The 142,158-nt window shown below is 38.5% G+C and overlaps 2 protein-coding genes across 2 annotated transcripts; both read right to left on the reverse strand.

The window, feature by feature from the left end:
- Positions 1-10,837: 10,837 nt before the first annotated feature.
- Positions 10,838-61,802, reverse strand: Cdc5l (cell division cycle 5 like). The gene is made up of 16 exons (XM_026394454.2): positions 61,584-61,802; positions 58,498-58,601; positions 56,826-56,987; positions 56,069-56,196; positions 55,279-55,378; positions 49,966-50,184; positions 48,154-48,298; positions 46,421-46,609; positions 37,837-37,985; positions 35,900-36,062; positions 33,279-33,443; positions 32,005-32,085; positions 31,478-31,720; positions 27,853-28,050; positions 15,219-15,431; positions 10,838-14,101 (listed from the first exon to the last, which is right to left on the reverse strand). Exons 1-16 carry the CDS (start codon positions 61,626-61,628, stop codon positions 13,997-13,999), a joined length of 2,409 nt encoding a protein of 802 aa, XP_026250239.2. The 5' UTR covers positions 61,629-61,802; the 3' UTR covers positions 10,838-13,996.
- A 20,405-nt stretch (positions 61,803-82,207) lies between these two features.
- On the reverse strand, positions 82,208-117,513 carry Spats1 (spermatogenesis associated serine rich 1). Its single transcript, XM_026394481.2, has 8 exons — positions 117,387-117,513; positions 112,600-112,732; positions 104,537-104,661; positions 102,400-102,561; positions 90,706-90,826; positions 89,982-90,044; positions 82,612-82,727; positions 82,208-82,236 (listed from the first exon to the last, which is right to left on the reverse strand). Exons 1-8 carry the CDS (start codon positions 117,511-117,513, stop codon positions 82,208-82,210), a joined length of 876 nt encoding a protein of 291 aa, XP_026250266.2.
- Between the last annotated feature and the right edge of the window lie 24,645 nt (positions 117,514-142,158).

The following is a 142,158-nucleotide window of genomic DNA, read 5'->3' on the forward strand; positions in this document are numbered from 1 at the left end:
TTCTCCTCAGCAAAAGAAATAATCAATAAGGTGAAGAGACAGCCTACAGAATGGGAGCATATTTTTGCCACACGCACATCATAGCACTAATCTCCAGGATATATAAAGAACTCAAAAAACTTAACACCAAAAAAACAAATAACCCAATCAATAAGTGAGCTAAGGAGCTGAACAGACACTTCTTAGAAGAGATATACATTCAATCAACAAATATATGAAAAAATGTTCAACATCTCTAGCAATTAGAGAAATGCAAATCAAAACTACCCTAAGATTCTATCTCAAGCCAGTCAGAATGACAGTTGTAAAGAATACAGACAACAATAAATGTTGGCGAGGATGTGGGGGGAAAGGCACACTCATACGTTGCTGGTGGGGACTGCAATTAGTGCAACCAAGCAGTACGGAGATTCCTTAGAAAACCTGGAATGGAACCACCATTTGACCCAGCTATCCCACTCCTCAGTCTATACCAAAGGACTTAAAATCAGCATACTATAGTAACACAGCTCAATTCACAATAACTAAACTGTGAAAGCAACTTAGATGCCCTTCAATAGATGAATGTATAAAGAAACTGTGGTATACACACACAATGGAATATTACTCAGCATTAAGAGAGAATAAAATTATAGCATTTGCAGGTAAATGATGGAGCTGGAGAATATCATGCTAAGCAAAGTAAGGTAATCCCAAAAAACCAAAGGCCGAATGCTCTCTCTGATAAGTGGATGCTGATCCATAACGATGGGGATGGGGCATGGGAAAAATGGAGAAAGGGAAGAGAGGGAGAGGAGGGGACATGGAGGCAGGAAAGATGGTGGAATGAGGAGGACATCATTACCCTAGGTACATGTATGACTGCACCTGTGGTGCAATGCTACATTGTGTACAATCAGAGAAATGAAAAGTTGTGCTGCAATTGTGTACAATGAATCAAAATGTACTTGCTGTCATATATACCTAATTAAAATGAGTTAATTAATTAAAAAAAGAAGACTAAGAAGTGCTCTGGCTTGGTCTGGCTTGAGAGTTCAGGTGCTGTGGCAGTGGAATGTAGTGATAAAACAAAACCTAGACTTAATTCAGCTTGAATACCAACTTCATCATTTGGGCAAATCCTGACCCTCATGAGTTCAGTCACTTCATCTGCAAACAAGATTGTGTTTCACTGAGTACTTAGTTTCCTCATGACTCTACTTTGCATACCTTTCTAGGGCCAAGATAGAACAAAAGAACAACAAAATCCAAATAACAAAATCTAACTGGTCACTTCTGTTGCTTAGTCAAGTTGAAAAGCCTCAGAATCAGAGAAGAAGAGAGGAAGAAAAGGACAGAACTCAGGGCACACAGAAGATTCAGCCACACCACCACGTGTCATTCCAGACACGGTAGGTAAGGCTGGAGGGATGAGGAGGGCAGGCACACTTCTTATCAGGAACAAGGCCACAACTGGTGGGCAGGAGATGTTAATTTCATCCAGCAAATTTCATCTAAGTCAGCATTTCTCAAAGCTTTTGGTCTCAGAATCTCTATGCACTTAAAAATGGGGGACTCAAAACCTTTTTTATTTTTGTGGGTCTTATCTATTGATATTTACTGTAGTGGAAATTAAAACTGAGAAAGCTTAAAAATACTTAGCTCTGGGGCTAGAGCTGTAGCTCAGTAGCAAAGCACTTACCTAGCTTGTATGAGGCACTGGGTTCGATCCTCAGCACCATATAAAAATAAGCAAGTAAAATAAAGGCATGTTGTTGTCCATCTACAACTACAAAATAATACTTAGCCATAATTCATTTCAAAATAACAACAGTGAGCACTTATTAGAACAAGGACAGACAGTCTCCTCTCTGAAACAGCATTTCAGGCTTTGCAGGCCACCTGGTCTCTGTCCCAGCTATACAGTTCTGCTGTAGTTGGGTGAAGGCAACCACAGACAATACTTACAGAACCAATGTGCACTCACCAGAGCTTACTTGAAAACAAGCCTCAGAAGGATTAAGCTATTCTTCAAGCAAATTAACTGCAAACAAAACCCAGTGTAATTTTTTTAAAAAAATATTTATTTATTTATTTATTTATTTATTTATTTATTTGGTGTAGGCGGGCACAACACAATGCCTTTATTTTTATGTGGTGCTGAGGATCGAACCCAAGTCCTGCCCGTGCAAGGCGAGTGCTCCACTGCCAAGCCACAATCCCAGCCCTCCACAATGTAATTTAAAGGAACAAAAGGACCAGCAATGTAACATTTACCACATATACCGCCTTTGCTAAGTACTAGACTGCAAGGAACTGGAAAATGACCAAAAACCAAGAGAACTATCAGTCAACAGAATCAGACCCGGAAATGACACATGATGGAACTAGCAGTAAAGGTTGTTAAAACATCTATTATAAATATGTTATACATGCTCAAGGATGTGTTGGGGTCCGACACCAGTCAGTGCCTAGACTTGCTGTTCCTGAAGGGGACTAAGAAGGACTCCCAATAATGTGCCAGCAGGACAAAAGGAGTGAAACTGGCCACTCCCCTTATATCCAATTTTTGGGTGAGATGAAAGAGATGAGTACATGCCTTTCTTTCACAACCACCGTGGTTGTGAAAGAAAGGCATGTACTCATAAGACAGCTGAAGAAACCCATCTGTACAGTAGGCATGCAACCTGTGTCATTTACATTCCCCAAGCTGTAGGCTCGATGAGCACCTCACATTGTCCCAGTCTGCTGCCACCAAGGAGTATGTTATAAAATGTCCAAACCCTCACAGTGAGTCCTCCAAGTTTTCTTTGGGATTGATGAACAGTATGCTGGGGCTTTTGAAGCCCTAGAGTTGAAGATGTAAAGGAAAATGTGAATATAATGAAAATTAATGTAAAAAAGGAACATACTAGAATTGCTAACAAAGAAAACCACAATATTTGAAATTAAAATTACACTAGGAAGGATTAACAATACCGCACAAAAAGTTGACAATGCAGAAAAAAAGATCAGTGAACTTAAAAAAAAAAAAAAAACACAATAGAATGTATATAAAATGAACAGAGAAAGGAGTAACCCTATTAAGAACAGAGTCTCCCAGAGATCCAAAGGCAGGGCCCACCCACCCGCCTGTCCCGTGCCACCACTGCCCAGAGTTCTGGGGCAGAGCCACCCCACGCTGGGGTTCCTTATTTACCAAAGTGCGGCTCCATAGCCCAACATCAGGAAACATGCAGGCTTGAGGCTGCCACCGCCATGAAACTGGGATATCACTGCTTCTATCAAGAGACAACAATAAGGACCTGGTAAGACGTCACCAGAGTTTTCTCTACTAGAGGTGCTAACAGGTAGCCTGTGGCTGAGGTAACAGGGAGTCTTGCATAGGGTTGCCTAGTTCTTGTTTCTCCTACTAATAGCCAGATCCTATGATTACCCTCTCACTAGTCATGAAATCTAATACCTCCATATTCTTACATCCTACCTAATAAACATCTCAGCCAACACCCCAGTCCCCCCTTCCACCATCACAAACTGTAAACCATTACGCAAACCTATTGATTATATGGTTGAAGATAACCAAACTCATAATTTCTATTTACAGTGACAAAACTATAAATGCAAAAATAGAAGCTAACTGATATATGGCTGCACATATGGTTACACTGAGTGCTACAATATTGAACTCTCCATTAAAAGTGAAATATTGGTAACCTGTAGGCACACTATAAGATAATAGGGCAGAAGCTGTAATACTTCAGATCTACACTGCAAGAGAGGAAGATAGACATGAAAAAACAAGGGAGGAAAGTGCCCTAAACAAATCAAGACACTAAAACAATAGGATCTATAGATAGCGAAGTAGGTGAAATGTCAGAGAAGGAGTTCAGAATATACATAACTAAAATGATTTGGGAATTAAATAATCATCTAAGTGAGCTGATACAGGCAAAAATCAATCATTCCAACAAAGAGATGAGAGCAAATATAGGTTGCAAAAGATTACTTCAAGAAAGAGAATACTGAAAGAGATACTGAAAAAAACAAACAGAAATTCTTGAAATGAAAGAAACAATAAGCCAATTTAAAAACTCAATAGATAGCATCCCCAATAGAGTGGACCACTTAGAAGACAGAACCTCAGGGCTGGGGCTGGGGCCCAGTGGTAGTGCACTAGCCTGGCATGTGTGAGGCACTGGGTTCGAGTCTCAGGACCACATATAAATAAATAAATAAAGGTCTATAAACAAGTTAAAAAAAATTTTTTAATTAAAAAAAGAAGACAGAACCTCAGACAATAAAGACAAAATATAATACTGAAAATAAAGATTTATTTCAATATTGAAAATTATTTTTAAAATACAATCTTGAAAATAAAGTTGACCTCACAGTGAAGATGGTAAGAAAGCACAAACAGAACATCCAAGAATTATGGGATACCATCGAAAGACCAAATTTAAGATTTATTGGGATACAGGAAGGTTCAGAGATTTAAAAGGAATACGCAATATCTTCAATGAAATAATATCAGAAAATTTCCTAAGCATGAAGAATGAATTGGAAAATCAAATACAAGAAGCCTATAGGACACCAAATGTACAAAATTACAACAGATCTAAACCAAGACACATTATAATGAAAATGCCTAGCATACAGAATAAGGATAGAATTTTAAAGGCCACAAGAGAGAAAAATCAGATATAAAGGAAGACCAATTCGGAGCTCAACTGATTTTTCAACCCAGACTCTCAAAGCTAGGAGATCCTGGAACAACATATATCAAGCTCTAAAAGATCATGGATGCCAACCAAGTATCTTATATCCAGCAAAATTAAGCTTCAAATTTGATGATGAAATAAAAACCTTCCATGATAAACAAAAGCTAAAAGAATTTACAGCAAGAAAGCCTGCACTTCTTGTAGAACATTCTTGGCAAAATATTCCATGAGAAGGAAATGAAAAACAATGAAAATCTGCAAAGGGAAGAACTACAATAAAAGAAAAGCCAACCAAAGGAGAAACTAAGTCAAGCACTAAATATCAAAAATAAACAAAAAAGACCAGTAATACAAATCATCTCTCAATATAACCCTAAATGTTAATGGCTTAAACTCACCAATCAAAAGACATAGGCTGGTAGACTGGATTTTAAAAAAAGACCCAACAATATGCTGCCTTCAAAAGACTCATCTCATAGGAAAAGATACCCACAGACTGAAGGTGATAAAATATAAATATACCATTCATATGGCCGACATAAGCAAGCAGGGGTTTCCATCTTCATATCAAATAAAGTAGACTTCAAGCCAAAAATAATCAAAAGGGATAAGGATGAACATTTCATACTGTTTAACCGAACCATACATCAACAAGACATAACAGTTATAAATATATATACCCCAAACAATGGAGTATCTACATTCATCAATCAAAGTCTTCTCAAGTTCAAGAATCAAAGAGATCACAACACAATAATTCTGGGTGACTTTAACATACTTCTTTCACCACTAGATAAATCTACCAAACAAAAGCTAAACAAAGAAATTACAGAACTCAATAACACAATCAATAACTTAAGACTTAACTGACAGAGTATATTTTCCATCAATGAGCCAATACACTTTCTTCTCAGCAGCACATGGATCTTCTCTAAAATAGAACATATGTTATGCCACAAAGCAAATCTTCAAAGGAAAGAAAACTTCAGACCAACATCTCTAATGAATATAGATGTAAAACTTCTCAATAAAATTCTGGCAAATCAAATACAAAAATATATCAAAAAGATAGTGCATCAGGATGAAGTAGGATTCATCCCAGGAATGAAAGGTTGGTTCACATATGGAAATCAATAAATGTAGTTCATCACATCAATAGACTCAAAGATAAAAATCATACGATCATCATTGAGATGATCTATTGAAGATGCTGAGAAAGCATTTGACAAAAAAAACAGCATCCCTTCATGTTCAAATCGCTTGAAAAAGTTGGGATAACAGGAACGTAACTCAACATTGTAAAGGCTATCTATGCTAAGCCCCAGGCCAATATCATTCTAAATGAAGAAAAATTTAAAGCACTCCCTCTAAAAACTGGAACAAAACAGGGATGCTCTATCACCACTTCTATTTAACATAGTTATTGAAACTCTAGCCAGAGCAATCAAATAGATGAAAGAAATTAAAGGGATACAGATGAGAAAAGAAGAACTCAAATTATCACTATTTGCAGGCAATATGATTCTATACCTAAAAGACCCAAAACATTCCACCAGAAATCTCCTAGGACTAAGAAATGAATTCAGCAAAGTAGATGGATATAAAATCAACACCCATAAATCAAAGGCATTTCTGTACATCAGTGAAACTAGGAAAACCACCCCATTTACAATAGCCTCAAAAAATATAATACTTAGAATAAATTTAACGAAAGAGGTGAAAGACCTCTACAATGAAAACTACAACACGCTAAAGAAAGAAAGAAGATCTTAGAAGATGGAAAGATCTACCTTGTTCTTGGTTAGGCAGAATTAATATTGTCAAAATGACCATACAAAAGACTATAGATTCAATGCAATCCTGATCAAAATCCCAATGGCATTCCTTATAGAAACAGAAAAAGCAATCATGAAATTCATTTGGAAAAATAAGAGATCCAGAATAGCCAAAGCAATCCTTAGCAAGAAGAGTGAAGCAGGTGACATCACAATACCAGACCTTAAACTATACTACAGAATAATAGTAACAAAAATGGCATAGTATTGGCACCAAAATAGACCTGTAGACCAATGGTACAGAATAGAGGGCACAAGAGTCTAACCCACATAACTTCATGTATCTTATATTAGACAAAGGCACCAAAAACGTACATTAGAGAAAAGATAGCCTCTTCAACAAATGGTGCTGGGAAAACTGGAAATCCACATGTAACAAAATGAATTTAGACCTATATCTCCCACCATGCACAAAACTCAACTCAAAGTAGATCAAGGACCTAGAAATTAAACCAGAGACATTGCACCTAATGGAAGAAATAGTAGGCCCAAATCTCCATCATGTCGGATTAGGCCCCAACTTCCTTAATAAAATTCCTGTAGCACAAGAATTAAAACCAAGAATCAATAAATGGGATTGATTCAAACTAAAAAGGTTCTTCTCAGCAAAAGAAACAATCAATGATGTGAATAGAGAGCCTACAGAATGGGAACAAATCTTTTCCACAGCACAAGAGATACAGCACTAATCCTAGGATATATAAAGCACTCAAAAACCTTAACACCAATAAAACAAATAACCCAAACAATAAATGGACCAAGAAACCGTTCAATCAATCAACAAACATGAAAAAATGTTCAATATCTCTAGCAATTAGAGAAATGCAAATCAAAACTACTCTAAGATTTCATCTCAAGCCTGTCAGAATGGTAGCTATTAAGAATACAAACAACAATAAGTGTTGGCGAGGATGTGGGGGAAAAGACACACTCATACATTGCTGGTGGGACTGCAAATTGGTGCAGCCAATCAGGAAAGCAGTATGGCGATTCCTTGGAAAACTTGGAATGGGACCACCATTTGACCCGGCTTTCCCACTCCTTGGTTTATACCCAAAGGACTTAAAAACGATATACCACAGGGATACAGCCACATTAATGTTTATAGCAGCACAATTCACAATAGCTAAATTGTGGAACCAACCTAGTTGCCCTTCAGTAGATGAATGGATAGGGAAACTTTAGTATATATTTACAATGGAACATTACTCAGCATTAAAAAAATAAAATTATGGCATTTGCAGGTAAATGGATGAAGTTGGAGAACATAATGCTAAGCGAAGCAAGCCAATCCCAAAAAACCAAACGCCAAATGTTTTCTTTGATATAAGGATGAAGATGCATAATGGTGACTGGGCAGGGGGAGCATGGGAGGAATGGAGGAACTTTAGATAGGGCAAAGGGGTAGGAAGGGAAAGGAGGGGGTAAGGAGGTACAAATGATGGTGGAATGAGTTAGAAATAATTACCCTAAGTACATGTATAAGACATGAATGGTGTAAAAATACTTTGTGTTCAACCAGTGTCTTGAAAAATTGTGCTCGGTATGTGTAATATGAAATGAATTGTATTCTGCCATCATGTATAACAAATAAAATAAATGTATGGTGTCCATCTACAACTACAAAAATTTAAAAAAAAATTAGAACCCACTGTAACATAGAAAGGTGAAAAGCAAAAGAATGAGCGAGCTATATTGGGCAAAACAGGCTACAGGACAGAGGATGATGCCAGCTATGAAGAATATTTTATAATGGCAAAGGGGATAATTCCTCATTACATGATAATCCTTAATGTGTGTGCAGACAATAACAAAGCTGCTAAATAGATAAAGCAAAAATTGACAGAGCTGAGGACTACGCAAATACAGAGTTAATGATTTCAATATACCTCCCTCAGCAATTTAAAGAACCAGTAGAGAAAAAGCTATTAATATAGAAGACTTGGATTCTATGGCTCAATTTGACCTTATTGGTACCTACAGAACATTACAGATGCAGAATACACACAAGGAACAGTTACCAAGACAAAACGTATGTTGGACCATAAAACAGTTTCAACCAATTTTAAAGGATTGAAATCATCTAAGGTATATTTTCAAACCATTCAAAAGTCAAAGACACTTCAGGCTAGAGAGTGGTTATGTAAGATAATGGTCATTGTGCCAGCTCAAGATTCATCCTTATCCTCTGTTTTGTGATACTGGAGTTGTAACTTAGAAATATTTTTGCAACAGAAGTCTGTTTTGTGCTGCTTTAACAGAATACCCAACATGGGGTAATTCATGAAGAACAGAAATGTATTTCTTACAGTTGTGGAGGCCAGGAAGTACAAGGTCAAGGTGCCCACACCTGGCAAGGGTCTTCTTACTGGTCACATACCATGGTAGAAGATAGAAGGGCAAGAGAGCATATGCATGAGAAGGAGGCCAAACGCATCCTTGTTCACAAGACCCCACTCCTTTAAAAACAGCATTAATCCATTCATGAGGGCAGATCCGATCATCTCTCCAAAGTTACACTCTTGACAGTGCTGTAATGGGAATTAGGTTTCCACACGTGAACTCTTGGGGGACATGCCCACCACAGTGCCAGTGGACACATTGTAAGCACTGAGGAACACAAGTGAAAGGGGCTTTGCTTCTCCTGGTTCTGGCGCTCTTCCCGTCTACACGTGGCTTCCTTGCCAGCATGAGGATTCTCCACTGTGATTCTCTGTGGGGAAGATTCTCTGTGCAGAACACCCAGTGGCATTGCCCTCCAGAGTTTGGCAGGTGCCCTCTCAAGCGATTTTCCCCCAAGTGCCATTATCACCCCAGCAAGTGACTTCCTAGCAAATGTCCTTGGTTGGCACCTCAGCAAACTTTTCCATCCACACCTTCTTCAAAGAGATGCAAGTCTCAGGTGTGTGGGGAGGGGAAGGGCTCTTCCAAACCTGTTCCTTCCTGAGGTTCTCTCCCAGTCTACAGGTGGTGGTTGCTTCCTACATCTCCTTTTACTGTATTCTTTAGACATTTCTTTGCCTCTCTTAGTAGTTAATTCTCTATTACCGGCTAATAATTCTTCATCCTGATCATCCTTGTTCAATTCCTGTTATGGTTTCTTTCTCCTGAATGGATCCTAAATAGTGCCATAATTATTTGCAAAGTTTAAAACAGGATGTATATTTTCTAAATCACTAAGAAAATTAAAGACAGGAAATTACAGTCCATTTAGAAAACAGAAATCAGTGAGAAAACATAAAACATGATCACAGCAGACTCCAGCCAGTAATTAACATAAAAGTAAATGGATTAGACCCTATTAAAATGCAAAGTCTCTCTAAAAGGGTTGAAATATAAAATATCAAGATCTGTTGCTATTTGAGAGACAGCTAAAAAAGTATATGTAAAAGTTAAAAATAAGGAAATTTAGCAAGCAAGTATAAACAAAAAGAAAAGAAATATTCTTACTATCAAAGAAAGTAAAATTCAAGGCAGAAAACAGAACAAAAGCAACTTTAGTAAATCTTTCTTAGAAACTGTACGTAACACAAGTATTATTTACTAAGCCGTATCAAAATATACAAAGCAAAGCTCTTGACAAAATTGAGAGAAATAACACTATTATTCTATGATGTTTATAACCCAAAAAGAAAATTAAAATCTCAATAATATAATTAAATTTAATGATAAATACACATTCACCTCTGTCACAAGCAAACTGAATACACATTCACTTAAAACATCCATAGAATATGTTTTAAGGATGCTAGGTTCTAAAACTTAAATTCTAAAAAGCAAAAGCAAAAATTACATAACCATGCTTTTTTTTCCACAATGTAAAAATCCTACAAGTGGCAAAAAAAATTTAAAAACAAAAAAGCCAAGCATACACAAATTTTTAAGTATTCTTAATTGCTGAATCAAAAATTTAAAACGTAACAATAAACTACTCAGAAAACAAGGCTACTACATATAAAAATGGCTGGAATGTTAACATTTTCAAACTTAGGGAAAACTCAAAAGCCTTCAACATAGTCACATGCATACATACAAAAAATAAGCATCACATAAAAAGAGAAAAAAAATCTAGAGAAAAAGCAAATAACATAAGAAATGAATGTATTTTTTATCAAAATCACACTGATAAATCAAAACATTAGTTTTCTGAAGGAAAAAGGCATATCTTTAACAACACTAATGAAGTAAAAATGTGGCAGAACTAAGAGAAAGCAAATTTCTTAAAAGTAGTATAATTAATTGAAAAGAGATTTCCATTAAAACTCTTATTTTAAATCTTTTTTTAAAAACAAAAAAATCTGGAAGAGTACAAATTACTAAAATTTAACAAATAACAAAAGGAGAAATACAATTTAAAACAAAATTTAAAATTTTATAAAGTTGCTTAAACTTAAAAATGGGTAGCATACTAGTAATCATGAAACTGACAATTATTGAGAAATCATTTCCAAACAGGGCTCTGAACTCAAATTTCACAAGCACACTCTTTAAATCTTTCTTGGATCAAGTCACTCCCAGCTGTAACTGCTTAATCAGAAAAATACATACAACCCTCCTATTTTCTTTGCAGAGCTAGCAAAATCCCAATGTCATTATTTGTACAATAGCCCAAAACACCTATCTCACCTATATAAACATGTAAACTTCCCTAAATAATAGATAAGTCAAATTCTAAAAGACCAACAGGACAGTCACATTTTAAGAGAAATGCATTCCTAGGGAGGATGCATGGTTAGATGGCATACTTCAGCTATCACTGTACTATAGTTTTTCTTTGATATTAGTCTTTATTTTGCTGGCATTAGTTCTAATTTTTCAAAGAGGACCCTTACTCATGGTGGTGGTTTAAATCTCAATCAGATTTAAATTTGGTCCCAGAGTTACTGAGACTTGAACATGGTTTTCAACACTAGTTTAACACTAACACTTAATGAGTGCCCAAGAGAAAACATGACCAACATGAAGGTTACAACAGTCACTAGACTGTCAGCGTGGTACTAGTAAAGAACCCTGGGCATTCCAGAACACTAACAAAGGATGATAGTGTGTCTATTTACCAGAGAAAGGGACACTGCATATGACAAAAGCCTAAGTAGCTTACAACATAAGACTGCCCGTTTTGAAATTTTGCAATTTGGTGATTTTTTTTTGGGGGGGGGGTGCTCTTAGTATGTGTATTATTTCAAATTTTGAAAACAAAGTGAGTCTTTAATTAGATCAACTATTTCAAACCCTTATAATTCAAGTCTACACAAATGCAAATAAACAATGAACTGTTTAAAAACAATTTTTAAAAATGAATCTACCTGGTTCTAGGAGAGATAGTTTAATGTTGCAACATTCATTAATAATATAAGTCATCAACATACCAAAATGACAAAAACTATATGATCATCTTAAATAAATGCCCCCAAAGTCTATTTGATGAGATTCAAGAGTGATTTCTAATTCAAAATCTTTAAGAGTTAAAAACAGAGATACTACCTTTTTATATAAAGAAAATCTAACTCAAAAGGCCAACTTAAAACACTATGGATATTCCCATTAAAACCAGAAACAAAACAAGAACATCCACCAACATTATCATTTAACATTGTTCTAAACATATCAGCCAACAAAACATGCAATGAAAATGAAATAAATGCATTAAAGAAATATTATCCTTATCCATAGAGGACATTGAGTATTTCCTAGAAAACCCAGGAAAAATTTCTAGAAAAAGTAGAACTAAGTGACTAGATATCAAGAAAATATCAACTTATGCTCTAAGACTACAGAAGTATTACCTGGCAAATCTCTCCACCTAGCTCCATCCTCCTATCCCACGACACCCAGCCTCAACCGGTTTGAGACCCTATTACTATTTGTCTAGTTTACTGAGTAGGACTCCTTAATTAACTGGCTTCCCTATCTTCAACTAAGTGAGACATTATGCAACATGGCCAGAAGTAATGTTTCTAAAAAAAAAATCAGATCTGTCATTCCTTTCTTTAGAATGTTCTCATAACTTCCCTTTGTACTTAAAATAAGACCCAATTTCTTACCATGTCCTTATACAGGTGGGCCTATTCAATCATACCATACTAACGCCCCTAGGATATGCTTTCTTTGAATCTCACGAGGACAGCTCTTTCTAAAGTGGCAATCCCACATTATGGAAATGTTAGATCTTTCATGAGATCTCTTTGATAATATCATCCTATTTTAATTTTCCCCATAAAATCTAAAATTTCCTCCATAAAATCTAAAATTCATGATCTGAACATGTTTAGTATTCCTTCCCAACTAATGTCACTGAGAGAAGAACTTTGTTTTAAAAACTGTTCATCTCCAATACTCAAATCACTGACACATAAAGAGTCACCCCCAAAAATATGAATTTTAAATTGTCTGTCATTCTCAACAGACTGTAAGGGCCACAAAACCAGAACCAAGACTACTTTAATCTTTGTTCTATCTCCAAGACTCTAGCACAATACACAGCTGGTGAATGAGTGAATGAATGGATGAATAAATGAGTGCCTCCTTCCTCCTTCCAGTCCCTAATTTCTAAGATTGAGCAAACTTTTTTGTGAGTCCAACACATAATTTGGCCTATACTGAGCTTGTAAGCAACTAATACTGTACTAAATAATTTTATATGAATTGTTATAAAATTAGATCTTCCTAGTGCTTGCACATGAAATAATTATTTAATGTTTTCATCTCTTATTCTATTCCCCAAATTCTATAGCTGTGTAATTGACCTGTTAAGCCAAATACAGAGCTTTAATAAAATATGATGGCTTTGTTGAAATCAACTTTTAAGATGGCCTTTGTCAAAAACATAATTACAAGAAAATAACAGGTCAAGGAAAATTAAATCTTTCAAGTTATAATCCATACACTGTCTAAGTAGCTGACAAAGAGGCCTTCCCTAAAGTGTCACTGAAAAAAAAAATTCTGAGGTATTAAGAAGTTAATCTAGTCAGTGTAGAGAAATGACCACTCTATGCTCTATATAGGATTGCCTCTTGAGGATTGAAGACACTGGATTGTCATTCTGGTTACCTACAACTTATTCATTAAATGTGACACAGAGTACAAAGTTGCTGATTTGTGGGAACTCTAATTACTTTAAACAAAAGGCCACATTCTCAAATTTTTATATTTTATTTTTATTCAAGGGTTTACTCACAGGCAGCAATTTAGAGTCAGACTTTTTAAATTAAAAGGCCAAAACTAAAAATTCTTGCGAACATGACACTGATAAAAGAATCATCATCTTAATAATTTAAACCCTTATCCGTCCTGGTGCATTAAAAGTCTTTAACATAGAATGTAAGATCGATATCATTTAAAATAAACAACCAAAAAACCACAGATGGTGGGTAAATTTGTCAATGAAGATAAACATCAGTTTCAGCTTTGCAGAGTATGAAAACCAGCAATTAATTTGTCCTGTGACAGAATATAAACTGTGCTTCAGAATTTTGACTGTAAAGTCTCCTTCTCCAGCAGTAAATCAGCATATCTATGCTGAAGCTCTTTCTCTCTGTCCTGTTGTCGCTGCACATCTTCTTTTAGGCACTTGAAGAAATAAAAACATTAAATAATTATTTTATGTGTAAGTACACTGAAAATTAAAGATATCTGATGCTACTTTGTCATCTTAGCAACAGCTGGGAGGCACACATTCCCCAAAGAGAAACAAACAGAGCAAATACTTTCGCTGTAAAACCAGTACTATAGCCATACTTTGCTTTGGTTTTATGATTACCACCTTGTAAAATATCTGCAACCTGGAATAAACAAGCCAGTACTGACCTATCGATAACCATAAATGCACTAAAATAAGCCCTGACTGTCCTTTTACCTGGGCAGGAACTGTCATGCACACTTAGGAGATAAATCTAAACCACACCTGGCCATTTGATGTTCTGGAATAACTAGCTAGGTTCCCAGCATCCCAAGTTACAAAACAAAAGGGCACTGCTTTAGCTGCTCCTCATAGAGCAAATGGGATGCAATTAAACTGTAGGGGGACAAATCACAAGAATCAGTTATTCCATATTTTCTCTTGTGTGCAGAAGCTAAAGAGAAAAAAGGAACAAAAAGGGGATCTCATGAAAATAGAAAGAAGAACAGTAAGATCAAGAAAGGGGATCAGAGGAGGGATACGGGAAGCACTGAGGGTGGTATTGAGCAAATTATATGTATGTATGAATGTGTCACAATGAATCACACTATTCTATACAATTATAATGAACAATAAAAACACTAAAAAAGAGTTTTTCCATTTCACAGTGTGTCAATACATAAAAGAGAAAAATAAGAATGTCCTTGGAGCCATCATTTTCCTGGTCTAGCCATCTACACATACGCAGGTCTAAAATAAAAAGTCAAAAAGGGGAGACTCCTCTTGAAAAAGGCCTGCCTTTTTATATTGTTATCTGGCCAAATTATATTGTTATCTTGAGTGCATGAATGAAAATCTAACAACAAACTCCACCACTATGTACAACTATAATGTACCAATAAATATCTGAGAACACATAAATTTAAAAAAAAAAAAAAAAGAAAGAAAGAAAAAGACCTGACAATACCAACTTCAGATACCCTGCATAAGAGAAAGAAAAAGGAAAGCTCTGATAATTCTTTTCAGTTGTCCTTCTAAGCAATGTTTTGAGGCAAAACAAAATATTACCTCTAGCCTCCGGGGAATAGCAGAATCTTCATGTTTTTTGAGTTCTTCAAAAGTGCGTAACTCTAAGTGAGCCTGCTCAATTTGGTCCCACAAGTCATTCAACTGTTTCATGAGCCCCATAGCACGAGACTGGTAACCTCCAAGCAAAATTTTCATCTTCTTTTCCATTTTTGCAGCTCTCTTAGCTTCCGTCGTCATGTGACCCCTGTTTATCTGAGGAAGGGGGAGATACATAGACATACATTTAAATAATAGTCAAAATAGTACCATCTATGTGCCTCAAAACAAAACACATTAGAGCTCCTTATATCTCAACTACTATAACACGGAATTAGGAAGAATTTATCTTGCACCTGGTGAGTTTTCCAGGTTAGTCCTAAATAATCTATTATCTTTTTTTTAAATATTGATTTAGATGTTGATGGACCTTTATTCTATTCATTTATTTATATGCCGTGCTGAGAATGGAACCTAAGCTAGGCAAGCGGTCTACTACTGAGCCATAAGTCCAGCCCAATCTACTATCTTTTATAACAACTTCACCCATCTCAAAGAAGGCTTGATTTTCACAGTATGGGAATACTCCTGTCTAATTTCTGAAAATGGCTTCTGCTATTGTATTGTTTCTGTATCGATTTTGGACTGGCAGCAAGCAGCCCATGTTCATCATTTATATCTCAAAAATGCACTTCTAAGCTGGGCATGATGGCACATGCCTGTAATCCCAGTGACACGGGAAGCTGAGACAGGAGGATGGTGAGTTCAAAGCCAGCCTCAGCAACTTATCAAGGCCCTAAGCAACTCAATGAGACCCTGTCTCTAAATAAAATATGAAAAAGGGCTGAGGATGTGGTTCAGTGGTCGAGTGCCCCTGAGTTCAATCCCTGTACCCAAAACAATGCACTTCTGTATTTTATATGTACAGTCTGTTTTTAGTAAGTGGATAATATGTCATCCAATTAATATACCACAGTTAGAACCAAATACAAAATCCCCTCAAACTACTACATCCTAATTCTGGCATAAAATTCATAAAAGGAAAAGGAAATCAATGACACAATTTTTAATTTGAGACGTTAAAAGATAAAATAAAGTTAAGAGAAATGAGTGCTTTACTATTAAATATGTACATGGAACAAAGTTGGTACCTTCTCAGATCACTCTAAATTAAGGGAAAATTAAAATATAAAAATTCACAAAAGAACAGAAAAGAGACAACAATTAACAGAGGAAACATTTCAACAAAATTCTGGAGCATGTATACTGATACAGGACAGCAGAGAAAGCCCCAGCTCAGAAAAGGGATGAGAAAAAGCAAGGGTGTAATGCAGAATCCCATAAGCACAATATCATCTCTAGGAACAGAGTCTACGTCCCCACAATCTAATCACCTCACATTTTAAAGTGATCTGCAATTATGAGGTCAAAGCCTTAGGAATAATTACTAAAGCTGTGTTAATTTCTCTGGGTCTATCAGCTTCTCCCCTACCACTACCACCAACACCTCTTTCTTTCTTTCTCTCTCTCTCTCTCTCTCTCTCTCTCTCTCTCTCTCTCTCTCCCCCTCTCTCTCTGAAATTGATTCCATCAAGTGATTTCTATAAGAAACCAGAACTAGGTAGTTTCAGGACAATCTATACCCAAATGATACTCTGCAATGTGTAGTACAAAATTATGTATTTAAAAGCACCTTATGACAAGAAAGACAATGTGATAATACAAATATTATTCTTTCTTTTTCTTTAAACTATTTTTTAGTTGTAGTTAGACACATATCTTTATTTTATTTACTTATTTTTATGTGGTGCTGAGGATCAAACCCAGGGCCTCGCATGTGCTAGGCAAGCGCTCTACCACTGAGTACAGCCGCAGCCCCCAAATATTATTTTTTCTCAGATATTAAATATGGGGTGGGAAAACATGGTATGCAGAAATGGCACCATGGAGAAAAAATATTGTCAAATGCAAAATGCTGACATAAAAATCATACCTAGGATATTTTGTAAGTGTTAGAAACAATAAAAATCACCAGAACACATAATTTTCGATGACAACAACTCTTGAAACATCCACTTCAATGCCTAACATCGGATTTCAAAACTAACAGGTACAATCTCAGTGCCTTATGATCAGAATATGCAAAAAAAAAAAAAAAGTCAAAGTATAGTATTTCTGGAAAAGTAGCATTTCATATCTATCCATCTTTACCTTAGTCAAAGTAAAATGGGGGAGGGGGATGGCATTGCAGGCATATGCCTTAGGAATATGAGATGGATCTAAAATTGAATAAGCCTCCTTTAAAATCACTTATTTCTTCAGCATTTTATAAAAGTTTTTATTCTTCTTCAATTGAAAAGTAAATCCATGTAAACTGTTAATATCATTTATAAAGAACCCATTGTCCTCAAATAGGTAATAAATCAAAGTTAAGTTCTATGGCACAATATGTCTTCTAGAAGTGTCATCAAATACTGGTGAAGGTAGGCAGCATGGTATAGCAGATAAAAGAGGCACTCTTCCTACCCAGCAGGGCCACCCAGCTTTTTTGAGCTGATGCAAGTTATTTAAACTCTATGTATGCATTTCTCTCTCAGTAGTAAAATGGCAGTCATTGCTAAAAGTTATTATGAAGTTTAAATCAAATAATATATACATAAACCCTTGGCCACGCACAATCTGGTATTGAATGAGCAGTCAACAAATGTTCACTCTGATTACAATTATTATTTTACAGATACTATGAAGTTCAACCATTTTGCTCTCCTCTATTGACTAAGGAATTACAGAGGAGATTTTAAAATCTTCTTTAAATTCCTTCCAACTTTAATAAGAGACTTTGTGGACCCCTCCTGGAAATAAAACAAGAACAACAGCTGTTCCTTCTTTTTAAGTGGGAAGTCTGCCTTTTGAGAAATGCCAGATCAAATAACATACACAGGACCTCTGTCCTACACAGTGATATTATTAGAACATGGAACTTGAGGTGTTCTTCAACTCTACAGGAAGATTTTCTAACCCTAAAGTTCAAATGAGGTGAAGAAAGTATCCAAGTACACTGACCCAGCAATTTTGCTCCACGTACACCAAGAGAACTGAAAACATGCCCACACAAAAACCTCAACCCCACTGTTCATAAGCAACACTATTCATAGAGGCCAAAAGGTAGAAATAACCCAAATATCTATCAACTGATAAATGGATGAACAAAATGTGGCATTGGCTATACAATGAAATATTATTCAACCATAAGAAGAAATGAAGTATTAATATACGCTGCAACATGGATAAACCTCGAAAACATCATGTTTAGTGAAAAAAGCCAGCCACGAAAGACAATTAGATGATTACACTTATATGAAATGTCCAGAATAGGCAAATCTACAGATTTAGAAAATAGATTAATGGTTTCCTAAGGATGGACAAGTTGTGGAAAAACAGGGAGTGACCACCAACAGGTACAGGATTTCTTTCTGAAGTGATGAAAATCTTCTAGAATTGACTAGTGACAGTTGTACAACTATGTATATACTAAAAATCACTAAATTGTAAACTTGAAATAGTTAAACTGTATGGTATGTGATTTATATATCAATAAGGCTATTATGAAAACAAAGCACCCAATTAGTAAAAACATTATCTCCATGGAAAAAACAATCCTCATCATCAATTTTTCTGGATATACAATATAAGAATCCCTTCCCCAAACCCCAAAACCAAAGTAGTAGTTTCTGAGCCTAAACCTTAGAAAGGTGGTAGACAAAAGGAGCAAGAACGATTTTTAAGACAAAATTTCCACCCTCATAAATTTTACAGCACAACCAAGGAGAGGAGACAATAATTTGCACTCGTCTTCTCCCACTTCAAATATTCCAGGTGCATGTCTTTTTAAATCAGAGGCTTTCAACCAAGACTAAACTTAAAATTACCCATGGAGCTTTTAAAATATGCCAGTGGCATTGCCCATGTCCTAGCCCTAAACTCCAATTTAAGTAGTCTCAGACCTTTGGTCTTTAAAGTCCCCAAATGATTCTAACAAGCAATTAGGATGAAGAACTGATGCTGACAGTCATCCCAGGAGCTAGACATGAGCTGTTTTCTCAACTGCACCCACTAAAAAGTCCCCCTTCCCAACAAGGAATGAACAATTAATTCCATGAGGTTCCTTGTACTACACTTCAGTATGTTCTAAGAATATTCATATTAGACATTCCAATTATAGGTGGATTTAAATACACATCCAAAAAAAATTAAGAGCATAGAATTTCAAATTAATACAGTGCTTTTTAAAAATTAGTCATACAAATTAACATGACTGGCTAAGATAATTCTATTAGCCTTATACTGACTGCTCTCCATGGATATTCAATTTCCAAATTGGTGTAACAGCTTAATACTTATGCTCAGAAACTGTTTAATTAGTCATCAAGGTACATTTAGTATTATTAGTACCCTGTATCTGGGAATTACCTCACCTCATCCAGTTAAGTCATTCATTTACTACTCCCAAACCACCGGAGATTTTAAAACTTCAAAGTTGTTAGTTTCCATTTATTGCCAACAATTACATTTAGCTCAAACTTCATAAAAGTCTTTTGGCTAGACTATATTGTGCTACGATTCCAAGCAAATATGGAAATAACTTTATACAACAGTAAACTTAAGCACAGGAAAAAATTAATTTAGCTAAAAAACTATATAAAGTTCAGTTGTCAGACATATAAAGAAGAAATGGAAGATAGCTTTTAATATTTGGTTTTAGTTATCTTACACCTGCTGCCTGATAATTAAAGTGTAAAGAAAGGTATCGGCATGGTTTGTAAAATGCTATGACTATCTATGACTGCTTAATACACTTTAGAAGCATGAAATACACAGAGGACAGAGCAACTTTAAGTCATCTTCACCTCTGCCCATACAAAACCTTACGGTTTACAATACAAAGAATCATCAGGGAAAAAAAAGTCATATTTTTAAGTTCTTTTTTTAAAAAAAGGTAAGCATTAGCAACTGAAGAATGAGTTATCCTGAAGAAAACAATATGTTTATGGAGGTTTTATTGCATCCAATAGCTGATTTGTCAAAGGGTCTCCAAGAGAAAGCTTCTTAGACCATTACATCTCAGACCTTACCAAAATTTTTCCAAAAATGCTATTCAATCTTTGTACAAAAATGAGCTGAGCACCTCTAATCTGAAATCTGAAATGTTCCAAAATCCAAAACATTTTGATCCACCTAACTTCATTTGACAGGCCACAGTCAAAATACATAAAATTATTTAAAATATTGTATAAAGTTACTTTTAGCCTATGTGTATAACACATATACGAAATATATATGAATTCTGTGTTCAGACTTGGGTCCTCTCCCCAAGATATCCTGCTATATATACACAAATATTCCAAAATCTGAAATCCAAAACACTTTTTCAGTTCCAAGCCATTTCACATAAAGGACAATCAGCCTGCATGTACTTACAGATACACTTTAGAGTCTTCTTAAAACATCTAATATAGTATTGGAGCTAGTAAAGCTGAGCTGAGACCAGATCTCATGCCCAATTCCCCACTTAACCTCACCTGACCCTTTTTCAAGTGAAATATGTTTCTTTCATTACCATGAATTTGATGATCATTAAAAGGGCCTCAGGGCAGTTACCTGCTCTAGCCTGTAATATGTCAGGAACTCCACAAGGGCAAACTAGTCAGTATCAAGACTATACTCTGAGAAAACAATGATCTCTGTTCTTAAGATTTGCAGAACTGAAAAGCATCTTATGACAAGGCAATCAGGATCAGATATGCATCATTTGGTCACCAACCTCTATAAACTGCTTCTTAATCAGTCTTCTGGCAAAATGGATGTGAACAAGAGTCCTCCATCTTAGTGAGCTGGCTTTCTTTCTTTCTCTTTGGTATTGGGGATTGAACCCAGATGCTTTACCACTGAGCTATATCCCCAGCCCTTTTTAAAAATGTTTTATTGAGACAGGGTCTCAATAAGGGTAAAATTCAATCCAAAGCAGATGAATAGAAATATATGTAATATATAAATGTGTAGAGAGATCAATGCTGACAAATTTTATGCATCATAATTCTATTTTATAAGATCTGGAATTTGCTTCAAAATAACAGTGAATGAGAGACTTAAACTAGTGGCTACACTCTGATGACGATTATAGCCAGGTAATACATGAGGAATCATTAAACTAGCCCACTTTAAGGTATGTTTTTAAATCCCTGTAATAAAAATTTCTTTTTTAATTTAAATTTAAGCCAGGCACTGTGGTGCATGTCTGTTAACCCATCAACTCAGGAAGCTGAGGCAGGAGGATCTCAAGTTTGAGACCAGCCTCAGCAACTTAGCAAAACCCTGTCTCAAATTTTTTAAAAAATTTCAAAACGGCTAGGGATGTAGCTCAAGAGGTAAAAAGCTCTTGGATCTAATCCCCAGTCCACAAAATTAATCATTAATTTAAAATTCAAGTTCAATATCTATTCTACCACCAATCATAGAACATCGATATAATAAAATATAACAGACATTAAAATTTACAAGTATGACCATTTCAGCATACAAAACAATTACATGAAATGTTCAATTAAGTGCATGATGTAAAATTCATTTATAACCAAAATCAGCTTTAAACATCACTCAGAGATATAGATGTCTTTCATAAAATCAACCCATGTCTCAAACTTCAGACACATTCAAAACTTACAAAATATAAAAACTTAGCCACCATTGTTCAAGTGAACTTACTTCTTGATACTTCCTAGTGACAAACCAAGTTTAATCCAATTTAGGCAACTCCAAAGATATATAGACTTGTGCAAACTTGTGACAAAATTTCCACTTTCAGTTTGTTAGTGTTTTAGTTCTCCATTATTGCAAATTCACATTCTCATTAAATAAACACTATTACCCACCTGAATTTTACAGATAAGAAAATCTGAGACTCAGATAAGAAAATCTGAGTTAAGTAACTTGCCCTAGGCCACACAACCACTAAGCAATGATGCTACTGCAGCTGTGTCTTACTTTAAAGCCCAAGATATCGTTCCATATTACTGCTAATAAACCAAGTATCCTCCTTGCCCTATAGCCCCGGAAATGCAAACATGCCTAAAGAAATTCAAGCTGTGGTACTGAATGACTTAATGCCACCAGAGAGCTCCCTGAAACACAAATTATTCTAAACACATGTAAACTATACTTTAATTAATGGAACTGCCCATCATTCTTCCCCTAAAATAGATATTAACCTGTATAAGAATTTTGACACTTGAAAAAAGCTAAAAGCTAAGAATTTCTAATTCTTTTATTCTTTTTTAAAAATACTTTTTTAGTTATACATGTACACAATATCTTTATTTTTATGTGGTGCTGAAGATCAAATGAAGTGTCTCACATGTGCGAGGCAAGCATTCTGCCACTGAGCCACATCCCAGCCCTCTTTTATTCTTAATAAGCTATAAAACTATAGAAAAATAAACCTCTCCTCTCAGAAAAATTTCACAGGAAAAAAAAAGGTTACATTTAACTTAACTTTTTAAGAAGTAGGGCAAAATACATAACTAGTGTTTAATTATTTGGAGACTTTGCTGAAGCTGATCTTTGCTAAAGAATTTAAATGAGAGTAAATGATAAAGTTTTTCTTTTAAAAAAATTATATCTACAATATTATACTGTTAAATGATAAATGTAGTATAGGATGACCCCAATTTAGTTTTAAAACACCTTCCTCCCTTCATCTGCACATTGGGGGAAAAAAAGATTACATACATGTCTGTGTGTACAAAAATATTTGAGGTGATTATGGCTGGACAGTTGACGACTTCTATATTTTTCCTATTTCACTTAAATTTTCTACAAAGCACAGGTATTATTTTTAGAAAAACGTCTAAAAATGTTATTTTTAAAAAATGCATAGAAGAGAAACTGTCTAAAAAGGACTGGCCAGAGACCAGTGGAAAACCAATGGTCCCCAGGAGATGAATCAGTGGAACCATAAGTGTTTCCTCGGGTCATTACAAAAGAGAGCTGTATGGGACTTATAAAAGTGTAATTGTTACTTTCAAGCTCACTGAGTTTGTTAAGGTTACTAAGCTTAAGTAATTCCAAAGTAAACACATTATCCTGGGTCTCCAATACTGTCTTCAGTAAAGTCTTTTACAGTGAGGTTCAGAAAACTTAAGAGCATCCCTCATTGAAACTCTTGCTTGGGGGCCCAGAATATAACCTTATACTACTGTAAAAACAGGTTTAAGAATACACAAAATAAATACACTGTTGATGGCAGCTCCACTTCCTAGTCCATCATTCAGCAATATGATCCTATAATAGCAAAGATGTGGTTCAATCACCAAAACATTTGCAAATAAGAGCCCGTGAGTGACTTTCCTTTCATCTCCATACTCCTCACTAGCATTCAGTTTTTTCAGTGAACCTTCCCTTTACTGATGAGATACAGGTCCAAGTAAGTGATTACTGTCATCATATATCAGAGTTAGCAACCATCCGACTGAATCCCTGCAAAGCAAGTTAACCAGTGAGGGAAAACCTACTAAAAACCTTTCCAAGGGTAGTAATAAACTAACAAAGCAATGCAGAGCACTTTATAGTTCCATAGGTTAGGAAATAAAACATGAATTGCCCGAAACAAATTCAAGAAGTAAAATGGTTGTACCAAGGAGGTCCCTGGTCCAGCTCTCAGAGTTCTTGCTAGAGACAACTAAGAAATCTGTCAATACTTTAAAGGGCTATGGCAGAGAGCAGAACTTGGGACACAATATTCCAAAGAACTGTGAACTCCTCTCCTACACTACACACTCCAGGGAACATAAGCATAAACTGCTGTGATACATCCAACACGGAACTCTCTAACCAGCACTGCCCGCCAACTTAATCTTTACCCTAAGTTTTCACTCTAAAGTATTAAGGAAATCTTTTGCTGTGTAAAAATATCTGACTTAATGAAAATCACTGAGAAAATGGGATCCATTGTACAGCCAATTCTGCTGAAATATAATCCTCAGGAAAGTCAGGGGTCCTCAGAAGAGTTTTACAAAAACACTGAGAAGGATTTTAAATGTGTTATCTGTGTTCTTTAAGTTACTTTATTTCCAAGAAGTCAATGTTACATAATATTTCTTGACTACATTGACTGTGCCAGTGAAATACAGGAAGAAGTATTACTTCTGGACCTAGTTTCTACCTCTAAGGAAAGCCTTTCCATTTTTATAGCTAACATGACAAAATCCACTTTTCAGCCAAACTTCCCCAACACAGCAGTTTAGATACTATTTCAAATACTATTAAATTTAATGGCAGGTCTAAATTCAGACTTTTCATTTCACTTTTGCACCTACTGGAAATTATTTCACTCAAAATAATTATGTCTTCAGATGATTTCCTATTTCCACTTAAAGTGGAAACAAATTAGAACACTTCAAATTCTATTTGCACTTCCCAAACACAAAAATGACTCATTTGTCTGGCATCATCAGAAAATGAAGTTCTCCACATTAAGCATTTTCCAGATAACTAAAGCCCACAAAAGTGGAGAGCTCATCTATCTTGTTCCCCACTATGTCCGCCAGAGCCTAGAACAGTATCTAGATGTTCAGAAAGTCACTAAATGCAAGAGTAAATTTTTGTTTTGTTTACTTTTGTAAAACTCTTTTATTTTTAACCATTTGATGAAAATTTCCCTACAATGAATTAGTCATTCCTCCTTTAAAAAAAAAAAAAAAAGACACTGAACAGAAATCAAGACTTTCTTCTTACTTTGGGTATCACTAGAAATGGCAATCACTCCACTCTGCTATCAGACACTTAATCCTCTGAAGCTATTAAAATGCACAGGACTTTTTGCTACCATGTTAAAATGCCCTCCATGCTATGCTTTTCCTTTTCTCATATGAGCTATCATGTCTCCTTGCTGCTGCTGCTGCTGCTGCTGCTGCTGCTGCCGCCGCCACCACCACCGCCACCCCCACCACCGCCACCCCCATCTTTTACACACAAATGTCTGGCAAGGTTCTGAAGTTAAATATGTCTCTAAAGCAGAATAAAATATATGGACTTGGGTTACACTTCTACTTCTAAACTGTTACTACAGATTCTATGTATTTAACAGACTCTGTGCACGGGTATGCATACACACATGCACACACACATGTACACACACATGTACACACACAAACACACACTCTCATTCATTCTCTCTCTCTCTCTCTCTCTCTCTCTCTCTCTCTCTCTCTCCAGAAAATCTGAGATGGTTCTGTTAATTTTAAATGGGTATCTTAAGGACTTTCATTTAAGTGCTAAATTTCAAATATTAATCATGAGTAATGGCTCAAAAAGTAGCTCCAATATAAACTTCAGGGCACATACACTTAGAAGACACCAGGCACCATAAAGCTGGGTCTCATCTTGCTTGATAGGCTATAATAGGGCCACAATTTAGATTCACTGTTCCAAAGTTCATGGCAGCAAAAATCAAACACACTGGCAGCCATGGTGCACTATGCTTGCCCAGAAAGGCCTGTCTCCCTGAACCTGAAAGTGGAAAGGATAATTTAAGTGTAGCATTTAGTTTATACAATACAACTGGGGTTCCTTCCCCACAACAAACTTTGAATAATGTTTATAATTTAGCAATCAACTGAAATGATGAAAGAAGTACCACAATTGAAATAAAATATTTATGTATTTTAAACCAGTAAAGCTGTGTCTTCAAAAGCAAAGAGAAATACAGTTCTGAATTAGGGATGGATACAAATAAAATGGGGGATTTGTTTATTTGGGTCTTTGAGTTGTTTTTCTTCTTCTCAAAGATTTAATGAACTTTCATTTGAAATAAGCATAGTTTACTAAATTAAAGGATCTGATTAAGTATTCCTTAAAAGTAACTAGCTGGATAAACAATAAAGCAAGTTATCCAGGAGTCAAGAAGAGAAAAATTACTCCAGACTGTTTTATGAATATTCTTCCAAAGTCACCAATCCTTCAACAAAAATAGTTCAACGGAAGATTTCAGTTCCTGGTACTGAACTGAACAAAGAGAACCACATGTTTTTAATGGTTGCTCATAAACGACCCAAATAAATCTCCAAAAGAACAGCAGTGGTTCTTTCTGTATTTTTCCCTTCAAAACTCACAAGACCAATTCAACATCGAAATAAAAATTACTGTACTTTATGGCACCACTCACTTTGTGACACATTTATTTGCTGTCATGAAAGTTAGTGCCTCAACAAACTAAATGAGATTTAGGGAAATTTTTCTTTTTTTCTTTTTTCTTTAAACAGCACAAAATGTCCTTGCCATTTGCGGCAGAAAGAGTTTACCCACCTCAAATAAGAAGATTTTCAAACTAAGTGAGAGACCTAAGTATTTATATATAAATGTTACAAGGAGTATTTCCAAATAGCTTTCCAATCAATTATAATGCTGACCTTAGATCAGAATTACACTGCTAACTACCATTTATAGGAAATGAAGCCTACACAACAGAAATATAATATACAGTTTAACCACTGATGTTCTACTTTCCCCAACTTTAACTCAAAATTAAAACACAGAGCAACAGCACACCCTGCTGGAAGTTAATAACACAACTAGAATAATCAGCAGCCCTGAAACACTAATTTCCCACTAACTGAAAACATAGATGCATGGGCATTAACCATCAGATGCCTCCACATATGATCTTAAAGGTTAAAGTACGACTTAGAATAACTTTCAGATGAAAAGATACTGGTTTTTTCCTCCTTCTTTCTCTGGCTCCACCCACCCCCAACCACCTTAAGTAATTTTACTCTATCTGGATTTAACTCTAAATAAAAATATTCTCAAATCTGCTTTCTGTAAAGAAAAACTAATAATCTCATAAAAGAGGAAACTGAGGCCATTTTCTACACGAAATTGCTTTAAATGTCCCTTCTCCTTCCCATTCCGAGTTTGTCTTTCATATATCCCTAAAGACCACCATTAGGAATCCACAAGGCAGCCTGGAGGTCTATGAACCACAATTCACATGCCAGTGGCAAAATGCCTATACAGATTCTGGAATTCAAAACATGCAGACTATATTAAGAAACCACATGGCCATGAAACTGCATCTAGGATGTTTCAATGTTTTCTTAGACATGAAAAATCCTAGAAGCCATTGTCTAAGTAATCCAACTCCACCCTCTTAATTCAAATTTAAAGGAATCAGAGAATAGACAGAAAAAATCTCAAGGTTTTTTAAATGTGCTATTTGGGCTATAAAACGGAAACTCCTTGATACCACTGAAATCTCTTCATAGAGAAAAACAGACTGTTATATAGTATTAATCTATAGTATTCTGAGTGACCAGTTATCAACTTGGTGGCTACTCCCACATCTAAAAGGTACAGACTAACCTGTGGTTTACCTGCAGGGAGGACATTCTTTGGAAGGCCTGTAATTGTGTAAAACCAATGAACTGGGCCAAGAATGATCAAACACTTGAGTTTAGTTTTATTCAAAAATTGCAAAGGCAATAAGCAGCTCAGGTCTATTTTACTGAAATTATAACCAGTGTCACATTTACTTCATAATTTAAATCAAGATACATTTGAATTAGAATTTTAAAAGGATACCAACCTCAAGCCTCTTTTCAAGTGATTCAATTCTGTCCTTTTTGCTAGCTAGATTAGCCCGTGTATAGCGGCTCTGCCCAGGAAGATATAAAACTTGACTGTAGCATTCTTCCCACACCTGGTTATAAGCTTCACTGGAGAGTTCTCCATGACTCATTCCTTGTTTTACCACTTCCATCTCCTGCACCAGAACATCTTGGGCCTGTTGAGAATAATAATTTCAGTGAGTTTAAGTACTACAAATACTTGTCATCACCAGAAGAGAATTTTAAAAAGACTAGGTTTTTTCCCCTCCTTCCTTAGGCTAAAGGCAAGGAGTTTTGGTTGGCTGATCATTTTTTGGAGGAGGTGGAAGGCAATACCTAAGCCAATTGAGTTATTATACCTATAAGTCAATATAGACTGATTTTAAAACGTCAAGCATCTGTGTTTCCCCAATAGTACAAACATCTTTTGTTTTCACTCATTATAATAGCAGCTACCATTTCTTAAATCAATCATCTATAATGTGTCAGAAACTGGGTTTAAAAGTTTTACATACATTATCTCCAAAGATCACAACTACCTTACAAAAGAGCGAATATTCAATCACCTCAGTTTTCCATTGTTGTTGCTGTTTTGTTGTTTTTGATTTTTGGTACCAGGGACTGAACCCAGGGGCACTTTACTACAGAGTCACAAACCCAGCCCTTTTTATTTTTGAGACAGGCCTCATTAAGTTGCGGAGGCTGGCTTTGAACTTTGAATTCTCCTGCCTCAACTTCCCAAGCTCTGGGATTATAGGCATGTGCCATCATGCTGGGCTTAACCTTGTTTCAAAGCTGTAAACTGAGACTCACAGATTGTAAACTTGTTCAAGACCACATTGCTAGTAAGCAGATAAAGAAGGATCTAAGACAAAATGGCACAATGCTTGGGTATGCTCCATCCACTTTCCCATTCCACCTCAAACTCATCACCTCACAGAATGGTGAAGGGGAATCAGGCCTCTTTTTGACGAAAGGCTTTTTTTCTCTTCCTGAAAGAATACCTCTAACATTGCCAGATAATGAGACTGGAGTCAAAAATAAAGTTCATACAGCAGCTTTGGTTTGCTACAAAAGGAACAGTTTAAAATGACAGGATGACAGGGAAAGGAGCAAGACAGGCCTGGGTTATCATAGCTTTAACATTTGAGTAGCTGTCTGAATTGCTTAATTTCTCTGAGCCCATTTCTCATCCATAAAATGGGGATAGCACCTATCTGATATGTTTGTCATTAGGATTAAATGAAGAATATATATGCAAAGAGCTCAGTCCAACACCAGACACACAGAATTCCATGAACATATCATAAACCCTTGTTTCATGGCTAATGAAAAACTGACAACCGTCTTCTATGCCTTATAGAAGGTTTACAATCTTTCTGGTAATATTGGAAAATAAATATATATCAAAATGTTTTTAAAAAATCAAAAGAAATACCCAAAAAAGCAAAATTTTAACAAAAATGAGAAAATTATGTCTATAGAAAATAAAGAACTGATACTATTAATTGATACTTCTCAAGGGAAACAATGAAAACAAACAATAAATGAAAATCTGAAACCTCATTCAAAAAGGAATGGTACACTGTACACAGTAAAAATTTACAAGTTTTGGCTCTTGTCATTAGGAAAGAATGTAGTAAGTCATCTTTAAAGAGTAAGAATGAAGAATCTGCTTTGAAATAGCTGTTTCAAATTCTTTTTAGAACAAAGAGAAATTCACAGATAAAAAAATGGGAGAATACTTAATATTGTTTCAAATAATCCCAAAGTAATACTTAGAATTATTATTTTTAAAGGTTGTAATAGAAAAATGTATCCCCTACAGAACCTCTAAAAGCAACAATGTGATCCTTGTTTCAGATTTGCATACATAAAATAAATTTAGGAATATTTATTTTCTAAATTCCTTTTCCTCATATTTTCACTCTAAAGAGGAAACTATTCAAGTATTGATTTCAAAACCTGAGTCTCAACTCTAATTCAATGATTAAATGAGCTTGACAGAAAGGAGGCATAGATGTCAATAGATGTCAGTTTCACTATCCCATTTACCAAAAATAAATAATGTCATTCAAAGTTATTCAGAAACCAGGGGCAAGTTATTAATAAACCCTCCCCCCTTTCTCTACTGTCTAAAACTCCTATAAAAATATGTATTAGTTTATAGCAAGGAAAATAGTAAGAAACAAGAAAGATATAAAGAGGAATAATGCAGAATAGAAGATAGGCTTTCTTGCTACACTGTACCACAGCAGACAGTATCATTCCCAAGATAACTCACTCACTTCAGATATAACCCATCTGCTCATGAAGGTATAGCCTTCAGACCTAACTTCTCAGAGGCCCTACTTCCTAATACTATTACAATGGCAATTAAATTCAACATGAATTTTAGAAGGGAGTTTCAAATCACAGCAGCTTCCAGCTAGGAAATAAACTATTTTCTTATGCTATTGTACAGATCTGTTGATCAAAGCAGAAAGAATAAAATGCATATCGTGGAAGAGATAGGACACAGACTTTATACAAGAAATTGTTTCCTTATATAAAAGGGTAGAGGGAAATCATATGAAGGGAATAAATTTCATAAAAAGTATTTCCTTTCTTTGAACAGAAAAACTGCTTAATCTATAATTTTTTTAAAGAATTTAATCTTTATTTTATTTATTTGGTTTTTTTGTTTTGTTTTTTTATGTGACACTGAGGCTCAAATCCAGTGCCTCGCCTGTGCTAGGCAGGCACTCTATAACTAAGCTACAAACCCAGCCCATCTAAAAATATTTTTAAAGTAGACGGTCCCCAACTAACAATGGTTAGACTTTTTATGTTATTACAATGGTGTGAAAGCAATATACATCCAATTCAATCTGTACTTTAAATCTTGAATTTTTATCTGTTTCTAGGCTAGCAACAGGCAGGATAATACTTTCTTGAAAGGCTGATAAGCTGCTCCTCCCTTAGCTCCCCGTCAGCCACGAGTTCATTCTACAGTGTACTGTGTTGATAAAACTATCATGTCTGGTGGGTTAGGTGTACTAAGTGCATTTTCAACTTAATGGTATTTTCATCTTGTAATGGGTTTATCAGTACATAACCCCATGAAAAGTCAATGAGTGGGGGCTGGGGTTGTGGCTCAGTGATAGATCGCTCCCTAGCATGCATGAAACACTGAGTTTGATCCTCAGCACCACATAAATGTAAAATAAAGATATTGTGTCCACCTAAAACTAAAAAATAAATATTTAACAACAACAAAAGTCAATGAGGATCTGTATATAAGTGAGCTTTAAAGGCATCTAATTCTTTTCAGAGACAGCAGAATTGAACACAGGAAGTGGCAACGGCAGCAATTACTGAACAAGCCAATACACCCATGAATCAAAACACCTTGCCACCAGAACCAGTGTTTAGCTGATACACATGTGGGGTGAGAATAAAGTATGTCCTTTTCCTAACACTTCATAAACACTTATCTCCTAATCAAATGCTTCAGTTGTTCATGAATATTAATGTGGCAAAATAAGTTCACATTTGTCCATGACACACAGCATCTAACAAATGCTTAAATCTCATGGCAGAAATATTCCTGCTCAATCATACCTTTTTCAGCTCTTCTTTGGAGAACTTTTCATAAGGGTTATGTTCCAGATAAGCAATGTGCTCAGAACTGTTAGTACCAAATACAACAGTTTTTCCTTTTTTATTTCCAGATGGCTCATAGGGGTGATGTAGAAGGTCATAATGAAGCATTGTAATCATTTCTTTTTTGATTAGTTCTTCACTTTTCTGTAAATCTGTTAGAGGTGGTTCTACATTTAAGGGTCTTAGAATAGTTTCATTTACCTAAAAATTGTAAAACAAGTACAATTACCAAACATATCACTGCAACATACTAATGTTATTCCTTTTACAGCATGAATTAAATAGCAGTTTTACATTTTCAAAAGCATTTTTTCCCCTTCTAAATTCTTACTGGTATCAGTACATCATTTTAAAGACTACTGGGACTTGCTTTATTATATTCCAGGAAGTAGATGAAATATTGTTTTACAGTCTTTATGAATGATATAAAAAGCATCAATCATATAAAACTTAAAACTTCCTCAGTCAGAAATTTTAATACTTACTTCAGATGGTCTTGGCAAATCTTTCTGGACAGCTTTGTGCATTCGTTTCATTTCCTTTACCCGCTCTGCCTCTCGTATGGCCTAAACAATAATTTTATATCCATTATTGCAGCTATACAGTATTTGACACTTCTCAATAAAGCTGAAAACATTTTAGTCTGTAAGATCAATAATGTTCAAAAGCTAAATCTGTAGAAATTTGTGTAAGTTTGTAGAAAGGTAATAATAAGACCATGAAAATCTATCCGTTCATTCTCAATACAATAGAAACTAAGAAATTTCAATGTCTGCTACAGCAGTCTCCAAATTTATCTGGCTCTATGTATCAGACAACCACTTTTCTTGTCTAAATGAGAATCCTAAACACAAAGGAGATTTCCCAACAACCCTTTCTTTTAACCCCAAAGCTACTGACTTGTAATTTAAAAAGCTAGTCAACGTTTCCTGATTCTCAAGTTATATGGTAACGCATTAAAATTTCATGGCATTTCTGAGAAAGTAAATGTAATTCAAAGTAGCTAAGAAGGCAAAATATGAAAAGTACCACCCACTAAAAGTACATTCACATGGTTCTCCTCTAAAATATGATTTATATTGATATCATTCTCACATCAACCCTGAGATTAAAGCTACATAAAATCATCCTAAAATGGACGACCATGGGATTAACTGAAAGGGATCACATAAACTCAGTTTTACTTTGGGATTTACTACCACTTACCAGCCATAAGACTTGGGAAAAGTTAACAATTCATTTAAGCCTGTTACCTCATTTCAAAAATAGAGCTAATACATTACTGGACTGTTATGTGCAAATGAGAAAATAATTAACTAAAAGATATATTAGTACAATGTATTTACTGTATTTCCTGATATACTCTTCCCAATTTCCAAATCCATTTTTTATTAGTTTACACTGACTTAAATCTATTTACCCAACTAATCTAAGATCTACTTACTTTTAACATCTTTTCTTCACTAGATTGAAGCAATGGCTAAAAAATTATTTGCATTTTAGAGAAGCATAATGAATTTGACAGAGTACTTAAATTACTCTACATATATATACACTTCAAAAATACCCACCAAGAGACTGTGAGTATACCATGATTTATATCAGTAAACAACATTAATAATGTAATTTAATTTAAGATATTTTTTTAAATATCAAAAAAACCTTCCAAGTTCTTGAGACATTTAACAATACTCATCATTCTTTAAGCCTCCTGACATACGTAGTCACACTCACTCTTCTTCACAGCACTATTACCCACCTGCTTTCGAGCATCCACGTCAGCAGCATCTTCAATGTAAGTATCATCCACTTCCCGATCTTCGAGCTCCTTCTCAGCATTTTCAGGTAAAACAATTTCAAAATCATTCTTAGGGGCAGGAAGTCCCAACAACCCTAATCGGAGATGTTCACGAGATTCTCTTTCCTGTAGAAAAGAAATGGTCCTTCTCACTCATACACATTAAGTATCCAATCAGTATTCTATAAAAATTTCCAAAAAAAAATTAGCCTAAAATTAATTCTAGAAAAATTATTCCTGGCTTCAGAGCTAAGATTTTTGTTTATTTTCTATCTGTTCCATATTAAGACCAATCAAAAGCTTTGACTTGTGATCAATGAAGATACTCTGGGATATTCCAATAGGATATTTGAAAATCACCTCAACTAGAACAGAAAAAAAAAAGACCAACTGGATTTTCATTTGAAAGAATATATATGTTTTTTGTACTTTCTCTCCCATTTAAAGAGTTTTTTTCAATATTTATTTTTTAGTTTTAGTTGGACACAATACATTTATTTTATTTTTTTTATTTTTATGTGGTGCTGAGGATTGAAACCAGGGCCCCACACATGCTAGGCAAGTGCTCTACTGCTGAGCCAAAACCCAGCCCCTAAAGAGAGTTTTGTTGATACTAATAGAGCACATCATGCCCCCAACAAAGCAAAAAAACTTATATACAATAAGAATTAAAATGCTCTTAAAGATAATCTATTTTATCATTCATAATGTAAATTATACTATATTAGCTAAAAGGCATTATAGTCTATAAAAACAACCAGTACTGTCATTTTCATCTTCATTTTTATTCATACTTTTCCACCAATGTACAAGCATTTCATCAGGCACCTAAATACTGAGTCTCAGTATTTTGTTAAACCAGTGAATGAATTAATCAGTATCTTCTGCTGAACATCAATTTAGACTTCTATGTTTGACTCTTAGTGGGTCCTTTGTGTGTACACTTCATGTTCTCTTCAGTCCAGAAGATGTGAAAAGTTTTAATTCCAGGAAATCAAAGGCCATGTAATTGGCATATACATTTTATTTCTAATGAGATATTTACTTTCACATATACAAAATTATTTATGTAGCACTGCACTCACCCCACTTCCCCACCCTGTGACTCACTGTTTTAAGCACAAGACAACATTTATTTTTTATAAAAATGCCAATCATAATGAAACATATTCATGTTTCTAAGTGTACTGTTGAAATGCCCAGGTAAATTTCATGCCAAAAATCAGTATTAATAATACTGATAAGAGGTGTAGAAGATCTGTTGGAAGAATATATTTCTGACAAAGAAATTTAATAGCAAATGAAAAGAACAAACAGAAAAGTTAACTTGTCCTTAGACTAATAAAAAAAAAATTCCCCGGGGCTGGGGATGTGGCTCAAGCGGTAGCGCGCTCATCTGGCGTGCGTGCGGCCCGGGTTCAATCCTCAGCACCACATACAAACAACGATGTTGTGTCCGCCAATAACTAAAAAATAAATATTAAAAAAAAAAAAAAAATTCCCAAAGAAACCAGCTGGTAGCCAAAGCTTTTCTCAGTGCATCCTTGGCTCACCTTTCCAGTCTTATTTCCCAGTCCCCCTAGAATATAAACACTGTTAAAACAAAGGCTAGCCCCTCAAATTTCTGATTTATGTTTTCCACACATAGGTTCTCAAGTGTTTAATTCATATATAGCTTTTTTTTTTAAAGAGTTGGCTTTAGTGGATATCAATTTAGGTGCTAAATCATAAATTAACTAAATCTGTATATGAAGTTAGAATTAATTTCTAAACTGAAGATAGATCAGTATCACTGGAACTCATTTTTTTAAAACTTCACAGTGATTTTCTTTGGAATCAAATAAGGTCCAATAATGTATTTACTGTATTTCCTGATATACTCTTCCCAATTTCCAAATCCATTTTTTATTAGTTTACACTGACTTATATAATAAAAGCAATAAAATGGGCAGAAGCAAAAACTGTTAACTATTTATAGTTAGCTTTCTACATCACCATGCAATATATACAGAAGAAAATTTCACTGAAATCAACAACAAAAAAAATTAACTTGGCTTTGAGATCTAGGCTGTCCTAAATATATGGAGCAAGTAGAAGGATTCAGGCTCAAAATCTAATTGATGAGGCTTTAAAACTTAAAATTTCTTTTATAGAAACAATTATTATTAAAATACATGTACCCCTCAAGAAAGAAAAGTATTCATTAGTAAACGATAAAAATTAAAATGATAAAAGATACAACATTTTCAATATTTACAAGCATATTAACCGTAACAAAGTAGATTTATAAGCACAAAAGATTCCCCCCCACACTTTCATCAACTCTTACAAATCATTCTTGTTTTCTGGCATTAACAGATGTATAGATTCCTAAGGTAAATGAAACCTACACTGGCTGGAATTTTTACTTAGATACCCATAAGATTTTTTTTTTTTTCCAATTTTTAGAGCTGGGGATATAGCAACCTCAATGGTAGAGCACATACTTATTAGCATGTGCAAAGCTCTAGGTTCAATCCCCAACATTAACCCCCGGAAAAAAAAATTCTTTTAAAGAATATTAAAAGGGAATTGACATTTACCATCTGTTTCACATAAGAGGGATCACTATAGTCTGCCATTCCATCTTCTGGATTAATGTTTAATTTGTCTCTAAGAGGAGTTCTACCTGGGGTAGAATTAGTAACTGGTTTTGGGGTTGTTCCACTCCGAGGAGTCAGCCCTTCAGCTCCATTAGAAGGAGTCCTAGAAAAAGAGAAATCAATTAATAAAAGTGCCACTTATATTTGGATTGTGCTTTCAAATGTTTTTCACATATATTATTCTACAGGGAATATAAAAAATATGGAAAAAACAAAGATTCCAAAAATTATGCCTGGTGGTTTTAAGTTCGTTCTCTAGGTTAAAATAAAGGTTTGGTTTAGTTAGCACAGAATGCTGTAGTTTTACTTTATTGACTTCTAATAGTCGTTATGCTTGACAGAATCTTCCTTAAAAAGTAAACATTATTTCAATTTTTTCTTCATGCATTAGGGTGGCTAAGAATAGGCAGTGGGCAGGGAGGCTAGCCAACACCATATGACTTGAGTTCAGTGTTTTTGTCTAATCATCTTCTCCTCCCTATCAAGTTGTTGGCTATTACACTATCAGTCATTATTGTCATCATCAACTACATATTTTAAGTAATTCATTGTTTGGAAACCACACACCACACTTTTAAAAACACATCTAGGTATGAACAGGCTCTGGGTGAAGATTAAGAACCTCTTCTAGCAATAAAGTACATAGACAAAGCCATCGTGGTGGCACAGGCCTGTCATCTCAGGTACTCAAGAGGTTGCAGTGTGAGGATCATAAGTTTGCAGCCAGCCTGGGCAACACAGCAAAACCCCATCTCAAAAAATAAAGAAAAAAGTACACAGACTTTGCAGTAACTTATGTTTTAATTGTTCAAAGCCTTTTGGGGGAGACAAGGGTGCTTACTTCCTGTATCTTGGCTGTGTTCCAGACTGGTGGTGCTGCCATACAGCTGTTCCCAATAGTTGAGGTGTTACCATATAAGACATGGTCCCTGCCCCCAAGGAGCTTACAATCTAGTTGAAAGACAAGACATACACAGGAGAAAAAGGATTAGGCTCTCTTTAGCCTCACAAGAAGTGTTAAATATCATACTGGGATTGGCTGCCAGTGTGTCTCTATTCTGCTTTCATATATAAATCTTAACAATTTAAGGAAAACTAAACCCATAGAAGGACATATTCTAACACTTAAAATTAAACTTGAAATAATCATCCCTTAAAAACTCAAATTCCATTTTAATATGACTAGTTTCCATAACATTTATATCTTAAAGATACTCCTTTTCAAAAGAGTAGATTAAAATAAAAGAAGTGCAAAGAAATACTGACCACTAGTTAATAACATGCATGTATGTTTAGGTGTGAATATGGACTGATTATTTGCAACCTACTTTGAAATGCCTTAAAAAATAAAGTGGATTGATAATTGGATAGATACGTGATAAAGCAAATATCACATATCATATAAAGTAAAATGTTAATAATCACAGAAACTAAGTGATTGGATATATGAATATTTGCTTTGCCATTCTTGCATATTTTCTGAACGTTTTAATTTTTCACAGAAAATGCTAAGAAAAAGCAATAAGACATATATTAATTTTTATACTTTTTTATAAATTTTTAAAAATTATATACAATTTTTATAAAATTCACCAAATGATCACTAACAATGGATTCATCTAATCTTTAAAATCAAATAAAGTGTTCAGAAACAAGATGCTAGCATCTGAAACTTTGAAAATAAAAATGCTACCATATGTAACCATTTCTTTGACACTATAAATGTTATTTATTACCATGAGTAAGGAGAAAGAAAAAAAAAAAAGCAAGTTGAATACTTATTTATATTCTTTGTCAACATACTAAAATAAACATGCTGTCCAAATTCTTGGATTCAAGTTTTCCTAAAACATAAAATATGTTTATTTTTATAATACCTGAATGGGGTAGAAAGAACTGTGTTTGGAGTCTGTACAACTTGCCGCTGTGGAGTCACGCCTGAGAAGTCACTCTCATGCAATGGGGTATTAAGTCCACCTTTTAATGGGGTGTCCACATTGGTCAAGGCCATGAGGTTCTGGGCTTCCTATTAAAAGAAACAAGGAAGCATGTTAATGGTCTAGATAAGCTAGCAGAATTCTCTCTTTTGATCCTATTATAAAAATCTTTAAGCAGCCACAATTCTTAGTTTCTTAGTGAAAACCAAGAGAGAAAACAAATATTATGCCATGACAGATTTCAATACTTCCATCCCTCTGTCAATCTAAGACATCACAAGTCACAATTTCTGGAATAAAGTTTTATATGTCAAGGTATGTTACAGTCTCACATATGAAATTGCCATTGTCCAAAAGCTTCTCCTATTACCTGTGCCATACCTCTTTTTAATCATAACATACTAAAAATTCAAATTTCCCAATGTGAGCTAAGGCCAAATGTCAGAACAACTAGGTTTAAGTCTGGTTTCATTACTAATCCTTTATCCAGTCTTCATTAGCATCTCTGAGTCTCAGTGTCTTCTACTGGGAAATTAAGATAATTCCAAGTGACCAATACACTTCACAAGACTCCAACAATCGGGTTCCTTTCAGAGGTCATGCCTGATATCTAGGCAGAAATGACTACCTTTCCTTTCATCCCTCCACCATAACCCTTTCTTCCATACTTCCTTTGCACCTACAAATCTCTTAATCCTCAATTCAGAGCCTTTATTTTCCAATGATGGTCACAACCAAATCTCTCACACTGCATGTTTGATTCAGCATCAATTACGAAAAAGTAGGGTTCTAGATCCCCTGCCCTTGAATGTAGGTAGCCTTGTCATTCACCTGAAACCAACAGAATATATCACAAGTGACACTGCTTGACTTCAAAGGCTAGTTTAGAAAAAATAATGCCTTTTTCCACCATGTTCACTGCAACACTCACATGGGAGTGCTGAGATATCACATGAGAATTTAAACTGTTCCGAGTCCACCATGCTTGGAGAAAACCCAAGCCAGATTCACTACATATTCCCAGGAAAGAAGCCAACCAACAATCAGCATCAACTACCACATATGGAAAGATCTATCAAGCCACCCTCAAGTTCTGAGCCTTCCTACCTGAAGCCCTAAATATTATAGAGCAGAGACAAGGCACTTTTTTTTTTCATGCTCTGGGCAAATTTATGGCCCACAGAAATCATCAGCACAGTAAAATGTATTAGGACACTAAGTTTTGAGGTAAAACAAATCTAACCAGAGCAAGATTTATTCCATAATTCTGAATATCTCTATTAATGAGAAAGAGTCTTGAATTTCAGATTATCAAAGTTCTATTTGTGTTTTTTGCTATTCTAAATACAAGTCATTTCCTGGAAAGAAATTCATGTGGGTTTAAAACTTCTGCATAAGAACTAGGAGAAATAAGGATCAAGTAGCAAAACCTATCCTCCCAGAAGAATAGAATATGACCAATCATATATGCCAATATTTCAGGCAGGCAAAGGCATAAAATACATTATATTTAAAGATCCCCCAAAATGGACACGCTGAGAAGTAGAAAGTCTGACACAATATGAAATTCCAGTAGAATTCTAGTGCATCAGAAAGCTATCTCTACATTGAGGATCATTCTCTTATCAATTGTGTTACACAGGAATGTTTTCCAGAATACCCTTTCCCATCCATATGGTTCAAAAGTAAAATAAAGGTAAAGGAAGAAATAGAAGTAGAGGTGGCAAAGATGAGGCAGCAACCACTACACTCTGAAGGTTGTTTGTTGGAGTTGGTGAGACACATGCAGAAGAGCTGGCAAGGTTCAGCATGCCCTTGCACTTCTCTGCCCAACAGCAATCCTGCACCCATCTCTCGACTTCTAGCTGCAAACTCACAGAAAATAATAGCCACAAAGAACCAACACCCTCCACAGCCCGCTTCATGCCTAGCTTCCAATTTCCCTACAAACTCTCCTTTTCAAATCTTTACTTCCCTAGCTTTTCCTTTTTGTGCATAAATCCAATTCTTTTAACAAATTCCTAATTCTATGATATTCATGCTGGTTCTGTTCCCCTTAATGAACTCTAACCAATGCACCCTAGGACTAGATTAAAGGAAGGAAGCCATGAGACAAAATTCCTCTTATCCCTGGCTACCCACCTTGGCAACCTTGGCACCTATATCATGCATAGAACAGAGGCATCTAACAAATAAAAGCTTACAAAGTAAAGATCAATTTACCACATTTTTCATTAAAATAACGGATATTTTATCACAGCTAACCAGACTAAATTCTCAACTTCTGTCAGTTTGTCTTAGAGGTTCCAAAGAGCTTCAACCAGCTGGGATCACTGAATACCTTATTGTGGCAGAGACTGCTACCTGTCACCAAAAGTATTCTCTCCTTCCATTATCAAAAGCCTCCATTTTAACCAGGTTTCCCAAAACAAAACTACATAACCCAGTAGCTCAGTATGGTTATATATCTAAGTTCTGATCAGTGTGACAGAAGGAGAAACGACGAATGCAATAGACGGGTTCTTAAAAAGCGAGACAGTAGTCCTTGTTCTCCCTTCCTCCTTCCTGCCAGCTAGAGGCAGAAAAGATGGCTGGCACTGTAGCCACTGTACTTACCAAAGGGAGAGATACTGTGAAGGAAAGCCAGGCATGGGACAGAACAAAACAGACCACCCCTGACACCAGAAAGTACCATACAAGCCCCCCTCTGTTTATCTCTCAACATATAAAACATAAAATAAACCTCTATTCTATGTATACCACTGTTATGGTTTCCCATTAGAACCAAACTTAATTCCAACAAAAACACTTTTCAGATAACTACCCAAAATCTTTTAGAAGATAAATCCAAAACTACAAGCCCTAAACACTGCATATGTCCTAGCCTCTTGATATTTTTTCAAAATAACTACTCTCTATATTAAATATTTTCTCGTTATTACCTCAATACTCTTTCAATCAGTCTTCAAAGCCTATACTGAACACACAAAAGGATAACATAAAGCTATAGGAATCAAGACAGTGTGGTCCTGGTATAGGACCAATGGAACAAAATTCAGAACCCAGAAATATTCATGGTTAACTGGATTTTTTTCAAGGGTGCCAAAATCATACAATGGGGGAAAGAGTATTCAAACATGGTGCTGGAAAAACTGGATATCTGCATGCAAAAGAATCAAGTCGGACCCTTATCTCACATCACCCAGTAAAATGAACTCAAAATGAGTCACAGACTTAAATGTAAAAGTTAAAACTATAAAACTTTTTGAGAAAGAAGAGTAAATCTCCCTGACTTTGGACAGTGCTGCATAAGGCTAAATGCAAATGCAAAAAAAAAAAAAAATGAACTACATATCATGAAATTAAAACCTTCTGTGCTGCAACTGACAACATGAAAAAAAGTAAAAAGACAACCCAAAAACTGGAAGAAAATATGTACAAATTATATATCAGATTAAGGACTAATACCTAGAATATTCAAAGAATCCTTATAATTCAATAAAAAGATAAATAGCCCAACTGAAAAATGGGCAAGGGATATGAGTAACCATTTCTTCAAAAACGATTTAGAAACATAGCAAATAAGCATGTGCAAAGATGCTCTATATCTGTAGCTACCAGGGAAATGCAAATCAAAAACACAATATGATACCACCCCCAGATGTATGACCACAGGCTGGTTATAATCAAAAAGACAGAGGATAACAGTGTTGGTGAGAATGTAAAAAAAAACTGCAACTGTCACATATCTCGATAGAAGGGTAAAAGGGTACAGCTGCTCTGGAAAACGGTCTGACAGTTCCCCAAAAAGTTAGATGCAGAATTACCATAAGACCCAGAAATTCCATTCCTGAGTATTCATCCAAGAAAATGAAAACCATGTCCATACAAACACTTATTCAAAGCACCATTATTCACATAGTAAAAAGGTAGTCAATACCCAAGTAAAAATCAATTCATTAAAGGATAAAGAAAATGTGGTACATAGTGGAAACATTATTTGGCAATAAAAAGGAATGGAATACTGATACATCCTACAGTATGGTTAAATCTTGAAAACAGTACATTAAATGAAAGAAGCAAGTCAGAAATGATTTTATGATTCCATTCATATGAAACATGAAGAACAGAGAACACCAGAGAGACAACTACAGGGCCTAGGAGGTTTGAGGGGAATAATAAGTGACTGTTAATAGGATGGGGGTTCCTTTATAATTGATGAAAATATCGTATAATTATGATGATGGGTGCTCAACTCTGCAAATACTATAACAAATTAATTATATGCTATATTATATCTCAATAAAAGTTTTAAAACATAACTTCCATTAAATAGTCATTATGTTACCTAATAATGCAATTTTTCCAAAAATAAAAACAGCTTTACTGTTTTTCTTTAAAATTTTCAGTGCCAAATAATTACAGTGCAAACTTTTTCAAACTTTTTCAAAGCACTATTTAAAAAAAGGAAGACATGATATTCCTCTCTGTCAGAGAAGGCATGGAAAAGCTGAAGTATGAATAAAGTAACCAAAACAAGAATATATATCCTTCTGGGCTTTGCATTTTAATTAAAAGTCTAGAGAAGTATGCAAGAAATGCTGAGCCAGATCAACACAGAGCATCTATAAGAAGCATCTACAGCACTCCAAGCCACCAGAAGAGGGTGGCTACCAGGATTTTTACAACACCTACAGTCATTATCATCCCCTATTATTAACAGGCTTATTCCGTTAATAATTTGATTCCTGTATGTATTTTGCACTATTTAGGGCCCTCCATGTTTCTCCTGTGAATAGTTAGCAGAATTTTCTCTTTCCCAATCTGACTAAACAAGTTTACCTGACATTCTACCTGGTTATAATACCCCAGAACATATCTTTATTTATGCTCAGGGTCCAAAAGAATCACAAAATTGCTTTATAAAATCTTTGATATACTAGATATTTTAATAATTTACTTATGAAACCCCATGTCCAAGCCTCCTCAAAGTCTTGAGTTGCATGATAAAATAACTAATGTGCATTAATTTGTGAACTTGCATGAACAATACAAAATGAGAATAAAAGCTCTTCAGGGAAAAACTCTTCAGAGAGAACAATAAAGGCTTTCTAAACTAGGGGATCCTAGAAGGTGTTAAAAGCAAATTATTATTATGAAGAAAAAGAAAGGATATATAAGTTTAAACTTTAAACTGGAGGCATTCAGCCTTTTTTCCTCAGGTGTGTACCAAAAGGGTAGTCAGTTGTACACCCTTTAGGCAGGATATTAAAAGCTGCTTCTCTGAGGAGTCTCATAAATTTTGATAAAGCAATATTGACATCAAGAAATTCCAACAAAACATCCGAGTCAGATCAGCCTCCAGAGAAGCTGAGAGTCAAGGAGCCTCACCCACATACAAAGAGTTTATAGTCAGCTTACAATTGCCCCTCACCTCTACATAATAGAAAAGAATCAAAGATCACCAAACATTTCAGAATACATGCTTATGAATGGTAGAGGAAACGAAACACTTAAATGAACACTTAAGAGATTATAAAAAGGGAAAAACCTTGTAAAATTAAAACAAAATCATGATTACCAACAGTCCCAGAGAAGAGAAGATGTTCATGAAATAAGAATGGATGTTTAAAATAACACTAAACATGTTTTTAAAAAGCTCCTAGATATCACAGAAAATCATCTAGAGAGGAAAGAAGACAAAAGTTGGAGGTCTATAAAATGACTGATGAAAAGGAAGATTTTTTTTTTTTAATTCAAACTAATTTTCAAGAATTAAAGGCCACAAGCCGGGTGCGGTGGTGCACACCTGTAATCCCAGCAGCTCAGGAGGCTGAGACAGGAAGATTACAAGTTCAAAGTCAGCATCAGCAACAGCGAGGCACTAGCAACTCAGCCTGTGTCTAAATGAAAAATACAAAATAGGGCTGGGGATGTGGCTCAGCAGTTGGGTGCCCTCGAGTTCAATCCCTGGTACCAAAAAAAAAAAAAAAAAAAAAGAATTAAAGGACACAAGTCTCTAGAATTAAAAGATCCACCAAATACTTAGCAGAGTGACTGAGAAAGATCCACACAAAAAACTAAGGATGTGAAAAAGGAGATCACAAACACTTCCAGAGAAAGAGGAACTAGCTTTCCTACAAATAATCTGAATAACACAGCCATAGGGGAAGCCAGAAGATACAGAAATCAATCTTAATATCTATCAACAGAGGAAGGAATCTTTAAAATGTGGCATATACACAAAGAATATTATTCAGCCTTAAAAAAGAAATCCTAGCATTTGGAACACTGACGAAACTGAGAACATCATGTTAATTGAAATGAGCTAGGCATAGAAAGACAAATACCCCATGATATTATTTGAAAAGGTTAAACTTTTAGAAAGAAAAACAATGGTTACCAGAGGCTAAGGGGTGGGAGAACCCGAAACGAAATTTCTGTTAAACACAAGAAATATACTGATCTACTGTACATCATGATGACTCTAGTGAATAACTTGAAAACTGCTAACAAAATAGATTTTTAAGTGTTCTCACCACAAAAAAAAAAAATAGTACATGAGGTAATGTTAAATAACTTAATTTAGCCATTCTAAAATATATACACATATCAAAAACATCATGCTAAGCACCAAAAATATATACAATTTTTATTTGTATACACAAACTAAATTTTAAAAAAAAATCTACCTTCCATGAATCCTTTCTCAGAAAGCTAGTGAAGGATATTATGCTTCATTAACAAGAGAATAAACCAAGAAAGCCAAAGTCATGGGAACCAGAAGAAAGAGAACCCAAGGGATTTTCTACAGGGACAGTGAAGGGAAATTGAAAAAAAGATTAAAAATAACAATAAAAATCATGCTGTAAACAAGATCCAGTGAGTTATTGGTCCTAATTAGAGCATCTCAAAGTTCTGGGAAAGACTTTGTTATAAAATACAGACCTTTTGAAATTAAAACCTCTGAAAAAGATTTAGCTCCTGAGCTTCCTCATGCTGTGAATGGAAACAAAAAACTAGCCCCTGTGTTTTCTAGCCAACACTGCCTGGCTACATCTGCGAAATTACACCTCCTGGCTTTTGTTTCTATAAATTTTAACTGCTTCTGTAAGCTTCTATGTGACTAACAAGAGAAGATAACAGGGGCTGGGATTGTGGCTCAGCGGTAGAGCGCTTGCCTAGCACGGGTGGGACCCGGGTTCAATCCTCAGCACCACATAAAAATAAAGGCATTGTGTTGTGTCCATCTACACCTGAAAGAATATTTAAAAAAAAAGAGAGAGAGAGAGAGAGAGAGAGAGAGAGAAGATACAATCTTAACTGCTTCTCTCCAGTTTGACAAAATTGCATAAAATTCATTTTTCCCTTTTACATTTATTTCTTATGCAAATGGGTAGCCAGCCAGTTATCCTGTTAGGTACCCTGGCTTGACTGCTGGTAACCTTTAGAAAGATGAGATTATATGAAGTCTGACCAGAACACAGGAGACTGACAGCGTATACAGTCTATAATTCAATTAATGCTAAGTATTCAAAAACTTCATTACCTGAGTAAAACAAATGTTAACTCCAAGAAAATACAAAATGCTGTACAACAAAGCATAGTATTATGCTATACATTATATACAAATATATATTTACATAACATATGTTATAAGGCACCTCATGATTCGGGAATAAACAAGGTTTACAGAGTCATAAATCCAACCATGAACCAAAACTATATTTTAACTGTAATGGACGATGTACTATAATTGACAATGAGAGAACTGAAAAAGTCTATATGCATGACTGAGACATATGGAGAAACAACAAATAATTCTTAAAACAATGAAGTCGCAAGTATCTTAGCAATACGAAAATAAAAACAAAGAATTGTAATTGGTACCTCTGCAGAGTAAGCAATGAGGGGCACAATTGTTTTACTTACTAAGCCTTACACAACCATTGATTCTTGGATCAAGACCTTGAAATTATGTTTCTGACTATGAGAGAAAAGAAAATGAGATGTAAGGATACCGAAATTCTCAATAGTGTTTTCCAGGTTTGAGAAAAATCTGTCTCTGGCATACAGACACCCGTGGAACACAAAGAGCTGTGGATATACCATGTGTGAGGGAGAGTGATGAAATTATTACCACTGACATATGATGTCAAGCCAATGAGAAAATGCAAGGCAGTTTCTAAAATCACTGCACATACATCTCATTTCTTGCCAGGATTGCTAGGCAATGTGAAAAATTTAAATCCTGTGCTTTACTGACAGGTATAAAAGACTAGTGAAGGTAGAAGGACTTGATTCAAAATTGTTATAATAATGTAGAAATAAAATCACCTAACAACTGAATCTGCTGATTTAGCTTCTCTACTAGACAAATGTTTCAGGATCTATTCATTCAGGACTCAGTTTCAAACTGCTGAGACCCTGAAAGAAACAAAACCAAACCACTTAGTGTTCTCCTTCATGATACCTTAAATATAATAATGAACGCAAAAGGCTCCTCTACTATGTGACACCATACCTGCAGAATTCTGTCCTGGGAAGCTGGCGTTCGGGGTGTTCTAAGAGCAATGCTGTTGTTGGTGACATTGTACTCAGACAAAAGAGTACTGGAAGCAGAGTTTGTTATGCCAGATTCCTCAGCAGTCTGACGTGCAATTTCACTTGCTTGACCTACTTTTACAACTTCCTGAAGTTCTGCATCTGAAATCTAAAAAGACACAATTATCACAGTAAGCAGCATTTTAACTGAGGACCAACACAGATTAAAATTTCCATATTCTAGAAGATGAATTGCTGAAGCTATATAGAACACACAGAGTCACTGCACTACCCCTAACTTTTTTGACTTTAAAATTTCTATTTTTAAGCCAGGTGTGGTGTGCACACTTGTAATCCCAGCAGCTCAATGGGGCTGAGATAGGAGGATCGAGGGTTCAAAGCCAGCCTCAGTAACAGTGACTAAGCACCTCAGAGACCCTGTATCTAAATAAAATACAAAACAGGGCTGGAGATGTGGCTCAGTGGTTGAGTGTTCCTGAGTTTAATCCCCAGTACCCCCCGCAAAAAAAAATTTCTATTTTAAAAATTTTAAAAGCCTTTCCTACACGCCATGGGGATAAAATTCATCTATGATACAGAATCAAGCTACAACAGCTATATTTCCATATTGAAATTCTTTCAAACTAATATGCTTATGTACCAAGAACATAAAATAATAGTTTTTGTACAAAACTATCCATATGGGAAGGAAAAAAAACCATATAAAAATATCAGAGAGTCTGCTGAATCACAAGATCCTTAAGAAAATCTAAAGGTAATTTTGCCAAAATAAATATTCTAAGGGGTGTTAAGGGGAAAATTTCAGACAAAATTAAACTTAAAAATACTACTAGAAAGAGCAACATATGACAAAATTCAATTATGTTCATGCCCACAAGTCTTTTGTTGAGGCAGCCAAAAGACTTCTGGGGAAACAAACTCTGCTGGTCTCCTAAGTCCTTACCTCTACTCCATTAAACCTGTCTGATTCTGAAGAGCTATACTACTCAAAACAAGAGGTTACTCAAAGTTCCCATGTTTCTGACCAACTATTACTAAATCAAAGGACTATAATAAACTGAATGAGGAAATATTTGTATTTCTCTTTTCCACAATTCCCACACTGACTTTTCAGAGCTGTTTCTCATACACACACACACACACACACACACACACGCACATACACAAAAATATTTTTAGTGTGTGTGTGTTTCTAAGATATAGATGGATACAATATAAACTTTATTTTTTTAATGTGGTTTTGAGTGCCTCACAAGTGCTAGGCAAGCACTCTACCACTGAACCAGAACCCCAGCCCATTTCTTTTCTTTCAAAAAGAAAAACATGATATAACAAAACACTCCCTGAAAGAAAGCAGCTTGAATTTCACCAAGCCAGACTATACCTATCCTGATCAACTACAAATAAGTGGCCAAGAGCCATAGCTGGTGACAAATTGCTGAGTGTTAACAACTACTTATTAAACCATCATGAGCAGTTTAAGACTTCATATAATAACTTACACAGAGAGGCCGTTGCTTATTTATCATATTATACCACAATAATTTATTGTTACACACGTGGCTCACTCATTACACTAATTTCTTAAGGGCACTCATAACAAGCCTGAAACAAAGGCGTTCAAATATTTGCTGAATAAATGAAATGAGCTTATAAATTCATAAAATAAAGAAACTATTTTTATCAGATTACCTGAGGAGCAGGAAGAACTAGTTTACTTCTCTTTTTAGTAAATTCAGAAACACCACTAGTTTGAAGAATAGCTGATGGCAAATCAGATTCTTTTTTCCTTTTCAAATGCTGTTTGTCTTTTTTTCTATCTCTTCCTTCTTTTTCACTATAATGAATCAAGATAGAGAAGAAGAGATTTTAAGTTATACCTTGGCAATAACAGCAAAATCCATTTAATTATTCATATCCTTTGAAAAACAATCTTATTTCTAAAGAAAATAACTTAAAAAAGCAGAAATAAAATACACAAGCTGTTAGTATATTCAAAAATGAAAACTCAAATAGTAATAAAATTATTAAGGGGATACATTAAGTACTAAAAATTAAAACATAACCTGAAGATAACATAACCTGTGATAACAAATATGCAAAACATCACATATAATGGCAAAAAAAAACACAATTCCTATATTGTGATTATATTCATATAAAAATATGTGTGCACATAAGATGAATGCACAAAAAAGGAACAGTAAAGGAGATGAAATAAAAACATGAATTTTTAAATTTCTCCTTAATATTGTTATTAAATTGTTGATTTTTAAAGTATTCAATTTTTTAAAAGGGTATTACTGAAAAACACACCCTAAAGTTGTTAGAAGCCTAAAGCCAGGATCAAAGCAGTCTTTCAAAGCTCCTATACCTTCTTTCCTTCTGCCTGTTTTCTTTTCCCCCCAGCTAGTCTACTCCTTCCAAACAATGAGTTTTCCTCTTTAATCTCTTTATTCATAGGGCCCATAAAGCAAGGTCCTGCTTTGAGAAATATATACAATCAAGTACATTCAAGTAAATCCTATTTTACAGTGGCTGATATCTGCTTAGGAACCGTTCATGTAAACAGAAATGGAAAGTAAACAGAGAGAAGCAAACAAAAACTTCTTTGACAAGTATAAAATATTCTCCCTATAATAAGCAGATTTAAGATTTAAGAAAACTTTGTAAAAAAAAAAACTCTTAAAAGTAGGTGAAATGGGGCTGGGGTTATAGCTCAATGGTAGAGTGCTTGCCTCACATGCATGAGGCACAGGGTTCAATCCTCAGCACCACATAAAAATACATTAAGATATTGTGTCCAAAAAAAGAGGTTTAAAAAAAAAAAAAAAAAAGATGAGTCCTCTGTACTCTAAGACATAAACATTTATAAATATACATACTTATCCCCATCAAGTGGGAAACTTAAGAATGGAAAACATTGGTAAGTTTTTTCTTTTAATTTCATTTTAATAAAAACATGGTAAAGTTTTTACTCAAAAAAATACCAGTCCAGATATTAACAGATTTTTTTTCAGGCTATTAGTAAAACATCTGATTTGTCCACAAATGTACCTAAATGTTCAGATGTGATTTAGTGAGTAAATAGTCAACTAAGACCTGGTTGTGGTGCTGCACACCTATAATCCCACAGACAGGAGGCTGAAGCAGGAGAATCTCAAATTCAAAGCCAGCCTCAGCAATTTGTGAGACCCTCATCAATTACTGAGACACTGTCTCAAAAGAAAAAAGAAAAACAGGCTGGGGGTGTGGCTCAGTGATATTCACCCCTGGGTTCAAATCCACAAAGAACCAACCACTATAAATCAACCACACAGCATTCTGTGCTAACAAAACGAGAGACAGGGTCACATTTGTTTTCTCAGAAAGGTGAACGAACACATTACATAAAAACAGCATATGCAGGCCACATTTTGCTAAATCATAAAAATTTGGCTCTGACAATAACAACACAAAATTCCCATTATACCTTTCTATTTCCAGATCAGAAAGGCAACTTACGATCTTAGCTCCCCATCAAGATCCTGTTGTCTTAATTTCCTAAAATCTGCATCAAGGGACTGGTAGTTTTCCTCAGAAGTATCATAAAAACCAAGAGCAGGCTTTTTTTCAAATGGGATTTCAGCATTATAATCAACTCCTCTCTTCTTTTTTCTTTTCTTCTGAATTTCTATGCCAGCTGCTCGAAGTTCTCTTCTTTTTTGAAGGGCAGCAAGACGCCTGAAGAATAAGAATACAAAATCACCTTGAAAATCATGTAACATGGGGCAAAGATGGATTATCCAACAGAGTTAAGAAAACGACCTGGTTATTTGAGATAGAAATATTTATTGTAAACCTTCATCTCATACTGTTCACCAAAACAAATCCCAGTTTTGATTTAAATGTGTACACATACATATATGCACATAAAGCAACATGAAAAATCAGAAGAAACGATATGTAATTATGTATCCGATCTCTGGATAAGAATGTACTTGCTCAATATAAATTAAAGTCAAAGAAAAAGATCAACAGATTTAAGATCTAATTTTTACAACAGCAGCAATATAAAAACCAAAAATGAAATAAAAAGGCAAATTATAGGAAAAATATTTGCAATTAATATTAGAAATGATTAAATATAAAAAGTCAATGCTCCAAAGGTTGGGGGAGAACAAATTAAAATAACAAAGTTTTATTTGATAAAGAATCACAAATTAATAGGCACCATTTGTATATCTAATTGATATCATCCCACTTATTTTAGTGAGAAAGGTATAAAAAGTAGAAAGCCTCCCAAAAAGGTAATGAGAAAATAAACTGGGACAGCTTTCTCCAAAACAAATTTAGAAATATGTATTAAAAGCCTAAGGTTTTTCATACCCAGCAATTTTACTTCTCAGCCTCTAGCCTAAGGAAATAAATCAGAACATGAGCAAGGACTTAATGAGAAGACTGTTCGTAACATTAGATAACTAGACATAATCTAAACATCCATCAATAAGAAATTAATTAAACGAATCTGTAACATGCCTATAAGACAGGATATTATACAGCCATCTATGTAACCTTTAGAAAGGACATACATCTCCTCTAACAGACATGTCAAGAGGCCTAAGTGCGTAAAAATTGTTTACACACTAAAGAGCAACATGCAAAAATTACCTATCAGTGAATAATGGGAATGATGTGAAGGATGTCCACCAAAATTTAACCATGATTGTCAGTGAAGGTGGAATTCCATCTAAAAAAGAAAACTTTTTTTCTTTGAACTTTCCCATGATGCTATAACTTTAATGATTTAATGACAAGAAAAGTTGCTCCAAATATTAAAAGGAAGGAAAACAAGTCACAAAACAGTATATATAAAGGTGACTCCTAGTGTGAGTGCATGAGGAAGTCCATAAATCCCTATCCCCAAAGGCACTGATGAAAAAAACAACCAGAGCTGGGGATGTAATTCAATGGATAGCACTTGGCTAGCATGCTCAATGTCCTAGGTTCAATCCCCAGTACCACCAAAAACAAACTAATCTTGGCACTACAGATGTGGCTGGCTGGTAAGGCACTTGCCCAGCATGTGTGAGGCCCTGGGTTCAATCCCCAGCACCACAAAAGAAAAACAACGACAAAAAATAACCAATTAAAGTTCTGGAAAGGATCTTAATGAAATATGGCCAAAAATATAAATTTAATTCAAGAAAATTTACTTAAACTCAGCAAGAAAGCAAACAAAAGGGGTCAGGGTTGTGACTCAGTGGTAGAGCACTTACCTAGCATGTGTGAGGGACTGCGTTTGATTCTCAGCACCATATATAAATATATAAAATAAAGTCCATCAACAACTAAAAAAATATTTTTAAAAAAAAGCAAATAAAAGTATAGCAGCTGAAAAGAGACCCATTGTCTCCTACCCCTCCAGCTCAAGGAGAAAGAAACATCATTCCACACAGCCAAGAATGTAAGGTTCCCTCTTCCTACCAGCTCCCAGTGTTAGGGCTTTCACTTCAGGAAAAGCAGGACATCAGAATTTCTTACCCTGCCACCAGACACCCACTTGCAGAAACTGAATACCATCAAGAATGACTGAGAAGTAGAGCTCCCGTTTCACCCAAACAGTGCCACCTTGGGCAGAGTATTGCTGAGACTACTACTTGCCCCAGCTTCTGGGATGAGTGTTCCATGCTGAGAAAGACAACATAAGGAGAACTGGGCTACTACACATCACATCATGCTCCCACTGCCCACCAAGCACTCAGTTCATAAAGGAGGAGTGTCACTCAGACACTTGCATTGTCAGAGCCCTGGGAAAGAAGCAGGTCACAGAACAGAAGAGCTTCAAATCTCCTTCCAAAGGAAATTACTTCATCTGTAGAGTATAGAGAAATTCTAATCTAAGGATACTCTCAAAAACAGCGGCAATTGTGGTAAAAGGCAATTAGTAAACTAACAAATTTGGGCTTGGGTCGTGGCTCAGTAGTAGAGCACTTGCACTGGGTTCTATCCAGCACCACATTAAAAAAAGAAAAAAACTATATAAACAAAATAAAAGTATTGTGTCCATCTACAACCAAAAAAATGTTTTTTTTTAAAAAGAAAGAAACTAACAAATTCACTGGAGATATAGGCACAACTATAGGCCCACTAGTTGGCCAGAGAGAAACTGAAAGAGAAAGCTGTAAGGAACCCTCCTGGAATCAGAACAAATCTTCAACACTGATTCCAGGTACTATCCCTTCAAAGGAGCCCAAACTGACCTGGATCAGGCTGTGGAACAATTTATACCTCAGGACACTGCTAAAAACAATACGCACACAGCTAGGTATAGTCAGGGAAAGAGATGTCAAAGAGATGCCTGCCCAAAACATGCCATCCCTGAAAACACGGGCATATCCAAGATTGCCCCTCCCTAAGAAGCAGCATCAGAGACCACATTTCTTGCCAGGAGGGAAGGAAGCAGAGAACAGAACACTAAAATAATGAAGTTGGTTCACCAAACAAATAAGCAAGCAACTAACAATAAATAGAGATAGGAAGGGGCAGTACCCAGAATTGCTACAATATATCAACTAAAATAAATGTCCAGTTTCCAAGAAAAAAATTAGATAAACATATTACAAAGAAACAGTTACAGGACTGGGGACATGGTTCAGTTGGTAGAGTGCTTGCCTCACATGCACAAGGTTCTGGGTTCAATCAAAGTACCACAAAAAAATAAAATAAAAAAAAATAATAATAAAAGTTTGCACTTGATTTAAAAAAAAAATTACAAGAGAACCAAATAAGATTAACAGCTGACCTCTCATATGTATAAATGTAGGTAGGTTTATGTACACATAAAAATACATCTATATTGAGAGAAAGTTTTGGAAGAATATATTCCAAATATTAATCTTGTTCTTTAAATAATGGAAACAAAGACTTCAAATCACATTAGAAAACCTTTACCACATATTGTTAATTGAATATCACAAATCCTTATAGCAAATGCATATTATACCAGTCATGTCCTCAAAATATAAATATTAACAGGTACTGGAATTAAAAGCATATTACTTTCACAATCAATAAAAATGCTTTTAAGTTATTAGACTTGTAATTTAACATTTAAATAGTCCTGCATGCACTTTGCATACAAGCCAATCCAACCTGTATGTACAACACAACTTAGAAAAATGTGTTTATTCTACAAGAAAACCTACAAGAAATTGTAGAGTTAAAATCTGCAAAAATATATTGAAAGCAATCGATGTTAGCCAAACTTTGATTTTTCACAAATGCATCTGCTATAACCCTTGCCCACCCACATGGCTAATAGGCTCTAAAAATTAGGTCTCCCAACAATCTTCCAAACAATTCTTCCAAACAAAAATGGAAAAATAATTTTTTTCAACTTTACATTCTTAATCCTAAAAAGTATAAAGCATAGAAAGTGGTAGAGCACTTACACTGGGTTCTATCCCAGTGACTGAGGCCTAATAGAAAATTTAGCTACTCTCTGGGTTTGTGTTCACTATCCCAAGCCAGTCATACTCCCATCAAAAGTTAACTATACTACACTAGTGACTGGCCAGCTATGCCAAAGCATAGCATCCTCAGGAATGAAATAATACTCTATCTCAGCATATGGTACTTCAAAGCCATTACTGATGAAACCATCAACACAATGATATTCATCATGTCAGGAAGTACTTCCTGGCTAGCTTGAGGACCACAAAAGGCACTGTGAAGGCTAGGGAGTTACTCCAATGCCTGAATCCCAAAAGTTAATAAGCTGTTATACAGTCCAGATGGCCTATCAACTTCATCTTGGTTTCTGGGCCATGAAGAATATTAATTATAGATTTACCAATAAAAAGCAAACAGAAGAAAGTGGAACAAAATCACAAAATCCTGAGTAAAAGACAATGCCTAAGATATATTCACTCATTTTTAAAATTACAGCTTTACAGATGTATGTAGTAGTTGGGTACATTCCAGCAATCTCAAACGTGCATGGAAATCGATTTCAGTTCATTATCCCCTGACCCCTGCTTTTCCCTCTTCCTTTTCTCTTGCCACTCCCATTCTCCTTTCTCTACAATTTCTTTAATTTATATTTGACTGGTCCTTTACATTACCCTATCCTTCCCTCCCCCTTTTCTTTATTTTACTCTAGCTTCTACATATGAGAAAACATTCGACCTTTGATTTTCTGAGTTTGGCTAATTTCACTTAGCATGATATTCTCCATTTCCATCCATTTACCAACAAATGCCATAATTTCATTCTGTTTTATGGCTGCATGTAACTCCCTTGTATATATGCCACAATTTCTTAATCATTTCATCTATGGTGGGCATCTGGGTTGATTCCATAATTTAGCTAATAATCACTAATTACTTAACGAAGATTTCTACAAAAGCCTAAAATTTGGTTCAAGGCTTATGTACTCCATGCTCAGCCAAGTTTCTTATTTCATAGTCAGTGCCCTACTAAGAAAAACCAACTGGCAGTCATGAAAAAGTTAGTCATCTGTGTCCTCCAGTCACTTGACTCCAAGATGCTGTAACAGATGAAGCTTTGGTATACTAACAGATCAAATACTAGGTTAACTGTGCATTACTTCCGACATGTCTTCAAAAATTTTTAAACACATATAATGTTTTTCTGTAATTACTCTAAAATGGTTGTTGGGGGGAACAGCAAGTTTTTTTAGAGTAATAAAGAAGCAATATAGAAAAAAGGACAAGTAAGATTATTATTCATTAAACAGCACTGATAAATAATCCAATTTTAATGGGCTTAAGAACGAACAGACCATTTATTGAAAATGAACTGAGAAAACCACACCTTGCTTCTTCCAATTGTTTCTCTCTTGCTTTCCTCTTGGCCTTCTTTCCCTGAGTATTAGCCAGGCGGGCTCTAGCTTCAGAAAGCATCTCAAGTTCATCTGCAAAAACAAAGGGAACAACTAAGATTCTTTCCAAGCAAGGTATGTAAGATATACCCTAGTGCTTAAAATAAGAAAAATAAGAAAAAAAAAAAAAAAACATAAATACGGTGTAGCATAAAGGAGAAACTACGTTTAAAACCAGGTTCAACACTTGCTAGCTATGTGACCTTAGTCATCTATTTACCCTCCTTGAGCAATTCCAACTTTACAGGACATTAGGTTAAATAATTAATAAGCAGCAAACGTGGATCTAAGTCCAATTCCTCTGATTCTTGGTTCAACGTCTCACAAAATCAACAAAAAATCTCCATCACAGTCTTATGGTATTGCCTTCTCACAGAGATTAAATGATCTGTCTAAAGACAAAGAAGAACTGAGGTCCAATATCCTGACCTGTTGGATAAAAGAATGAGAAATAGAACCTCATACTTTTGGGAATCTGCAGTTTGGTTACACTGCTTAAGATATTAAATGAATTGAAAAAATGAAAGACAAAAGGAACTATCCAAAAGAACAACTATTCTATAATAGAACAGACTAGAGATATTTGAAAAGATACTTACAATAACAACTAATAATAGAATTCTGAAAAGTCACAAGAGTTCAGAAAGGAATTTTAAAAGTTTAAGAGGCCTGAGGAGTCTATAGTTAATGAAAGAAACTAATCTCTCACAAGCATACACTCACCCTCATCCATATCAATTGGATCAGGCCGTGCTGGTTTTGTTTCTGGATTTGGATCTATTTCTCCAGGTTTAAGTTTTCGTGGATCATCTGTTGTTTCCTCTTCATTGTCTCTTTGGGCAGTTTTGTCCCTAAAAAAAAAGCTCAGATGAGTTACTCAGAGTTATCATACCACTTGGTTCTCCTTCCCCACCACCAAAAAATAAACAAAAAATAAACAGCTTTACAGATGTATGTAGTAGTTGGGTACATTCCAGCAATCTCGAAATGCTCAATAAATGAGCATTAATAAAGCAATTCTGTCACTGCTTCATCTGAAATAAATAGTATTAAAATTCTCTAATTTCAGAGAGTGCTTTAATTCACTATAAAACAGGATCCAAGCAGCCCCTTAATTGCAAACACAGTGCAGCCATACAAACACAAACACCAACAAAAACACAAATGCTCTAATAGTTCATTCTCAGTAGTATGATCATGGGTGACTTTCATTTGTTCTTTTGCTATTATTTTTTTCCCCAAATTTTCTACTATGAACATGTATGACTTGTATACTTTTATTCTTTTAAATAAAAAGTGTACACTAAAAGACATGGTTTTAATCAACCACATGACATCTGAAATATAGAGCCCAACAGCTTTAGCTCTTCTGATTTCAGTCACATCTATCATTAAAACTTAAAAGACAGGAAATGCTAAAAGTTTGTTCAATCTCATTAACATATACACACATTTTAACTGATTTTGAATATTTGCTTACAGGAGAAATTCATAGTGTTCCAAGCACTGGGCTGCTGTTCTTCCAATTATTGGAGCAATAGTCCTCCACTGAGTTGGCATCAACTTAGCCAAGTGCAAGAGTTTTTCCTCTTCTTCTCTGGACCATTCTGTTTTCTTAATGCTTGGATCCAGCCATTCATACCTATTAAAAAGATAGTATTTTATACATTAATCACCTACTATAAATATCTAATTTCCACACTAGATACACTGACTTCTACTATTTGAAAAACATGCTTTCAACCTTCAATTACTAAAGTGCATTTTTTTGACAAGAGAATATTCACTGTGTAGTAAACTTATGCCATTTAATATTCTCCATCTTACTACATTCTACTGTATTGTAATTATGTAAGATTCATAATACTTTAAAAAGGTAATTTGGGGCTGGGGATGTGGCTCAAGCAGTATCTCGCTCGCCTGGCATGCTCGGGGCACTGGGTTCGATCCTCAGCACCACATAAAAATAAAGATGTTGTGTCCACCGAAAACTAAAAAATAAATAAATTTTTAAAAAGGTAATTTGACTGAAACATGATCATATGCCTTCTTTTTCAACTCAGTTGTTTTTATTTATTTTTTTACTAGAGATTTTGAAATTATTTGGAAAAAAGACAATACTACCTCATTTTTTTAGTGTTTCTAGTTTTCATAATACTTCCCCATAGTCCACAAAATGTTGGCTTATTTCTTTAAGCATTTCATTATACCCGCTAACTGCTGTTTCATTTGTCTGGTATGCTTTTAAGTTTAAATAAAATATTATTTAAACTTTAAATAAAATATTATGATATCCTCTGTCTTTTCTAATATACACTCAACCCACCTTTTGCATCTAGTACTTCGCTAGATGAGAGGCTGGCAAGTAAGACATAAGTCCTCACAACCTCTAGAGCAAGAACTTAGTGCCACTAAGAGAAACAGAAACCCAAATCACTTCTTCCTCCTAAGAACCATCTACCTCTGCAGTCAAATTTCTACCTTCTGATCCTTTCTTATATCCAAATGCCTAGGAAATTAAGTCATTTCGTACAACCAAAGTTTCTTTCTGGGAGCGGATGGGTAGAGTCTGGGATCATATCACTCATACCAAGAACAAATATAAACAATTTAATGCAGCCACCTCCCTGCAATTTAAAAGGTAACACCATAGATATAGTATTGGCCTACGTTGTATTTTAGTGTAGAAACATATAATATTTCAATTCTGTTATGAGAAAACTCAATTATTGTAAGTTTGTTCAGAAAATTAACCATTATATGTCATTTTTTTTATTTCTTTGTGAAAATAATTCTTAAAGCAACCAATTTATAAACTTTTAGGACACAATCCATTTATAAGCTGGGGACCATCTGTCCTTAAGATTTTATGCTTCACAAAGTGCTCTCAAACACATTAACACATTTAAAAATGGAACTTTGATCTCCATCAGTTAGTTTCAAGTATTTTTATCCCTAACTGGAAGAAAACAGGGGCAGGGTAAAGGAAATAGAAAAAAAGTCTTGCCTAGGAAGCAAGTGGCAGTTAAGCCCAAAATCCCATTTCCCATTCTATATCCTGATGCCATCTTCGAGACAATTCAAAGAACTGTATATTCGCCTCATCATAATCAAGGTCACTTTTTGTTTTCCATTCTTTAACTGGTACATACCATCTGGCTTTGCACTGCTTTGCTGATTTTCTATGCAGCAATGAGGCAATCCTGGACCACTGGTTTTTCCCATATTTCATTACTGCTGCTTTCAGAATTTCATCCTAAAAGAATTGTCAGAGAGAGTACATTCAATCATAAAATCCAAAATGAGAAAAGACAACATTTAAATTAACTCTTGATGGAGGGGGAGAGGAACCTCAGGTTATAAAAAATAAAGGTAAAAGGGGGACAGGGTGTTGGCTCTCGCCTATAACCCCAGCAACTCCGGAGGCAGAGGCAAGAGGATCACAAGTTCAAGGCAAGCCTTGGCAACTTAGCAAAACCCTGTCTCAAAATTTTAGAAACAGGCTGGGGATGTAGTTCAGGAAAAAAGCACACCTAGGTTCCATCCTCAATATGGGGGCGGAAATAAAGTACAAAAATAACAGCAGGCAAGAATAAAATAAAATTTAAAAACTAAGAAGAAATTCCTCAACAAACTGGAAATAGGAACAGCCCACTTTCAGCAACACTACTTCCTGACAGATTAGCAAAAGTATTCTTCATTGTAGCTCTTTCCCTTCAAAAAAGTTTAGTTCATTCATTTATACAATCATTCAAGAAGCTTTTCCTAAATACCTACCTTGAAACAGGTCTGTGTATTGGGGAAAGGAGAAACAAGATACATCTACAGCTCAAGAATAACTTGAGGGACTGGAGTTGTGGCTCAGTGGTAGAGCACTTGCCTAGCATGTGTGAAGCACTGGGTTTGATTCTTAACACTGCATATAAATAAACAAAATAAAGAAACAACGTGGGACTCTGGTCATGCACAGCACTGCCTCTCCAGTCCCTTAACATGCACAATGACTCAAGAATTCACATCTCAAGTCCAACCTAAAAACTAAATATTTCTCTCCAACCCCACCAGTCAGCTCACCCAATACAAACATACAACAGTAGTCTCTAAATACTATTTTACCAAGGCACCCAATACAACATAGAATGCACCAATCCCTGAACAGCCTGGAAAGCGAAGACGCAGACACCAGGGATGATGAAGCCACAGATTAATGCACTTGGGATATTTTACTTTGGGGATTTTTCCACATCAAACTTGAGCTACATGTCTTGTATTTGAATCTCTGTACTTCATTTCCCCTCCCATTATCAGAAGAGTTTTTAAAAGATTGCAGGGCTTTGGTACAGGATTGTGGCTCAGTGGTACAGCACTTGCCTAGCATGTGTGAGGCACTGGGTTCGATCCCCAGAACCACATAAAAATAAGAAATAAAGGTATTTATTTCTTTTTTTAATTTTTGAATATTTATTTATTTATTTTAGTTTTCGGCGGACACAACATCTTTGTATGTGGTGCTGAGGATTGAACCCGGGCCGCACGCATGCCAGGCGCGCGCTACCGCTTGAGCCACATCCTCAGCCCCCAAGGTATTTATTTTTTAAAAAATTAAAAAAAGATTGCAGGGCTTTGACACTGCATAGAAATTGTGCTGTTAATTGATTCTGTATAAGTGTCTCTCCCTTAGAAGTAATATCTTGGGGGGTGGGGGGCCTAGGGCTGTGACTCAGTGGTAAAGTGCAAGCCTAACACGCATGAGGCACTGGGTTTGATCCTCAGCACCACATAAAAATAAAATATTGTGTCCACCTACAACTAAAAAATAAATATATCTTTAAAAAAAGAAGTAATCTCTTCTCCAATTTAAACAGTATGGTTCCGTAACCACAAGCTGAACAAATTATCACTGCATTTATCTGTAACTTTGTTGAAGTACTGCTATACTTCAGCACATCTTCAATCAAATACATAAGCAGGTATCCATCCACCCTACTAGTCATTCCCAAACATCTGCCAAACAACCTATTTCATGTTGGCTAGTATCCTAGGTCCTAATCTACCAAGACCTGGTCCTTTTGCAATGCTGATTGGTGAGGGAAACAACAACTAGCACTTACTGAAAGACTACTATGTGCCTGATTCTGTTGTAAATACTCCCAACGTCTTAACCCATTTAATCCTCAAGAGCAGTAGGAATTATCTCCTTTAAAAAAAAATGAGGAAACGGAGGTGGTAAGAGGTTAAGAAACTTATACATCATCACACAGAAAGATATGATGTTTGCAAAAGGACAAAACAAACTATAATAAATGGACAAAAGAGGTACCCAAGACTCCTGGGGATGCAACTAACTCTTACAGGGTGGATGAGCAAAGATTCCAAGATGTGTTTCTGAACTAGGTTTGAAGGATGGTCAGGAGGATGCCAAGCAGTAAAAACACATTCCGAGAAGGCACAAGAGGTAAACAGAGTGCCTGAAGATGCATTCTGGGAACTAGTAAATTCAATGCAGTCTGAATGCAACCTGCACTAAAACTTAATTTCCATTTTACTCCAGTTCTACTGCCCTTGAGCTCACCCAGGGCATTCATTACCCACTACGTTTTTTGAAAGTAAAAACTGAGGCAGGCAGTTTGTTCTGCCTGGCTTCTATCCAGGCAAAGGCAAGAATAACAGGAAATTAAGAAAGAGCGAGACCTTGGGATCTGTAGGGAGGACAGACAGGTTATGCCTCGATAACAGATAAGCAAAGCGATGAGTGCATAAACGGGCTCTTCGAACCTGGCACTCAAGTTTCTTTCCCAGTGCAAGGGAGTCAATGAAAACCAAAGTTGTGGCCACAGCAACTGCTTTATTTTTGAGTCCCAGAGACGGAGGGGTTGCACCGACTGAGAGGGTGTTGCCCCAGAAATCAACTCTCGCTGACGTCCCATTTCCCCCGCTAGAGTTCCTCCAAAGGAGGAAGGGGGCGCGCCCTCAATTCAACAAACATTCACTAATGGCCCAACAGATGCCTCGCAGTGAGCTCAGAGCTTAGCGCCAGGTGGTTAAATCTCGATCCCTGTCCTGGAGGCGCTGAGATAACACACCGCCAAACAAGGTAAAGGCCCCGAGCGTCCGCTCTCGCGCAGAGGCCCCGCGCAGACCCCGCAGGGCATCCTCCTCGCCTCCCAAACCTCCGCGCGCGTGCGCACAGCTGTCGGAGGGGGCGGAGGGCAGCGACCGGCGGGAAAAGGAGACTCACCTCGGTGTTCCTCCACACGCCCCCTTTGATCATAATTCGTGGCATCTTGGCGGCAGAGTGTCCCGGCAAGCGGCCGAGAGGAGCTTCTGAAAAGTAGTAACGGCGACTCGGTCACGAAACCCAAAGCCGCCACTTCCTCCAAACGCGACCTTCTGCTTTGAAGAGAATTGCGCAGGCGCAGGAGGGCGGGCCGACTAGCCGGTCTCGCGAGATGTCGGTAGCTGAAGGGAAAGAAGAGCTCTGTGAAACCTTCAGGGTAGCAAGACTGACATAAAACCATCAAACTGCGGCAGCCAAAGCACCCTACGCCGCGCGCATGTCCAAGACGGGGTCGGAAGAAACCAGGTTTCTCGCGAGATAGCAAAGGTGGAACTTGGCTAGGAACACAGAGGTGGCGTTGGTCGTGACGTCACTCAGTGGCCGGGGGTGGAAATGTCAGGAGACGGGTTTCAACCCAGTTGGTCCGCAGAGAGCTTTGTTAATTTATTACTGTAGCATTATATTAAGCATTTCGCTACTAGGAATTTATTCACAGAATGCTCGGGAAAAGGCTCAGTGTTCTAACCCGTAAAAATAGAGATAATGATGGAATCAATCTCATACGATTATCCTAAGGATTAAATGAGATCATAAACCTGGCACAGTTATCTAATACATAACTGCACAAAAAAAGCGGCAGTGATTATTGCAAGGAGGGCAACGCCACTCACCCCGTCCCACCTCTAGGAGATCCGTGGTTATCCCAGAAATCAACAGACAAGTCCCATCAGAGCTTTTCATTCATCATTCATCAGTCTGTGTTGATTTAATAAGAGTTGCTATTGATAAGCTCTGGCGTTAGATGAATTCTGGTTAAGTTGGAGTCTTGGCTCTTTTCAGCGTCCTCATCTGAAAAATGGAGCTAAGAATACCTACTTCACAAATTGGCGGGGGGCGGGGGGCGCACATTGAAATATAACTAAAAGCCAATGAGGTAGAGATTGTCAAGCTCTCTGCCATCCTAACTCCCAATAACACAGTCTTCTTCACTGTTTCAGAACATCTTTTTGGCACCAGCCCTGAAAACTATGAAAATATTTAGTTAGTGAATCAAGAAACAGCTCTGAGTATTTATATAGTGGCTTTCTCTTTATATTTCTTTCTCCATTTTCCTCTTCTACAAGAGCTGGAAATTTAGGGGTTTTAGGTTTATGATAATTTTTTACCTAAATTTTATTGATGCAATGGTAGCTGAAGGGAAAGAAGAGCTAGGACACCCTCTAACCTAAGACACCCAGGAATTATCTACCAGTGTTTTGGACTATGGAGACTAAGATAGGAAGAAAGCAGGTCACAGATATATTGAAAGGAGCAGAAGAAAGGTGTAGAGAGACTGAAGAGGACCCAGCCTTGTTAAGAGTCCCTGGACCTGTATGTTCCAGAGTCCCAGCTACATCCTTATTCTTGTGTTCTGATAATTAATTTGTTCCCCTTTTGATTTTAGCCAGTTGAAACTGAGTTTCTGTTACTTGTAAGCTAGAGTCCTAACAGAGTTAGGACCAGTCCTTTCTCTGAGCCCATTCATATCTAACATTCCAAGAGTCCACGATGGCTTCTTCTTCACACTTAGGATCACTAATTATACCATTGCCACTTTCCTGCCAACTAGAAAAAGGTGCCTCTTCCTCAAGACACTTTAATGTCACTTGCTGGGAAAAAAAAAAGTTGTCACAAAATAGAGATGTTTTGAAAACAGACCACTCTACTATAAGAAATTTAGATCTACCACGTGTATACTGTGAACAGGGCCTCTAGAGGTATATATCACATAACCAACCAATCCAAACAGAGCAGCCCTGTCATCTATCCTCCAAAGCATTTTTGAGTGTGCAGATACTATGTCCCCTTTCAAGGTTCAGAAAATGCAACATCATGAAAGTTCTGGGATATCTGAAACCACAGCCCCATAGCCATAAACACCAGAAAATGAATATGTGGTCTTCAGGATGGCCTGAATTGGCCTGTCTCCTTTACCATATCACCCCAGACTCACCAGTGAGAATGAGAGCTCCCACAAAGATTCCATCTCCACCCCAAGGCAGGACAGCCAAAAGAAGCAACTGCCATCAGGCAGCCAGACTATAGTCATTAGGCCACATTGCAAAAATGAGTGACCACATCTTAACAGGTTTAATGAGAAACTAGCTGTACTTTTTCCTCACTCACCCAAGATACTGTTTCCGAAATATCCCTCAGAACACTAGTCACATGAGATAACTCCATAAACATAAACATGTTTTTCAGATTACGTGAGTTTCAGAAAAGCATCATGCTGCCTTCCCTCTTGTAGAATCACAAAAAGTAAAACCTGTAAGAAATTGTAAAATACATCTGATTTGATTTTTGAGATTTTTTCCCTAGACCCTATTGTGGGTTGAATTGTTTTCTCAAATAGATATGTTCAACCACCAGAGACTAAGAGAGAGGCATGGGTTACATCCTTTCCCTGAGCCTCCAAGAAGGAACCAACCCTGCTGACATCTTAATTTTACACTCTTAGCCTCCAGAACTATGAGAGAATAAATTTCTCTTGTTTTAAACTACTCAGTTTGTAGTACTTTGTTATGGCATCCCTAAGAAGCTAATACACTCCTTTTTTTTTTAATAAAGCACGTCCAAACTAATCTGACCTTACAAACCTTTCTTTCTCATACCCAGGCATGCAAGAAACACCATTTGGGAAATTCTGGCTCAAAAAAAAAAGCGGTTGGATGAGCCATCCAACTTATAAAGGGGTTTTTTTTAGGCTGCATTGTCCCCTACTCTCCCACCCCTCATCATTTTCTGGGGAGCTGGTGCTGAATGGGTTGACATTTACTTAACTAAGGAAAACATGAAAAATTCTAGTTTCCCTCTCATCCATTTTTTTCTTATACCACCAAAGATGCTACGAAGGAAAGAACTAAAATTAGAAGCAATAGTCAAGGCAACACCAAGCACAGTTGGGGGGCAGGGTCAGTCACCCCTGAAATCTTCCTCATCTCCCCCAAGTAAACACACAATTTAAAAATCTGTCCTGCCTCACACAATTTCAAAAGACAAGTCTCAGATTACCATCCCTAAACCTCCCTCTAATGTCAATTAGCCAACACTGGAAAAAGCTAACCCCTGGGTGTCAGGTTACTACAAAATGGGATTTCGTGCACCATGATCCTGGTAATTCGTATCATATTGCTCAACATGGTTAATCACCTAAACTGGCTTGAGTTTCATCTGTTGACTCTTCCCTTATGGTGGGTCCAATTATAATTTGTAATTTTTTCACATTTTTTTTTGGTACTAGGGATTGAACTCATGGGCTCTCAACCACTGAGCCACATCCTCAGCCCTATTTTGTATTTTATTTCGAAACAGGATCTCACTGAGTTGCTTAGCGCCTCACTGTTGCTGAGACTGACTCCTTTCTCAGCCTCCAGAGCCACTGGGATTACAGGCATGTGCCACCACACCAGCTTTATGTGGGTCTCATTTCTAGGGATCCCCTGTGCCCTGAAGTGGAGAAGTGCTCCCAAAGAGAATTTGCTTTTCCTCAGGTCTCTGAGGTTCAAAGGTCAATTCGAGCTCATTGCTCAGTTTGGGATCAACATTCTAATTGGGTAATGAATATCTAGACCCCAAATCCACATGGCACAGTTTTCACAGAAGTGTTTGTTTTTCACATGCATATATCCAGACCCCAATTTATATGCCTAACTACAACTTGGGCAGTTCCACTTGTGTGTATCACAGGCCCCTCAAAATCAACTCGCCCAATGCTGACCTTCTCCCAGAAAACCTGTACTTCCCCAGCATTCCTTATTTCAGGGAAGAGCACAGGGTGACCACGTTTGGTTGTATAAAAAGTTCACTGCACAATGAGCAAATAGGGGCTGAAATCCAGCTTGCACACAGCTCACCCAGGTGCATATTTACCAGCTGTTTCTTTTGGAAGAATGTTTTTCTCAAGCTATGTAAAGATGCCACATGAGCTAGAGGTGGCCCTGGAAACAACTCCACCATCCCCCAATGGCCACTTTTCCTCCTGCCACATCTCTTTCCCTCCTGAAGCCAAGCTATCCTCCAGTCTTACCACTTTCCCCCCAACTACGTCCTCCAAATGCATCTATTTCTACCACCTCCCTATACCTTGCCACAAATGGCAAACAGAAATACAGAACTCTCGGTTCAGTTTGAATTTCAGATAAAGAATTGCTAGTATTATCTGTGTCTAGGGTATCTAATTTACCTAAGTATCTAAGGTATCTAGTCTATCCTTTTTTTAACAGAACTCTTCATTTTTATGTCATGCCCATGCTATGCCCAGCCAAAAAGGCATATTTGTAACCAGGTGATCATCCCCACACTTACTTCTTCCACTGGGAGTTTGGTTCCATCAGCTGTCCCTGTACCTTCTCTACATTTGGTGGAGGCAGACACATTTCCTCAGAAAACAAGGTGTTGTAATATTTGGCTGCTTATTTGGTATGAAGCTGTACTCCTTCATGCAAAACCTAGAAATGCTTGCTTTTCATTGAAGTAATCTTACAAAATCCAGGTTTAGGAGTCTCAGTGTTAGCTCTCAAAGAAGCAGTGGCCTCACTGCTCCTCAGGGTGGCATCAGGCCATAGTTCTTTCTAGAACTTCCTAGTATTGGAAGGACACCAGTCATCTCAAAGGATTCCCTTTTCCTTTCCTAGAGTTCACTGGGAACTTAGACCATAGACCCCCCCTAAAAATTGTACTATCCCTCATCTGGCACATTGCTCAGTCCTGAGTGAAGATATTTATATATCAAGCTCCTCCTCCTCTCTCTCTCTCTCTCTCTCTCTCTCTCGATGTTCCAGCCAGAAAAGAAAAGCATCTCTAGGCTGCTACATGATCTTCAGGGATTCTAACTCAAAAATACAAAGTCAAGTTCTATAAGCAATGCTTTCACCTATCTAGCTTTTGAAAGTCAAATATATAGGGGCCAAAGGAAACAGTCTAACCAAACCAGATTCCTCATGTTAGAAGTGTGGACAATTAGTAGAATCCTACAAAATATTCATAAATGCTTTGTGGAATTTTAGAAATTTAACACCTGCTACGATTGAAATATGGCTTTTCCACTAAAAATTAATGTGCTGGAGGGTTAGTCCCTTACACGATGGAATTGAAAAGTGATGGGACCTTCAAGAGCTAGAGCTTCATAGGAGATGTTGCAGGGTGTAGCTGTCCATGCTCAAAGGCTAAAGCTGGCTAGGTCTTGCAGGGTGGATTAGTTCCCATGAAAACAGGTTGTTACAGAAAAGCATATGCTGGCCCCTCCCTGATCTCTTGTTTCATCTCTGACCATGTGAACTCCTGACATATGATACCCTCTGCTATGTAGCCAGAAGGCCTACTAAAAGCCAATCAGGTGGGACCACTCAACCTTGAACTTTCAGTCTCTGGAACTGTGAGTAAAATAAAGCTCTTGTCTTAGCTGCAGGCATTCTGTATAGGAACCCAAAATGGAGTAAGATAAACCCTAATGTATTAATATTTTGATAACTCAGAATGTCAGAGACTGTAAAAAAAAGTCTTGAAATTATTATGTAGCTGATTTGGACTATAAGTGCCAATAGTTGTATAACACAATTTTCCCTTCTGTTTTTATTTTTCCAGGAATTGAAATTAGAATATCTTATGTTACTCTAAGGACTTACTTGTAAAGTTGTTACTCTAAGGATTTACTTGTAAATAATCAAGTGCAGATTGTTCATATTAATCGTTGCCGCAGTCTGGCTGGGCACAAAATCACGAGCCACCACACACCTTGTAGATTCAAACAGCAACTCTTTATTCCCAAACTCACACCAGCCCTCTACAAACACGTTCTGGGGAAAATTCATGTTCTGGGCAAAATCCATGTACTCCACCAGGCTCTAATCAGCAGGATACGCCCTATTCCTGGCAGGGTACACCTTAAACCTAGAACCACCCTAAATCCAAGGAGCGGGATACTCCCTAAAACCTGATCCGCCCTAATCCAGTAGGATCCTCCTTAAACCCGGATCCACCCTTGTCCTTGAGCAGGGTCACCTTTCTCAAACATACATGCAATGTCACTTCAAATGTCCAAGGCAAGTCCATTTCCACGAGTCCTTCCTCTAAGCAACATGGGGGTACACTGGCAAGGAAATTTTGATGCGTCATTCCTACTTGGCAATGGCTCTCAGCATCTCCCCCCTTCTGATTAATTAAACAACAAGCAATGTGGCTTAAGGACCGTGCCTGGTAGGTTGTCCAATTCAACATACGGTTCTTACCTGTCATGGGAAAAACTGACCTCTAGGCGTCAGCCTCCTGTCTTAGGTTGATACCACTGCAATTGGATCATACCCGTCACTGACTACCGGTCCAGCATACAGCCATACTTGTGGATAGGCCTATGCACCAGTGGGGGGTGAGGTTCTTGCCTCACCTCTGTTGGCCCCCAAATTTAGCCTTGGTGTCAGTGGGGGGGGGGTTCTTTGCCTCACCTCTGTTGGCCCCCAAATTTTAGACCATCACTAGCAGAAGGGAGGAGGATACAGAAATGCCACGACACCAAGCCAGTTGACGGCTCCTTTAGAAAAATTGCATCACTGGTGACACCATCAGCAAAGATATACCAGCAATACCACAATTAACATGGGGTTCGCTGGCAAGGAAATAAAAGTTGCATCACTGGTGACACCATCAGCAAAGATATGCCAGCACTACCACAATTAGCTGCACCAGACGATAGTTCACAATAAACATACAACTGATATATAGTCCAGGCAAGTTCTTCAAGCAGTTCAAATCGGAGGAGTCTATCAGTATGTCCATTTCCTTCCAAAGTAAATCGAGTCCTTGATTGAGCATTACTTGTTGAGTTATATTCATTGATGCATCAGTTTATACAGTTTACTGTGATAGCTATCATAGAAGCTGTAGTTTGGTTTTATCTTAGTCTTCACCGGCACTGGGATAGAGATGGAAATTCTGGCAAAGATGCTAAAGAGACATTATCCTGAACAGAATTATTAAATATAATGAAAAGGAAAGGTGAAAGTAAACAAACAAATCTGTTAACCTCCTTTAAAAACAATCCTTACCTAATTTAAATTAGTAAACAAACAGAGCTGTTAACCACCTTTAAAAACAATCCTTAACAGCTGTTTACCTAATTTAAATTAAACCATTTAAATCACGTGAATAAAAAAAAAATAATAATTCGGATCCATTTTTTCATGAGCGCTCCTCATATATGATCTATGGACATACGCACACAAAGACATACAACACAAAACAGAAGTGTGCACACATAACATACAACACATAAGACAATAGTAAAGGCCTTGTAGCTTTACCTAGGTGAAATCTCCATTGCAATGTTTAAAAACTCCATAGTCAAAAAATAAAACTGATCAGAAAAACATTAACCTAGGTTTGTATGAGCTCAAAAATAAAATAGAACTTTATGATGTGGAAAAAATGCAATAATAAAATAGATATTGAAAAAAAGCACCCTGGTTAATCACTGTCGCAGATGTAAGAATAGTCAAGCTGGAGCTCTGGATATCAGCTGTTATGGATTTGAGTCAAATCATCTTCTTTTTCTGTAGAAATTGCTATAGTTAATCTCTCTGGAATCCAAATTGGCTGCTGTTCTCCCTGTGGAAAAACACAAACAGAACCCCGAATCCAGACAATCACTGGGTCAGGACCTTTCCATTGTCCTGTTAGAATATCTTTCCAAAGTACCTTAGGCTTATGTACATTTTTTGGATACATATGTCTTTCCGAAGCACTAAGTCCTGATGAATCCAAATTTAAAAAGTTTAGAGTAAAAAAGGTTATGTTAAGTTTATCTTTGGGGGATATATACCCTTTCCAATTCCCTCTTTGTGCTTTAATAAGTACATTTTAATAGTTTGATGCGCTCTTTCAACTATGCCTTGTCCCTGTGGATTGTATGGGATTCCTGTTATATGAGTAATACCAAATAATGAGCAAAATTGTTTAAAAGAGGTAGAGGTATAACCAGGACCACTATCTGTTTTTAACTGTTTAGGTACGCCAACAGTGGCAAAATTTTGTAAGCAATGAGCTATAACATCTTTAGTTTTTTCTCCAGCATGAAGGGAGCCCATCAAAAATCCGGAAGAAGTATCAACTGTAACATGTAAATATTTTAATTTTCCAAATTCTGGCAAGTGTGTGACATCCATCTGCCAAATATGGTTAGGTATCAATCCTCTAGGATTGACTCCAAGATTAACTTGTGGTAAAAAGGTCACACAATTTTGACATTGTTTTATTATGTGTCTGGCTTGTTCCTTAGTTATTTTAAAACACTTTTGTAAACTATTAGCATTAACATGAAACCTTTTATGAAAATTTGTAGCTTCTTCTAGTGTAGAGAAAATATGTATGTCATGTGTAGTTTTATCTGCTAAATCATTGCCCAAACTAAGGGCTCCAGGCAATCCTGTATGTGCCCTAATATGTCCTATAAAGAATGGATCTTTTCTGTCCCAGATTAGACTTTGTATAGTGGAAAACAAAGAGAAAACAGTAGGGGAAGAGGAAATTTTACCAGCATCTTCAAGGGATATTATAGCATTAACTATATACTATCAGAAAATAAATTAAATACAGAATCTTTAAACATCACAAAAGCTTGTAAAACTGCATTAAGCTCTACCTTTTGAGCTGATTGTTTGGGTACTAAAAATGTAAAAGTTTGATCAGGGGTAACTACTGCTGCTGTACCATTATTAGACCCATCAGTGAATATATTTGGAGCATTCATGATAGGTGTGTTTCTTGTCATTTTAGGAAAAACTACAGGATGCTTAGACCAAAAAGACAACAAAGGATTAGATGGTAAATGATTATCAAATGAAACATTATATTTACACATGATTATTGCCCAAGTATTTAACTCATTAGCTAACTCATCAATTTGATCCATAGTATATGGAGTAATAATTTTATTGGGAGAAATTCCAAACACTCCCTTTGCTGCTTTTATTCCTTTGAGTATTAATTGTACTACAGCCTCAGGATACCTAGTAAGAATAGTATTAGGAGAATAAGATAAATGTATCCACAATAATGGACCTTCTTGCCAAAATACTCCTGTAGGAATATTTTTTGTTGGTAGTACAATAAATAATAAAGGCAAACTTATATCAATTCTATCCAAATGCATATTTTCCATATATGTTTCAATAATTTTTAATGCCTTTCTAGCTTTAGGAGTTAACATGCAGGGTGAATTTGGATCTGATGGACCTTTTAGAATATCAAATAAAGGTCCCAACTCTCCTGTTGGTATGCCTAGATAAGGCCTTATCCAATTTATGTCTCCTAATAACTTTTGAAAGTCGTTAAGTGATTTGAGTTGATCTACTCGTATTTGAATTTTTGGTGGATGGACCATGGTTACGGATAATAGAACTCCTAAATAATTAATTGGAAAATTTAATTGTACTTTATCTATTCCTATCTCTAGATTATAATTTTTTAATAAGTTTGTAAGTGTGGCATAAAATTCCAGCAATGTGTTTTTATCTTTATGTGCTAATAATACATCATCCATATAGTGAAATATTTTTAGTTCAGGATTTTGATTTCTAAGTGGCTGGATTGCTTTGTTAACATAGATTTGACACATAGTTGGACTGTTAGCCATCCCTTGAGGGAGTACCTTCCATACATATCTCTGATCAGGACCTTCATGATTTAATGCAGGGATAGTAAATGCAAAACGTGGACTATCCTCGGGATGAATTGGAATCGAAAAAAACAATCTTTTTTATCTATAGCTAAAACATGCCAGGTTTTTGGTAAAGCAGACAATTGAGGAATCCCTGATTGAGCAGGTCCCATAATAACCATCTCATTATTAATGGCTCTTAAATCTTGCAATAATCTCCATTTACCAGATTTCTTTGTGATGACAAAAATGGGAGTATTATGGGGAGATACGGAAGATTGTATATGTCCTTCTGCTAATTGTTGTTTGACCAGATCATAGGCTACTTGTATCTTTTCTTTAGTCAGGGGCCACTGAGGAACCCACACTGGTCTTTCTGATTTCCAAGTAATTTTGATTGTCTCAGTGGCCCTTTCTGAAAATCCAACCCATGTCTGTCTGTTCCTTGATCTATTTGAATTGGTGCTGCTATACCTTGTTCTTGTTCTCCTAATCTTTTTCCTTTCCTAAAACCTTGTCTAGCCCTAGTAGTGGGTGCATTAGGATTGATGTTATTTGTTAATGTCAAACCTAGTTGATCTAGGACATCTCGTCCCCATAAATTTATGGGAAGATGATCCAATACATATGGCTATATAGTTCCTTCACATCCTTCAAGATTCTTCCAATCTAATATCATTGCACTTCTATGGGGATTAGTTGCCACTCCTAGGCCTCGAAGCGTTTGAGTGGCTTGTTGTAATGGCCAATGTTTTGGCCATTCTTGACGAGATATGATGCTAAGGTCAGCACCTGTGTCCAGTAGCCCATTAAACTCATGTCCTTGAATATTTAGTTTCAGTATTGGGCGAGAATCTAAATTTAAATACAGCATAGCCCAATCTACACCTGGGGAGACTAATCCCCTGGAACCTCTTTCTACACTATGACTAGAGAATTTATTATGTAGGCTGGGTATTATTAACAACTGTGCTATTCTATCTCCAGGTGAAATTACTGATATACCTCTTGAAGAACTAGCTATAATTTTTATTTCACCTACATAATTGGGATCAATTACCCCAGGACTTATCATAAGTCCTTTTAATGTAGATGAACTACGTCCCAATAATAAACCTACTGTTCCTTGGGGAAGAGGACCTTTTACTCCTGTGGGAATGATTTGAACTCCCATCTCTGGAGTTAGTACTGCTCTGGCAGAGGCGCAGATCTCCAACCCTGCGCTCCCTCGGGTTTGTCTGATGAGGGATTTAATGGACAATGTGTCCTGGGCACTACCCTGATGGTGTTGCTGGGTTGCTCCACTGCCCCGTATATTTGTGGTTGTGGGCCCCGGAGCATTTGGCCCACCAGTCTGTTTTTTGGCAATGGAGCCTGATGCCTTTCTCCATGATATTGTGGGTAAATACCTGATCCTTGTCCGTTTTTTGATAAGGGAGTACCCTCTATGGTGGTTTGAGAACAGCATTCATTAGCCCAATGTCTCCCTCTACGGCATCATGGGCAAATACCCGGTATTCTATTCCTTTGATATCTAGTTTTGTTAAACCCTTCTCCTATGGGGCAACTCCTTTAAAAATGTCCTGTTTGTTCACAATTATAGCATGTTTTTGGCCTGGCATCTAAAGCCTGTTGTACTGCAGCTGCCAAGACTTGCCCTTGTTCATTAATGTCTCTACATAATTTAATATATGTGTTTAAATCTTCATGTCTCCATGGTCTAATAACCTCTCTGCAGCAACAGTTTGCTTGGTCATAAGCCAGTTGTTTAATTAATAGCATTGCTTGCTCTGTATCCCCCAAAACTCTGGTAGCTGTTTGAATAAGCCTATCTACAAAGTCAGCAGAAGGTTCATTAGCTCTCTGTATTACCTTAGATAGCTGACCTTGTAAATCTCCATGTCCTTGTAAAGTCTTCCATGCCCTAACCGCATCTTCAGCAATTTGTGAGTATATAGCAGGATCATATTCAATTTGTTCCCGTTGACCCTCATAAGGTCCTTTTCCTAACAACATATCTAGATTTCTTTGAGGGTAACCGGCTGCTGCATTTTGCCTAGCTGTCTCGGTGCAAAATTCCTCATTGGCAACCTTCCATAACAAATATTGTCCTCCATTTAGCACAGATTTACACATGCTAGCCCAATCTGCTGGCGTCATGTCCAAGTTGGTAATGGACTCGACCATGCTTACAGTGAAGGGAGCTTGGGGAGCATAGGTTGTTACAGACTCCTTTAACTGCTTCACTGTTTTAAAATCTAAAACACGGTGAATTCGCTGCCCTCCTACCTGTTCAAGTACAGGGCATGCTAATCTTTGAGGTCCTGTCTCAGGATCCCATTTATCAATTACAGGGTTTGAGGGCCACTCAGCTGTCTCCATCGGTGGGACTGTTGGTTGAATTACGCCCTCTGGTAATAAAACGGAGTTAGTAACAGCCTCCTGTTGTGGCCTTTTTCCTAATAACCCCTTTTCCTTTAAATTTTCTTCCTCTGTCTGACTAGGTCGAGAGACCTTCTCTTTTGCTTGATCTAAAATGTCTTTCTACATGGTCTGAACCTCTAACAATTTACTTAACACCTTTTCAGTTTGTTTTTTACAAATTTCTAATCTACTATAAAGATAACGCAACCCAATAAGATAACATAAAACAAAACCGAAACTGAATGAAACAAAAACGGAATAAAAAATCGTTGAATCAATTTTCTCTTCCTCAGGGCCCACAAACTTCAAACCTTGAGCCAACCATTTTTCCCAGTTTGCCTGAGAAATTTCTAGGGATAGGCAGCTTGAAACAAAAACAAAATAAATCAAAACAAAAACACATTGTTTTTTGAAATGGTCACCCATTCTCTCGTCTTCCCTCAGGGGCGAGCAATTTCACTTACCTCCAAGTTTCAGACGTTCCGCGTACGGACCACCAAATGCCACAGTCTGGCTGGGCACAAAATCACGAGCCACCACACACCTTGTAGATTCAAACAGCAACTCTTTATTCCCAAACTCACACCGGCCCTCTACAAACACGTTCTGGGGAAAATTCACGTTCTGGGCAAAATCCATATACTCCACCAGGCTCTAATCAGCAGGATACACCCTATTCCTGGCAGGGTACACCTTAAACCTAGAACCACCCTAAATCCAAGGAGCGGGATACTCCCTAAAACCTGATCCGCCCTAATCCAGTAGGATCCTCCTTAAACCCGGATCCACCCTGGTCCTTGAGCAGGGTCACCTTTCTCAAACATACATGCAATGTCACTTCAAATGTCCAAGGCAAGTCCATTTCCACGAGTCCTTCCTCTAAGCAACATGGGGTACGCTGGCAAGGAAATTTCGATGCGTCATTCCTACTTGGATATGGCTCTCAGCAAATCGTTAGCTATTGAAAATAAAAAATGAACACACACATGTGTTTATTTACCAAAGAATCTAAAGTAGTGCAGTGAATGGGACATTCACATCTAAAGGTTCAACATCTTGGTACCTGCAGAGAAGAAAAGCTGAACTGCCACAAAACGCACACGCTTTTCCCATCTGGCCTTTCTCTATGACTTCGTCTCACCAACACACACATATCCATGTCTCACCCAAAGCTGTCAGTGGAACTTTTCATCTGCCAGTGCTGAGAGCCACAGCCGAGTCGGAATGGCCCCTGGCATTTTGCCAGAAGTAATGGTTGAAAGGCAAGCCATTAAGATGATGGTAATTAAGTTAAGCTGTCTATAATTGCTGTGACTGGATGATGCTGGATTGAAACAGACTGTGTATTCAATTGTATATAGATCCCTGCTGTCCGCCTCAGGCATCCGCTACTTTGGAGTTCTCGTTGGTGGGTGAAGTTCCGGTGGAGGGAGTTCCAGTTGGTGTGTGGTGTCCCTGAGAGGGCCACATGGATGGCGTTCGGGGGAGTTCAGAAATAAGGTTTGTTCCTGCTTGAATGGCTCATGATTTGTGCCCAGCCAGACTGAGGCATTTGGTGGCCCGTGCGGGGAACGCCTGAAGCTTGGAGGTAAGTGAAATTGCTCGCCCCTGAGGGAAGGCGAGAGAATGGGTAACCATTTAAAGATTCTTCTTTTGTTTTGTTTTGCTTTTGTTTTAAGTTGCCAGTCCCTGGAGATGGGTGGGACGGAAGAAAAACCGCTCACATTTGAGGAAAAACTATTTATGTCTGAGGAACAGATAGGGAGAAAGGATGGATGGACATTTCAGGAGGATAGAAAGGCTGATATAATGAATTTTTGTTCCATTTTTGTTTCATTTTGTCTCGGTTTTGTTTTGCATTATCTTAGTGAGGGGTATCTTAGTCATGGAAATATGGAATTAAAAATTAATAAGAACAAAACCGAAAGGGCGTTAAGTAAAGTGTTAGAGGAAGGAGGCATCTCAGTAAAATCAAGAACAGTTAGGTCATACATTAAGACAATACAAAGGTGTAGCCCATGGTTCTTTAAAGAGGGGTTGTTAAATATATCCCAATGGAACCATCATGGTGAAGATTTTAAAAAGATACAAAAGGAAAGCCCAGGAACTCTGCCTTTGGACGTTGGTAAAATCTTGTTTGCTTAGTCTAGGAGAAGACATCTTACGTCAAGTAAAAGATAAAGTCTCTCGAGTTAGTCAGACAAAGGAAAAAAGTTTAGAGGAGGAAGGGAAGGGCTATCAGGGAAAAGTTACAACAGGAGGCTGCTACTAACACCTTTCTATCACCAGAGGGCATAAGTGTCCAACCAACAGCTCCACCTATGGAGACAACATATGCTGGGGGGCCCCCAACCCCCGTAGTTGATAGATGGGATCCTGAGACAGGACCTCAAAGATTAGCATGCCCTGTACTTGAACAGGTAGGAGGGCAGCGAATTCACCGTGTTTTAGATTTTAAAACAGTGAAGCAGTTAAAGGAGTCTGTAACAACCTATGCTCCCCAAGCTCCCTTCACTGTAAGCATGGTCGAGTCCATTTCCAACTTGGACATGACGCCAGCAGATTGGGCTAGCATGTGTAAATCTGTGCTACATGGAGGACAATATTTGTTATGGAAGGTTGCCAATGAGGAATTTTGCACCGAGATAGCTAGGCAAAATGCAGCAGCCGGTTATCCTCAGAGAAATCTAGATATGTTGTTAGGAAAAGGACCTTATGAGGGTCAACGGGAACAAATTGCATATGATCCTGCCATATACTCACAAATTGCTGAAGATGCGGTTAGGGCATGGAAGACTTTACAAGGACATGGAGATTTACAAGGTCAATTATCTAAGGTAATACAAGGAGCTAATGAACCTTAAGCTGAATTTGTAGATAGGCTTATTCAAACAGCTACCAGAGTTTTGGGGGATACAGAGCAAGCAATGCCATTAATTAAACAGCTAGCCTATGAGCAAGCAAACAAATGGTGCAAGGAGGTCATTAGACCATGGAGACATGAAGATTTAAACACATATATTAAATTATGTAGAGACATTAATGAACAAGGGCAAGTCTTGGCAGCTGCAGTACAACAGGCTTTAGATGCCAGGCCAAAAACATGCTATAATTGTGAACAAACAGGACATTTTTAAAGGAGTTGCCCCATAGGAGAAGGGTTTAACAAAACTAGATATCAAAGGAATAGAATACCGGGTATTTGCCCATGATGCCATAGAGGGAGACATTGGGCTAATGAATGCTGTTCTCAAACCACCATAGAGGATACTCCCTTATCAAAAAACGGACAAGGACCAGCTGTTTACCCACGATACCATGGAGAAAAGCATTGGGCTCCATTGCCAAAAAACGGACAGGGGGCCCAGTGCTCCGAGGCCCACGACCACAAATATACGGGGCAATGGAGGAACCCAGCAACACCATCAGGGTAGTGCCCAGGACACATTGTCCATTAGATCTCTCATCAGACAAACCCGAGGGAGCACAGGGCTGGACATCTGCGCCTCTGCCAGAGCAGTACTAACTCCAGAGATGGGAGTTCAAATCATTCCCACAGGGGTAAAAGGACCTCTTCCCCAAGGAACAGTAGGCTTATTATTCGGACGCACTTCTTCTACTCTAAAAGGACTTATGATAAATCCTGGGGTAATTGATCCCAATTATGAAGGTGAAATAAAAATTATAGCCAGTTCTCCAAGGGGTATATCAGTAATTTCACCAGGAGATATGCCGCAGTCCGGCTGCAGCAAAATAACCGGGGGGTGACAAGCAACTTGTGTACATTGATACAGCAAGAGTGGGAGCCGTTTATTGTAGGACCGGAGGGGTATATGTACATTCCACACCGCTTATCTTAATTAACATAAACTAAATACAGCTGTCAACCAATAAGGAATCTCCACACTTAATGGCTCCCTGGTGTTACTTCACAAACCACTCCCTCTGGCAAAATGCCAGGCACCATCTTGACTTGTTTACAGACCCTAACAGAGATAGAATAGCACAGTTATTAATAATACCCAGCCTACATGATAAATTTTCCAGCCATACTATAGAAAGAGGTTCCAGGGAATTAGGCTCCACAGGTGTAGATTGGGCTATGCTTTCTTTAAATTTAGATTCTCACCCCATGCTAAAACTAAATATTCAAGGACATGAATTTAATGGGCTACTGGATACAGGTGCAGAGCTTAGCATCATCTCTCGTCAAGAATGGCCAAAACATTGGCCGTTACAACAAGCCACTCAAACGCTTCGAGGCCTAGGAGTGGCAACTAATCCCCATAGAAGTGCAATGGTATTAGATTGGAAGGATCCTGAAGGATGTGAAGAAACTATACAGCCATATGTATTGGATCATCTTCCCATAAATTTATGGGGATGAGATGTCCTAGATCAATTAGGTTTGACATTAACAAATAACATCAATCCAAATGTGCCCACTATTATGGCTAGACAAGGTTTTAGGAAAGGAAAAAGATTAGGAGAACAAGAACAAGGTATAGCAGCACCAATACAAATAGATCAAGGAACAGACAGACATGGATTGGGTTTTCAGGAGGGGTCACTGAGACAATAAAAATTACTTAGAAATCAGAAAGGCCAAATTTGGGGGCCAACAGAGGTGAGGCAAAGAACCTCACCCACCACTGGTGCAAAGGCCTATCCACAAGTATGGCTGTATGCTGGACTGGTAGTCAATGACGGGTAAGATCCAATTGCAATGGTACCAACCTAAGACAGGAGGCTGATGCCTTGAAGTCAGCTCATCCAATGATGGGTAAGGTCCATATGTAGTATTGGACAACCTAAGACAGGCACGATCCCTAAGCCACATGCTTGGTGTTTAATTAAACAGAAGGGGGGAGATGCTGAGAGCCACAGCTGAGTCGGAATGGCCCCGGGCATTTTGCCAGAAGTAATGTTGAGAGGGGAACCATTAAGATGATGATAATTAAGTTAAGCTGTCTATAATTGCTGTGACTGGATGATGCTGGATTGAAACAGGCTGTGTATTCAATTGTATTTAGACCCCTGCTGTCTGCCTCAGGTGACCGCTACTTTGGAGTTCTGGCAGGGATTCCTGGGGAGTTTGAGTTGGTGGGTGAAGTTCCAGTGGAGGGAGTACCAGTTGGTATGTGGTGTCCCTGGGAGGGCCACGTGGATGGCGTTCAGGGGAGTTCAGAAATAATGTTTGTTCTTGCTTGAGTGGTTCGTGATTTGTGCCCAGACTGAGGCATGCCAGCTATTGGGGTGCCATGGAATAAGGCCTGGCAACTGAGATGTGCCCCAGAGACAACATCAAACCCAATGAAAATGGTCAATTTCTAGGGGTGACTTTTAGTCCTGAGCGCTAGGCCTCCAGTCATTTAATAGTTTGAGGTGTGTGTGTGTGTCTGTGTGTGTTATCAAGTTTAGAATAATACCTACGAACTTGGAGACCTCTGAAAACTAGAGCCTACTACAAACCTTCTGAAACTGACAAACTGTTGAGACTCCATTTTTGAGAAACCAGCCTACCTTAGAGCAAAGCCTGTCCAAGGAAGGGGGCGTGACCTTTGTCCTTGGAAAAACCCACAGAGCACTCCTAAACACTAGCCACCCTGCTGAGTTGTTTGTCTGCAAATAACAGGAGAGATCTCAGGTGCCAAGCATCCCTGACTCAGTTAGGCTAGGTGAGGACCCATAGCAACCCCCAGCAACCCCCAATCAGCATGAGACAGGGAAAATACCTGGGATGCCAGATGACCCCCCAGTAGTTTATGGTGGTAGATAACATGTTGGAATACCATGTTGTTTATCATGTACACTCCTCACGGATTAAAACACTCCTGGCAGATTAAACCAATCAGTTCAAACGAATCCCCCTCTTGTACTAACCAATCACCCCTATCCAACTTGTTCCCGCCACTGAATGTGCTAATAATCAATGTTAAGAGTTGTTTGACTTTCCTGAAGTGTGAAATGATTTGCTGTGTGATGTTGTGATGCATAGAGTATCCCCCCCAAAACTATAAATCCTCATTGAACAAAGGACCAGGACTTATTATTCCTGGGGACCGCTGCATCAGAAACGGTTGTGAGTCCAGGCTAGAGCTTGCAATAACGACTCTTGTGTGAATGCATCAGATTTGGCTCCTGGAGGTCTATTGGAGTCCCACAAATCTGGCATTGCAAAACTATATTGAGGTCGTATTTCTTAACACCTTTACTCTGTAGGACTCCTTCCTTCCAAAAGAGCAGAGTATCATCTGAGAGCAACTTCCGTGCCACCTAGAGAAAATACCATCAGGAAGTTCCTGCAGAATCTTTTGTGTTGCTCTATACTGTGTCCTCTGTTATCCACTCACACCGGATGTTAAAGTTGACTTTTTTATATATTCTTTTTTATGTTCTGATTAACATGTTGGCAACCCCCTTTTTTGTTTCCTAGTTATGGTTATATTTTCTTTTCTGGATTTTGTTGTGGGGAGAGACCCAGGGGTCAGAGAATTAGCACAGGTGTGTGCTGATCTCATCCCAAGGAGCAGTGAGCACAGTCATAGGCGGTAGGCCCCGCATTCTTTGCTAACTAGTCTAATGGTCCCTGTGAAGGTAGCATGAATGTGCTGGGTTCTGAACCTGCTTCCATCACTCTTTGTACTTAGCCCAGCTTTGGCATTCTGTATTCTAGAGACAATAAATAGTGAACACTTTGACACACTAAGGGGATAATGAGACCAGGTCTGTAGTGCTCATTGACCAACCAATGGGGTCTTCCTAGTGGAAAAGGAGATTGGCCATGAGCATGCCAAGAAGCAGTAGTGTGGCTTTGTCGTAGTGTGACTGTTCATGGTAGACTTTTGTTCCCACTGTGGTAGCTTCTCATACAATTGATGAGAGGTCCTAAGACCCATAACAGTGATCACAGAGCTCTCACCCTGCTTGGCTGTGTAGGCAGACAATACCAGAACAGGAATGGAGCTCCAGGGCAATATTATTAATGACCTGGTGTACATCCAGCCTTGACATTTCTCCAGCATGTACCAAGTGAATATTGGGGGAAATACCAAAGTATTAATAAAATGAGAATAAATTTTGGCAAAAAAGAGAGAGAGAGAGAGAGAGAGAAGAAAAATAAATAAAATGAGAATAGTTTTACCAAAAAAAATAATGCTGTGGTCTGAATGTTTATGTTTCCCCTGAAACTTATATGTTGAAATCTAACCCCCAACATGATGCTATAAGGAAGTGAGGCCATTGGGAAGGAATGCAATCAATGCCTTTATAAATGAGACCCCAGAGGCTGGGTATGGTGGTGCAGACCTATAATCCCAAGGACTTGAGAGGCTGAGGCAGAAGGATCTAAGTTTGAGGCCAGCCTTACAAACGTATTGAGACCCTAAATCAAAAACTAAAACAAAAATAGGGACTGGGGTTGTGGCTCAGTGGTAGAGCACTTGCCTAGCACGTGTGAGGCACTGGGTTTGATTCTTATTGCCACATATAAACAAATAAAAAATAAAGGTCCATCAGCAACTAAAAAAAATATTTAAAAAAATTATAAAGGGTGGGGAAGCTGGAGATGTAGCTCAGGGATTAAGCACCCCTATGTTCAATCCCCAGTATCAAAAGAAAAAAAGAAAGAAAAAACCCAGAAAGCTAACTTGCCCCTTCCAGCATATGGACACAGCAAGTAGATACTGTCTTTAAACCAGAAGGCAGGCCCTCACCAGACACCAAATTGCAGTGCCTTGAGCCTGGACTTCCCAGCTTCCATAACCAATCAAAATCCTGTTGTTTATAAGCCACCCAGTTTATTATTATTCTATTACAAAATTCTGAAGAGACTAAAACACTCAAAAATATCTGCATTTTACCACTGATTTGAGGGCATCCTTAGAAAAACTTAATATATCTAAGTGCAGCCTAAATATTAGTAGTTTTGTATCTGTGTTTAATTCCTTGAATCTGATATCTGTATATAGTTATTAGAGAACAACCTTGATCTTAAGAAAAACATGTTGAAGTATGCAGGTCTATAAGTGTAAAATGTTATGATATCTGTCACTCTTTTTTAAAATTTTTTTAGTTATAGATGGACATAATACCTTTATTTATTTTTTATGCAGTACTGAGAGGATCAAACCCAGTGCCTTACATGTGCAGGGCACACACTCTATCACTGATCCACAACCCCACCCCCTATCACTTTTAAATATAAGTTCAGCAAAATAATAAGAGTAATGAGAGAGAAAGAAAAAAATTTGGACAAATGCTAATAATTGTAGGATCCAGGTAAAGGATATGTAGTGTTCATTATATGATTCTTGCAATTTTTCTATAAGTTTGAAAGTTTTTAAAATACAAACAAAACACATCAGAGTCAATAGAGTCAAACATTTGATTGATTTAGAACATTGTCAAAAACAGCAATGAAGAAACTCGCCAGACTTAGTCAGTACATGTTTTGTGGGCCTGTTTCTGCTCAGGATTGTCTTGGTAAGTCCAAAGTACCTGTGGATAGAAGCACAAAGTTAAATGTTGTGTTCCCTTATAAAATTAACAGGGCCCAGGGTAGTGGTGCACATATGTAATCTTGGGAGGCTGAAGCAGGAGGATCTCAAATTCAAGGTCAGCCTGAGCAACAAGGTAAGTCCCTGTCTCAAAACCCAAACCAAACCAAAAAAAAAAGACTAATGGTTATCAAACCAATATACTCAACTCTCAATGCACAGCTATGACATCTGCCCAGGGGACCAGCTTGGGCAGTAGACACATCCATTCTAGGAGAGTCTTGGCTTTCTCTCCTCTCCATGTGAAGTCTCTCAAAAGCCTGATCTTCTGGATTCCTCCAGTTTTATACTGTTTTTTGAAGTTTCTTTGACCCACCTAAATGGAATAAACTATGTAACAAGGGCTCTGCGGGCTGCCAGTTGTCAAGTTCCTCCACCTCTCTTATCTCGTTCTTCAAATTATTGGCCTTCTCCTTCACCCAGAAAGGCAAGCTGCAGAAAGAAGACAATGCTCTGAGTTTGAATTTGTCTTATGTGAAATTTACAAGCACTACTAGTGGATAAGAAGGCACTATGCAAAAGCAAATGAAATAAAGTAAGAGTGCAATTTTTTTTATGTCAGTGGTACCAGGGGTTAAACCCAGAGGTGCTCTACCACTGAGCTACATCCTCAGTTCCTATTTATTTTTTTATTTTGAAGTAGGGTCTCATTAAGTCACCCAGGTTGCCAACCTAATAAAAGAGGTGAAAGACCTCTACAATAAAAACTACAGAATGCCAAAGAAAGAAATAAAGAAGACCTTAGAAGATGGAAAGATCTGATCTCCCTTGTTCTTGGACAGGCAGAATTATTATTGTCAAAATGACCATAATACCAAAAGCATTGCACAGATTTAATGCAATTCCAATCAAAATTCCAATGACATTCCTCATAGAAATAGAAAAAGCAATCATGAGATTCATCTGGAAAAAATAAGAGACTCAGAATAGCCTAAGCAATCATTAGCAAGAAGAGTGAAGCACATGACATCACAATACCAGACCTTAAACTATACTACAGAGCAACAGTAACTAAAATGGCATGGTATTGGCACCAAAATAGACTTGTAGACCAGTGGTACAGAATATAGGACACAGAGACAAACCCATAAAAATACAGTTATCTCATACTAAACAAAGGTGCCAAAAACATATATTGGAGAAAAGATAGCCTCTTCAGCAAATGGTGCTTGGAAAACTGGAAATCCATATGCAACAAAATTAAATCAAAACCCTATCTCTCATCATGCACAAAACTCAACTCAAAGTGGATCAAGGACCTAGAATTAGACCAGAGACCCTGTGCCTAATAGAGGAAAAAGTAGGCCCAAATGGTCATCAAGTCAGATTAGGATCCGACTTCCTTAACAAGACTCCTAAAGCACAAGAAATAAAATCAAGAATCAATAAATGGGGGCTGGGGTTGTAGCTCAGAGGTAGAGCACTAACCTAGCATGTATGAGGCACTGGGTTTGATTCTCAGCACCACATAGAAATAAATTAATAAAAAAAAAGGTATTGTGACCATCTACAACTAGAAAAATATTTTAAAAAGAATAAGTGGGATGGATTCAAATTAAAAAACTTCTTCTCAGCAAAAGAAACAGTGAGGTGAAGAAAGAGCCAACAGAATGGCAGCAAATTTTTACCACACACACATCAAATAGAACACTAATCTCCAGGATATATAAAGAACTCAAAAAACTTAACACCAAGCTGGGGGTATAGCTCAGTTGGTACAGTGCTTGCCTTGCATACACGAGGCCCTGGGTTCAATTCCCAGCAAAAGAAAGAAAGAAAGAAAGAAAGAAAGAGAGAGAGAGAGAGAGAGAAAGAAAGAAAAGAAAAGAAAAACTTAACACCAAAAAAAAAAATAAATAAATAACCAATAAAAAATGGGCTAACTGGGGGCTGGGGTTGTGGCTCAGCAGTAGAGTGCTCACCTAGCACGTGCAAGGCCCTGGGTTTGATGCTCAGCACCACATAAAAAATAAATTATATATATATATATATATATATATATATATATATATATATAATGGGCTAACTGAACAGAAGACATACATTCAATCAATAAATATATGAAAAAATGTTCAAGATCTCTAGTAATTAGAGAAATGAAAATCAAAACTGCTCTCAAGATTTCATCTCAAACCAATCAGAATGGAAGTTATCAAGAATACAGACAACAATAAATGTTGGCAAGGATGTGGGGGAAAAGGCACACTCATATATTGCAGGTGGGACTACAAAATGGTACAACCTATCTGGAAAGCAGTATGGAGATTCCTTAGAAAACCTGGAATGGAACCACCATTTGACCCAGCTATCCAACTCCTTGGTCTATACTCAAAGGAATTAAAAACAGCATACTACAGTGACACAGCCACATCAACGTTCATAGCAGCACAATTCACAATAGCTAAACTTTGGAACCAACCTGAATGCCCTTTAATAGATGAATGGATAAAGAAACTGTAGTATATATACACAATGAAATATTACTCAGCATTAAAAGAGAATAAAATCATTGCATTTTCAGATAAACAGATGGAGTTGGAGAATATCATGCTAAGTGAAGTAAGCCAATCTCAAAACACTAAAGGCTGAATATTTTCTCTGATAAGTGGATGCTGATCCATAACAGGGCAGGAGGCAGGCATGGGAGGAATGGAGGAACTCTGTATAGGACAAAGGGGAGGGAGGGGTAGGAAGGAGGCATGGAGGTAGGAAAGATGGTGGAATGAGACAGACATCATCACCCTAGGTACATGTTTGATGACAAAAATGGTGTGACTCTACTTTGTGTACAAACAGAGAAATGAAAAAAGTGTGATCCATTTGTGTACTATGAATTGAAATGTATTCTGCTGTCATGTATAACTAATTAGAACAAATAAATTAATTAATATTTTTTAAAAGTTGCCCAGGTTGGCCTTGAACTTATTGATCCTCCTGCCTCAGTCTCCCATGTAGCTAGGATTATAGACTTTGCCTGACAGGAGTTTAGTTATAATATCTGACTATATCTGGTTATAGCTTAAGGTATACTTAAGGCAGAAAGCATTAAATAAAAAATACAGATTTTTTACGATGTTAAAAAACACAGTTTCTGGGGATATAGCTCAGTTAGTAGAGTACTTGCCTTGCATGCACAAGAACCTGGGTTCAATCCCCAGCAACATACACACAAAAAAAACAATTAACACCAAGCTAGAAACACATGAATATACAAACATTTTACCCCACCAACTCTCAGTCTAAGCTAGGTCAAGTGGGACAAAATGAAATAAGGAAATATAGGGACTAAACAACACAACCAATAAGACTAAACAACACAACACGTGTATCTAACTTTGCATCTGATTAAATAAAATATACATTTTTTCAAGCATAGTTCATGTGGAAACTGTCACATTTACTAATGATACCTACCCTACGTTGATTGTAAGGTACATCCTGATTTCAAAGTTGTTAAAGTGTCCTAATATAACACACATCATAATATTTTTTCCTTGGGTCTATAGTAACGGGACTGGCCTTCCTCTATTCTTTGCTAATAAACTTCACTTACCATTAGGACCCAGATTAAATATTGCCTCCTCTACAACATATGCCCAATTTTCCCCCATACATATTGCCCTCTACTCTACACATTGTACCATATGAACTGTTTTATGATTGCCTATTTACAGGTCTCTTCTCCCATTGGACAATTATACATGAAACATGCATTGTATCTTACTCCTCACTCTGACCTCTCCCTCCATCACTTCACCACTTTTCCATTTCTCTTGTAACCCAAGAGCACAAATGGCACTCTATTGATATCTGTTGAGCTGATTAAATAATTCCCATAGACATATTGCAAATTACAGTACTATTCAATTACTAATCTCACCTCCCTAATTCATATTCTAATTCTGGATTTGTCTCTAACTAGCTAGAGACAAAGCAAGGAAGACTGGGGAAAGTCATAGAAGACATTCAGTTATCAGGATTTGTCCTCATCTTGAAGTTAGATTGTTGCATTTACAGATTTAACATTTTTAATTTCTAAGCACAGTGAGGGATTGTTTGTTTGTTTGTGGGGGTTTGTTTGTTTATTTTTTGGTCCTGGGTATTGAACCTAGGGGCGCTCTACCACTGAACTATATCCCCAGCCCTTCTTAGGTTGTCCTTTCAGACAGGTTCTCACTAAGTTGCCCAGGCTGACCTCAAACTTGGAGTCTTTCTGTCTCAGCATGTGCCACCATACTAGACTCTAGCCAGCATGATATTTAAAGATGTGAATAACTTCTTTCCCTTATGATGGGGTTTGAACCCAAGGGTATCCTACCACTGAACTACACCTCTAGAACTTTTTTTTTTAAGACAAAGTCTCACTATTTTGCTCAGACTGGCCTTGAACTCCTGAGATCAAGCAATCCTCCTGCTTCAGCCACCTGAATAGCTGAGGTTATAGGCACCCACCACAAAGCCCAACTGATGTGAATAATTTTAATGAGAGCAATGCAATTGCACAAAACTGATTTACCAAATAATTTGGGAAAGGGAAAAAAACACCTATAAATTTTATTCATAGGTAATAAGGTGGCTTTCACTAGAAAACTGAACAAAATGTATGAAACAATTGCCATCAGACATGAAACAACATAAGATTGTGGTCTTAGAGAAAAGGAAAACAAATGAGAGTCCTATGATCACCCAGCTTTTTCAAGGAGACATGCATTCCATACCACAGAGCAGAGATGGGCAATCCCAAGCAACTATGGTATTCTAAGTTCAAAGGGCCAGAGATCAGAGATCAGAGTTGGAAGCTACAGAGCAGAGTCCTGGAAAAGAAGACACTGTATAGAAAATGAGCTTTGGAAATTTACATGTCAGTCCCTCTGAGTCTTTGCTGAATATTAATGTTTAGGATAGAACTCCACAAAACATAGAGTGATTGTGAACTGAATTATTCTCATGGCTCACAAAGGGGTCAGTCATGGAAGTTCCTACCACAAAAGTGAAGACTTGCTAATCAGTGAAGGCATTCAGCAAAGACCCTAAAAGGGCTATACTTCAGTAGCAGTGTTACAGTATCTTTAGACTAAATTCTACTTTAGACATACCCTAACAAATTTAAAAATAAAACTAAGGGGCTGGGGATGTGGCTCAAGCGGTAGCGCGCTCGCCCGGCATGCGTGCAGCCCAGGTTCAATCCTCAGCACCACATACAAACAAAAATGTTGTGTCCGCCAATAACTAAAAAATAAATATAAAAAAATTATCTCTCTCTCTCCCCCCTCTCTCTTTAAAAAAAATAAAATAAATAAAACTAAGGCTGGAGCTGGACCTCTCATTGTAGTGTTTGCATAGAACATACTGATAGACCCAACCTGATCTTTTCTTAAAATTGGGAGCCATCTCGCCACAAAGCCATGAAAAGATAATTTCAGCTTTACTATAAATTACTGCAAATTCTGAACCTGCTTGGAATGCCTGCCCATGCCTTGTACTCACCCATGCCTGGCTCTCTGACCAGATAGCAGCCCTCTCTGAAACTTAGTGACACCTCATAAATATTGGCCTTCCCTGGCCAGACAACGACCCTCTCTGAGGCTCTAATGGTCCTCATAAATTCTGATGTTGGGGCCAGCAAAAAAAATGTAAACTACCATTAGTGTGATGCTGGTCAGAGTTCTGTTATCTGTAACCCCCCTTTGTGTAACTTTCTGGGCTATAAAGCTGGGCTGCAGAAAAGCTGGTGTTGCTGTCTTGTTCCCGCTGTTTGGGGAGAGAGGGGCAGCCCGGCCGGTCCAAATAATAAGCTTGCTTTAATTTGATTTTAATTGGAGTCAGTGGTCTTTTCTTGCATCCTGGTCTAACAATACAAGGATCTAGGTTTAATTCCTGCCCTCCCACAAAAAAAAAAAAAACAGGAAGAACAAAAAGGAAAGACCCATGGATCATACAATACAAATAATAATAAAAAATAAAAGTAAAAAGATCATAAAACTGCAAGCAATTTAATTTCCTGCTAGATTAAATCCAGTCATTCAACAATGTGAAATTACGATGTCCAGTATCCCAACAAAAATCACTAGTCATGCCAAGAAGAAAGAAAACATAATCATAACTAGGGGAAAAAATTATTCAGTAGAAACAGACTGAGAAATGACAAGCAATCATTGAGTTCAGACAAAAATGTTACAATAGCTATTAAAATTATATTCAGTTTTTTAGGGAAAATATGAAAATAGGAAGGAAATAAAAGATATTTAAAAATCAAATGAAATTTCTAGAGATTAAATATGCAATAGTCATTAAATGGGAATAGCAGGAAATTAGAATGCAAAGAAAATAATGAACTGAGAAAACAACAAATGTAAATGGTAAACCAAAAGCTTTCCTATCTCCTGCCATGACTAACAGATTGGCAGATATTTCATTCAGGGTAACTGTCCAGGGAAAGGGCCCAAGTTTCCCAATTCTCTTACTGACCACAGCTCAAAAGAATATGTTGGTCTACAGTGTTTTGTCCTTCTCAAAAATAAAAAATACTTACCTTTGTTTTAGGAAAACCAAGCACATTGCTATTCTATTTATCCATGCAATATGAATTATGCATGGATATGAAAATATGAAAGGCAACATACAAAAGTTAAAATAGGGACTGGGGTTGTGGCTCAGTGGTGGCGTGCTTGCTTATTAGCACATTCGAGGCCTGGGTTCAATCCTCAGCACCACATATTAATAAATAAAATAAATAAAGGTATTGTGTCCAACTACAACTAAAAAAATAAATATTAAAAAAAGCTAAAATAGTTGGGTGGGATGATGGGATTTAGGCAATTATTATTTTGAATGTTCTAGAATAGTATTTTTAAAAATTTAGAGTACGAGCATAAATCCTAAGTATGTGCTGTAAGTAATAATGCAACATAAGGAAGGTATTAAGGCTCCCAAGTTTGTGGGCTGGGGTTGTGGCTCAGTGGTAGAGTGCTCACCTAGCACATGTGTGGCCCTGGGTTCGATCCTCAGCACTACATAAAAATAAATAAAATAAAGGTATTGTGTCCATCTACAACTAAAAAAATATTTTTTTAAAAAAAGCTCCCAAGTTTGAAATAAAGGGCATATATTTTCCCACCGAGCTCCGGGTTTGTTTCAACCACCCTGAACTCTGGTAGGTCAGACTCTTGGATATTTGCTTACTTTATCCATACTTATATGTTTGTGTTAGAAAGCAAAAGAATTGAAAAAAAGATAGATCTTTCTTTTTCAATACTCCTCCTCAGTCAGAAACCTACTTAGGTAAATAAATGAGGTTCAGAGGGGAGCTGAATAAATGTATAAAGGCAGAGGAATGATGGTCCCCTCAGATACAGGAGTGCTCTGCTACTTTCTCTCTGTTCTGGAAGCAAGGAGCCTGTCTATTTGCTCCATGTAAACTCTCCTATCATGCACACTTAACACAGCATATGGATGTGATCATTTGCTAATCACATCTCTTGAATATATGCCCATCCCAGTGACCAGATGCCACAAACACTTGACCACAGTCCCTTCAAATGCCCTCCTCACAAATTACCCCACCCTACTGCCGGATTCAAAAGGTCCCTAGGTGTTGATTGTTACAGACTCCTCAATAGGAGGAAATAATAAATAATTGATGTTTTCATAAAGATGAGATAACATAAAATTTGGTGGGAAACTCACTTGGGAACTTGTGGAAGAGGCTCAAGTGGAATAAATGTATCAAATTTCTTTTCATAAGGCACTCTGAAAAACAGAAAAAGCAACCATAAAATTGATATGGCTTTCAACAGCATAGAGATTAATAAATTATTATGTTCAAAAATGTCTTGTTTTCCTGTTTTAATTTTCAAGTACAACCTTCAAAAACTCTAAAGGTTATAACTTTTATATTTTTATTATCTTTAATCAAAATTATTATATCTCACATGGTTAATTTTTAAACTTTTATTTTAAATGCGATGCTGCAACTGTTTTAATGTAGTGATTCCCTTGTTCTCCTAAATCACTAGGGCCTAAGTTTACTTCCAAGTTTGAATCAACCAAGTAGTCAGTAACCAACAATCTAATTTCGCATAAAAATTCAAAAACCTAGAAATAGGGAAAAAAATGACAACCACTTTTTTTCAGTCAAGACCTTGCATACAGTTGTAGACACATCTTGAAATATCACACTGTACCCCATAAATATGTGCAGTTACTATGTGTAAGTTGAATTTTTAAATTCTTTTCATCTTGTGTATTTTGTAATTTCACATGTGTGCACACACTAATTAACTAAAGATAAAAATTTCACCAGATTATGTCTTGCTGAGATACACCCCTTTAAAAATATAATTTATATGTAGAAGATAGACATAAATCCTTTAAAGTCAATAAAGTAACTGTGGAATTAACAGGCACTCACAATGAAAAGTTCACTGGTGGCAGAGTGGATCCTACTTTGTGGAAGCCTTTACTCTGTTCTGGGAACATATACGGATTGTCCCCTGGAGTGAACTCTGGAATTCCATTCCTAGAATCAATACCTGCAGAGAACATTTGAAAACAACATCACACAAAGGAGTGGAGATGACCCCCAAGTTAGCTCTTAGCAGCAACATGACAATGGAAACAGACTGATTCTTGTTTTAACTCAGACTTTAATTGAGTTACATAGAGGTTTCCTGAAGTTCTATTTGTGATTATCTTGCCTTGAGGAGATGAAGATAAAAGTGTGAGCCTGGGTTTGGAACATTTTCTAAATGGTGTTGTTAAGATTTCCTCACCTTGGGAAAAAAGAACAAGCTTGGGTTCAGATGCAATGTTTTGGTTCAAAATATATAGTAAATGAGAGATGTCTTTGTGACAATTTGAAAGGTGTCTAACGTTAAAATCTTTTCATGAGTGCACCTGAGCCGTATTGCACTTTGAAGCCCTGAGTTTTAAGAAGTCCAAGAAGCAGGTGTCCTTGGGATTCTGCCCTCTGACTTGGCCTCAGGAGGAAAACAGCTCATGAGTGTCCTGATCTCCTACTTCAAAGTTAGGGTGGCTCTGCATCAGGATGTGCCTTCCTGGTGAAGAGCTGTGGAGAAGAGGTCCACTGCTGTTGGGTGTGCCCTGTTCTCTGGGCCCATGATGCCCTGACACCCAGCTCAGCTTCTTATAATGCCCAAGAACAAGAAAGCAACCACATGCACAGGAGAGCAGGCAGAGCGGTGCCAGAAGGTCACTAAACCCGCATGCCCAACACTATGTGTATCTCCTAAGAGAACAAGGCTGGACAGAGGAAACCAGCCAGCCCTGGGCTCGGAACAGCAATGCCTGGCTGGAGGCATGACAATGACCCTCTTTGCCACATTTACAATGATCAGGCCTCCTTTCTTCTCTCTTTCTCTCTTGAAAGGTTTGTTTTGATACTACTTAATTCAACTGTATCTACAAAATGCAAGCCAGAGGGACAGCTGGGACAGATTTTTGATAAGCTGTTTGCAGACTACACTGTCTCTAGCTAACTCAGGAAGTTATCTGCACAACAGGTGGGAGTTCTAGAGTTACTGAAGAATTTGAATTTTTGCCTGACTCTTTCAAAAGACTTTTCAACAGCCAAGAATGTATCTAGACTATACCCATTCACCAGCTATACCCATGCCTTGAATGTCCACTGAGGATTCAAAGCAGGGAGAGTAAAGGGACTGTATCTTTTGAATCCCTAACTAGGGTAGTGACAGATGAGAGTCAGGTGAGAGGTCCTGAAACGAGTTTGGACTTCAGAATCAGTCACACCTGAGAGCAAATTCAATTCTGCCATTTCTAGTTCTGTGCCCTTGAGGCATTTAATCTCCCTAAACCTCCTTTGCAAACTGTTTATTTCAAAAGGGTACTTTGCAGTGTTATCATGTAACAGATGAAAATGCTCAGAGCATGTAACTGGTGTTCAAGAAATGGTAGCAATTATTTATTATTTGAAATCAGAACTAGACTCATACTTTCCCATCTCAACTAATTTTTAACTGGGAACTACAATAGCCATATAGCTAAGAAGAAACCTCGCCCTAGGAAATCTTTTCTAGGTGGGAGACAACATATGCAAATAGGAGATAACTCTAGAAAGCAGTAAGTGCCATATACTACAGAACAGAGCCTCTAAAATCTTAGCACACCTAAGAGTGACCCAGAGAGCTTATTAAAAATACAAATTACTGGGCTGGGGTTGCAGCTCAGCAGTAGAGCACTCGCCTTGAAAGTGCGAGACCCTGGGTTCGATCCTCAGCACCACATAAAAATACGTAAGTGAAATAAAGGTATAAGTGAACTACAACTAAAAAATAAATATTAAAAAAATGCAGATTACTGATTCCAACACAAGAAACTGTGTTTCAGAAGATCTGGAGAGGTTTCCAAAACTAGGATTTTTAAATGTATTTTATTTTATTTTTAATATTGTCTATTTATTTTGCAAACTCTCTAGCTGATTATGGTGCAAGTGGTCTGAAGACAATATGTAGAAATGAACTATTGTAAAAGATCTCACAGGATAATATTAGCAAGTGGAAAAAGGAAAGGCTACTGGATTCATAGCAAACTTTACAAGAAAATAAAGCAACTTTAATGATTAAGCTTCTAATATTTCAGGATTTCAGAGATTTCAGGGATTGATACTGCATCAGAAAACATCCTACTCTGACTTGCATAATATACTTTCCTGTAGGAAGAGCTATCCAATAGAAAAAAAACATTTACTTTCAGGCCTATTTCCCTACAATGTATATCTATAACCATTTTGTTCTTTTTTCTGTGGCAACAATTAGGCCTTTTTTTTTTTTTATTGGTCGTTCATAACATTACATAGTTCTTAATACATCATATTACACGGTTTGATTCAAGTGGATTATGAACTCCCGCTTTTACCCCGTATACAGATTGCTGTATCACATCAGTTTCCCTTCCATTGATTGACATATTGCCTTTCTAGATTCTGATGTATTCTGCTGTCTGTCCTATTCTCTACTATCCCCCCTCCCCTCCCCTCCCCTCCCCTTTTCTCTCTCTACCCCTTCTACTGTAAATCATTTCTTCCATTTGTATTAACTTGTCTTACCCCTCCTTTCCTCTTATATGATATTTTGTATAACCCTGAGGATCGCCTTCCATTTCCATGCAATTTCCCTTCTCACTCCCTTTCCCTCCCACCTCTCATCCCTGTTTAATGTAAATCTTCTTCTCAAGCTCTTCGTCCCTACCCTGTCCTTGTTTACTCCCCTTATATCAAAGGAGTCATTTGGTATTTGTTTTTTAAATATTGACTAGCTTCACTTAGCATAATCTGCTCTAATGCCATCCATTTCCCTCCAAATTCTATGATTTTGTCATTTTTTAATGCAGAATAATACTCCATAGTATATAAATGCCACATTTTTTTTATCCATTCATCTATTGAAGGGCATCTAGGCTGGTTCCACAGTCTTGCTATCGTGAATTGAGCTGCTATGAACATCGATGTAGCAGTGTCCCTGTAGCATGCTCTTGTTAGGGCTTTAGGGAATAGACCGAGAAGGGGAATAGCTGGGTCAAATGGTGGTTCCATTCCCAGCTTTCCGAGAAATCTCCATACTGCTTTCCAGATTGGCTGCACCAATTTGCAGTCCCACCAGCAATGAACAAGAGTGCCCTTTTCCCCCGCATCCTCTCCAGCACTTATTGTTGTTTGACTTCCTAATGGCTGCCAGTCTTACTGGAGTGAGATGGTATCTTAGGGTAGTTTTGATTTGCATTTCTCTGACTGCTAGCGATGGTGAGCATTTTTTCATGTACTTGTTGATTGATTGTATGTCCTCCTCTGAGAAGTGTCTGTTCAGGTCCTTGGCCCATTTATTGATTGGGTTATTTGTTATCTTATTGTCTAATTTTTTGAGTTCTTTGTATATTCTGGTTATTAGGGCTCTATCTGAAGTGTGTGGAGTAAAGATTTGTTCCCAGGATGTAGGCTCCCTGTTTATCTCTCTTATTGTTTCTTTTGCTAAGAAAAAACTTTTTAGTTTGAGTAAGTCCCATTTGTTGATTCTATTTGTTAATTCTAGCGCTATGGGTGTCCTATTGAGGAATTTGGAGCCCGATCCCACAGCGTGTAGATCATAACCAACTTTTTCTTCTATCAGATGCCGTGTCTCTGATTTAATATCAAGCTCCTTGATCCATTTTGAGTTAACTTTTGTGCACGGCGAGAGATATGGATTCAGATTCATTTTGGTGCAAATGGATTTCCAGTTTTCCCAGCACCATTTGTTGAAGATGCTATCCTTCCTCCATTGCATGCTTTTAGCCCCTTTATCAAAAATAAGATAGTTGTAGTTTTGTGGATTGGTTACTGTGTCCTCTATTCTGTACCATTGGTCCACCCTCCTGTTTTGGTACCAGTACCATGCTGTTTTTGTTACTATTGCTCTGTAGTATAGTTTGAAGTCTGGTATCGCTATACCACCTGATTCACACTTCCTGCTTAGTATTGTTTTTGCTATTCTGGGTCTTTTATTATTCCATATGAATTTCATGATTCTTTTATCAATTTCTACAAGATATGCTGTTGGGATTTTGATTGGCATTGCATTGAACTTATATAGGACTTTTGGTAATATCGCCATTTTGATGATGTTAGTTCTGCCTATCCATGATCAGGGTATATTTTTCCATCTTCTAAGGTCTTCTTCTATGTCTTTCTTTAGGGTTCTGTAATTTTCATTGTATAAGTCTTTCACCTCTTTTGTTAGGTTGATTCCCAAGTATTTTATTTTTGGGGGGGATATTGTGAATGGAGTAGTTGTCCTCATTTCCGTTTCAGAGGATTTGTCGCTGATATACAGGAATGCCTTAGATTTATGCGTGTTGATCTTATATCCTGCCACTTTGCTGAATTCATTTATTAGCTCTAATAGCATCTTTGTAGACCCTTTTGGATCTGCTAGGTATAGAATCATATCATCTGCAAATAGTGATAATTTAAGTTCTTCTTTTCCTATTTTTATGCCTTTAATTTCTTTCGTCTGCCTAATTGCTCTGGCTAGTGTTTTGAGGACTATGTTGAACAGAAGTGGTGAGAGAGGGCATCCCTGTCTTGTACCAGATCTTAGAGGGAATGCCTTCAATTTTTCTCCATTCAGAATGATGCTGGCCTGTGGCTTATCATAGATTGCTTTTACAATGTTGAGGTATGATCCCGTTATCCCTAATTTTTCTAGAGTTTTGAACATAAAGGGATGCTGTACTTTGTCGAATGCTTTTTCTGCATCTATCGAGATGATCATATGGTTCTTATTTTTCAGTCTATTGATGTGGTGGATAACATTTATTGATTTCCGTATATTGAACCAACCTTGCATACCAGGGATGAATCCTACTTGATCATGGTGTATAATTTTTTTGATATGTATTTGAATCCGATTCGCCAGAATTTTATTGAGGATTTTTGCATCAAGGTTCATTAGAGATATTGGTCTGTAGTTTTCTTTCTTTGAGGTGTCTTTGGTTTCGGAATCAGGGTGATGTTGGCCTCGTAGAATGAATTTGGAAGTTCTCCCTCTTTTTCTATTTCCTGAAATAGCTTGAAAAGTATTGGTGTTAGTTCCTCTTTAAAGGTTTTGTAAAACTCTGCTGTATACCCGTCCGGTCCTGGGCTTTTCTTAGTTGGTAATCTTTTGATGGTTTCTTCTATTTCCTCTATTGTTATTGGTCTGTTTAGGTTGTCTATATCCTCCTGACTCAATCTGGGCAGTTCATAAGACTTAAAGAATTTATCTATGCCTTCACTATCTTCTATTTTATTGGAGTATAAGGATTCAAAATAATTTCTGATTATCTTCTGTATTTCTGAAGTGTCTGTTGTGATATTGCCTTTTTCATCCCGTATGCTAGTAATTTGGGTACTCTCTCTTCTTCTCTTTGTTAGCATGGCCAAGGGTCTGTCAATTTTATTTATTTTTTCAAAGAACCAACTTTTAGTTTTGTCAATTTTTTCAATTGTTTCTTTTGTTTCAATTTCATTAATTTCAGCTCTGATTTTAATAATTTCTTGCCTTCTACTTCTTTTGCTGTTGTTTTGCTCTTCTTTTTCTAGGATTTTGAGATGAAGTATGAGATCATTTATTTGTTGGTTTTTTCTTTTTTTGAGGAATGAACTCCAAGCAATGAATTTTCCTCTTAGAACTGCTTTCAATGTGTCCCATAGGTTCCGATATGTTGTGTCTGTGTTTTCATTTAACTCTAGGAAGTTTTTAATTTCCTCCTTGATGTCTTCTAAAACCCATTGATCATTCAGCAACCTATTGTTCATTCTCCAAGTGATGCTTGATTTTTCCTTCCTACTTTTATCATTGAATTTCAGTTTCATTCCATTGTGATCAGATAAGATGCATGGTGTTATCTCTACCCCTTTATATTGTCTAAGAGTTGCCCTGTGACATAATATATGGTCTATTTTTGAGAAGGTTCCATGTGCTGCTGAGAAAAAAGTGTAACTACTTGATGTTGGGTGGTATAGTGTATATATGTCAATTAAGTCTAGATTGTTAATTGTTATTGAGTTCTATAGTTTCCTTATTTAACTTTTGTTTGGAAGATCTGTCCAGTGGTGAGAGAGGTGTGTTGAAGTCTCCCATGATTATTGTATGGTGGTCTATTAGACTCTTAAACTTGAGAAGAGTTTGCTTGATGAACACAGCTGCGCCATTATTTGGGGCATATATATTTATGATTGTTATGTCTTGTTGGTGTATGGTTCCCTTGAGCAGTATGACGTGTCCTTCTTTATCCCTTTTGATTAACTTTGGTTTGAAATCTATTTTATTAGATATGAGTATGGCCACTCCTGCTTGTTTCCACAGTCCATATGAGTGGTATGATTTTTCCCAACCTTTCACCTTCAGTCTATGAATATCTTTTCCTATCAGATGCGTCTCCTGTAGGCAGCATATTGTTGGGTCTTGTTTTGTGATCCATTCTGCTAGCCTGTGTCTCTTGATTGGTGAGTTTAAGCCATTAACATTTAGGGTTATTATTGAGATATGGTTTGTTCTTCTAGCCATATTTATTTATTGATGTTACTAAACCTGATTTGTTATCCTCTTTGACTACTTTCCCCCCTTTACTGTCCTACCTCCCAATGTTGGCTTTCAATGTTATTTTCCATTTCCTCTTCCTGTAATGTTTTGCCAAGGATTTTTTGAAGAGATGGTTTTCTAGCTGCGAATTCTTTTAACTTTTGTTTATCATGGAAGGTTTTAATTTCATCTTCTATCCTGAAGCTTAATTTCGCCGGATACACGATTCTTGGTTGGAACCCATTTTCTTTCAGTGTTTGAAATATGTTATTCCAGGATCTTCTAGCTTTCAGAGTCTGTGTCGAGAGATCAGCTGTTATCCTGATTGGTTTACCCCTAAATGTAATCTGCTTTCTTTCTCTTGCAGCTTTTAAAATTCTCTCCTTATTCTGTATGTTGGACATCTTCATTATAATGTGTCTAGGTGTGGATCTCTTATGATTTTGCATATTCGGCGTCCTGTAGGCTTCTAGGATTTGGGATTCTGTCTCATTCTTCAATTCTGGGAAGTTTTCTCGTATTATTTCACTGAATAGACTGTTTATTCCTTTGGTTTGGAGCTCTGTGCCTTCTTGTATCCCAATGACTCTTAAATTTGGTCTTTTGATATTGTCCCATATTTCTTGGATGTTCTGCTCATGGTTTCTTAGCAGACTTGCTGAGCTGTCTATGTTCTTTTCCAGTTGAAATACTTTGTCTTCATTGTCTGATGTTCTCTCTTCTAAGTGATCTACTCTGCTGGTAGTATTCTCAATTGAGTTTTTAAGTTGGTTTATTGTTTCCTGCATTTCTAGGATTTCTATTTGTTTGTTTTTTATTACCTCTATCTCCCTGTGAAATTGATCTTTTACTTCCTGGATTTGTTTGTCAATGTGATCTTTCATTGTCTGATTTTGCTGTCTCATGTCTTCCTTGAGACTCCAGATAATCTGAAGCATGTATATCCTGAGCTCTTTATCTGACATTCCATCAGTTGCAGCTATTACCTCTTCTAATGTTGAGTTGACCTGCATAGCTTGTAGTCCTTTCTTTCCTTGTCTTTTCATACTGCTCGCGTTTCTTTCTGCTTGGTGCAACTGTTGTGTTTTTGAAATTTACCCCCTGGCCTGTCTTTCCAGTGGGCCGCAGGTATCTTTGCTCCCCCCGCTCCGGCACCTTGTAGCTCCCCAGTGCGCGCCACAGACTCCAGCCGCAGGGCGATTGCCTATCAGGCTATGCGCCCCTCCGTGCGGAGAAAAGGAGCTCCCGCAGTCGAACTTTGCACGATGGAAATCTGTCTGGAGCCCCTCGATTTCGCTGGAAATTGGCGGCGGTCTACTACGGGTTCGGGCGGGGCGGCCCAAGCCGCTCAGGGTGACCGCCGCTTGCAAAAGCGGTTGCTGGCTCCGGGACTTGACTTTTGCACCCGCCGCGGTGCCACCTGTGGAGCCGGTTAGCTGTGGCCGCGTGGTTAGGGACTGGGATGGAGAAACAGCTGCTCCCAGAGCGAGCACTATGCCTTCCGGGGGAGCCCGGATGGCAGAGGCCCACTGCGGGTTCGGGCGGGGCGGCCCAAGCCGCTCAGGGTAACCGCCGCTTGCAAAAGCGATTGCTGGCTCCGGGACTTGACTTCTGCACCCGCCGCGTTGCCACCTGTGGAGCCGGTTATCTGTGGCCGCGTGTTTAGGGACCCGGGGGGAGAAGCAGCTGCTCCCAGAGCGAGCGCTATGCCTTCCGGGGAAGCCCGGATGGCGGAGGCCCACTGCAGGTTCGGGCGGGGCGGCCCAAGCCGCTCAGGGTAACCGCCGTTTTCAAAAGCGATTGCTGGCTCCGTGACTTGACTTCTGCACCCGCCGCGTTGCCACCTGTGGAGCCGGTTATCTGTGGCCGCGTGGTTAGGAACCGGATAGGTGGGGTGGCTGCTTGCAAAGCGAGAGCTAGGCCTCCCGGGGGAGCCCCTTGCCGGAGTGGCTAATGTCTGCGGACTAGACCTCTGTGCCTGAGTGGCCGCCCAGGATCCACTTCTCTGGGACAAACTGTCACTTCCAATAAACCTACCAGATCACGGCTGCTCTCCTCTAAAGGGAATTATGCTAGGAGTTCCTCCGTATGTAAGCTGCAGCTGTCCAGGTGGGTCTTTCTTATTCCGTTAAAGTGGAGACGTTGGAGTCGCTGCTTCCTCGCCGGCCGCCATCTTCTTCACAATTAGGCCTTTAGGGAACTCCACCACTAGTCTGATCGTAACTGATGAACTAGAGACAACCATTATTTAAATATATTTTGACTTATTTTTCTCTGTAATAAATGTGATGCACTGCAGTTCAAAATGGCAACTGGCTGGCAGTTCCTGATCATGCTCCTTCATTTCTTGCTTGTCTGAGAAATAATAAGGGTAGAGAGAATTCTACAAAGGAAGTAGTGACCAGTGTCAAGCTTAACAGTATCAAATGCTGCAAGGAGATCAAGAAGAGAAGAAATGGAAAAAGATCATTGCATTTAATATGAAGAGAAGTCATTGTACAGGCATGTAATCCCAGCTACTCTGAAGGCTGAAGCAGGAGAACCACAAGTTCAAGTTTACTCTGGGAAACTTAGGGAGAACCTGTCTCAAAATAAACTAAAAGCGCTGGGGATGTAGTTTGGTTAAGGAGTACTTACCTAGTAACATACATGAGGTGCTGGGTTCAATCCCCAGTATCAAAAAATAAAAATAAAAATAAAGAAGTCATTATACAATATCACCTAAGTATCATACTAAAACAAATCAAGCCTGTAGCTCCAATAACCAGGGTATAGAAAAATACACAGGGAAGGGGAAAATATTAAACAGTACTAAGGAAAATATTAAACAGTACTGTTTAATAAAATAATCAGCAAAATCCTAATTATGGACAAGTTTGTTTCTTCACCAAATAAACTGCACATAAAAAGTGGAAGAGAATCTATACATTAAAAGAGATTTAAAAGAAATCCAACTAATTTCAATGTGTGGGCCTCATTTGAATCCTGATTCAAACTAATTAATTTTTTTAAATTATGAGATTTATGAGACAACTGGATATTTTCACACTGAATATTTGATGAAGTTAAGAAATGACTGTTCATTTCTTAAAGATATGATAATGTGTTATGGTATTGTGGTTATATTAATAGAAACAATCTTTTTCTATATGATATATTTACAGATAAAATTATATTATCTGTAATTTGCTTTAAAATAATCCCTAAAGAGTAAAGCAAGTGGATTGGGGAGGGAAGAGGAGAGGGAAAAGGAAGATACTAGGGAATGAGATTGATCAAATTATATTATGTGCCTATACAAATATGTCATAATGAATTGCACTATTATGTATAATCATAATGCACCAATAAAAATTATACCTGTAAAAATTAATTAAATAAAATAATCCCTAAGGGGAGGGTAAAGATGAAAAAATAAGCCTCGTATTGACAATAATTGACATAAAGGGAGTGAGGGCATCAGGTTTCAACATGATATTTCTCTACTTTAGCATATTTGAAGATTTATAGAATATTTTTTTCTTTTTAATAAATGTAAAATTGGCATTACCTCTGGAGTGGGAGAGAGATGTGCAATATTCTAGAAGAGGCATATCAGAGGCTTCAAATATAAAAACAATATTCTATTTCTTTAATGGTGTGAGAAGTACAGGTATTAAGGATATGCAAATATCCAAGCACATCCAAGGATAATGCCCACTTTGGAGGTAGTTGGGAAGTGATATATTAGGGTTATGATTTGGATCATATTGATTATCCCATTTCCTTTTGATATATACATGCAGAACAGGAGTTGGGCAGGGTTCCAGGCTCCTCCACAACTCCTAAATCTGTGACCACTCTTCTAGCTCATCTGGTATGGATTTTCATGTGTTCTCTGATCAAATAAATAAAAGCCTTGATTTTCAATACTATTTGTCTCTGCTATGAGCTTTAAAATCTCTTTTAAATCTCAAAATTGAAAACTTTTGACTTCTTTCTGTTTGTACTCCTACTACAGTAAACCTACTCATCCCCCAAACTTTGGCTGTCTCCTCCTACACAGGTATTTCTATAAAAAGAGAGGCCACGAGTGGCCCATTGGTCCTTTGCAACCCCTTAGGACCTTTCAGTAAGTCCATTTACAGTATGGTGGGGCTGGGGCTGGGGCTCAGCGGTAGAGGACTCACCTAGCACATGAGAGGCCCTGGGTTTGATCCTCGGCACCACATAAAAAATAAATAAATAAAATAAAGATATTGTGCCCAACTACAACTAAAAAATAAATATTTTTTTTTAAAAAAAGAGTTAAGCTGGGACCCAGCACAGTGGCATATGCCTGTAATCCCTGTGGCTTGGGAGGCTAAGGCAGGAGGATCCTGAGTTCAATATCAGCCTCAGCAAAAGCGAGGCACTAAGTAACTCAGTGAGACCCTGTCTCTAAATACAATACAAAATAGGGCTATGGCTATGGCTTATGGCCAAGCGCTCCTGAGTTCAATCCCTAGTACCACTCCAAAAAAAACACAAAGAGTAAGCTAGGGGCAGAGAACTCACCAAATTACAAGCCAAGGAGATTTTGTGTGTGTGTGTGTGTGTGTGTGTGCACAACTTTTTTCATATTAATTTCTTTTAATTAAATAGTTACAAAACAACAACATGTACTTCAGGCTAAGGTTTATGGGATATTTTCCTTGTGGAAAACATAAAACATTTTGAACGCATGTGACAGGCAGCATCTAACTGAATCGGACTTCAATGAGGTTTCTATTAATAACTATCTGAGAGAACTTATCTGATGACTTAAATGTCACATTAGCATTTTATGAAATTCAGAGCAAAACAAAAATGTGGATCAGCATATGTCATGAGTTCATTGCCAAAACATGTCACCTGCCAACTGTCCTCTCTGTTTTTCTACCTTCCTGTGTACTAGGGTGACATAGTGACCCTGCAGGGCTGCCCCAGCCTGCCAAAGGCCGGCCTGCAAAACCATGAGTCAAGAGCTTTCTCAGGCATTGCAGAGTCAAGGTCCAGGAGGAAAACATTACCATGTTTCTTTCTCCCAAGGCACTGATCCACCGTCCTCTCTGACACAGATCTCTTATTGCGAAGGAAGACCCCATTGAAGAAGCACTGCTTTCCAACATGGTAGGTGTGGATATTGCTGCTAAACCTCGGGTAAAAAGTCCACTCAGGACGCTGCCCATCTTCTGCAAGATATCAGAAATCCTTCCATTAACACTGCTCCCAGCCTCGGAATGCAACTAGATGACAAAAAGTGGTGACAACTCCCTGGACACTCTCCAGCTGTACAACCTTAACCAGTATGTATAATTCCTTGTTCTCCATCAGGGACAGTGTCAACCTTTTGTGGGATGAGGCACAAAAGGGAGAGAAAGGTACCTAAAGGCCTAATAATTATTTCCTTTTTGACCTCTCCTTCAAAAATAAAGCCAAATTTATGCAGGGAAATCATGTATGGGTTGGAAAGTTCAGAGACGGTTTTAAACCTTTACTCTGATAACTGTGTAGAAAAAAACCAGAAAGCCCATTGACCAGGAAAAGACTAGGCCAACCATGGCATGGCATCCTAGCTGGGTGGAACTTGATATTGACAGCAACAATGGCCAATGAAGTCACCACAGTGACTCCCCTAATGTCTGCATGTGGTAGCATCAAATACAAAAGCTGCTGCAAGACCTCAGACTAGTTATTTCATCTCTCAGTGCCTAATTTAGCACTTTCCTTGTAACATTGCAAACAGTTATTTTAAACAATAAAAGATTCCCGAGAAGCTCCAGGGTTGCTTGAAAACCCTTAGGCTCTGGGATGATCATGAAAGGGCACAGGCCAAGTTTGGGTTCTAATCCCATTGCTCTACTTCCTGACTATGTGTATTTATATGGGTGATCAAATCTCCCCATGCTACAATTCCCTTCTCTGTAAAATGAGTAGGTCTATAATAGCCACAAAGATCTAAATGTACCAGCACAAAAGACATGCATGATTTATTCACTATAGAGTGAAAATAGTCTGTATACTGCAACTCATTTATTTTATATGTGTGCATGCATGCATCACTTATGATTTGAGAAACGTGTCATTAGATGTGTCATTAAATGTTTCATTGTAAGCCAGTAATCCCACTGGCTCAGAAGGCTGAGGCAGGAGGTTTGAGAGTTCAAAGCCAGCATCAGTGAAAGCAAGTTGCTAAGCAACTCAGTGAGACCCTGTCTCTAAATAAAATACAAAAAAAAAAAATAGAGCTGGGGATGTGGCTCAGTAGCAAAGTGTCCTGAGTTCAACCCCTGATTCAAAAAAAAAAAAAAGTGTCATTGTAGAACACCATAGCATATGCTTACACAAAACTGGATGGTACAGGTCACTGGCTCAATGAGGGCTCTTGATGCATTCAAAAGACATGGTAGAGGGGGAGGGAATAGAAATTCATTGGATTAGACAAAGGGGAAAGAAGGGACGGGAGGGTGATGGGAATGGAAGGACAGTAGAATGAATCTGACATAACTTTCCTATGTTCCTGTATGAATAGCTGACCAGTGAAACTCCATATCATGTACAAGGATCCCACAAGAATGGGATCCTAATTAGAACAAGTTATACTCCATGTATGTATAATATGTTAAAATACATGCTACTGTCATGTATACCTAAAAAGAAAAAATAATAAAATTTAACAATGAATGAGGAAAAAAAAAGAGACATGGTAAACATGAGATATACTAGGCTTTTTTGGCAGTAGAATGAGCACATTCTAACATAATGGTAAAACTATAGTGTGGTATACATACTAAATATATGCAGTGCATGACTGTTTATGTATATGTGTACTAAATACATAGACATACATATGCATTACAAAATTCTAGAAAAATATATATGCTCTTCAGAGCTATGGGGAAGAATTGGGATATTGTTGGAGAATATTGGGGAAGGGATTTTTTTACATGCTATATACTTTTATATTATTTTAATATTTTGCAGCAGTCCTTTATGATTTTTCCATAAAGACATTTCAGTTTTGAAAAACATATGACCACAACTCCCCAGCAGAGCTGTTGTGAGAATTAGAAAGTGGGCCCTTTGTGCCTGTGGCCAACAGTATAGCAGACTCCTGAATAACCCTGGGCACAGAGGCACGTGGAACAAGGTCTAGGACCTACTCACTTGTCTGTAACTTAAGCAGGCTGAATTCCTCGGGGTGTTTATTCTTTTGGACTTCAGGCAATGATTTTTCAGAGGACTGATCCGAATGTGAGGAGGAAGATCTCTGACCCAAATCTGTAGCAATGCTGGAAAGAAAGAGGAGGAATCAGAGTACTCTGTGTGCTTAAACTGGTAGTCAGAATCTGATCTCACAAGTCTCACACTAGAATGACACTAGTTCTCACTTGTAGAATTGGGCCTACTCATCTATAAAAGTCCCTGAGTATATTATTGATTTATTCACAATTCAAAGGGGCTGAAATATATTCAAAAGATGGCTGCTTTAAAACAATTTCATGGTTTCTCAAAAAATTAAACAGAATCACTATGTAACCCAGCAATTCCACTCCTTAGGCGTACATCCAAAAGAATTGAAAACAGAAACTCAGATATTTATATATGCATGTCCATTACAGAATTATTCATAGTATCCCCAAATTGAAAACAACCCAAAAGTCCATCCATAGATGAATGGATAAATAAAAGTTGGTATGTATATACATATACATATACGTGTGTGTGTGTGTATACATATATATAGTGTGTATATATATATATATATATATATGTTATTGGACCATAAAAGAGAATGAAGTTCTGTTAAATACTACAATATGGAAACACTGAAAACATTATATTAAATAAAATATTGTGTGATTCCACTTGTATGAAGACAGAAAGTAGATTAGAGATTGTCAGAGAGACTGGAGAGAGGAGAGAATGGTAAGTTATTGCTTAATGGGTACCAAGTTTCTGTTTGGGATGATGAAAATCTTTGAAAACCAACATTTGTGATGGTTATACAACATTACAAGTGTAGGGCTGGAGTTGCAGCTCAGTGGTAGAGCACTTGCCTATCACGTGTGAGGCACTGGGTTTGCTCCTCAGCGCCACATAAAAATAAATAAATTAAATAAAGGTATTATGTCCATCTACAACTAAAAAATTTTTTCAAGTAAATTAAAAAATAAAAAATTCCAAGTATAATTAATACTACCTACTGTACACTTAAAACTGGATAAAGTAGTATTTACTATATTTGTTTTACCAATTAAAAAATGTACATTGCAACACAGATGAAACTGGAAGGCATTAGGTTAAGTGAAAGAAGCCAGACAAACACCAAAGATCATATATCAACTATTTCATTTATGTGAGATGTACAGAATAAAAAAATCTATAAAGACAAAATGTAGATTAGTGATTGTCTAGGGCTGGGGTGATAAAAGAGTTAGTTGGGTAGTTATCACTAACAGGTACAACTTTCCTTTGGGGGTAATAAAAATGTCCTAAAATCAATTGTAGTGATTATTGTGCAACTCAGCAAATATATCAAAACCTTAGGGTTGCATACTTCAAATAAGTGAATTGTATGGTGTGATGGTTAATTTTAAATGTCAATTTGACTAACTTAAAGAACATCTAGAGAACTGTTTATGAGGATGTTTCCAGAGAAAATTGGCAGTAAGTCAGTAGACTGAAAGGGGAGAATCCACCTTCAATATGAGTGGGCATCATCCAGTCTGCTGAGGTCCTTATAGAACAAAAATAAAAGGGCACAGGAGAGAGGATTCCCTCTTTCTCTTTCCTGGAACTAGGGCTCTCTTCTCCTGACCCTTGATATTGGAACTTCAGTCTCAAGTTGGGGATGTAGCTCATTGGTAGAAAGTTTGCCAAGCATTCACAAAGCCCTGGGCTCAATCCCTAATACCACACACACAAACACACACCCCACACACACACACACTAACCTCTAAAAATAGAAATCCAGGCTAGTTGGCCTTTGGGAACTCCAAGACAAGTGTCCACCCCTTCCCCCACCTCGTCAGGTTCTCAGGTCCTCAGCCTCAGGCTGACAGTCTTCGGCCTCAGTTCCCTGATTCTGAAGACTTCAGACTTGAACTGAGCTATGCCACTGGCATCCCAGGGTCTCTAGCTTGCAGATGACCTATCAGAAGACTTCATAGCCTCCATAATTATGTGAGCCAACTTCTCTAATGTATATGAAGGAATGTATATGTATATGAAGGAACACACACACATACACACACACACACAGAGTCTATTGGTTCCGTCTTTCTGGAGAAACCTAACTGATAGTATATACATTTTATTTCAGTAAGTCTATTACTCCCCCTGCAAAAAAAAAAAAAAGTTTGTTCAATAAAACCATTAAGTGTAAACAAAAAATCAATAAGTATATAGAGAAGAGGAAGAAATAATCAAAATACATCTAGGCTAAGATGGTTATAGTAACAGCAATATGTTTAGCACTAAACCTCCTAGCAGTTAAAAATACCACAACGAACTATCATGAGTGTCAGCAAAAAAGGCAACTATTTCTGGATTAAGTGGTTTAGCATTTGGTAGATGATCTTAGACAACGTTTTCAGATATATTATCAGTTATCAACTCATAGGATTTTTTCATAAAATTGCATCACTCACATTTGAATAGTTTCAAAGAAACTTCATACGGTTTGTCTTGTTTGCTCCCTCCTAATAATCCTGTGGTCTGAGAAGGATCAATATAATCTTTTCTATTTACAAAGGAAATGGACTCTCAGTTGACTTTCTATGATAAACACCCCCAGACTGGGTCAGAGCTAGATCTGCAGCCCAGATCTCCTGATTCCAGACTGTGCTGCCTAAATATACTAAATAACCCTAGTTCAATAACTCAGCGTACTCCCCAATCCCAAATATATGACAATTTTTACCTTGCTGTAAAATACCTGAATATAAGGGTGCAAAGAAAAAGTTTTGCTGAATGAACTACATAGAAAATGTTGCAAGGATAAAGGAAACTTTCCAAAAGAACTTTGGAAGTACGTATCTACTTTATTTATCCAACAAACATTTACCTGAGTCAATTCTATGGCAGGTGCTACTCTAGACATTGGAGAGCAAAGATGACTCAACACAGGTCCTGCATGTAAGGAGCTTAGGGCTGGGGAGAAGAGATGGACACAAAACACAGGTGACCAAGGAAGAGTGGGCAAATGAAGTGGTAGAGACTCTCCAGGAAATTAAGGGAGCCCTCAGAAAGGACATCTAATCCAGTTAGATTTGAGGGGTCAGAGCAGACATCTGGAAAAGGATGAGCTGAGACTCAAAAGATGGGTATTAAGTTTGCCACATATATCAGTCAAGACTCATAGCTGGGACCGATTGAAATCCAACTCAAACCATGGTAATTTAAGCAATTCTGAGGGTATACAGGTTTCCCTGACAAGGATAGAGCTGGAATCAGGGATCAATATCTCCTGAACTCCTGATTATTGTGACATTTTGGCTTCATTTTCACCAACTGCAGATAAACTTTTTCACAAGGACAAAAAGCAGTCAACACTCTCCAATTCAAATTCTCAGTCTTCCAACCAACTTTTATCCCATGTCCAGTGTGAAAAAAAAAACAAACACCTCAGGGAAGGACTCTGATTGGTCCCGCATGAGTCATGTGCCCTCCCTTAGTTCAATCACAACCAATGAGTTAAGTCCCACAAGATGGCAGGTTCTATCTAGAATACTCATTAAAACTAGGGAGGGAGGGAGGGGAAACAGCACAGAGGAGGCCATAGGGAAGGAAGTAGTGGAAACTGAGCAGCACCTACAACATGTGAACACAAGCAAAGGGTATTGGGAGAAACCACTGCAGGTAAAGGACACAATATTAGCAAAGGGAAGTAACAGCAGGGAAATGAAGAAGTTTGATGTGGATGTATCAGGACTGTTGGAGATAAGCCTGGATAAGAGAAAGAAGGTAAAACTGAAGAACCTGCATTCTATGTGAGGGAACTTAGATATTACTTAGATATTTCTATATGGCTCCATTTTTCTTTCTTTTTTTTTTTTTTTTTTTTGGACTGATGATTGAACCTTGAACCCAGTGGTGCTCTACCACTGAACTATACCCCCAGCCTTTTTTTTTCAGCTTTTATTTTGAGACAGGCTCTCACTAAGTTTCCCAGGCTGGCCTTAAACTTGCAATCCTCCTGCCTCGGCCTCCAGAGAAGCGAGATTATAAGCGTGTGTCATCATGTCTAGATCTTGTTAAATTATTATTTTTTTTTTTTTTTTAGTTCTCGGCGGACACAACATCTTTGTTTGTATGTGGTGCTAAGGATCGAACCCGGGCCGCACGCATGCCAGGCGAGCGCACTACCGCTTGAGCCACATCCCCAGCCCAAGATCTTGTTAAATTAAAAAAAAAAAAAAAAAAAAAAAAACCAGAGATTTCTTGTCTCATAGTCCTGGAGTCCAGAGGTCTGAAATCAAGATATTAGCAGGGAGGCTTTGGAAGATTTCAAGGGAGAATCTATTCCATGCTTCTCTCCTAGCTTCTGGTGGCTACAATCAATCCTTCGTGTTCTTTGGTTCTGTCTTTCAAGTCTTCTTCATCCTTGTAACTCGCAACTAACAAAAGTGATAAGATGTCACTTTTAGGTTACAAAAGACTAGCCTTGTCTGTGTTTAGTTTGTTGGCTGAAGAGAGACAGCTTCCATGTTATGAGATGCCCTAGGTAGAAACAAGGAACTAAGGGAAGTCTCTGCAAAAGCTCCAGTGAGGAACCGAAGCTCTCAGACCCAAAGGCCTGCCAGGAACCAAATACTGCCACCAACCAAATACTGCCACCAACCATGTGAGTTAACTTGTAGTGGGTCCTCCCTATATCAAGGCTTCGGATGAGCCCCAGTCAGCACCTTGACTGCAATCTCATGCAAGAGACCTTGAGCTCAGAGTCTCTTGAGCAAGAGACTCCATCCAAATCCCACTCTGATTCCTGACCCACAGGAGATGTGAGGTTACAGATGGTTGTTTTATGGCACTAAGTTTTGGGAGATTCGTCATGCAGCAATAAATAACTAGTATGGAGGGTATCACCATGGTCCAGACAAGAGATGATCAGAGGCTGGGTAATACAGATGGAGCAGAAGAGATGGATCCTAAGATACTTCAAGGCTATATTATATCCCAATTGTATGAATGGCAGGAGACCACTGTGACCCTTGGGTCTAACTATACCTTTGGGACTAGAGCAACACTGAGACAGCCATCTGAGGGTACACAGGAGAGGACATAGTTTAGGGAAGGTGATATCAAGGTACTCAGAGTTTAAGAAGTCTGTGAAACAGCTATGTGGACATATCTAACAAGTAGTTGAATGTATCAATCTGAAGCTAGGGGCTAGATCTAGGCTAGAGTTGTAGAGTCAAGCATACGTGCTTTGACTGAATTAGGTTCTCTTTAACCCAGGCATCATGAGAGAAGCAGTACCAATCACCCTGTTCCACTCTGTGGGATTTAAACCTGGCAGTCTGAGGTTTCTTTCCTTCCAAATAGATGGACTCGCTGCTGCTGGTAGTGACGCACACCTATTACAAGAACCTAAAGAGGGAAAGCTCAAGAATCATGCCAGTCTCTTCCATGTCTATGATGGGGGCAGCAAGGCCCTTGGAGCAGATTTTATTATGGAAAGAATCACACTGAGTGACTTTATTGCACTTCTAGGAGTTTACCTTTAAAACATAACCATAGAGGGGCAAAAGGACATACAGGGATACACATGACACTTTTATTCACAATAAACAACCCCTTTTAAACTGCAGGGCAAGGCTGGGAATATAATTTAGGGATATAGCACCTGCCTAGCATGTGCAAGGCCCTAGGTTCAATCCCCAGCTCTGCAAAAACAAAATAAAACAAAAACTACAAGGCACTGATTGAACTGTGGTCTATCCATCTGACAATTCAGCATGTAGTCACTGAAAACCATGTTTTTGAAAAACATTCAAAGATGTAAGATATTTTTCTCCATATTTTGTTCAATTAAGAAGCAGGTTCCACAGTGGGAGAATGGACACACAAGCCATGGTACATTCAAACAATGGAATATCACTCAGCACAAAAAAGAAATGAACTATCAAGAAAAGACATGGAGAAACTTTAAATGCAGATCACTGAGCAAACGAGGTGACTCTGAAAAGACCATGTGATTCCAATGATATGATATTCTGGAAAAGGAAAAATCACGGAGACAAGAATTAGGGGAGTGAAGATGGATGAATACACAGAGGCCATAGGATTTTTCGGAAAGTGAGAAACACTCTGAACAAATCCCATCAATATGTACAACTATAATGCACCAATAAAAAATTGTGGGAAAAGGACTGGGGTTGTGGCTCAGCGGTAGAGCACTCCCCTAGTGAGTGGGAGGCGCTGGGTTCGATCCTCAGCACCACATAAAAATAAATAAACAAAATAAAGGTATTGTGTCCATCTACAACTAAAGAATTTTTTTAATTGTGGGGCAAAAAAAGAAAAGAAAAATCACTCTGTATGGAATTACAAAAGTGGATACAAGTCACTGCATATTTGTCCAGTTCCATAGGATTCACGACATCAAGAGTGAGCTTAATATAAACCATGGACTTGGGGTGCTTCTGATGTGTCCATGGAGGTTCATCACTAGTAACATTTGTACTCCTGGAGCAGGACGCTGATCATGGGGAGGTGGAGAAGCAAGGGGTGAGGGAGCAAGGGTACATGGGAACTCTCTGTACCTTCTCCCTTCAATTTCCCTGCGAACTTAAAAGTCCTCCAATTGGAGTAAAACTTTAAATGGATTTTTTTTCTCTAGTTGTAGGTGGACACAATACCTTTACTTTATTTATTTATTTTTATGTGGTGCTGAAGATCAAACCAGGGCCTTGCATATGCCAGGCGAGTGCTCTACCGCTGAGCCACAACCCCAGCCCAAATGAATCTTTTTTAAAAGCAGGTTTTACAAAAGGGTAGTATATGCTCTTAATTGTATAAAATAAATATATATTTGCATGCATAAGAAAAAAATTCTCTTACACATATAAAAAACTAATATCAAGAGAGGATGTGTAGCTCAGTAGTAGAGAACTTAGCATATTTAAGGTTCAATCCTACACACACACATACAAAAAAAAATAGTATCAAAATGTTCAAATTTATTCTCTCAGGTGTGTAATTTTAATAGTGTTTTATACTTTTTAAATTTCTATAATAAACTTTCATTATAACAAACATCTTAGAAAAGAGTTTTCAAAATGTATTACTGTAAAAAAAAAAAAATACAGAGAAGAGCATCTAAAGCTGGGCACAGTGACAAATGCCTGTAATTCCAGCTGCTCCACAGGCAGAGGCAGGAAGATCATGAGTTCAAAGCCAACCTCAGCAAAAGAAAGACTCTAAGCAACTCACTGAGACCCTGTCTCTAAATGAAACACAAAATAGGGCTGGGGATGTGCTCAGTGGTCGAGTGCCCCTAAGTTTAATCCCCACTAACCCCCCTCAAAAAAGTATCTAAAACATAAATACAGTCTTACAATTATAAAACCAACATCTCAAAGAACAGATAGAACACTGCCAGCTCCCTCCCCCCAACCACATCCCTTCCCAGGAGACGTGACTACACCCTGTCACTCTTAGGATAGCAATTTCTTTCCTTTTTTTTTTTTTTTTTCTTTTTTCAGGTTTTACCACCTATGTGTGCCTATGTATTCTCCAAAAAATACACTTTAGGGGCAGGAGTAGTAGCTCAGAGGTAGAGCATTTGCATCGTCCATGTGAGGCACTGGGTTCGATTCCCAGCACCACCTATAAATAAGCAAATAAATAAAGGCCTACCAACAACTAAAAAAATATTTTTAAAAATACACTTTAATTTCACCTACTTTTTGAATTTTATAATAACAAGCACTTACACAGCACTTACTGTGTGCCAGGGAGTCTCCCAATCACTTTTCATGTATAATCTCATTTAATCCTCAAAACAATCCTTAGAAGTATTATCCTCATTTACAAATGAAGCTTAGAGAGGTAAAGTATTTTACTCAAGTTCACTTAGATACTAAGTTGCAGAGCTGGGACTTGAACCCAGACCATTTAGCTCCAAAATCCACACCTGTGCCAAGCACTACATGTCAGATCATCAGCTTCTTGATCAGAGTTTAATCCCAACAGTGGCGTCTCTCCATGAGGCCCTTACTTACTCTAGGTGAGCACTCACTCTGGTGAGGCGCGGAGGCTCACTGACACACAGTCCTGTTTCAACAGAGGATGAGGGGGTGACCCTTCTGCCAGAGGATGTGGTGTTAGGTTCTAAGAAATTATTGCATTTAGCACCTGCAAAAGAGATATTGCCATTTAATCACTTACTGCCATTCATTTATTTCTTTGAAATGCCTGCCACTCTGTCTGATTCCATAGATTATAAATAGTTTTCTTTCTAAACAGCTAACATTATTGAGCATTTACTACATACAGGGAATTATGTTAACACCTAACACACCTTTTCCCATTTATCTCCCACAACAGCTCATAGGCTGGGATTGTAGCTCAGTGGTAGAATGCTTGCCTAGCATGTGTGAGGCACTGGGTTCAATCCTCAGCATGACATAAAAATAAATAAAATAAAGGTATTATGTCCATCTACAATTGAAAATGTTTAAAAAAAATAGCTCACAGATGTAGGTGTTACTTATCTCCCTCCCCTCCACGTTTTACAATGATACCATAGGCTCAGAAAGATAACAACTTGTCTATGATCACATAGAATACAAACATCTAGGCACAGATTTGATCAAAGTATCTGTGATAGCACAGTCAAAGCTAGACTGCCTGCCTCTACAAACAGGTAGGTACTCTGAACTGAGTGCAGGTGAGATCAGAGTCCAGCTGCCCATCACAGTACACTGTATTGAACATCTCGATACAACTTTCCAAAAGGTTTGTTCATAGGATAGTGAATACAGATGGTAATCATGACCGAAAGAACTGCCTTCAAAAAACGTCCAGGGATGGCCCTCCCACTGTGGAATCATTCATTAATCTGCACCCCTTCCCCTAAGACTGACTTTTTCATTTTAGTAGCATCCAGGACATGGCTGGCACAAAGTAGATCTCAGAGTTTCCATGAATAAATTAAAAAAGAATTATAACTCCCTAACCACACACAATCACAAGTAAGGAAGTCCTGAAAACCAGTAACTGTCAGACAGAGACAATGCATACAATGTACAGATAGTAAAAGTCAATCTGTTTCTTATCACTTTATTTGGATACATGGCTGTCTTGTCCAATCATGAAAAAGATATTGCATTTCTTTGTGCATAACTTCATAGAGCACAGAAGGTCTATAGACACACTATTACCTCTGGTTAAAAGAAATACGAGACTTCTCAGAGAAGTACATTTTAAAATTAACTGCTATTTTGCCTACATAGGATCATGCTTCACATGCATATGGACTGGGGATATGGCTCAGTGGTTAAGCACCCCTGGGTCCAATCCCTGGGACCCCAAAAAAAGAAAAAAAACAGACTCCCAAATCCCATCATAGACCTATTAAATTAGAATCTTTCTAAGCAAATCTGTATTTTGGACAAGTTCCCCTCCCACAAACTCTTCTCAAGTTTGATTCCATCACTACACTATTCTCCATCCAGCCCCCTTTTCCAATTCCCAACCACACAGAATTTCCCAAATTTGCTGGCTCATAAGAATCAACGCAGGGCACTCGTTCAACATGCAGATTCCAGACCTATAAGAGACCACCTGGGAATGAATGTGTTTAAGAACCACCTCGGACGATTTGTAGGGCCAGCCGACTGAGGGAAATGCTGTTCTGGAATGTGCCCCAGAGCCTAGAGCAGCCCCAGGTACACTGAGGTCAAGCCGTGTGAATTGCTGGAATAAAATCGAGCCCAGTGGAGGGGGCAGGAAAAGAGCAGCACTGTAAGGAGGAAGGGACGGTCCCCAGCTGTCAAAGGAGGAACTACCCAGACAATAAAAAGCCACAAAAAAAGTGTCAACAAACACAATCTAGACCATGCTCTGACCACAATGCAATGCAACTGGAAATCAATAATAAAAAGACAGCCAAAATCCATCCATAAGTCTGGAAACTCAAACCACAACTCTAAATAATTCATACAAAAGAACAAATCATAATGGAAATCATGGGATGCTTAATGATCAATGGACATAAATACTATCTATCAAAACTTGTGGGATTCAACAAAAACAGTAATTACAAATTGGAGACTTAAGTGCATATACTGTATTTCACTGGATCTAAGATACCATCAGTTTGAACAACATTTTTATTTTATGAACCTCAAGGAATAAAAGCTGTCAATTAAAAACACGGTACTTTTACCGCTTTGAATTTTTATTTTACCCTTATTAAAGCATTCTTTTAGACTTAGATGCAAATTTAAATCTCATGATTCATATGTATAAGTAAAGAGAGAAAATAAGTAAAGATAATAATGCAAAGGCATTATTATCCCTCATTCACATCAAAAGTCTGACTCCTACATCAACTCAATTCACATTTCCCACCTGCTTTTGACCTCAGCGCAACACTTCTTAAATGAGAGTTTCTTGATTGCTTCTGGGATTTTCTTCCCAGCTCTGGGCAAGCCTTTTTCATGCCTCAATGCTCATACAGCAAAGACTACACAACTGCTCTGCACCTGCTGCTAGGCCTGCGGTGCTGATAAGATCAGTCCCAACTTCAGAGATGCAAACTGTGAAAAATGTCTGTCTTTAGACGGTACAGGGAGATTATAATGTTCAAAAACAAAAGTTTCCAAAACTAATGAGATAAACTTTCAATTTAAGAAGTAAGGAAGCTGGGCATGGTGGCACACACCTATGATCCCAGCAACTCAGAAGGTTGAGGCAGGAGGATTGCAAGTTCAAAGCCAGCCTCAGAAACTTAGCAAGACCATGTCTCTAAATTTAAAAAGGGGCTGGAAATGCGGCTCAATGGTTAAGCACCCCTGGCTTCAATCCCGAGAATAAAAAAAGAAAGAAAGAAAGAATAACCCCTACAAGTGATAAGGAAGGAAATCATAAAATAAGAACAGAAATTAATAAAATTAGTAAGATTATCAGAACTAGAACATGAAAAAAATGAAGGAGGTGGATAAACAGAGTTCAAGGACAAAATTTAAAACACAAGTAAACAGTATTAGAAATGAAAAGGAGCCCATAATTACAAATAAAATGAACAGATAAAAAAATTTGAGTCCCATAAGCATCAAATAACTCTTTCAAAGTTTCAATAATAAGGAGCACAATTTATAAAATGTAGTTTAGTGTGATATCCATCACCTTCCATAACCAGAGCACTTTCACACACTTGTCAGCTCAGACAACTTTCACAATACCTCTGTCAGGCGGGGAAACAAATAATACATCAATCCCTGTTAGTTTAACATGGACACCCTTTTAAGCAAACACTCAGCTTCCCACTCCTGCTTCTCTGCTCAACAAGCAAGCTAACGGTCTGGGGCAGTGGCTTGTAAACATTTTTTGATGCCAGGACACCCTCCCACGCACTCTCTGCTGGAAAGGTGCACATAGCACACACTCACGCGTGTGTCTGACTGATTTGTGGGTCCCCTCCTTTCCTCCAACCCATGAACTCCATGTTAAACTGAGTTCCAATGTGGTCTCCTAAGAAAAGGAAAAGGAAATTATGCTTCTTTGGATAATGTGGTCTGCTGATGCCAGGGCCTAGGGTACCCCTAACTCTGAAGCATGGTGCCTCCCTCGCTCCACCCTTTATAAACAGCAGCTTCTTCCTTTACCCCAAACTAAATTTGGAAACTGAGGAAGCTCTGGAGCTTGAAGTTCAAATCCCAGAACCCTTTTCTCCTTGCTGTCCCTGCCACCAGGCTCAGTTTACAGCTGGGGGTGGGTCACCATACCTCCCTCCTCTCTCCTTACTACAAAGGAGAATCCAAAGATCACACCTGGGGTCCAGGAGAACAGAGACCAATCTAAAATCTGATGGGGCAAAGGTGGGCCATTCTCTAGCCCCTTTTGGCAACACACAGGGCACTCACTCTATCAGGTGAATGACAACCTGAGCAAGGGCTCACCCTGAGTTTTCTGGGGGACTGTCGCTTCTCTGCTCCATGACGCTGTACTGTACAAGCAAATGTGCCTCCACGCATGCTCCTCAGCCTGAAGAACCTATTATGGAGGGACCAGCCATTATTTAATTTAAACCCCTCCCTAGAGTGTTCATAATTTCTATCTGATCTGTCTAAACCAATAAACAGTTCCACAAATCTACTAATATCCAGCAAAGGAAAAAAAAAAATGGAAGGGCACAGACTCTGGAGACTGGCAGACTCGGGTCAAATCCCAAATCCCATTTATCAACCAAAGCACTTCTTCTGCTCATTTGTGTTATACTTCCTGAGCTGTAATAAGATCCAACAAGGTAATTTAGGAGAATGGTGCACTCTGCCTAATCAGGTCTTGGATTAACACAGATATAAACTACTAGTGGAGCAACTCTTTTTAAATGCCTCCAAGCTAGATGTTATAGTTTGGATCTTGAATGTGCCCCAAAGGCCCATGTGCTAAAGGCCTGGTCCCCAGTACATGGCACTATTGGGAAGTGGTGGACCTTTAAACAGATAGTGCCCTATGGGAGGTCTTAGGTCATTAGGGCATATCCTTGAAGAAGACAGTGGTACTCCAGCCCCCTTTCTCTCTTTTTCACATCCTGGAGAGGTGGTGAGTAGTTTTTCTCTACCACATGCTCCCATTATGATGTGTCACTACAGGTCCAAAGCAACATGGACTAAAACCTGTAAATCTGTAGGCCAAAATAAACCTTTTCTCTTCATAATTTGATCATCTCAGGTATTTGTTACAGTAACAGAAAGCTGACTAACACACTAGCCTTCTAATAGTGCCTGCTGGATATGGCAACAAATCTACACCCAGCCCTCCTGATTTCTTAGAACTCAACTGTATTTCCTCTCCACCTTGGTCAAGCAGGAGACAGCTTTCTCTGGAACCTTCTCCAGCTCTCTGCTGCAGGTCGATCTTGAGATGGAGGGAAGATGGCAGCTCTGCAGACCATTTCCAGTGTGCATGGGCTCATCTATCCACGTGGTTATTTTAAATATTAACAGTGACCCAGAGACAAAGACAAGACATTCATATGAGAGGTGATCAGCCAAAACAAACGTACTCCACAAGCCTCTGAAAGTCAAGAGCACAGGGTTGGGCTCTAAATCAGAACCTCCCTCCTTGCAGCCCAGGGGCGTTTCTGGGTTCGGACGCCCCTAGGGCTCCAGAAAGATCTCGCCCCCCACCCCCAGCCCAGCAGGGATCGCTGTCCCGCCCAGCGAGGGGCTCCCTCTGCACCTGTGGGTCTTGGTACTCCATTTTCTAGGAGAGCCCCAGGTCTACCCTCGGAGGCCTCCATGGAGAATGCGGCCGAGATCAACGCACCAACTGGCGGCCGAACTGCCGAATGCCGGGACTAGAGGAGGGCAAGAGGGACGCCGCCGCCGCCGCCGCCTGCACCTGCCGCCGGCCCAGGCGCGTTCCCTGCGTTGCCCGGACACCGCGCCGCTTCCTGCAGACCGGCTGCCCCGGGCTCCTCTCCCGCTTGCATTCTGGCTTTCTGGCCTCGGCCCCATATGGGGTCTCCTGAGAGGTGCAGCACGAGGCCCCTGGCGGGGCGACCGAGTCAAAGAACCCGAAAAAGCTGCTTAGTTGTTTTTTAATATATATATTTTTTTATTATTTTTTTAAGGATCGTGGTTCTTTTCCAGGCAATTGTCATAATTAGAACTGTAGCCTCTGGTGGCAGTGAAGGATGGCCCTCCACAAAGCTTGCAGATGCCCCCTGATAATTGGCATTGATTAAACAGGATTCACCGACCACTTAGAGCGCCTTTTCTGGGCCAGGCGCCCTGGTGGATGTTATCTTCCTTAGGCAGCCAGCTGCATTTTTCAAAATAGAAAACTGACTTTGAGCAAAGGCTTGCTCAAGGTCACTCAGAAAACTGAGATTCATTTCCAAGTTTCTTCATCCCAGATCTACTCCCCTCTTTCTCTCCTGTCAGCTGAAATTTATCTTCCAAATCCTTTCTTTCCAGTATCTAATAAATCTTGCATAGAAAGCTCTTTTCAAATTGAGTTTAGTCCCTAAATTTATATTTAGAACTAGTTTCTCCCTGGGTGAAGTGGGGGGAAATTTCAGACTGTGTTTTATTTTTCATGATTTTTTTGTTTTTTTTACTGGTTATAAAGGAAATAAATGGTCATTGTAGAAATCTTAGAAAATGCAGAAAGGTATTGTTGACACTCATAATCCCACAATCCAGAGATCGACCACTTTTTTTTTAACCTTTGTTTTATTTATTTATTTATTTATTTTTATGTGGTGCTGTGGATCAAACCCAGGGCCTCCAACACACTAGGCAAGCACTCTACGGCTGAGCCACAACCCAAGCCCCTCAACCACTTTTTCTGGATGCCTATTGATGGATAACAAATTACCACCAAGTTCTGTCACTTTAACAACAATGATCATTATTATCTCTGGATTCTGGGAGTTGACTAGGCTGTGTTGTTCAGGCTTGGCGTCTCTACTGTTGCAGTTAGAGGGTGACTGGAACTTCCTCATTGCTATGTCTGGTGATGGTGGCTGTTAGCTGGGACTTCATCTGGGGCTTTTGCCAGACCACCTAGGTATGAGTTTTGCATGTGCTTCCTCCTGGTATAGGTCTTCTCAAGAAGACCAGGCAGAAGCTGTATTGCCTCCATCACAGAGTCAGGTAGACCTCACGCCTCCCTGGAGGAATCAAGGTTACATTATATGAACAGCCTAAGGGATGGGGGATCTTGTGGCCATATTAGAAAATGCAATCCAACACACCATCACATATGTTTAAGGGCTATTTCTTCCTTGTACTTTTCCAGTGCATATGTAGTTAACATACATAGGCTGAAATGATATATCCAATTGTGTATAAAGCTTCCTAAAAATCTAACATATCTGGGGCACTTGCCTTTATTAAAGTTTAAAAACACATTTTGTTCAATTATCTCATGGTAGAAGAGTTAGAAATTTTTTAATAGAAATGTGAGCTGGACAACAGCATAGTTATTAATGGCCTGATCTAAGATGCTGCAATAATAGGAAAACAGATTTTTGTCTATTTTGTTCACTGTTCTATGCTAAGCACATAGTACAGTGCCTGGCATATAGAGGTCCTCTATAACCATTTGCTTAATGGTTGGATCGATGGATGGATGAGTAAAATAGTCTGAGCTGAGCCCCTCTGTCTCCTGTTTGCATGCTCCTGGAAGGAAAGAGACCAGGTCCCTAACCTGCACCACCAGGTTCCTAGACATCAAGACCTATCTGTCGGTCCTTTGATTGTAAGACAGGTAAATTTCAGAGGAGAAGCTCTCTTGTCCCCAGTGAGTCCTATAAACTGTGACTCATAAACCTTCTGTTACTCTGCAACTTAAAATCTCCTAGGCTGATTTGCCTTCATCCCTTGGATAAGTTTTAGATGCTTACTGCCTGGGCCTGCTCGGGTGGCCACCCCCCAAAGTCTGGCAGAGGACAGAAGCCACTAAAGGAGTCCTCTAGGTCATGGGGCTGCCTCTGCTCAGCTTGGCCTCCTGTTCATTCCGCACCACCAGGATTCAGCAGCAGATACAGGGGTAGGAGATGTTGGGTGTGTTCAGAAACCTGAAGCTCCCTGAGGACCTCCAGAAAACCCCCAAATAGCCAGGAGGGCAACCACCATCTGGCTAGAAGAGGGTCTTCCCCAGGGTTCCCTTGCTAACCCCTGACTGTGTGCCCCAAACAAAACCCAGCCTGGAGCTCACTGCAGAACCTGTGTGCAGAGAGAGAGTTCTGATGTAGGGAGCAGAGTCAGGGTCTTGAGGTGAACTCTGTCTTCTCTCTGGCTTTAGGCTCTCCTTCCAGCTCCATAGTCCAGGAATCTGGTGTGTCACCAGCCTGGTTCTCCTGGGTCTAAATGAGCCCAGGAAACTTGGGACTCTAGACCATCAACTAGCACTAGGGTTTAAATGGGACGTATCACATTGAACCCAGAGAAATTGCTGTTCAGGAACATAGTTCCATTTCCACAATTTCATGTGGTTCAATTTGAGGTTAAAAGGTGGACTTTTGTAGCAGATTCCATAGCGAGGTCAGCAGAAGATGGACATTAGCCTCCACTCCCTATCTGTGCCCTAGAAGACTCCCACTTGGGGTTCAGTGTCTTGGAGCTTGGATCTGAGAAGGGAGACAGACAGCAAGGCTGGGAGCAGGAGGAGGGCAGGCAGGGAGGGCGGAGAGCTGCTTGCACTAGATAGAGAGGCCTGTTCAGTTCTCCCCGCCTCCTCTGCTCCTACAATCCCAACTCTTAAGAAGAGAATTAGATGTCCAGGGATGAGAAGCCAGGCAGCAGAGGGGGCAAGATATCACATAAACTTGACCCTATTCCTTTGGGGTCTTGGCAGAACAAAAAATGCCTACGGTAGAAACTTGAGTTTGCAGAGGATGGTGTTATTTCTTGACTGAGGAATCAGAGATATTGTTTAAAAAAAAAAATCTGTGTTTGGAGAGTTCCAAAAGCTCAAGCCAAATTGAGAGTGGGAGGGTCTAACCACTGCAAAAGCCCATGCAGGGATGCCCCTTTTCCCCAATGTCAGAAAAGGTCACCCAACCAGAAACCTCAAAACTTAGCTGTCCCACCAGCACACGCCAGATGGCAGTGCAAACCCAGACATGGGGAGGGAGTTGCCATCTGAGACTCCTCCGCAGCCCTTATGTTAAGGCGGTGCTGGAGACCTCGATGTTGGGTGGGTTATTGCCACAGTCTGCAAAACCTTCAGGCACAGGAAGTCTGGCAAAGATGGGGTGGGGGCATGAGTTACCCCAGAGCCGCCTAACACGGCCAGCTCCTTGATCTTTAAAGCGTCACCCTCAATGCAGCTTAGAAAACTATCAGACACCATCTTTGTTCCAGTCATAGTGCCAAGTGCAGGGGACTCAAAGTGAGTAAAACACTGTCCCTTCCCCCAGCCAATAGATATGCCAATTTCTAAGCATTCTTTTTTTTTGGGGGGGGGGGGGTACAGGTGTTGAACCCAGGGGCGCTTAACTACTGAGCCATATCCTCAGCCCTTTTTTGTATTTTATTTAGAAACAGGGTCTCGCTGAATTTCATAGTTGCTGAAGCTGGCTTTGAACTTATGATCCTCCTGCCTCAGCACCCCACCCCACCCCCAGCCTCCTGCACTACCACGCCTGGCCCTCATCATTCACTTAATCCTGAGCATCGTGAAGTGCTATCACAATCCTCCCCATTAACAAGTGAGAAATACGGGAAGGTATGGGACAGAGTAACTAGTCCAGTTAGTAACTGGCAGAGCTAGACTTTAAACACAGCCTCCCAGCTTCCAAGCTGGGAGTCTTGCTGCTGTTCTAGAGCTCTCAGCAAGGAGAGGGTCCATTGTTATCTCAGTACCAGTCAGTCAGGAGAGACCTGGGAGTGTGCCTGTCCCCAGAAGCATAAATATCCCTTTAGAACTGGATTTCAAAGTAGCATAAGATTTTTAAAAATTAAGATTTTTTAAAAGTTATTTAACATTTGCAATATATAAAACAGACTTGTAGAGTCAGGATTCCAGCTTAGGTGAGTGGAACACCTGTGCTGTATGGAATAGGAAAGGAGAAGAAGGGGCTGATGGGCAATTCCTTGAATGTCAGGTTTATCCCAACAGAGAACGGGAAGACACAGCCAATCCCTCATCTAGGAATGACAAAAGTGGTGTGGGCTGCCTGTCCTCACGTCCCCCCTGAGATCTTCCAGGTCCCTCCCCACTGTCTCCCACCCCACCCCTGCTCTCTGCCTGAGAGGCTAACCTGTAAGGACTGCATCCCCCAGTTCCCATGGGAGGCAGGAGGCGGTCTCTCTGGAGTCAGGTAAGTGGGCCCTGCAGGCCTAGAGGTAGCAGTGAGTCCTTGCTGTCCCAACCCTGGGGTCCTGCTGCATCCCTTGCTGCTTTTAAACCCCACCCACACCTTTGTGGCTGGTCTTTTACTGCACTTGGTAACCTCCATCTCCTTCTGACCGGAACCCTAGAGCTCTCAGGAGACTGGTCTGAGATGGGAAGGCCGCTGTCTGATGAGGCTGAGCCTGGTATTGGATATGAGAAGCCAACCACAGAGAGGAGGCAAGGACAACACTAAGCCTTGTAGCCTGAGGTCACCAGTGTAATGGTACAGGAGTTTCTGGGTGAGCTGGGAAGAGGAAAGAGGGGCAGCGAGGGAGTTGGTGAAGTTGGTTTCAGGCAGGCTGAGAGAAGGAGAGGTTAGCATACTAAAGGAAGTTGAATGGACTTTTTCTTGTAGCCTGGAATTGGTACCTGAGGCGCCAAGTCGGGGACAAAGAGAATTAAGTAATCCATTTGTGTGTGTGTGTGTGTGTGTGTGTGTGTGTGTGTGTGTGTGCATGCGTGCATGCCACTGGGATTGAACCCAAGGAAGATCTATTACTGAGATACATTCCCAGCCCTTTATATTTTTCATTTTGCAACACAGTCTCACTAAGTTGTCCAGGCTGGCCTCAAACTTATGACCCTCCTGCCTCAGCTTCCTGAGTGGTTGGGATTAAAGGTGTACACTACTGTGCTCAGGGAGTGATCCATATTCTAAAGAGAACAATTACAAATTCAGGGCAGACTCTCCCAGGGCTTATTAAAAAGTTGCCAATTGCTAAACATTATAGAATGTTTGTTACTTTTCCAGGAAAAAAATGAGTAATTAAATGTTATTAAGGCCTTCAAACAAGCCAACACTGTGACAATCAGCATTAAGACATATCAGGTACAAGTGCAGGCTCAGAACCTGACTCCCTGGATGCTGATCTTGCCACTCCTATGTGCAAGCTGTGTGCCGCAGGCAAGTCACTCAACTTCTCTGACCCTCAGGTGCCTTGTGTGCAAAGAGGAAAAGAATAGCATCTACCTCACAAGGTTGTGGAGAGGATTCATGAATAAATATATGTCAATCACTTAAAGGACATGTGCATGGTAAGAAATTTCTGTCGGTAAAATCATTTCCTTCTGTGGTTGCCATAATAATGAAGTACAAACAAATTTGATGCAAGAGGAATGGAAGAGCCTTTAGCCTATGCTCTGGAAGAAGGTTCAGGAGAGAAAATGATAGATGGCATTTTCATTTGTGCCAGTTGCTGAAGAGCAGCAGGCCTCTGAAGGAAGGAAGCAGGCAGGCCACCCTAGCCCTGCTCACCTGCTGCTCTGGAAAGAGGGCTGTGAGATAAGTCCCCACTCGGGCTTTGATCAAGATCAGGAACAGACTAAGAGCCTCCGGAAGAGCTGGCTTTAGGGAGAAGACAAGGAAGATTCACTCCTGGGACAGATGGGCTTTTCCACACAAACCCTAAGAAAAATGCCAAAATGGCTAGGCAGGAAGCTCATGGCCTGGGAAAGTATGAGACAGAACCAGAGCAAACGTCTCCAGTGGGAAAATTAATGCAAGTTAGTGTGACGGGACTGATCTGGCTAAAAATGCCCCCGCTGATGGGTGTCATGAATCAAGGTCACCACCACAGGTAAAGCAGAAGGGTCACCTAGCCACAGTGGAAGAGCCAACTATAAAATATGTCCACAGCCCTGGCTGGTGGTAGGGTGGGACATCCTGCTGAGCTCTGCCATCTGCTCCTTCAGGTCCACCTCCGCCCTTTTCTCCGCAGCAAGCATAAGAATAGGCAGATTTTCCCGAGAAAAAGAGGAAAGGGAAAGCAAAATCCAGCTTGATGGCTGATGTGAGCTGAGGGAAAAAGAATGGGTGCTTCTCAGGATCTTGCCAACGAGAGTCCAGACGTGGTGTTCCACTCCATTTGATGAGACTCCTACTTTTGATCAATGTCTAGGCTCGGTAAAACCTCACGTGTCATTTCTTCCTAAATACTAGATAGCAATTCTCATTACAAAATGGCAGCCTAGCTGTTCATATTAACTCACAGAGGTCTCCCTCTGTGCCTCACACATAGTCTCCACTCGTTTACTCCTTCTAGTAGTCCTTTGGGGTAGGTCCCATTATCACCCCTTTGCCTCCAAACCTCAACTCCGAGGGGCTAAGTGACTTCTCCCCAAGGCCCACAGGACCTTACAGTGCCCAGCTTGTGCCAGGTAGCCCAAAAACTCTGCCTTGGAGGACCAGCTCCCGGGACTAAGGACTATTTAAAGTTAGAGAACATTCCAGCTGGTGGTGCTAATACCCACTCAACAGAGTCTGATCCTGAGATCTCAGGAGCTTCACCTTCCTGTTGTTCCACTCACACACGGTGACCATGAGCCCAGGTAGACCCCATAACTGGATCCTAATAAGAATCAAACTTTTACTCTCTGGAGACCTCCCGGACATTGTCAACACAGAACAAAGACCAGAAAGGCCGTGTGCTCGCTAATGGCACAGAGGGTGTGTGTGTGTGTGTGTGTGTGTGTGTGCGCGCGCGCACGTGTGCACATGTGTGTAGTAGTGTTCCTCTTCCCACTGCCCATCCAGCCCTTGGTGGAGCTGCTGCTGTGGTAACCCTTTCCCATTCCCTCCATCTTGTTCTTGGAGGCCCTTCCCTACCTGCTCTCTGCTCAGATGTCGTCCCCACTTCCTTCTTGCCTCACATGTCAGCCATCTGCTTCGTTTACCCTTTACCCCCTGGTTTCTGCCATCTTGTGTGTGCTACTTGGCTATTGGCACAATAACATCATGTAACAAACCACCCCAAATCTCAGCAGCCTCTTTTCTTCTCGCTCTTGGGTCTAGAGGTGAGCTGTCCTCAATCGACTTCAGGCTGAAGATCCACTAACCTGGCTCCTGGTGCAGCTCTGGTTCTGGTTTACTCCCTGGAATTTGTCTAATTCTCCTGGGACCAGTAGCTCCAGGAGGCGCAGTGAAATGGCATATGCACCAGAGGGTCAAGAAAAACACACCAGGCCTCTTGCGAGGCATATCATGGTCACTTCCACCCACATACTGTTGTCCAAAGCAAGTCACAAGGGAAGATCTCAAGTCAGTGAGGCGAGAACATATACTCCATTCACACCCATCCACACAAGTGGGAAAAAATACAAACGTACAGGGTATGGAGTGCCTGGCACAGTTCTAATAGGGAAGTTGGGAGCAATGATTTCATCTCATGAATTTCATGTCCTCAGCAATTCCTCCAAGATATCCATGAAGTGGTTAGTCCTTGTTATTTCACAACTGGAGAGGAGGCCTCTTCCTCTTTAGTCTTCTCCCGCTCTGGAGATGAACTTGTGGCCATGTTCATGACCACCAGCCTGCTTGCTGTTATGGGGCTTTGGAGGGAGAAAGGCCCCGGCTTGAGGACTGCCCTTTGCCTAGAGCAATGTCTTTGGTTTCTCATGCTCTGGAATCAGGTATGGACATGTTCTCCCAACACACTTCAGTCTTTTCCAATGTTTATTCTGCTTTTTCATGTTCCGGAAAGACTCTAAACCAGATGTGCCTTTCTCCCAATGGATGTTCCAGATGTTCCTTGCTCAGCTAAACAGGATTCAGATTGAGGGAAAGAATAAGAACAGAAAAGAAGCATAACTGCATACTTGACACTTAAAAAAAAAAACAGGCACTCTTTGGGGTATAAAATCTACATAATTAAGAAGTCTCTGAAAGTAGATGAAGAAAAAAAATTCAGAACTCATCACTAGCAGAGGCCGCATCCTTCAAACACAGCTTTGATTTCTGAGCAATGGTGTTCATACCGCCACTGATCACAAGCCAAATCCACTTAAGTGGAAGGAATCCACTTATTACTGTGACCTGCAAAAGAAGTTAACTATTAAGTTGGTAGCTTCTATTGCCCGCACCAGAGACTGTGGTCTGACACTGAAATATTAGCTGCATGGTAGTTTCTCCCAGCAATAACAGGAAATGAGAGAAACATCCGTAGGAACAGTCTTTACAGCATCATAGCTAGCTAAGTATGGTCGTCACACAGCTGAACACTAACCAACTTATAGCATATATAAAGAAACAGAAAGCACATGATGTACAGTGCTCAGGGTCAGCCCATCAGTACACTTCATATCAAAAGTTTATGACCAACAAATAAAGAAATAACTAAAAAAAAAAAAGTCTATGACCAACTGGGGGGGGGGAGTACACACCTGTAATCCCAGAGACTTGGGAGGCTGAGGCAAGAGGATCCTAAGTTTGAGGCCAGCCCCTGCAACTTAATGAGGGCATAAGTTCATATTAACTCACAGAGTTGAACCTGAGCTGCACCCTGTCTTAAAATAAAAAAAAAAAAAAAAAGGTTGGGGATTTGCTCAGTGGTCAAGCACCCTTGAGTTCCATCCACAATATTAAAAAAAAGTTTAAGACCAGATGTGAGGTACCCGAAATGGTCAAATTCATAAAGCTGAATCCACTTAAGTGGAAGGAATCCACTTATTCCTGTGACCAGCAAAGGAATTAACTGTGAAGTTAGCAGCTCCTACTGCCCACACTGGAGATCCTGGTCTGACACTGAAACATCAGCAACATAGAAAGTCTATGAATTTGTTGGATGATGGTGACTGTCAGGGGCTGGGGGTTGGGGAATGGGAGATTAGTGTTGAAAGGGTGCAGAGCTTCCATCTAGAAATGAACAGTGGAGATGGCTGAATGTACACTTAAAAACCGTTAAAACAGTAACTATTGTGTTGTATATATTTTACAATAAATAAACAATGTTCTTTTTTCAAATTCCTGACCACTGGGAAATCCATCCAGCTGTTCACCTACTTGCACTTTCGTACATCTGTGTTATACTTTAATGACAAGCGTTAAAGTGGCAGAAAAATAAGAACTAGAAATAAGTGCTGTGAAGAAAATTAAACAGGGTAAGGAGGTGGAGGATAGAGGAAGACATGGGGCTCAGGATACAGTGCTCCGTAGACTGCGTTCCAGGTTGAATTCTCTCTCCTAAGAACATCAGTTTTGGACCTCCCACCTTTTTGTGCAGGGAAAAATTAGATTAAAATTCAGGTACCGAGGCTAGGGATATGGCTCAAGTGGGGCTCGCCTAGCATACGTAAGGTACTGGGTTTGATTCTCAGCACCACATAAAAATAAAATAAAGATGTTGTGTCCACCTAAAACTAAAAAAAATAAATAAATATTTTAAAAAACCTCAGGTACTTAGTATACTGTCTATCAAACATTTACAGCTCAATATATTTATCTATTATGCCAAAGGGGACAATGTTAACTCATTCAAGGTAAATAGAGGACTTCTCATTTATCATTAAAATTTCATTTCAGCAAAATTCAAGGTCTTTGCTGGGCACAGTGGTGCATGCCTTTAATCACAGTGTCTCGGGAGGCTGAGATAGGAGAAGTGTGAGTTCAAAGCCAGCCTCAGCAACAGCAAAACACTAAGCAACTCAGTGAGACCCTGTCTCTAAATAAAATACAAAATAGGGCTGGGGATGTGGCTCAGTATCAAGTTCAATCCCCATTACCAAAAAAAAAAAAAAAAAAAAATTTCAAGGGCTTTCATTTTGGTATTTTATTTACTCTATTTTAGTATCTTTTTAATGTCATTCACAAAGTTTTGTATGAAAACAAGAATTATAAATAAACCTTGGTTAAAAGTCAAATGAAAGGCTGGAGCCATGGCTCAGTGGTAGAGCACTCGCCTAGCATGCGTGAGGCACTGGGTTCGATCCTCAGAACACATAATAATAAAATAAAGATATTGTGCCCACCTATAACTAAAAAATAAATATTTTTTAAAAAGTCAAATGAGTATGTCCATATATATGTATATACACATAGATGTTTACTATACACATACCTGTATACATATATATACATATGTGTGTATGTGTGCATATATATTTCTTTATATGAAAGAGAGCAATTTTCCTTATAAATTATGGGCAATTATTTTTAAAAGCCCATTACCAGGCTGGGGTTATAGCTCAGTGGTAGACTGCTTGCCTAGGATGTGTGAGGCAGTGGGTTCAATCCTCAGCATCACATAAAAATAAATAAACAAAAATAACACTATTTAAATGATCCAGCAAAATGCAAAGCACAGAGTAGATACGGAATAAAACTAAAAAAAAAAAAAAAAATCCCATGACTGTATGCTGCTGGATTTGGGCTTTTGACTTAGGACTCAACCAAAATCAAACCCAGGTCTTATTACTGGAAACTGGAGAGGTATGGAAAAGTTTGGGGTGAGACCCCCCCAGAAATCCAATCTCAAACCACATTTCAGGGAAAGCATTCTCACGGCTGACCCTACTCTACCTTTTCTTGCTTCTCCCCTGCATTCTCCCCCCTCTAACCAATTGCCATCCTCTGGACCCTTCCTGTGTCATTGCTGTCTGAGGAGAAGAAAACTTCAAGTGTCTTCCAGGCATCAATATTTCTGCCAGACTGCACCAAGGTAATTAATTACTGACTTTTTTCTTAGCTTCCCAAGTGCCATCTAATGCCTTCAATTACAAATTGAAGGCATTAGATGCCTTCCCTATGTCATTCCCTATGGTCCCCTGCTCAGGGAAGGGTGGCATTGTCATTCACCGAGCTGATGGCTAGGGTCTTTAATCTGCCCATGCTTTCTGACACCATGCAGGAGTGTGGCCCGCAGCTCTGGGTACTTCTTACAAATGAAGACCCCTCCAATTCCTGGGCTGCAGATTGAGGTAACATCTGCTTATCCACATTCAAGACAGCACATCAGTCACCCTAAAGTCTGCTGGAACCTGCCCCACGGTGGGAAGGGCTTAAAAAAAGAAGGAAAGGGCAAAGGGAAACCAAGGATGCCAAGTTCAGTGGTCACATTTCTCCAGGTAGAGAAGCCTAACTGGGCCTTTCAGTTCCAACTCTCACCCTCCTGGGCTTAGCACTCTGCTCGGGTGTCTTTCTCAACAGTCTTGCTAGAAGCCCCAAGTTGGGGCCACACTATGTGATCCATCTCCATTGCTTGCTGCTGCTGCTGCTGTTGTTGTTGTTGTTTTGTGGTGTTGCGGATCAATCCCAGGGCCTTGCACATGCTAGGCCAGTGCTCTACCACTGAACTGCACACCCAGACTCCACTGGTCCTCTGTGATGTGCCCCTGCTCGTCTGTGTCCTCCACAACACCACAGGGATCCGGCTTGACCTGCTTACGGCCATTTGTAGTCCTATCAGCCTTGCCTCCCCTGAGTCCCCCTGGCCTGTTTCCCTACACTATTGTTTACAGCCCACCACAGGTCAACAAAGCCATTAGAGGGCTACACGGAGCTTTGTCTGGACCCTGGTGGCGTCAATGCCAGGAATGTGCCTTACTTTGATGTAAGTTTCATAAAAACCAAGGACATTCCACCTTGGATGAAAGTCACTTTTTTTTTTTTTTGACCACTTTATCAGAGCCTCCCTCTGACCCAAATTGCAGGGATACCAGTGTATCCCGAATTCTACGAATTTGGTTTTTGTACACCAAATGTTCCTAAATACCCACTGACCAAGAGTTCCCTGAAGGTCAGGCCTCTATTGGCCTTACTGGGCACTCACTAACCATTCCATAATGTTTGTGGAAATGAATTGAATTTACATTCTTTGATTATTACACCAGCCAAATAAAGTATACTCCTCTTTGTACCATCATTAAAGAGTTTTCTAAATAACCAAAGTTGCTTCTATTAAGCCTCAAAGCTGAATGTTACTGAATTCATTCTAAAACGCTTTGAATATTTCCTAGACTCCTTAACAAAATTCAGCAAACATAATGTAACTTTTCTTTCATGACCTGGAGTATATTCACTGGCTTGTGAGTTTGGCTGCTCTTTACAGACTTAAAGTGATTTAAACAAGAGTCTTTTTCTCTCCCATGGGTCACATTCTACAACTAAAACACTCAGGGTCATGCCAGGTGAACTGGGCTACGTGAAATAATCACACAGAGACAGAGAAATACCTTTTTCTTTGGGTTCTGTGATGGCTTCTTTGACCTTAGGGGTCCATGAAAAGAGACAGAGGAGCAAATGCTAAACACTTTTATAGGGGAGAAGCCATTCAAATGAGGCAAGGGGTAGGATTACAAAGGAACACGTGAGTGTAGCTCAACCCCTCTGAGTGCCACCTATTCCTAGGGCCATGCCTTATTATCCGAGGGAGGGAAAAGTCACGTGTCATGGCACTACCGTGCCAGACTACAGCGATCTTTCAGATCCCGGTGGTGCATCAGGGCTTACAGGTGCGTGCATTTGGAGTGGCTCTCCACACCCACGTAGCAATGCAGGAGAAGGTAGCCCATGGCTTCGGTGGTGACTCCACAGGATCAGGAATTCAAATTCATTTCATCCTCTTGCTCTGCCATCACCAGATAGTACCCTTCTCATCACCTGACCCCTAGACCATGTCACAGCTATAAAGAAGGATGAACAGGAGATCAGAACCTGTGTGACCTGCCACACTTCACTTCTGGTTCCTAGTCCAGGGACAGCACTTAATCACCTGGCCCTGCCTAAAGGCAAGAGACTCACCGCCATTGTCCACAGAATATCCTCTTGATGTGCTGGATGGGCTTATTTGTATTGATCCTACTTCCTACCCTGCCAAGAGGTGGAAAACAAAGGCCCAAGGTTTTTAGAATTATGTGTCTTAGGTCATAGCAGTAAAAAAGCTGACTAAAACAGTCTGTTAGCCAGCTTTTCATTATTGTCACAAATACTCAATATAATCAATCTATCAAGAGAAAGATTTATTGAGGTCAAGGGTTTTAGCAAAGAATGCTACTGGGCTTGTGGTAAGGCAGCTCATCATGGTAGAGAAAAACTGTACCCTTCATGAGCAGGAAAGGAAAGAAGAAGGCTTGGGTCCCACTATTCCCTTCAAAGACATAACCCCCAGTGATCCGAAGATCTCCCTCCAGATCCCACCTCTTAAAGCCTTCTCCCTTCCAGTAGCACCAGCCTATGGATTCAGCCTTCAACATATGAGCCTTGAGGAGACTTTCTAAAGCTTCTCTGTTCAAACTATTGCAGTAAGTATACACTACACACACAACTGCTTTATTGCTTTTCTGATTTATTTTGCGAGTGGGAAAATTCTTGGGTATGTACTATGCACACAATTACCAGTTGCGATGTTAACTATGACATGCACTATCCCTGAGCCAGTTTGGTAACACTCAAAGTTTGAGTAATAACTTTGACCTTGGGTAAATAGAAATCCTTCTATCAAGTCTAGATTTCTAGGTTTTATGTTATTTTTAGTTTTGAAGTACAGTTGCAGTCTTTATTTCAAACCTATAAAACAATTTAAATAATGAATTATGTGTATAAAACACACACTTATTCACTCACACACACACACACACACATACACACACACACACACACACACACACACCATCAATTGGGGGTTGATAGCAGAGGCTCTGGAGCCGCTCTGCCTGGGTTCAAATGTCTGCTCTGCCACTTAGTATTTACATGATATTAAGCAAGTAGCTTAACCTCTCCTGGTTTCTTCATCTGTAAAATGAGAATAACAATAACCTATGTCATTGGGTTGTTGTGAGAACTAAATACTTTATCATATATAGAGCATGTTACTTGGGGGTGGGCCGGGAGGGGCATAACTCAATGGCAGAGCACCTGCCTAGCATGTGTGAGGCCCTAGATTTTATCCCCAGCACTGAATTTTAAAAAAAAAAGTATGCTATCTGAAACATAGTAATGCCCAAAAAAGGGTAGCAATTATTATTAAATAAAGTAAGTTGTTCCTTCTACAGGTTCTGAGTGAGTCTGGGAGAGAACCTCTTTGAACAGAGCCCCTTGGGCTTTATGATGGCTCTTTCCACTGCTCAGAGGCTTTTTTCTCTCGCATTCATGTTCTGGGCTGTGCCCCAGGTGGCTTAAAGCCCCTGGAAGCTGAAGGGTCAGAGAAATGGAGTGCTGTTGTAAATTAGAGTCAACTTGAATCTTGATGCGTTTTATCTCACTCACTCCTGCATGCATTTTTAATAGCATCTCAAAAGACAGAGCAGTAAACTGATGGCAGATGAAAATTGCACTCATGTTCGGATTCCTAATTCTGTGTTTACATTTTCATTCTCCAGACATCCTTACAGACAGACAGAGGCCCCATTTCAAAATGGATAATGGAACTGTGTTCTCATTTATTAAGTACTTTTTGCGGAAGGGCTTTCTAGATCAAAGCCAGAGCACCTCTCTCCACTCCTAACAACTCAATAATGAGAAGGAAGGAAACCGCAGGGAAGTGAGATGCTCTGGTAAGGGAGCCCATCGGACTCCCACAGCCGTCCCATGGCGACCACCTTTGCAGAGTGTGCTCTGAAAGACAGTGCTCTCTGCACCCCAAAACACCCCATTTAGGAAGGGGTCTTCCTGACTATCTTTGTGAAAGGAGAAGGATTTGATAATAAACTTCCTCATAGAATAAACAAATACTGTTTCATATTGTTCTGTATTCTTTCTGTTCATAATCTATCTAATTTTGAACAGAAAATCCATATACCTAGAGCTGGGGTTGTGGCTCAGCTCACATGTGCCTAGCACATGTGAGGCACTGGGTTCCATCCTCAGCACCACTTAAAAATAATAAATGAAATAAAGGTCCATCAACAATTAAAAAATAAATATTATATTTTTAAAAAACCCTTCTATCCATTTAAAAAAAAAGAACTCTACCACTAAGTGACATTCCTAGTCTAATAAGATGTATTCTTCCTGTCTAAATAAATGTTATGCCTTTTGACTAACATCCCCCTGTTTCCCCCAACACATGCAGCCTAGAATTTTGGATCCTTTTCTCTACTGTCTAAAATGAATACCTCTAAATTCATCCTATTTTTATAACTTCAAAGTAGGTTGCAGATATCAGAATACCACTTCAGCTTGTATTTCACCAACTAGATTTAGTATTTGTTTAGGATTTTTTCCATGAAATATTTTGACATAAAATTTGACAAATGCACCCAATACCTCCATTAGTCAAAGTAGGCATGTTTTAAAGTTTTCTATCTGCCCATCAGATAAATAATGCTTAGGGGTAATATCTGAGATGAGAGAAAATCCCATCAGATTCAACACTAGTGATATTGGAGATTTGTTTTAGCTCAAACCAAAGAGGTATTGTAAGAATAAATTGTACAGGAAAAAAAAATTTCAAGGTATCAAAAATGGTTCCATATACCAGCTGAGATGAGTAAGTGGAAGGCAGGAAAAACTCATAGGAAAAGATCCAAACTGAACCCATAGATAGTGTGGCACCTGGCTGTCTGCCACCATAGTTACCTCTTCCATTTTCTGAGCTCTCCCAACCATGAGTTATTTATCTCCCCTTTATTCCTGTTACAGGTGGCTTACAAAAGTGTGATTAAGAAATCATGAAAACTACTCATGAGGGCTGGGGCTGTGGTTCAGTGACAGAGCACTTGCCTAGCACATGTGAGGCACTGGGTTCAATCCTCAGCACCCCATGAAACTAAATAAGTGAAATAAAAGTATTGTGTCCACTTACAACTAAAAACATTTAAAAAAAAATACTCATGAAGGGCTTGGATTGTGGCTCAGCGGTAGAGCACTCTCCTAGCATGGGTGGGACCCAGGTTCGATCCTCAGCACCACAAAATAAAGGCATTGTGTTGTGTTCATCTACACCTAAAAAATAAATATTAAAAAAAATAGTCATGAGATAATTGACTTAAGAAGTCTCAACCTAACCCATTGTGTCACATGGAGAAATAATTCACTAACTAGATTTAGTATGGCACAAGCAGCATGGCATCTGGAGGCCTGGAGTTCAGAAAAGGGACCAAGGGTCAAGAATGTGAAACTGTGTCTCCAGCCCCATCCGGGAGAGAGTGTACCAATGATTCATCTAAGAGGGACATTCCAGTGGAACTATCAGGCACCAATCTGGCCACATTCAATGATGTTGGCCACTGAGACATCCTCCCACTCACTCCCTGTGCTGTGATGCTCTGCTCACCAAACTGAAAATACTTGCTTCCCATGCCCATAAGGAGAGAGAAGGCAATGGCCATCTCATAGCAATTTACTTTGAAATCATCCTAACAGGATGGATTGATAGGTAGACAGGTGTACGGCAAGATGACCAGGCAAATAGAGGAAAATGTAAACACTTGCAGAGTTTAAGTGATGGGGATGGGCATGCCCCAAGCATCTGAGCCAATTGGCAGTTTCATGTCACATTGCTCTGGTTTGTGCAGTGATTTCCTGTGACTTGGGCTAGCAGGATTTGGGCGTACACAGGGCCACTTAGACAGTTAAGTTTCTGAATTTACAATCCTGGGAACCAAACTCTAAGATGTAGTACTATCATGGCCTTTGGAGATCCTGCCCAGGTGGCCCCCTGACCTTTCCTAGTTTACCTCTCTATCTTGACTATAGTTTCAAGTGCTTAAAACAGTGGTGTATGAAATCCCCTCTCCTGTCTGTGCCAGGTGGACATTCAAGGGTAGATTCCTTCTAGATGTCATCCCACTTCCTCACTGTGCTTTCAGGGGTCCCTGGGTCCCTTTGTTCTTTCCCCCTCCCACCCCAACACACCTATCTCCGGGGTCCTAATTCCAAGTCAGTTGTTTCTACACCATCTCCCCGAGAGCTTCTACATTGCTGGAGGGTTCTTCTCAGCCCTTTTGGGTCCCCAAGCCACTAAAACAATCTGTCTTTCACAGCTAAGCTTTAAGACAAAGAAAATCTCTCCAAAATTATTTATTATGAATATGTTCAGACATAAAAAGAAATTGGAAGAATCCTACAATAAGTATGCACAACCTAGACACTACAATTATCCACTTTTTTTATATTTGTCTTGTTGCCTTGTCACGTATCCATTCACCCATCATCAATCTGACCTATTATGATGCATTTTACAGTAAACCGTGAATATCAAAACATTTTACCCCTAAACACTTCAGCAATCCTTTCATCAACTAGATATGACATTTGTTTGGGATGTTATGGTGATGGTTGTTCTAAAATTTACATACTGCGAAACCACTTCACATTTATTAGGATAGCTAATATCAGGGGCAAAAATAGGCAATAACAACTGACAGCAACAGAAATTGGAACCCTTGTGCACTGTCAGTGGGAATGCAAAATGGTAGAACCACTATGGAGTACGCCATGGCAGTTCCTCAAAAAATTAAAACTAGTGGGACTGGGGATATAGTTCAGTTGGTAGAATGCTTGCCGAGCATGCTCAATGCCCTGGGTTCAATCCCCAGCACCGCCAAAAAGAAAAAGGAAAAAAATTAAAAATAGGAGTACCAGAGGATCATCCATTATATTTTAGGATATATACCCCAAAGAATTTTTAAAGGGTGCTGAAGAGATAGCTGTATTTCCATGATCACAGCAGCATCGTTTGCAATAGCTAAAACATGGATGCAACCCTCAAACTCACTGATGGATAAATAGTAAGCAAAACACAGCAAAATGGAATATTATTTAGCCTTAAGGAAGAAGGAATCTGGACTGGGACTGTGGCTCATTGGTAGAGCGCTTGCCTTGCATGTGTGAGGCACTGGGTTAGATTCTCAGCACCGCATATAAGTAAGTGAATAAAGTAAAGGTCCATCAACAACTAAAAATATATACATTGAAAAAAATAAGAAGGAAACTTCAACATGGTCTACAACATGGAAGGTGGCTCTCTCACCACTGTGCTACAACAGGGATGAACCTTGAGGACTAAGTGAAATGACCAGTCACAAAAAGACAAATACTGTATAATTCCACTTACACAAGGCATTTAGTCAAAATCATAGAGACAGAAAGTAGAACAGTGGTTGCCAGGAGCTGGAGGCAGGAAGAAAGGGGAGTAACTATTTGATGAGTACAGAGCTTCAGTTTAGTTGATGAAAAAGTTCTGAAGGTGAATGTTGGTAATGATTGCCCTGCAGTATGAATGTGCTTTCTACCACTCAACTGTACACTTAAAATGGTAAATATACCAGTAAAATGGTATACACACCAGTAGTTTGTTCTACATCATTGAGTTGTAGTTCATTGTAGTTCACACCTCATTTATCCATTCTCCTATTGATGGACACCTGTCCTGTTTCGAGTTCTTGACTATTACAAGTAAAGTTGCTATGAACATCCACATATAAGTCCTTTTGAAGACAAATATTTTCATTTCCTTTGGTTAAATGCCTAGAAGAGAAATGACTGGGTGGCAGAACAACGTAATTCTACATAGGATTTGGTCTAGTTCTACCGTTTTGCTCTTTGTTTTCTGTTTATCCCACATGGTTTTGTTCCTGTTTCTCCTTTCCTGTCTTCTTTTAAATTAACTAAATAGCTTTTATAGTTTAAATTCTCTACTCTTTTTTTAATATAAATTTTGCTTTTGTAGCTGTAGTTGGACAGCATGCCTTTATTTCATTTGTTTATTTTTATGTGGTGCTAAGGATTGAACCCAGCACCTCTTGCATGCTAGGCAAGTGCTCTGCCACTGAGCCACAGCCATAGCCCCCGTCTGCTGCCTTTTTAACGATATTTTGTCATATTTTTCATCAAGGTTAGATTTATATAATACAAAATTAACCATCTTAAAGTATACATTTCAGCCAGGTGTGGTGGTGCATGCCTGTAATTCCAGGGACTCAGGAAGCCAAAACAGGAGGATCACAAGTTTGAGGCCAGCCTGAGCAATTTAGCAAGACCCTGTCTCAAAATAAAATAAAAAGGAGATGCAGCTCGGTGGTCAAGTGCCCCTGAGTTTAATCTCTAGTCACACACACACACACACACACACACACACACACACACACACAAACACACACACAAATAATAATAATACATAAATAAACAAAACTAAATAATAAAGTGTACATTCAGTAATATTTTTTACATCACAATGTTCTGCAAGCACCACCTCTATCTGGTCTTAAAACATTTCCATTGCCTGAGCCCAAGAGTTCAAGGTCAGCCTGGGCAATGTAGCAAGATTCCAAAATAAAACTCCATATCCATCAGGCAGCACTCCCCGTTCTCTCCCTCAGCACCTGGCAACCACCAATCTGCTGCCTCTGTTCGTTTGCCTATTCTAAACACTTCATATAAATGGAATCATGAATATGTGCCTTTTTCTGTCTGTTTTTTTTTCATGTTTCCAAGGTTCATCCATATGACAGCACATATCAGTGCTGCATTTGTTTTTATGATTCACAAATCCTGTTGAATGTATATACATACCTTGTTTATCCATCCATCCACTCCTGGGCATGTGGGTTGTACCAGCTTTATAATGAAGAGTGCCATTGTCTGCATTATTATTATTATTATTATGGGGGGATATCAGGGATTGAACTCAGGGGCACTCACACATCCCCAGCCCTATTTTGTATTTTATTTGGTGACAGGGTCTCACTGAGTTGCTTAGCACCCCGCTTTTGCTGAGGCTGGCTTTGAACTTGCCATCCTCCTGCCTCAGCCCTGCCAAGCCACTGGGATTACAGGCGTGTGCCACCGCACCCGGTTCACTGCATTATTTTTGAGCAGTTGTCCAGAGCAATAATCTTCAAGTGTTTAGTTTCAGGTCATACTCCTAAAAAGTACTGAAGACCCCCATGAGCTTCTATGTGGGTTATATCTACTAGAAATTAAACTGAAAAGCTTAAACTACTTCTTTTTAATTAACTAAAATAAAAATGATAAAGCCATTTCATGTTAACCAAAATAATGCGTTTTTATAAAAAATAACTAGATTTTCAAAAAAAAATTTAACTCTTTTGCATTTTTGCAAATCTTTTTAATGTCTAGCTTAATAAAAGACACATGGATTCTCATATCTGCTTGTGCAATCTGTTGCCATATGTTCTTTGGTTGACATATGTGAAGAAAATTCAGCCTCACACAGATATGCAGTTGGAAAAGGGAGGACTTTGCAGACCTCCTGAATGGGTTTCAAGGACTGCCCCCACAAAGTCCTTGTACCATACTCTAAGAGCTTCCGCTTAACGTTGACATTGTACAGAAGTGCACTGTGGGGGTTTGGTCCGTAGACCACAGATAGAGAGTGGCCCCATAAAATTCTAATGGAGTCAAGAAATTCCCATTGTATAGTGATGTCGAAATTAGTAGTGATGTTGATGTCAACAAATCTACTGGTTGCCTATATATTATGAACAGTAGTACATAATGTTCGATGATGATAATGAATGACTATACTACTAGCTTACATATTTTACTATTCTATACTTTGATCATTAGAATGTACTCCTGTTACTTATTTTATTTTACATTTACTATAAAACAGTATGCCATGTTATATTAGCAGCAGTCTCATACATCCCCGACCCGATTTGCATTTTTTATAGTGAACAGCTACATATGTCATCTTGCATATATTCAAGTATATCTGAAGGAGACATTCCTAAAAGTGAAATTGCTGGCTCAGAGAATATGCATTTCACTTTTTTCCCCCCCAGTACTGGGAACTGAACCCAGGGGTACTCTACCACTGAGCTACATTCCCAGTCCTGTTTATTTTATCTTATTTTTGAAACAGGGTCTTGGTAAATTGCTTAGGTTGGCCTAGAACTTGTGATCCTTCTGACTCAGCCTTCTTGAGTCAGGGATTACAGATGTACACTACTTTACCTTGCTATCTTCTCTCTTGGCTGTATCCTGAGGCCACATCAAGGAACCAACCCTACAGTCTAGGTTTGTGTAAGCACATGTTAAACAATGACAAAATCTCCTAACAATGCATTTGTCAACTGTATCCTCATTAAGCAACATGTGACTATATCCCCTTAAGTCTTTGGAATCTACCTCAAGTTAATACACCACTTCACATAAAATGTAAGAACTTTGCAAACATCACAGTTTCATTCACCACCCCCATTCTTCCTGTTGTCACTATATATATTACATAACATAAAGGGGAAGAAGGAGAAACAGAACAAGTGTAAGATTCTTATGATTCACACAGTTAAGTATATTTTAAATAAGTTGATGGATAAAGGATAGCCTTTCTATTTATACACATTTTCTCATTTCTGGTGTTTTTCATTCCTTCCTAAAGATTCAGCTTGCTATTTGATAGGGATTTGGTTGTTGGTTTGGGGTTTGAGTTCTGTTTTTTGATTTCGGGGGTTTAACCCAGGAACACTTAATCACTGAGCCACATCCCCAATCCCCAGCCCTTTTTCATTTTGAGACAGGGTCTCACTAAATTGCTCAGAGCCTTGCTAAGTTGCTGAGGCTGGCCTCAAACTTGTGATCCCCCTGCCTCAGCCTCGTGAGTCGATAGGATTATTAGTGTGTGCCACCACACTCAGTTTATCTGACAGTATTTCTTATCAGTAGGAAGAACTCCCTTATGGTATTGTCTCTTGGCTATAACTCTTTTAATTTTTTTCCTGTTCACTTTTGTTTGTTTGTTTTTTTAACTCTTAATTTTTTTCTGAGTTTTTAAATCTAGTCATCCATGAAAGAGGTATTTGCTGGTTATAGATTCAGTGTTGACAGATTTTTTTCTTTCACCCCTTTAAAGAAACCTTTTAGCTGTCTTCTGGTCTCTAATGTTCTCTAATGTCTAGCTCACTTAAAGATGAATTCTTCCTCTTGCTAAAATAGCAATTATCTCTTTAACATAATTTTTTCCGGCAGTGTTGGAAATTGAACCTAGGGCCTTGTGCATGCTATAAAAGCACTCTACCAGTGAACCCTAAACCCAGCCCATAATTTTTAAATGTTATAGGGTAACAGTCTCTTACCTCTTTTCTCCACCATAAAAAAAAATAGTAGCCTGTTTTCTCAGGCCCTTCTACAGGAGTCTCCTCTTCCAGCTCCCCAAGAAATAGATCAGAACCTGACCCTCCTCCCTTCTCCTTCATCTCAATTTCTCTGGAAGACCTTACCTCCTCCAGGGCCATGGATGTGCTCGTAACTCTGGAATCTATAGCTGCAGCCTGATCTTGCCTCTATCTGTGCTCTGGGTTTTTATATCCAACATCAGGAGGCATCTGCCCCTAGATGTGTAGTTTCAAACTTAACATGGTCAAAGCCAACTCAGTTTCCCTTCCATAGTCCTGCTCCTTCCCCAGGCTTTCCAGTCTCCAGATGAACAGCATCATCACCCACCAAATGACCCAAGCCAGGAACTTAGTCTTTTCCTCTTTCCCTGCATCCACTTACAGTACTACCTCCCATTTCTCATGTCCGTTCTGTCTATCACCTCTCTCCTAGACATCAGCAACATCCTAATGGGCTTCCTGCTTTTCCCCCACCCCCACAGTCATTCTCCCTCAGTGGAATGATCTTTCAATGGCATAAATAAGATCATATTTTTCCCCTATTTAAATCCTCTAAGAAAGCATTTTATCTGGAAATACATTAGTTTCCCCTTATCTATAGGGAATTTGTTCCAAGACCCCCAGTGAATGCCCAAGACCATAGATCATACTGAACCCTATATACACTATATGTTTTCCTCCTATGACAATCTTTCACGTTTACACTTAAAGGAAGCATTTTGTGGTTTCTCATTGGCATATCAGAATTGTCGGCACCACTAGTCTTGCAATTTGGTGCCATTATTAAATAAAATAAAAAGGGATGGGGATGTAACTCAGTGGTAGAGTATTTGCTTAACATGTGTTAGACCCTGGGTTCAATTCCCAGCACTGAAAAAAAAAAGTTATTTGAACACAAACACTGCAATATCACAACAATCAATCTAACCACCAAGATGGTTTCTAAGTGGTTAATGGGCAGGTAGAATATAGAGTGTGGATACACTGGACAAAGGGATGAGTCATGTCCTGCACAGGATGGAATAGTTTAGCAAGAGATTACATCATGCTACTCAGGAAGGCATGCAATTTAAAACATACAAAGTGTTTATTTCTGGAATTTTCCATCTAATATTTTTGGACCATGGTTAACCACAAATAATAAAGCCACAGAAAGTGAAACTAATGGTAAAGTTGGACTACTGTATATATTCTCTACAAAAATCTATGAACAATGATTAACACATAGCAAAAAGCATCCCAGATACCTAGATTATAGTTTTGAAATACTATTAGATTATATTTTGAAATACTATTCCAAGCCTAGGAATACACAAAATAAGCCAGAAATATCTTGCCATGACAAAAAGAAAGGAAATCTACCAGACTATTAGAATCATATCAAAAAGACTCAGCAGCCAAATCAAAGAAGTCTCCACTGACCAATAATGGGATAATTTAAGCTTAACAGAGCTAGTAATTGCAATGGATTAAAACCATCAAACATATTGAAACCGACATGTTCTAAATGATGTTGGAAATATAATAGCTCACTTTTGAAGGGTAATAGGAAACAAATTTATTATCTCGAACACTGGTAAGTAAAGGGGGAAAATCAAACATTCAGTCTTTTCTACATTAACTGTACCCCTAGTTAACAAATAATAGCTCAGGGAAAGCATCTCTTTATAAAAGATTCCAATTAATAAAAAAAATATGAAAGAAATAGAATACCACCATATTGAAACCTCTAATGAATTCAAAGATACAGCCATTATGCTATCAGTGGCTGATAAGCCTACAGAAAGACAGACAACCAAACATTAATATACCTTCTGGGGAAAGAGCATCTAAAGTTTTGCTAAAAAGGCCCAAACCTGTGTCCAACAAATCTCTAGATCCAGGTGCTAATTTGTATGAAATAGCAAAAACAA

This window comes from Urocitellus parryii, chromosome 8, assembly GCF_045843805.1.
Source record: "Urocitellus parryii isolate mUroPar1 chromosome 8, mUroPar1.hap1, whole genome shotgun sequence".
NCBI classification, from domain to species: Eukaryota; Metazoa; Chordata; class Mammalia; order Rodentia; family Sciuridae; genus Urocitellus; species Urocitellus parryii.

Excerpts from the sequence above, each read along its gene's own strand:
- Spats1 (XM_026394481.2), bottom strand. The coding sequence starts at position 117,513 with ATGCACACTGGAAATGGTCTGCAGAGCTGCCATCTTCCCTCCATCTCA. Across the intron at positions 112,733-117,386 it reads CAAGGTGGAGAGGAAATACA|GTGCTAAATGCAATAATTTC; the intron begins GTTGAGTTCTAA and ends TCTCTTTTGCAG. Across the intron at positions 104,662-112,599 it reads AGAGTGAGTGCTCACCTAGA|CATTGCTACAGATTTGGGTC; the intron begins GTAAGTAAGGGC and ends CTTTCTTTCCAG.
- Cdc5l (XM_026394454.2), bottom strand. The coding sequence starts at position 61,628 with ATGCCACGAATTATGATCAAAGGGGGCGTGTGGAGGAACACCGAG. Across the intron at positions 58,602-61,583 it reads GCGTGTGGAGGAACACCGAG|GATGAAATTCTGAAAGCAGC; the intron begins GTGAGTCTCCTT and ends CAATTCTTTTAG. Across the intron at positions 46,610-48,153 it reads TAGTTCTTCCTGCTCCTCAG|ATTTCAGATGCAGAACTTCA; the intron begins GTAATCTGATAA and ends GTGTCTTTTTAG.